The 144179-nt window shown below is 38.8% G+C and overlaps 1 protein-coding gene, 1 long non-coding RNA gene and 2 pseudogenes across 6 annotated transcripts; 2 read left to right on the forward strand and 2 right to left on the reverse strand.

Moving 5' to 3' along the window:
- Positions 1–13797: 13797 nt before the first annotated feature.
- Positions 13798–20660, reverse strand: LOC143654371 (uncharacterized). Its single transcript, XR_013161783.1, has 3 exons — positions 20556–20660; positions 17618–17830; positions 13798–16457 (listed from the first exon to the last, which is right to left on the reverse strand). It is a non-coding gene; the product is annotated as an uncharacterized LOC143654371 (long non-coding RNA).
- Positions 20661–20681: 21 nt separating this feature from the next.
- On the forward strand, positions 20682–74772 carry SEC23IP (SEC23 interacting protein). Of its 5 annotated transcripts, XR_013161779.1 has the most exons (20): positions 20682–20934; positions 25242–25774; positions 28361–28583; positions 29508–29701; positions 31750–31839; positions 33318–33438; positions 34672–34761; positions 39470–39611; positions 41140–41348; positions 41721–41839; positions 42303–42455; positions 44946–45041; positions 48564–48761; positions 55930–56085; positions 56466–56568; positions 57835–58020; positions 58683–58845; positions 59401–59502; positions 67372–67554; positions 68984–74772. XR_013161779.1 is itself a non-coding variant. In XM_077126201.1 (19 exons), exons 1-18 carry the CDS (start codon positions 20772–20774, stop codon positions 59480–59482), a joined length of 3021 nt encoding a protein of 1006 aa, XP_076982316.1. In that variant the 5' UTR covers positions 20682–20771; the 3' UTR covers positions 59483–59502; positions 68984–74772. The 5 variants fall into 5 exon arrangements, 4 of the variants coding, with proteins under 4 accessions (XP_076982316.1, XP_076982315.1, XP_076982318.1 ...); XM_077126201.1 differs by lacking the exon at positions 67372–67554; XM_077126200.1 differs by lacking the exon at positions 68984–74772 and having other exon boundaries at positions 67372–67749.
- LOC143654589 (polycomb group RING finger protein 5 pseudogene) lies at positions 42839–43583 on the forward strand (annotated as a pseudogene).
- Positions 74773–81176: 6404 nt separating the features above from the next.
- Positions 81177–95408, reverse strand: LOC143653431 (large ribosomal subunit protein eL29-like; annotated as a pseudogene).
- Between the last annotated feature and the right edge of the window lie 48771 nt (positions 95409–144179).

Here is a 144179-nt window from a genome sequence, read left to right on the forward strand (position 1 = left end):
TGTCAACTGGTTTGGAGCTTTCTATAGCCCCTTGTACTTGGTATAGATTTAGAGACAAGCAGGGGAGTGGAAAGTTCTATCATGAAATAAGGGAAGGCTTCAGGTGAATTCTAGGGTTCTTGGAAATCTTTAATTAAAAAAACAATTTGTAGTCACATTTAAAAAAGAGAAACAGTAATATAAATTATATATTTAACCTAACATATCCGAACAGCCTTTGAACAAATAATCAATATAAAAGTATACTGGGATATTTTACTTTTTTTTTTCTCAAAATCCGCTGTGTATTTTATACTTACAGCACATCTTAATTCAGACTAGTCATATTTCTACTGTTCAGTAGCCATATGTGGCTAGTGTGTATTGGATTGGACAGCACTAAATCACTCAATTCAGTATTCAAACCATAAGAGGTCAGACTTGTATTTCAAAGCCTTTTTCAAAGTTCCATTAATATTTTAGGGATAAAAGAAGAATCCAGCCCTGTGGTAAAGGTCAGAGAAAGGATGTAGCTGTCTTGTAAGAAGGAATGTACCTGATGCATGCAACAACATGGGTGAACCTCGAGGACATTATGTTAAGTGAAATAAGCCAAACACAAAACTACAAATATTGTATGATCTCACTAATATGAACTAATTATAATGAGCAAACTCTTGGAGTTAAAATCTAAAGTATAGGTACCATGGGATTAACAATGCCATCCTGACCAAAAGGGGGAAAAGAAGTGTAACAGATGTACAGATGTGGCTGAGAGAGTTCAAATGTTTGAGAGGCTACTCTGGAGGTCACTCTTATGCAAGCTTTAGTTAGACATTGCTATCCTTCATAACTTGCCAAATCCCAACCAAAACCATCCCAGCCAATCCTAAAGAACACCTAGGGAAATATATAAGATTCCACAAAGTTTCCATGCACTAAGTAACTTTCCAGAAACCTACAACGCCCAGATGGGTCGCTGGACCAGGTAAGTCCTGAAACCTAGAGAGCCCAGCCTTTCCTGAACATCAGCTAGTTCCATCTCCCTACCCGCTTTCAATATGCTAGGACGGGCATAGCCCAAATACCCTAAAGAGTGGGAGAAAGATCAAAGGCGATTATACAGAGAAATTAGGGTTTAACAAATGAGTATGATTGCTGAATCATTATATTGATATTTCATTTAGTCTGTAGTATCTTAATACCTTTTATTTTGGCATGGGTAGGCTCCAGGAATTGAACCTGGGTCTTGCACCACTAGTCTCTAGTATCTAAGAGCAAGTAGAAGTAAAAACCTAAAATTGTGTAATTGTAACCTATACCAAACTCTGAAATTTGTTCTACAACTAATGGTTGTGCTGTGTTTTGAAATGTATTGCTTTTTTGTATATGTTATTTTTCACAGAAAAGAAAAAAAGTGATAATAAAAATATATATATTCCTTCTAGCCTCCAATGTTCTGGAGCAGCTAGAAGGAAAAATCTGAAATGATAGTATGGTAGCCATGACAAACTCTGAGATCTGTCCTATAACTACTTGTTGAAGAGTGCTTTGAAAACTATTGCTTTTTTCTTTCTTTGCTTTGTATATATGTTATATTATACAATAAAAAAAGTAAAAAAAAAAAGTGAGAAAGGAATATAACAATGATTAAGAGCACACGCTCAAGAGTTAGCCTGTGTAGGTCTGAATCCTGGGTCCAAGTTTTCCTCATCTGTAAAATAAGAACAGACTTCAGAGCCAAACCCATGAGGTTTCTGGGAAAATTAAATGTGTGTAGCATGGTGCCTGGTACATAGTTAGTACTCAACAAATGTGAGTTGCCAGTGTTGACATAGTTACTATTAATCCTATTGTTGAATACATTAAAGTGTCAGGGCTACAACTATGTCATAGCAGTACTAGAAATCATTGGTCTTGATTTTTGGATATATATAGGGAGGACAAACAAAAATTTTAACTGTAACTCTTAATTCTGAACCTAATTTTTCATGACATTTTAAAATCATTATAATTTAAATATCTCAAATAAAGTATAATTTTTATTACAAAAAAAATCTTAAGTATAGGTTACCAAAAGATAGAATGAAGCAGAAAATGAAGAGCTAATTTGATTGTAAATGTTTGAAAATTGATAGAGGTGATGGTAGCACATTACTGTGAGTGTAATTAACAGCACTGAATTATGGGTGTGATTGTGGTTGAAAGGGGATAGTTTAGGGTCGTGTATGTCACTAGAAGGAAAGACAGAAGATAAAACATGGACTGTATAGCATAGTGAACATTGTGGACAATAACTGTGTATAGATACAAGAATGTCCTTACTTGAACAAATGTATGTCACAATATAAAGTATTAATAAATAGGGGTGTATATGAGAAAAGTACAATTAATGCAGACTATGGACTATAATTAACAGTAATATTGTAATATTCTTTTATCATTTGTAACAAAGGTATCACACCAATACTAAGGGTCAATAATGGAGGTAGAAGAGGTATGGAATTTTTATTTTTGGCTCAATGAGAATGTCCTTAAACCAATTGTGGTGATGAATGCACAACTCTTGATCGTTCCAAGAGCCACTGATTGTACGCTTTGGATGGATTGTGTGGCGTGTGACTACCACTGTGGAAAAAAGAAAAAAAAAGAATTATACGGTCCAAAATGTTAATTGTGCTAACACTGAGAAACTCTGGGCTAGATATGTTGTATTTTTCTGCATATGAAGTTAAATAGTTATTGGAATGGGTTTACGTGTCCAGAACTACTGTGACATGAGTGGGGCACTTGCTTCTAGGTACAACATTTAAGAGAGCACTCTCCCACCATAAAAAAAAAAAAAACAAACTCAGTAATCAAGATAAATAGTATCAATGCAATATTTTTAAAAAACAAAATCAATGCAAATAATCCATGATGAACAATATATCAACGTTTTAAATAAAGACAGGATTCAACAGAGATGGAACCAGGGTGAGGGAAGTTGAGTTGTTTATCTTGATTACTGAGTTTTTGGGTACCCCTTGAATTTTATACCCAAGATGAGTACTTAGTATACTTGCCTCACCCTACTCCTGACCACTGGATTAGAGTATAGAATCACCCTAGCTAAAAGGTAATTTGACTGTTATCAAATATGTGAGTAATTAAGACAAGTGAAGGTAAATGAGGAGGACTTTTATAACTCTAGAGTTTTGAACTTTAGTGAATACATCAAGTAAGGAAGCCCCATGTTAAGGTGCATAGAACTTTCCCAACATGGAGTTTAACTCTCTGATTCATTTTCTGGCCTGGATTATCCAAGATCGTCTTCATTATGAAAGATAATGTCAGAGTGTCTTTCCAAAGAAATGTATGAGATTAATATGGTCTTCAGCCACCCTCTTATATTGTAGTTCACCCTTCCAGAAAAATAACCACTGCATGACTTTTCCATCTTACTTAGCAAGTAAATATTATTCCTCCTCATCCTCTCCCCTCCCCAATATCATTTCACCTCAACACCAACTCAGTATTCTTTTTGGGGCTCCACAGCTATTAACATTACTAGACTCTAATGTATCCCCAAAGATCCTAGATGGAATTGTTAGGGGGGATTGTAAATATTTTTCTTCCTAATAGGTTTTGTGAAACTTTCTATACCTAATCATGAAGTTCATGTATATGGGTAGAGAGTACTTTAAAGTATAATGCCAACCTCTCTGAGATGTCAGATGAAAGTTTTAAAGATAATTTAGTAGCCTAGGCAAGGCTAGGCAGACTTATTAAAAAATTACAATAATATTGCTAATCAGGAGAAATGTGGTGGTCTTAGATCATATCAGAACACTCTAACCATTATAGACTGCCTTCCATTAATTTCCATGGTTTTTTAGTCTTTGAGTGGCTAGCCTATTAGAGTATCTGCCTTCAGCACATGTGCTCATGCATAAAGTACCTGGATATATGGGAGGCACCACTTCTCCACATTCTGTCACTCAATTTGACATATGTATAATTCCATTTGATCTATGCTAACCACCTTATCTCAATGCAGATCTCAGCTCCCTATCTGTTTTTTTTTAAATGCTCTAATCAGAGGGTAGTGACAAATTGGGTTGAATTATAAGGTTTGGATTTGGGTTGGGTTTTGTTTTGTTTTGTTTTCCCTTCTTTAGTTAGAAATAAAGCAACATCAGACCTGGGCTCCTTCTTCGGAAACCACTTAGTCATTGCTATTTGGATTAGCCGTTTTGTGTTTATCACTTAAAAAAAAAAGTAGTAGATAAAAAATAATTCTAATTACCAAACCTAGACATATCCAAATTTATCCTCCTTTTTCTTTCTTCTTCTTTATCCAGAGATGAATGGAAGTTCATATAAATTTGCCCAAGGCTTAAGCAAAGGGTACATGCAATTGTCTAGATTTTAGGACTCTGAGCCATCTGGATTGTAAAAGGCCATAATCACCTTGCTGCACTAGAAGAGTCAGAGCAGACTACTGAGTGGACAAGGTGTTACCCTGGGACAGAAGCCCTGCAGCCAATTTATTCAATTTTGATCATGGACAGTTGATATAATCTAAATTATATGTGCCTAAGTATTCCTATTCACAAAATTGCAATGAAACTGCTCAAATGTTACTTTATAATAAACTATTTACTTCAACAGTAGGTTTATGGGCTATCTCCTATATTCCAGCAGAAGAGAAACTATATTTCCTGATGAATTTTAGTGAGATTTCAGAAAGAAGGAATGGAGAATTTAAGGCAAAGGGGATATTTGTTTCCTTTCTATATTCCAGTCTTCTGAACAAATGTTATTCCACCTCTTTTATATAATCTTTTGAATATATACTGAAAAATGAAGAAAGGAATAATCAGAGTTGACTACAAATAGTAACTATTACCCCTGAAACTTCAGTCATGGTTACCCATCAGTTATGGCTCACAATGTAAAATGTGTTTCTTACCAGGAGGGTGGATATTAATCACTGCTGATGAGAAAGTCTCAGACAACACTTTGAACAGAATCACACAACTACTTAAATGAGCTAGTACTTCATTACAGAAGGCAGGAAGTTAGTGGTTAAAACAGTTTCCTTTTATCATTCTATTCGCTGGGTTTCAATATAATTTGTAGCTATTTTCCCTCCATTCTGCTATTCTGTCTGCTTTTGTGTATGTTTAAATTTTTCATAATAAAATGTTTTTAACACCCACCCCCCATAACACACACAAAAGGATGTTGATGTCTGACCTAAGCCTACTGTTTCAGATGGCCTCAAGTTAACCCTCATTAGGCTGAGAGAAAAAGAGCAGGGTTCAGGCATGGAACTGACTAGATATCAAATACCAGGGGCCTGCTCTGAAAAAGCCAACAACTATTCCATCATTAAAGCAAGTCGCCAGTCCTAAACTTGTTACCAACAGGAAGTAAACTGCTAAAGCTATACAGCCTCCAAAGAGGATATGTTTCCCAGAGCCACTTCATATGTGGCCATGGAAGATCATGGACAAAGGAAGACCCCTCAGAGGGCAAAGCAAGGGCCTCTGAGGACCATAGACTGGGCTGTTATTCCCAGAGAACTGAACCAGAGGCAGCCAGACTGACCATAAAGATTCTCTACTGCTGAGGTCAAGGGCATTTGCAATTTGCCCCTAGCAAGATTCAATTATTTCTGTGGACCAGTGATTGCTATGTTTTCTCTGCATCCCTTTTCCCAGTGGGAGTCTTGAATGTAGTTATCTGGATCCTGCTCCACTACTCTTCCTTGAGCCTCTTGCAGCCATAGCTTACTAGACCATGAAGAGCCACATGTAGACAATGGAAAAGGCTAAGGTGCATCCTGGAATTTTAAGCTGGAAGCAGCTGGTTATCCCTCTTGGGAAGGGAGTGGGTATGTTCCATATTTGAGAACAAACAGGTATTTTGTGGCCAGAAAGACTACAGCCGCCCTGCCCCCAAATCTTTTCTTCCTCCAGTTACAGAATTGTGGTTAGGATGCTGACACCAAACAAAAACAAGGTTTCTCTGTGCAATGTGCTTATTAACAGCCAATCAATGACACTGGGGTTTTAAAGAGAGTTAAATGCTACCCATGAAGCAGGAGATCAGACGGCCTATCAGCCCAAAAATCTATCTCCTAAAGGAAGAAGTAAAACTATCACTGTTTGCAAATGATATGATACTATATGCAGAAAACCCTGAAAAATCCACAGCAAAACTACTAGAGCTAATAAACGAGTACAGTAAAGTGGCAGATTACAAGATCAACATTCAAAAATCTGTAGTGTTTCTATACAGTAGTAATGAACAATCTGAGGGGGAAATCAAGAAACAAATTCCATTTACAATTGCAACTAAAAGAATAAAATACTTAGGAGTAAATTTAACTAAAGAGACAAAAGACCTATACAAAGAAAACTACAAAAAACTGTTCAAAGAAATCACAGAAGACCTAAATAGATGGAAGGGCATACCGTGTTCATGGGTTGGAAGACTAAATATAGTTAAGATGTCAGTTCTACCTAAATTGATTTACAGATTCAATGCAATACCAATCAAAATCCCAACAACTTACTTTTCAGAAATAGAAAAACCAATAAGCAAATTTATCTGGAAGGGCAGGGTGCCCCGAATTGCGAAAAGTATCTTGAGGAAAAAAAATGAAGCCGGAGGTCTCACACTGCCTGACTTTAAAGCATATTATGAAGCCACAGTGGTCAAAACAGCATGGTACTGGCATAAAGATAGATATATTGACCAATGGAATCGAATAGAGTGTTCAGATATAGACCCTCTCATCTATGGACATTTGGTCTTTGATAAGGCAGTCAAGCCAACTCACCTGGGACAGAACAGTCTCTTCAATAAATGGTGCCTAGAGAACTGGATATCCATATGCAAAAGAATGAGAGGACCCGCATCTCACACCCTATACAAAAGTTAACTCAAAATGGATCAAAGATCTAAACATTAGGTCTAAGACCATAAAACAGTTAGAGGAAAATGTAGGGAAATATCTTATAAATCTTATAAATTGGAGGTGGTTTTATAGACCTTACACCCAAAGCAAGAGCACTGAAGAAAGAAAGAAAGAAATGGGAACTCCTCAAAATTAAACACTTTTCTGCATCGAAGAACTTCATCAAGAAAGTAAAAAGACAGCCTACACAATGGGAGACAATATTTGGAAATGACATATCAGATAAAGGTCTAGTATCCAGAATTTATAAAGAGATTGTTCAACTCAACAACAAAAAGACAGTCAATCCAATTACAAAATGGGAAAAAGACTTGAACAGACACTTCTCAGGAGAGGAAATACAAATGGCCAAAAGGCACATGAAGAGATGTTCAACGTCCTGGCCATTAGAGAAATGCAAAACAAAACCACAATGAGATATCATCTCACACCCACCAGAATGGCCATTATCAACAAAACAGAAAATGACAAGTGCTGGAGAGGATGTGGAGAAAGAGGCACACTTATTCACTGTTGGTGGGAATGTCAAATGGTGCAACCGCTGTGGAAGACAGTTTGGTGGTTCCTCAAAAAGCTGAATATAGAATTGCCATGTGACCCGGCAATACCATTGCTAGGTATCTACTCAGAGGACATAAGGGCAAAGACACAAATGGACATTTGCACACCAATGTTTATAGCAGCATTATTTACAATTGCAAGGAGATGAAAACAGCCAAAATATCCATCAACAGGTGAGTGGCTAAACAAACTGTGGTATATACATACGATGGAATATTATGCAGCTTTAAGACAGAATAAACTTATGAAGTATGTAACAACATGGATGGACCTTGAGAACATTATGCTGAGTGAGACTAGCCAAAAACTAAAGGATAAATACTGTATGGTCTCACTGACATGAACTGACATTAGTGAATAAACTTGGAATATTTCGTTGGAAATAGGGTAAGATATTGGGTAATTGGAGCTGAAGGGATACAGACTGTGCAACAGGACTGGATACAAAAACTCAGAAATGGACAGCACAATACTACCTAACTGTAACACAATTATGTTAAAACACTGAATGAAGCTGCATGTGAGAATGACAGGGGGAGGAGGGCTGGGGACATAAATGAAATCAGAAAGAAAGATAGATGTTAAAGATTGAGATGGTATAATCTAGGAATGCCTAGAGTGTATAATAATAGTGACTAAATGTACAATGTACAAATTTTAAAATAGTTTTTGCATGAAGAAGAACAAAGGAATGTCATTATTGCAGGGTGCTGAAAACAGATGGTAACTAATATTTTAAAATGTCCCCTTATGGGTGAGACTAAAGCAAAAAATGTTTGTTTCAAAATTTATATTTTGACTAGTGCGTTTCCTAATATAACTTATGTAGATAGTTTGATTGAACACCATAAGTACTTGGAATCTCAGGTAGGACATGAGATTTTGTTGGTTTGTCCAGAGTGATGCCCCAATGAATCCCAGAGTGATTCGATCAGTGAGTGAAAAAGTAGTTGCAAAGCCCCCTTCGGGGAATGGTGAGAACGGGGAGAAATTCAACTTCCCCAAGTTGAATTCTTGATATTCTCACAAGCAGTGTGGACAACCAAAGCTGTAGGCTGAGCCCCCAGTCTTGGAGTTTGTTCATATGAAACTTAACCCCACAAAGCATAGGTCAAGTCTACTTAGAATTTAGGCCTAAGAGTCACCCCCAAGAGAGCCTCTTTTGTTGCTCAGATGTGACCTCTCTCTCCAGCCAACACAACGAGCAGTCTCACCACCATCCCCCTCTCTACATGGGACATGACTCCCAGGGGTGTGGACCTTCCTGACAAAGTGGGACAGAGATCCTGGAATGCGCTGAGACTCAGCATCAAGGGATTGAGAAAACCTTCTCGACCAAAAGGGGGAAGAGGGAAATGAGACAAAGTGTCAATGGCTGAGAGATTCCAAACAGAGTCGAGAGGTTATCCTGGAGGTTATTCTTATGCATCAAGTAGATATCATCTTGTTAATCAAGATGTAATGGAGAGGCTGGAGGGAACTGCCTGAAAATGTAGAGCTGTGTTCCAGTAGCCATGTTTCTTGAGGATGATTGAATAATGATACAATGTCACAATGTGACTGTGTGATTGTGAAAACCTTGTGTTTGATGCTCCTTTTATCTACCTTGTCAACAAAGGAGTAGAACATATGGAATAAAAATAAATAATAGAGGGAACAAAATGTTAAAATAAATTTAGTTTGAAATGCTAGTGATCAATGAAAGCGAGGGGTAAGGGGTATGGTAGGTATAATCTTTTTTTTTTCTTTCCTATGTTCATTTTATTTCTTTTTCTGAATTAATGCAAATGTTCTAAGAAATGATGAATATGCAACTAAGTGACGTTTGGTTTCTTAATCTTTTAATTAATAAATAAATTTTAAAAAATCTATCTCCTGCTTCCTTGAGTCTAAAGAGTTCAGAGTTTTTAAGGATTCAAACAAGGCAAGGATGGAGTTGTTACCCTTACAACAGTAGGTATACACAAGGTTGAAATTAGTCTATAATATCCATTACAATAGTAACTGTAAACAGGGCTGAGACTGTGCTGTTATAACCATTACAATAGTAAGTATAAACAAAGGTGAGACTGGGCTAGAATAACCTTTACAAAAGTATGAACAGTGCTGAGACTAGTTGACTGTCGGTAATTTCAGGTATCAACTTCTGCCTATTCTACAATATAGAAAGGAAAACATATGATTCAGTAATCATAATCATTTGTTAATTCTTAATTTCTCAGTTATAATGTGACTACCCAGATGGGGACTGCCTTTCCTACCTCTTGTACCTGAGAGTGACTTTTGTCTAAGTTCTCACTTATTGGATGTTAACAGAAGTGATGTGTGCAACTTCTGCCTCATGTGTTAGGATGAAGTGTTTGTCCTGAAATGCTCTGACCCCTTCCTGCTGGCGTGGACAGCAATAGCCAAGCAGACTGGAAACACTTTGCTGAAGACGGGAAAATCAGCCACCAACATTTACTTTTGTTAATGAGAAATGAACTTCTATTTTGTTTGAGGCCTCATATATTTGGCTCTCTTTAAACAGCTTGTGTTACCCATTGTCCTGAATGGGATCTCATGTTTCCTGTATCCTATCTCTTCTTAGCTTATTTATTTTGGTGGAGAACTTCTCTAATTGCTTTTTTTTGTTTTTTTTTTAGAAAGTGATTTTGAGAGGTTAATATTTTGTGAGCTGAATTTGTGTTTGAAGTGTTCTTATTCTTTCAGAAACTTTAAGGATCTTCTCTTTGTCTCCAGTGCTCTGGTATGTGTCTATTTTCTGTGCTGGCTACTCAACCCTGTCAATCTAGAAAACTCATGTCCTTTTTTTCTGGGAATTAAAAAAAGTCTTCTTTTTCTTTGATGATTTCCTCCACTGCTGTCCTAGTTTGCTAGCTGCCAGAATGCAACACACCAGAGATGGATTGGCTTTAATAAAAAGTGATTTATTTAGTTAAAAACGTATAGTTCTTCAGAGGAAAGGCAGCTAACTTTGAACTGAGATTTTCTTACATGGGAAGGTACGGGGTGGGGTGATCTCTGCTGGCCTTCTCTCCAAGTCTCTGGGTTCCAACAACTTTCCCTGGGGTGATTCCTTTCTGCATCTCCAAAGGCCTGGGCTGAGCTACGAGTGCTGAGATGAGGTATGCTGAGCTGCTTAGGCTGTGCTACATTGCACTCTCTCATTTAAGCTTTAGTCAATTAAATCAAACATCATTCATTGCAGCAGGCACTCCTCCTAGCTGACTGCAGATGTAATTAGCAACAGATGAGCTTCACGTGCCATTGGCTCATGTCCATAGCAATAAAACTAGGCACCTTCACCTGGCCAAGTTGATACCCGAACCTAACTACCACACCTGCATCTTCTCTGTTCTTTATTCTTAGAAGGATTATTATTCAGATATTAGATTTCTTTGCCCGGTACTCTAATTCTCTTACTTTTTCTCTTAGTTTTTATCCATTTGTGTTTTTGCAAAATTTCCTATTTATTTTCCAATTCTTCCACTGAGTTTTATCTTTTTAGTACCCTAGATATTTTTTCTTTAATAGCATCCTGATTATGCTTCTTGTTTGCAAATCCTTTTATCCCTCAGAGGATATGATTTATAGTTTTTTTAACCCCTGCCCCTCCCTTTTAAATTCCTACATGGGTTGTTTCTTCTAAATTGCCATTTCCTGTTCCTTTTTTCTTCTTTTGGTCTCTATCTTTCATTTTTAAAGTCTCAGGTATGTGATGATTCTTGGTTGTTTCCTCTTATTTAACGTTTAGGGACTGAAAAGGTAATTGGGGCTCAGAACATATAAAGATAAGCTTAATTAGGGGGTGATCTGGCTGGGCCATTCTTACTGGGGAACTCTGATTTCAGTTATGTCTAGATCTTTCATTCCCATTTCCCAAATAAGAGTCTTTTGGTTTCGTGCCTAGAGGGTGAAAACCAGGCTGCTAATGTTCTTGAAACGGAGTGGGGAAATCTGTCTGGGGTTTGAGGATGCAATTATTTCATTTTTCAATATGTATGTATTTGCTTAATTTTCCTTCTGTTTTACCCTCTCCAGAGGGTGAAAACAACCTATGGTCTTTTTCCTACAAGTGGAATGTTCACTAGTCCAGTTACTCAGAGTGAGGGAGAGGGACCTAACTACATCTTAAACAGACTTTCAACCCATCTTCCTAATTATAAGGAATTCTCTTTCAGTCTTCACTGCCACTTCTAGAGGTGTCTGATGCATCAAATTATAATTCTTTTGTTTTGTAATGTGATGTAAATCAAGTTGCCTTTGGATTTTCCTCACTGCTGGATTGCTAAATCATCTACTACTTGCGCATCTTTTTTGCAAAAATCTTCTTGCTGTTGACTCGTCTCCCATTTTCGTCATCCTTGAGTTTGTGATTAAAAATAAAAATCCCACTTCTGTTTTCAACAGTTTCAGGAGGAAACAAATGAAGATGCATGTGTTCCATCTGGCACCTCACTCCAGAAATTACTATTTCTTTTCATTCCTACTACAACCCCTCTAATTTGTGCTGCCATCATAGCTCATCTAGTCTTCAGCAACAGCTTACCAACCATTCCTTTCTTCCAGGTTTGCTTCTTCCTCTTTTTGGCTTGCTCTTTTCTTATTCATTTTGCTACACTGACGTCAGAAAGAAACTTGTACAGAGAAAATCTTATTCTTTCTCTATCCTCTTTTAAACTCTTTATTGATTCCTTATTGCTTTTAACCTGTAAGACCCTTTGCCATCAGGCCTCTGTCTACTTCTCATCCACATCTCCCAGTTTTCTCCCTCTTGTTACTGGGCTACAGTAATACTGTACCTCTGTTTCTCTTAACACCAAAATGCACCATTTCTGGGAGTTCCCACATATTGTACTTTGTCTGAAACGATCTCTTACCCTTCCTCTAAACCTCCCCCAAGTTTTTCCAATTAACTTCTACTCATTATCTTTCAGGTCTTGATTTTAACTTTTCTTCTTTATTGAAGTTTTTCATGTCTTCCCAGATTAGGTAAGTCCTCTGTTGATGGTCTGATTGTTCAAAATATTTGCTACCTCTCCCCACGGAAGCGTTACTCCTCTCTCCCCTGATGATGTCAGTATTCCATGTAACATTCTTTGGGAAATTTTGGATTGTAACACACATCACACTTTATTTTTTTGCTATTATGTGTTAAGCTGTCTGTCTTCCCCACTAGACTATAGCTCCGTATCTGTCTTATTCATCATTGTACCCCTGGTGTTCAGTCCACTGCTTGGCCCACCCAGACGGAATTAACCACTTAGACTCTTGTTCTAGTTTGCTAACCGCCAGAATGCAATATACCAGAAATGGAACAGATTTTTAAAAGGGGAATTTATTAAGTTGCAAGTCCACAGTTCTAACTCCATGAAAATGTCCCAACTATAGTGTGCTGGTTTGAAAGGAAGCATGCTCCCTAAGAAAAGCCATGTTTTAATATAAATCCCATTTCATAAAGGTAGAATAATCTCTATTCAATACTGTATGTTTGAAACTGTAATGAGATCATCTCCCTGGATGGTGTGATTTAATCAAGAATGGTTGTTAAACTGGATTAGGGGATGACATGTCTCCACCCATTTGGGTGGATCTTGATTGGTTTATTCGAGTCCTATAAAAGAGGAAATACTTTAGAGAAGGAGATTCAGAGAGAGCAGAGAATGCTGCAGCACTACAAAGCAGATAGTCCACCAGCCAGCGACCTTTGGAGATGAAGAAGGAAAACGCCTCCCGGGGAGCTTCATGAAACTGGAAGCCAGGAGAGGAAGCTAGCAGATGATGCCGTATTCGCCATGTACCCTTCCAGCTGAGAGAGAAGCCCTGACTGTGCTCGCCATGTGCCTTCTCACTTGAGAGAGAAACCCTGAACTTCATCGGCCCTCTTGAACCAAGGTATCTTTCCCTGGATGCCTTTGATTGGACATTTCTATAGACTTGTTTTAATTGGGGCATTTTCTCAGCTTTAGAACTGTAAACTAGCAACTCATTAAATTTCTCTTGTTAAAAGCCATCCCGTTTCTGGTATATTGCATTCCAGCAGCTAGCAAACTAGAACATATACCAACACTATAGAAATGTCCAATCACGTAAAGATACCTTGATTCAAGAAAGCTGATGACATTCAGGTTTCTCTCTCAACTAGAAAGGCACATGGTGAACATGATGGCATCTGCTAGCTTTCTCTCCCGGCTTCTTGTTTCATGAAGCTCTCTGGGGACGTTTTCCTTCTTCAGTTCCAAAGGTCTCTGGCTGTGTAGGCTCTGGTAGTTCTTGTGGCTACTTTGTTATTCTGAAAAAGGGCTCTCTCCAAAATGCTTCCTCTTTTAAAGAATTCCAGTAAACTAATCAAGACCCACATGCAATGGGTGGAGACACATCTCTCTCTATTCAAAAGTTAATACTCACAATTGGGCGAGTCATCATTTGTGGAGTTAATTTAATCAAACTTCCAACATACAATACTGAATAGGGTTTAAAAGAAACGGTTGCCCCCCACAATACAGGATAAGGATTAAAACACGGCTTTTCTAGGGTACACAAATCCTTTCAAACCAGCGTAGCTCTATATAAATGTGAACAGCTGGAGGGAAAAGTTTAATTATTTCAAAAACGTTTAATTATTTCAAGGTTTCTTTTGGATTGTCTTCTCAACTCCCCTTCCCCACAGTCCAAGAAGCTGAAAAACTGTTTATCTGTTGTTTTTTCTTTCAAAACATCTAAATATATGAAAATAACAATTATATCCAAGCTATCCACAATGTATTTCGGATTGAACTAGTCAAATTACTAAAGACTGATATAGAAAGCTATTTAAAAACTCACATCCCGGAAGGCTATTCAGAAGCCCTGAGAGGTGCTGATGTTGTAGTGAGGATCCCACGAAAGCTCTGGACAAAAAAGAGGCTGAATGAAGGTGTTTGTGCTTGTCTAGGGAGCAGAGATGGTTTGAATGGAGGCATATCTGCCCCATGAACATGGAATAAGAGACATCGCTGAGAGAATGAAAAAGAAAAGCTGCAGAATGTAAAGGACTAACAGAACCCCACAAAGAGCTGGTGTCTAAAATATGTAAAAATGTTCCTACAAATGGATGAGAAAAAGACTTGCAACTCAATGAGAAGATGAACAAAAGACTTGAAGATATACTTGGGCTAAGAGGAAATCCAAATGGCCAATAAGCATATGGAAAATAACCAGGAAAGTATAAATTAAAACCACAATAAAGTTCATTTACATACTTATCATATTGTTTAAAAAAAAAGTTTAACAACACCACTCTTCCAATAGTTTCAGAAATTCCATAGAGATCTCTTCAGTTTGGGGGCCTAGTATGAGAGGAACCCTGGGAACTCAAGTAGGAGTTTACAGTCAAGGTCCAAGTCCAGGGATTCTTGAAGACCAAGATCTGCTTACTCTTCTCATAAGCCATCTGCTCTGCTCATTGAGCATCTGGCTGTGTGAGTTTCTATAAAGGGCAGCTAGATGCCATATAGCAGGGCCAGGCTTCTCAGAGCAACTTCCTATGGTTCATAGGAAGTTGGGCTCTTACTCTCTTTGCCAGCACCAACTTCACCATATTCCCATTTATACCACCTATATTGCCCCACTCCCAGACACTGACTACACACCTCTTCTATCTCTTCTAACCCATGGATGTTCCCTTTACCATTCTGCTAGAATGAGTCCTAGATAGAACCTAACAAATCACTACACAATCAAATAAAAGTGGTTCTTCATTGAATATGTGCACATTGAAGTCACTCGACTTTTGACCATGGAGACAGCCTATGTAGTTGTCAAGTATGGTGAGGTGAAGGGCCAGACAAAGCTCAGGTTCCAGGCCTCCACACCACTTCACACTGGGAGTATCTGATTTTCAGGGGAGGAAACTAAACAGAACCCCATTAGTGTCTTGTCATTTATTATGCAGAACAAGTGCAAATGATATTTGGAGAAACAGAGAACCTGGAATACCCTACATGAACAATTGTTCATCCATACTTGGCTTTGCGTGTGCACCACCTGTGTCTCTTCCCATTAGCAAGAGCTAGGACACTCACAAGTTCACTGAGGGGCCACCCCATCAGGTGAAACATCCTAGATGGAAATGGAAGCTTCTAAGCACACTGTGAACTGATTTCTCATGAAAAACTGGCGAATCATTCCCAGTCTGTGGCCTGATCAGTAAAACTGCCCCTTTGATGGAAAGGATCATATGCAGAATGTTTCTGATACCAGCCTTCCCCCTCTCTGTAACCATGATGGAAATTTGGTTGGTATCTCCAATGCCAGCACTAGGAAAAGCCTTGATTGCACCCAACTTCATTTTCTTGAATGAAGGCAATGAAGTGTCCCTGGCCAGCATCCTAGAGGGAGAAGCAAGGCTCTCCTTGAGCCTATGTCATCATCCTTGAGGCCTGAGTTTCTCTGCCCACGTTTGGTATACATTTGTGGTGCAGGATTCATGCACAGGTTTTCTGACAGCCTGTGCTGCATATGCCACAGTGTGGCTCGTTTCTGGCATCTCCAGCAATGGGGCAGGGGTGCTGTCACTCTTGTTCTCAGACTCATTTGTCCTCAAGCTCTGCAGCAGCTCTCCCAGGCCCTCCTTCATATCAAGCTGGCTGACTACCTTGTTGGGCAGCAAGGATGTATAAAGGCCCACTTTGATGTCATGGCCAAACACAGCCTCATATACTGAGTACCAGACGCCCTCATGATAAGTTCTGTTCTTCATCACTTGGACAAAGTACAGTCCCTGGGTGCCATGCTCTGGTCCCCTCAGTCTGCATCCAGATCACCAACATATTCTGAATGTTTGGTGGGCCTGCTCCACACTGCTCAGGCTCTGGAAGAGAAGGTGCTTCCCAGTCACAGTTGTTAAGCCACTCCATATGCCTTTTAGGGCACAGACAGCCTCACCTGCCAAGTCTCTCTGTTCCTGGAATGGAGAATGCAAGGGGTGCGAATGAAACAAAATGAAACAAAAGATGTCTGACAAACATCTGGCCACTTCTCCAGCACTTCTGCTGGTTAGAGACCTCAACTAGACAAATTTCGTCAAATGGTCCTGGTAGACCGGGATGAACTTGAACTGCTCATCAGAGAGTGCATGTTATAAACTCAACTGGGCATGGCTGCTAGTTTCCACAAACACCACAGGTTAAACCACAACACCACAACACCTTTCTTCAACACATTTCTTCCTAACTTCTGCTAGGAAGGCTTGCAGAGCTTCAGATATGAGTATGGTTTCCTTTTTGTACTTTTTGTACACCTTTCTGTACTTCTTCAGTTCCACCAGCATCATGTGCTTCCCTCCATGATGACACTGACATGAGCTTCATGCAGCACCTCATTGTTAATAGTGAAAGCTGGTCTTGCTTTCTGACAGGGGGATAAGCAGCATTTCCTTATTACTGATACAAACAATGAACAAAAGGGAAGACTTCCTATTTTTTAGCTTGGTATTTTTCACTTGCTTAACTGTCTCACTGTACTTGTCACTTGTGAAACATATGGAATAATGTGCACTCTTTTTAGAGAGCAGCAGGTTAAAACTATGAATTTGCATCACTCCAGAGGTCGTCTCTGGACACAGCTGGGAGCTGGGATGGTGATAGGAGCTTGTAATACCTGGAAACTGTAATACATGAGCAGAAAAGATTTTGATTGACGGAAAATACAACCAGGCCTTCCCGCCAGCACAACTGGGCTCATTCTGACTAGCAGGTGTGGACTCCTAAATGGAGGTAGGCCACTGATGCATAGCTGATGTCAATGACCCACTTCTCTCCATCAAAGGGCCTGGTGGGAATCAAATAGAGACCAATGGAGAGAGAAATGAAAGGGGAGGAGACAAGAGGAGGGAATATTAGCACTCAGATATGGCCAAGGGACACCCCTTGCCAGGTTGTGGGAGGCTTGGCGAGCAGAGCCAGGAGTGTGCCACTGCAAGAGCTCAACTTCTGTGCTGGTTTGAATGGATTTATATAGAAAACCATGTTTTACTCCTCAGCCAATCTTGTGGGAGCAACCGTTTGTCTTAATCCCTATTCAATGGAAACTTGATTAGGTTATCTCCATGGAGATGTGACTCACCCGATTGTGGGTATGAACTTTTGAACACAGGGATATGTGACTCCAGCCATTCCAGGTGGGTCTTAATTAGTTCACTGGAATCCTTTAAAAGAGGAGGCATTTTGGAGAAAGCTTGAGAATGACGAGAGCAGCAGAGACACGAGAATTGCAGAGTTCACCAGCCAGTGACCTTTGGAGATGAAGGACAATGCCCCAAGAGGTCCGGAGAGGAAGCTAGAAGACATCACCATGTTTGCCACGTTCCTTTCCAGTTAAGAGAGAAACCCTGAACTTCCTCAGTCTTTCTCAAGTGAGGGTGACCTCTTGCTGGTGCCTTAATTTTGACGTTTTTACACACTTGCTTCAATTGGGACATTTTCTTGGCCTTAGAACTGTAAACTAGCAACTTATTAAATTCCCCTTTTTAAAAGCCATTCCATTCCTAGTATATTGGATGCCAGCAGCTAGCAAACTAGAACACCTTCCAAGGGCAAAATCCTTTCTCTGCCCAGCTATAGAGACAAAGCACCATTCACTGAGGCAAGAGAGTCAGGGAAAGAGGCAAGAAGTATCCAGGGCCCCCGAGAAAAGGGCTGAGAGGTAGGCGTCTGGAGCAGTCCTTCCTCCGTGACTCACTCTCCAGACCTCTGAGGCTCTTTGGGGGCTAAGCTGAGTTCAACTCTCCCAGTATACTGGGCTGAAGCTGAATGAAATAGCAAGGGACCATCAACCAAGTGGGAGCCTGGGAGTGGAAACACCAAGAGACAAGAGAGCCCCAATCTCTGCAAGTCCCACTTCTGAGCACAGGGAATGCTCAGTGTAAAGAATGCAGGTGCCAGGAATATGGTGCAGGGGAAAGCTGTTCAGTGAGCCTGGATTTCCAAAGGGCTTCCAACAGGAAAGTGGGGTGCTATGCTTCAAAGAACCCCAGGACAAAATGAAATCACATTTGAGATTTCATCAAGGCTTTATAAAACCATGTATTCGAGAGAGTTCACTTGAGATGATAAATTAGTGCTGATAAACAAAAAACATATATAAAAACTGGAAACAGTCAGAGCAAAGGTGATATCCATGTGAAGTAAGAAGGCAGGACCCCAGACCCGTCCTATCACCTCAGAACTCCTAGAGGCCTTATGCCTGCTGCTTAGGGCCTCTTCTCCTTGAAGAGCTCCTGGTAGCAGCTGATTACGTTGATACCTTGGTATACTTTGAAGCTGTGCTCCAGGTTGGACTCATTGTCACAGATGATCTGCAGGCCTACATCAAAGTGTGTGAGGGCTTGGCCATATGTCTGGCTATGACCAGCAAGGGGTAGGCACACTATCTTTGTCTTCCTCCCTGGCTGCCCACTCCTGTTCCAATCAAATTAGAACTTCATTGGAAAAGTCCAACAAATGGCACTGCAGCAACTCCAGAATGCCACCTTTCCCACCTCCATTAAGCCTGCACTATGTACTAGTGCCACAATATCCTACCAGATCTGTGGGAGCGTCTCCACTGATGGAGCAGCACCCCTGTTGCCCTGGACAGATTTGTGCCACAGCTTTCTCCACCCTTGATTTGGCATTGTGAGTAGGAGCCCCTCTCAGGACTCAGAGATGTGGTAGACAGTGTCCAGGATGGTGTCGCCCCGCCAGATGTCCAGGAGGCCCAATGCTCACAGCACTGCAACCCTTCCTGCCAGGAGGTTGAAGACCCTGAAGGTGGTGACAATGTCCTGGTTCATAGGCTGAATGAGGTGTTCTTAGACAAGTATTCCAAACACATCTGGGCCCGATGCTGTACAGGCTGTTGTGTGTCTCAAAGCAGACATATCTCAGACTTTGGTCCCTCACCCTGTTCCTGCTTGAGGTCCTCAAACAGGCTGCACACCTTTTTCCAGATGAGCAAAACACTTACGGACATATTCCACTGGTTCTGATCTTCTACCCACAGGCTCAGCATCTGCTCCATCACCAGGCAGCACTGCAGGTCAATGTGGCGACCTGTGAAGCTTGCCCATATTTTCTCCTTGTCCCAGATTGTGGTCACAGTGGAGGTGGACAGACCTAGAGCCTTCGTGATTTGGCTGAGCTTCTCACCGGCTCCAAAGAACCACAGCACTTACGGGCACTTAGAGGACTCCTGAGAGGCATCTTCAGGCCTGAGTTGGGGGAGACGGAGGCTCTGTCTTTGCCACTCTTTCTGCCTGTAGGTCTTCAGCCTCCTGGCAGCAAGGGTTGGCAGTGCTGTGAGCACTGGGCCTCCTGGACACTGTCTACCACATCTCTGAGTCCCGAGACGGGCTTCCACCCACAATGCCAAATCAAGGGTGGAGAAAATTATGGAACAAATCTCAAAAGCATATTTGTGTTCCTGCCCCTTGCCCACATTACGGCACCTACTGCCCCGCCCTGACCCATTGTAAAATGGGGAAACAACGTTTACTGGTGGGAAATACCAGCAAGCTTTAGTAAAACCTGTTAAAGATTTAAAAAAAAAAAAAAAAAGTCACATCCCTAAATTTCAATTATCTGGCTTTTGTTTTTAGATAACTTTTCTCCCTATGGCTTGAAAGTATAATTTTTTAAAACCATTTTTATTTATGGACTAAGGGCAAAGTTCAGTTCAGCCTAGAAGGCACCTGGGCAGGTTAGATGTGAGAGCGAAAAGGGCGTGTTTGGCTTGGCTTTGGTTGCGAACTGCCCGCACAACATTTTCCTGCCTCTCTCACTATCCACCGTCAGAGGGCTGACAGCAATTTGCCACCGGCTCCCGCGGGCATCCGCTGTTCCTCCAAAATCTTTCCCAAACAGCCCCCTCTGTACTTTAAGGAAGCCCAAAGTCTCCCCCGCTATCATGACTTACCACTCGCGCACTGTTTTAGTATCAGCAATGCTCACCCTCCCACTTTCCTACCCCAACTAGGGCCCACGGATTCCAGTCATCCCTGGCTAGCCGCTTAAGTCGTCCTCACGTGCAAAGACTCGGGCGTGGAACCGGAGCCTTCAGAACAAGCAAGTGTCGCCATGTTGATTTCTGGCGGGGGGGAGGATGTCAGCTGACCTGCCGCTAGTTGTTCCGGCCCTTGTGCGCAAGTGCGGAAATGTGCTGGCCCCTAGGGTGACCGGTTTCCGGCCGATGATGTTTCACCGGCTACCCGGAGACGTGTAACGGACGGTGGGCCGCAGCCATGGCCGAGAGGAAACCTAACGGCGGCGGTGGCGTCGCCTCCACCTCCTCATCGGGCACTAACTTACTCTTCTCTTCCTCGGCTACGGAGTTCAGCTTCAATGTGCCCTTCATCCCTGTCACCCAACCTGCCGCTGCCCCGGCCTCCCTGCTCTTGCCAGGAGGTAGTAAGGGGAGGGGATTCCGAGTTTATGCGGGGAAGCGAGCACGGGGCGTGGGGGTGACGAGGGCCAGACAGGCGGTCTTCTTTCTGATTTCTTTCTGACTCTAGGTAGCTTGCCAGGAGCATCAGTGGCCAGATTTGAGTGGATTGTTGGCTTTGGAATCTTGGAGGCGGGGGCCAGGTCCTGAGGTTTTCTCTTGATCTAATGAACCTCTGTTCCGAGTTGGCCAAAGTGCCGGATACTCGTGCATTGGCATTCCACAAATCTTTGTTATCACTTAACAGTGTGTCAGGCGCGATGCTGCTAGGTGTTAGCAGGGAATGCAGATAAATCAGACAGTGCCACTCGCCTAGGAGTTCACAGCCTAGAAGGGATACAGACACGTAATGTCTACAAAGTAGTGCTAAAGAATGAATTACTTATCTTCAAAACAGTGCATAACTTCCTATAAGAAACTTGTTCTATTAGGCCCCCACTCATATGTGCTCCCCTAGTTTTTTGTTCATATCTTTATTATTGTCTAGGGAGATTGCTTTATTTTTATTTATTTATTTATTTGTTTTATGGGGAAATTGTTTTTTAATGATTAGGTGGCATAACCATAGTATAATGTTTAGGACTTTGTCTGGGTTCCAGTCCTCAGGGATAACTTACCCTACTCAGGCATACTACTTTACATGTACATCCTCATAGCGTTATAATGAGAGGTGAATTTTTGTAAATCACTGAGAATAGTGCCTGTCACATAGTGTTATATAAGTGTGAAATAAACGTCTCATTTGGAATGTGGGCTTTTTGAAGTTTGCAGCTATGACTTGATTACCTTTTAATTTCCAGTATCTTGTTTGGTACCTACCATGTTGATACTCAGTAAATGCTGAGTCTACCAGTGAATTTATACTTGCTTGGAGGACTAGTGAAAGTTTCATGGAGAAATGAACAGAGGCATACTGGGGACAGCTATACACGAAGATTTCCCTTACCTTGCATTACGTTTCTTTAGTGCTTATCACCACCTAAGTGTATTTATTTGTTTATCTTATTACACTGGAATGTAAGCTCCATGAGGTCAGGGATTGAATTGTGTTCACTGTTATATCTCCAGTGCTCAGAGAGGTGATTGGCATGCAGTGACCAGTTACTTAATAAATATTGTTGATTGAATGAAAAGAATATAGTCAAGAATATGTATGTCACACTTTTATTATGTGATTGAAAGGTCAGGCATTGCCATCTTTGGTGAAGGACCAGATGGCTGGGGGAGGATGCAGGAATACATTAGGCCAAGCCTGGGGTTTTCATATCATTCTGCTTCACACATGTTGCCTTAGTTCATGGCCATCTTTGCTTGAGCTCTCCCTCTTCCATGTGCTCTCTCACTTGTGCTTTCTGGTATTCCGTTTGTGCTTGTCACTATCAGTACTGAACATTTTCATTTTCAAGTACTTGAACAGCTAGTATTAAAACTCTTGTTTCTTGCAGACAGAGTTTATTTTTTGGGAGTAAATTAAAAGTTTTTAGAACCACAATTCCAAATGAAGTATTTTTCTACCTCTAAGAAAGATTTCATAGTTAGAAACCCATTTAGAGAATTGCCAGAGACAAGAGAAGAACCTGTATCGTTGGAAGCAAGTTAATTCTATCAGTGAAATAGACTTGTAGGAGGCAATTTCATTCATTCATCAAGATGGATTAAATAGCTTCTATTTACTGGACCCTATGCAACATGTCAGGGACACAAAGAAGAGCAGATAGTCCTGCCCTCAATGACTGCACAGTAAATAAGTATATGTATATACCCAGCTGTGCAAACAATTGTGATACAAGTTTATAATGGGTAGAAAAGCCAGCCTGCTTTAAGTTACTGGTCTCAGGCTAGCTGACCAGGGAAAGGATGTCTTTTAGGCCTTCAGGACCTCACAGAGGAAGTGATGCTTGAACTGAGTATTGTAGGATACATAGAAATTAGGGGTCTGGAGAGACAGGCATATATAAAAGTCATGAGGTATGAGAAAACCAGCAGAATTGGTGAGAGTTGGTGGTGGGTGTCATGGGATGCTCTCTGTCTCTGTCTCCAAGTAGATCAGTGTGACTAGAGTGTGTACAGGGGTGTGACTTGAATGGTACATGGGGGCCTTGATCATGAAAAGCCTCATTTATCATACTAAGGGGTTTATAGTTCATCTGTGGGATATGCAGAAACCTTTGAAAGATTTTAGATAAGGTAGTGATAGTAAAGGTGTGTTTCAACAAGACTTGGATTGCTCCAGCTGCAGGCAGCCTACTCCAGTTAGCTGGAGGCAGTTGTGAGAATCAGGGCGGAGTGGATTGCCTGCTAGCCCAGGTCTGCCACATTGGGTGTGAGAGCAAGGAATAGATGTGAGAAAATGTTAGAATATAAAATTGTTGTCTCTTAATTGCACAGTGGAGGCCAGACTTTCTCTGTGAGCATAGAGGCCCCTCTGCCTCATTTAGTTTTTAGCCCTAACACCTAGCACTCTGCCAGTATTTCTTGAATGTTTATCTGGAGAGAGCGAGAGGGAGGAGTCTGAGAGACTTCAGGTATCTGATTTGAGGGTCTGGCTGGATGTTGGCAGACATCTACTGAAGAAGATGTGTAAGACTAGCTCATGGGGGAAGTTAAAATGATTAAGTTTTAGGCTTCTTAAGTTTGAGGTGTATGTGGAAGAAAGGATCTGAAACATATTAGAGTAGTCTGGGTTAGAGACAGGGTTGGGAATGTCCCAAATGTCCACGTATCCAAGTGCTCATTACAGTTGAAGTCTAAATGTGGTATGTGTCAGAATGTATTTTGAAAGTGTGCCTGAGTTGAAACTAATGGTATGTTGAGATCAGTATTTCATTTGTAATTGATGCTACTCAGAAAAATATTTCTCAGACTGGATGGAAATCAAGTTCTCTTAGAGTATCAACTATGGAAAAGTGTTCTCTTTTTTTCCAGGCTTGTAATGGTTGGGAGATGAACTAAGAAACACAGATAAGTTCAAGTGAGGCTTACATGACTGAAAAGAGAGCATAAGAATTGGAAGTGTATCAGAATAGTAGAATGTTACAAGCAAACCAAGGGCCTTTCTATGCAGGAAGTAATTTTTTGTTACAAAGAAACAACTGAGGAATATTTACCACAGTGAAATATTTTAGTTAAATTGATGTGTGAGGAATATAATGAGAGCAACCTAGAAGCTCAAGCCAGAATCTCTGACAGCCCAGTAGCTGGGCTGTCAGGTATCCTTCAGGATAAATCAAGAAGGAGCCAGAAGTTGAAACAAGAAGGCCACCCCTTTGGCAGTTCTCCAAGGGCGGAGAGCTTCAAGTGCCTTTGTGCTGGGAGTGAGTCCACTGTTCTGATGACCTCCATGTCTCCAGCAGTAGGAGATAAGAGGGAATGAGGCAGGAGAAGGAAGGAGGAAGGCAAAAGTTACAACAGACTAAGGGCTCAAGGATAGGGTCGACTTTTGAAGTCATTTAGAAGGATGGTCTCAGAACAGAAGATAATTAGTTTTGTGTTGATAATACCCGCAGTGAGAATAACTTTGGGTAAAGAAAGAACTTCCTGCGTTTAGTAAATGACTTTTCTAGCAACTCAACATTCTCTACTGACTAGTTGTCTGTTTGTGATACTGTGTTATTTTAAGATTGGCAATTAATGGTTGACCCACTTTGCCTTGGGAATACAAATGCCATGTGTTATTTGTACAGTAAGTGCTTTGTAGGTAAGATTCCGGACACACCTTTCTTGTCAATAGAGTTAATATCTGCACTTTAGTTTCTTGACATTACTGAAGAAATAAAATCGTGTGCATTTGGGTGGTGGAATAGCATTTGAATTATTTCTTGCCAGGAAAAAATAAGTATTCAAAATAGCAAGTTAATATAGTAGGTATAGATTTTGTTTCTCTTTTTAAAAATCTCTCCTGTATATAAATATTTAATAAAAAAGAATGGAGGGTGGTGCAACAGTGGCTTAGTGGCAGAATTCTTGCCTACCATGCCAGAGATCCGGGTTGGATCCCTGGAACCTGCCCATGCCAAAAAAAAGAATGGAAGGGTATACACCAAAATGTTAACAATAACTGTCTCTGGCTTTTGAATTAGTTATAATATTCTCACCTTTTGTTTTTTCTTATCCATATTTTCTAGTTTTTCTTTTCAATGATCATTTATTTTCTGTAATGCAGAATATAAGTTTGAAAAACAAAGTAAGTTAGATTTACCTACTAGAATCATCTTCACAGAATGATCCAGAGAATGCACTTTAACCCATGTATACTCCTGTTCTGTTTCAGAGGATTCCACAGATGTTGGGGAGGAGGACAGCTTTCTTGGTCAGACTTCTGCTCATACCTCAACCCCACAGACCTTTAGTTACTTCTCTCAGGTGCCAAGCAGTAGTGATCCTTTCGGGAGCATTGGACAGTCACCGTTAACTACTGCAGCAGCACCAGTTGGACAGTCAGCCTTCTCGAAACCTCCAGCTGCTCTCCCTTTTACAACTGGATCCCAAGATGTGTTGAATGCATTTTCACCAACCATTTCAAATGCTCGATTTGGTGCTCCCCCTACTTCACAGATGGGAATAAATACTTATCTGCCTTCTCAGCCAACTAGTCTCCCTCCTTCAAATTTTGCAAGCCCACCCCAAGGAGTACCTCAACAAGGATACAATCCATATCGTCATACCCCTGTAAGCAGCAGAGCTAATCCTTATATTACACCACCACAGCTGCAACAGTGCCAGACACCAGGCATCCCCACCCCTCCTCCGCCCTCTGGACCTCCTGTTCAGATGTACCAGGTGCCTCCTGGATCTTTGCCACCGGTATGGAGATATGTTTTTATATGCTAATTATTCACTGTGATTTTTATCTCTGTCTCATCTTGGCCTATGTTTTTAAAAGTGCTCTGCATTTTATAATGAATATGATCACAAGTTATTTTCAGAAGATATTGTTTGTAAACTACAAGCTTTGAGGTCAACATTCTTTTAAAGTTAGCTCATCGGATAGTCTGTATTTTTTATTTTTATGTTACCTATCTAATGAGGCAGTAATTGATTTTAACAAGTAAGTTAAATGCCAATATTTCTAGATTTTAGTCTAAGACACCAGTAGTACATGTCATTCAAGGACATAAGAGAGTTTAATTAATTATTGTCTTAACATACTGCCAGATTTTCATCTTTTAATTAGACTATTTAAAACACTCAATTACAGGGACTAAAGTGGATTACTCCAGTAATTTCTTTTATTTGCATTTATAGAATTTGGTTTTAGACAATTAAAATTTATTTCAGGGGGATGTTAGAATAAAATTGCATTGCGTAAATTTCATGAAATTCCTTTTTTTTCTAACTGATTATTCAGCTGACTTCAAGACCGTAACCAATGGAATAAAAAAAGGCAAAAGGCTAAAAAGAAGGATTGAGAACCAACCAGTATGACAGAGATAACAGTACTATGATCAGAGCATAATCTGGCTTCTCTCTTGGAGATGAATTTAATCATCTTTAAATCATACCAATAAATTTAAATCATACCAATACACAAATTCTCAATAATGTTAGGTTTCAAAACTGTAAAACAACCATATTTATAGCATGTAGTATAAATATACCAGTTTGCTGATTAAATTGTGAAAAACTATAATTTCAATTCACAGTTGCAAGGTTATGTAAGTGTTTGTTCTTTCAAATTAAAATAGCACCGAGAAAAATCAATAGCCTTTACCCAGATTGTTTTGTTCTAGGTGTTTTATCATTTTACTCCATTAAGTTTATACTCGATTTGTTTCGTCATTTGTGCATGTGGACACTCTCACCTGCTCACCCACTTCTGCCCTCTCTATTCCTTCCTCCTTCCCTCCTCTCTCCCTCCCCTTCCCCACCCCAGTATACACACATTGTATAGGTATAGAGAAACGTTTGAAGTCCAGTTAAATACATTATTGCTCTTTATTCCTAAGTACTTCTGTGTATATTTCTTACAAATAGAGATAATTATTTTACACACCACAGTACAGTTAGCAACCTCAGTAAATTTAAGTTTGATGATGCTTCAAAAGGATTATCAATTAAAAATTTAAAAATAATTGTATTCTAATTTTTAAAATATTTTCATGATGGAAAACTTGAAAAAATGCAGAATAACCCAATGAATAAAAATCGCTCATAGATAATTGCTGTTATATAGCTTATCTTTTCTCTAGACAACATCCTATAGTGCATATTATTTTATAATCTGCTTTTTTTCTGAACCTGCTTTAGATATTATGATTTCTTTCTAAAGCATTATTATTTTTAACATTTTTTTGTTGTGAAATATAACGTATATGCAGAAAAGTGATAAATTTCAAAGTATAATTTAACAAGTAGCTATAGAGAAAATTTCAAGTATAGTATGTGTTACAGTTCCACAATTTCAGGTATTCCTAGCTCTTCTAATACACTAGAAACTAAAAAGAAATATCTGTAATTATAATCCTTTGTTAAATCCTAACTTCTCTGTTATAACTCCTGCTTTTCCGTTGATCTTTATTCCAATCTTTAGGGATGTTTGGGAAAAAACAATTCTGACTTCCTCATATTGAAAAGGGTGTTGACATTTTGGGGTAGGGCAATGCAACTGGTTGATGTTCTGGGAAAGACTGGTATCTCTAAGTTTCAGGGCTTATCTGGCATAGGAACAATCTGGAGATCTTAAGTTTCTGAAAAATAACAAATAATACTTTTATGGAGTCTTAGAGCACTGGGTTTTCTTTAGGGTTTTCAGGAATACTTTTGGTTGGGACTTGGCGTATCATGTCTAAAGCATTATTTTTTTATTTATGTATTTATTTATTTTTTTTGCATGGGCAGGCACTGGGAATGGAACCTAGGTCTGTGGCATGGCAGGTGAGAACTCTGTCTGCTGAGCTACCGTGGCCTGCCCTAAAGCATTATTTTTAATGGGTCTAGAGAATTTCAATATTTGAATAAGGATACTATTAGATGTTTATATTTTTTCCATAGTTTTTCTGTTATAAACAATAGAATGTTTACCTTTGTAGGTAATTTTTTGCTCATTTTTATAATTGAAACTTTAGGATAAGTTAACCTGAGATGCAATGGGTGGGTCACGGTATATGGACTTATTAAAGGTTGGATAAACCATAGAAGACATTGCTAGATTGGTTTCTACAAAGTTGGTGGTTTGCTTCAGTATAAGAAGGTCCATTACCCTTTGCAGTTGATTTTGGGTTTTGTTGGATTTTTTAATTTAAATTTCATTGATTTGGGCCTAGTTATTAAGCTAAATAGACATTCAGAAATAAATGTAGAATGAATATTACTAATGTTACTTTGAGTCCAAAGCATATATAGAATTCTTCCTTTGCATGATGACCTGATGGTCTTTTTTGTCTCCTCCAGGTTCTTTCTTCAGTGCAATCAGTGTTGTCCCCATCAGCACAGCAACAGGCACTTACTAGGCCTCCAGGTCTGTCTGTACAAGCACCAGCTCCTTTTTTACTTCAAAATCAGTATGAGCCTATTCAACCCCACTGGTTTTACTGCAAGGAGGTAGAACACAAACAACTGTGGATGCCTTTTAGTGTGTTTGACTCTATGAATCTTGAAGAAATCTATAATTCAGGTAAGTACTGATCATGCATCACCTTGCATGTGATTTCAAGAAGAAAAGAAGAGTGTTTATCCATAGCCTAGTTTTTGTGAATGTCAGATTTCTTCATCTTTGTAGACCCTACCAGACTCTGTACCCTAAGCTGCTAATACTAATATAAGTCCTGATTTATCTGAATAATGGTATTTGAGGAAATGTTTTAGTAATTTCCTTCTTTGCTTCAAAGTGTTTTAAATCAAGGTAATTTATATATTCCGATTTTGAGTTTTTCTGTTTTCCTTATTGATTTGCTGTTATGGGGTGTGTATAAAAGCGTTTTCTGTGGAACTGTTGTTCTTTGAGATGTGTGAAGAAAGTGTTCTTTGGGCTGATGGGTTTTGGAAATGTTACCCACTATATCTGCCTCTTGGAGATTGACAGTGCATAGGAGCATGGTTAAGGCTCTAAGACCAGCAATATAAAAATGTGTTTGTTTATCCTGATATTATTTGATCATGGTACTTAAAAAAGTCATCTGTTAATATCCCTTAATAGTCACTGTCAACTACATTCAAATGTAACATTTGAATAATTATATTCACAATATTGTGCTACCATTACCATATCCATTATCAAACTATTCCATTACCCCAGATGGAATCCCTGTACCAATTAAGCATAACTCCCTGTTTCCTATCCCTGTGAATTTGCTTATTCTAATGATTTCAGATCAGTAAGATATGATCTTAGTTTTAAATTTTACCTTGGTTATTTTTTCTCCACTTCAGAAGAGCCATAATTTTTAGCAGCACAGATTAATTTTAAACTTCTATTTTTAAATGAAAACAAGCTTAGTCCTTTGTCTTTAAAGATCAACTGATTACCATATTCATTATTTATTATTTATATGTATATGCTTTGTAATTGTTGGGATAAATTGTGGACTTTGTGCTCTAGTCCAGCCAGACCCTGAGAGTGTGGTTCTGGGGACTGATGGAGGGCGTTACGATGTTTATCTTTATGACCGAATGAGGAAAGCTGTGTACTGGAAAGAAGAGCCAGCTGAAGTGAGACGCTGCACTTGGTTTTACAAGGGCGATACAGATAGCAGATTTATTCCCTATACAGAGGAATTCAGTGAAAAACTAGAGGTATGTGTACTTTATTCCTTTACGTTTTTCTTTAAAAAACATGAGCCCAGTATACATTGGAACCTCATATAACATCCCATACTGTGAAACTGACTTAAATTACAAGACAGCTTGTCTCAAAATTCACGAAGAATTTTGCTTTTTAAGTGGTGCTGTCATTCATGAGATGCTAATTATGGCAGGAAGCCTAACTGTTGTCTTGAGGCCTCTGTGTCTAAAGGCAGAATATATTTTGCAGGAATACAAATTTAATAAGGTGCTTGTATCAAACCTTTAAAAGAGCTTAGGCTACTGGGGTTTGTTGTTGACAACAGATGCCAAGCATGTGGCTGTTTTTCAAATTAATATTCAGTAAAAACCCTGAAATTCTCCTTTGATTTGTGAAAATAAATATAATAGAATAAGAACAAATGTCATAAAACTTCTTAAAACTTAAAAATTAATTGGCTATCTTAAAACTTTTGGTAGGACCCTGCTGAAGTTATAATGCCCCACGCCTGAATGTTTAGTTTTTTATTTTGAAGCTGAAGTATGTACTTTCAAGTCTTTCAAGCACCATCTGAAAGTATATACTATATATGAAAGATATTTGATTTTTAAAGGGACGCAGGCGTTGAGAGTGAGATTTCTATTTATGCACTGAGTATCTCAACAGGACATGGCTGTCCTTAGCCTAGGAAAACTTTATTCCTGTTTATCTGCTTGTAGGAAATCCAAACCAGGCCAGTGAAGAGGCAGAGTTGCTTAGAAAATGAGAAAGCCGATGACAAAAAGAGAACAGATGATAACATATGGCTCAGTATTGTACAAGTGATGCTGTCCTAATCAGAGTGTAAAACAACAGAAAAATTGGAAACAGAGAAAATGTTTTTTTTTTGATGATAATGTGATTGTCTATGTAGAGAGCCAGGAAAACTTCTAAAAATACCACTGGAACCAAAACAAGAATTTAGCAAATCTGGATATAAAGTTAATGGATATAAAATTAACATACAAATTAATAATATTCCTATACATTAGGACTGGCCGATTAGAAACTGTAATAGGAAAAGAAGATACAGTTTACAGTATGAACAAAATTACATATGTAAAACTTTTTTTACATAGGGAAAAAATCCAAAAAAAGTTATACATGAGCTTTATGGAAAAAAAAAGTTTGACATAAAAGATGATCTCAATAAGTGGAGCTAGATATTATGTTTATAGATGCACAGTCTCAATATCAGAGATATCAGTTCTTCTCAAATTATTTTATAAATGTTATGTAATTCCAATAAAACACATCAGGTTTTTTTATAAAAATGGCAAACCACTCCTAAATTTATATAGAAGATCAAAGGATCAAGACTATTTTGGAGACTGAAAACTGGAAATTTGTTCTGTTAGACAAGACATAAAAAGCTATGGTTTGAAAGGGAGTATGAAGAAGTGAAAATAACTCCTAGGGTAGTAGACTTTTCTTTAAACATTTTAGTTTGTGATCTGGCTTTTAACTATTATATGAAAACACGCTTAACAATAAAAAAAGGCAAAGCGAGGAAGAGAATCAAATGGCCAGAGTTTGGTGGAGAGGAATTGTTACTAAATAATTGCCCCAGGGACAAAAAGATAATGCTTCTATTTTGACATGGTTGTCCATCACTGTTATTAATCTTAAAAGTGATTTGTTTGGACAGTGGGTGTTCTTCCTCAGACTTTTGCTTAATAGAAAGTGAAGTAAGATGTGTGCAGAAGAGTTAGAAATGGCTGAGCAGTCTGAAAGTCCTACGGTAGGAGTAAAGCACAGTTCTGCCATTGCTGCTCACTAGTTGTGCCACTGTATACTTAAACTGTCTAAACTTTGTTTTTCTCCTCTACAAAATGGGAGTAATGTTATTTACGAGTGATGAGGGTAATTAATTGAATAAGGTAATGTATGTAAAATGACCGGCACAGTACTGTTGTTTTTATCACCATTAGAGTTATCGTTATTGTATTCCTACACTCTTCACGTTGAGGTGTGGTGTGGATTTGTCACGTTGGATTATATGTTATTTCCAATATTGTAGGCTGAATATAAAAAAGCTGTTACCACGAATCAGTGGCACCGCAGATTAGAGTTTCCCAGTGGAGAGACAATTGTTATGCATAATCCAAAGGTAATGTCATTATTTAAGATATTAAAGTGCTAGGTTCCTTTTAAAACTTATTTTGCTGGATTTATTTGATAAATGTTCATTTTTAATAACTTCTGCATTTATTTAAAAAATGCTTTTAAAATAATTTACTAGAGTTCATGTTCATTATAGAAACAGTGGAATTTAAACTTTTTCCCGTGAAGTTTCCGTTACCGGCAACTTGTTAGCTGAAGCTTCGTGTGCTCCATAAGTTGCTTAATAAATTTTTGCACTTGATCAGGGGTTGGCAAAATTTTGTGTAAAGGGCTAGAAAATAAATTTTTAAGGCTTTTGTAGGCCATGTAGCCGCTAAATTCTGCTTCTGTGCACTGAAAACAGACATAGACAATACATAAATTAATGAGTGTGGTGTGTTCCAGTAAAACTTTATTTACAAAAATAAGTGGTAGGCTGGATTTGGGCTTGATCCCCTACCCTGAGGATGGTTTGTTTTTAACCTTTGAAGTAAAAATGTATCCTTTGTCTTTTTATTTATATTATCTCTATAAACTTTTCTTGTTTTTTTAAAATATTAATAGTGTTCTGATTCTTTCATTTGCCATCCTTAATCTCTCTGAGCTCTAGGTTCCTCATTTGCAATAATATTTACTTCCCGGAGTCATATTTTAAATGAAGTAATTTATGTGAAAGTGTCTAGCAAAGTGCTTGGCACATGGTAATTTCTTAGAACATAGTTTACTTTTTATAGAAAAGTATGAAGAGAAAACAAAAATAACCCATAATCTTAACTACTTCCATAATCTTTACTGGTATTTAAATAAATAAAATTAAAATATATTCATATGCCAACAAAGTTTATGCAGTATAAAAGATATTAAATGAAAAATAAAAGCCTCTTCTCCCTAAACTCTCCTTAGTTTCTCCTCTTAATGGTAACCACTCTTAACCTTTTGCTTTTTATACAAACACCAATTTTTGCATACCATCAAGCATATATCTTTGTTTTTTTCCTGCATGACACAGGGATAAATGTAATACAGTTGATTTAACAGAATAGATTTCTTCCTAAAAAGTGGGTGTGTAAATCAGTTTTTGCCATTGAAATTGAATTTATAAACTAATCAACAGCCTTGCTATTTAAAGAATTTTGCTTTATATGTTTTTATAAGGCAGATTCCTCTATTGCAGGTAACTTTTCATTAATTTATTATTTGTAAACTTGGACTTTTAAGTTAGATTTTTAAATCAAGATATACTATTTCTGATTTAATTGTATTATATTCTAAAATAAGCATTGAAAATAATGGTAATTGATTTGCGTTAATGGTTAATCAAGCTCTAGCAGACCAGACTTCTATTAAAATTCGTTTTGGGGAATTTGATTTAGAACTATCCTTAATATCAAGTAGTCTATTATGTATTTGAATAAATGCTATAGCCCACAATGGGAAAGAATTTGATCGTAAGTGTTGTCATAATCCTACTGTTGTATCTTGAAGGTTATTGTTCAGTTCCAGCCTTCCTCAATGCCAGATGAATGGGGTACCACACAAGATGGACAGACAAGGCCCAGGGTTGTAAAACGTGGAATTGATGATAACCTTGATGAAATTCCTGATGGTGTGTATAGTTTGTTTAGAACTGAGGTGCATTTTAGTTTTCTCTGTTTTAGTATCATTCTTTTGAATGATGAAAAAAGAAATAAATTATTAGAATGACTGTCAGAGCGTACAGAAATCAGCCAGTTTTGCACATCTTTTTAAATTTTATTACTTTGATATCTTGTTTATTTTTAAATTTAGAATTCTGTTGAAGTACAAACTATGTAACATCAGTCTTCAAATATGTGTTGTTGTGAAAAAGCAGTTTGTTGGTTAAAACTAGACTTTTGGCAATACCTTTTTTTTTTTTCGCATGGGCAGGCACCTGGAAACAAACCTGGGTCTCCAGCATGGCAGGTTAGAACTCACCATGGCCCCTGACAATGCTTTTGAAGTTGTTTTTTCATACCTCAACTAGTTTCTATAACTTTAGTGTAGGTATTGACAAACTTTTTCTATAAAGGGTGAGAGAGTGAATATGTTAAGCTTTATAGGCCATATGGATTCTGTTGGAACAACTCAACTCTTCTATTGTGTGAAAGCAACTGTAGTCACTATGTAAACAAATGGGCATAGCAGTGCTCCAATAAGACTTTATTTAAAAAACAGACAGTAAGCTGGATTTGGCTTGGGGCCATAGTTTGCCAACCCCTGCTTTAGTGTATATGTTTTGGTTTCTCATGTCTGTTAAAGTATGGGTTATACTTTGACAATCATGGATGTTTCATTGTCATATATATATATGTATATAAATAAGCACTCATTATGAAATCTGAATAACCAGAGAAGAAAAATAGATTTAACTTGAAGGTGTTCCTTCAGTGTGTCTGAATCTTACAAATCAAGGGGAAGGGTTTTGGGAAAAGATGTTAAAGTTTCATATTGGTAAGTTGATTTTCCACGTAGGGCTTGGTGCCCTGCTGAGTTCTGAAAAAATTAATGAGCTTATGGAGTCTGAAAATACAGTTTCTGGTCACTGTATGCTGATAGCCTCTGGGAACTGAGACAGCCTTCTTCCTCCAGGTCTTGGTCCCTTTTCACTGTTATTTGCCAAAATGGACTTTTGAACTTTGTCTGTCTAATTTAGTAGAGGGTAATGAGGCTTATTGGAGTGATCAGGAGTTTCTTTGGCAAGTTTGTACATGACAAAAAGGACATCTTAGAACATTATGATTCCATTAAGAAAACCCAAACAAATTGCTGGTATTTATTTATTTATATGTGTTGTGTGTTTGTGTCTTTATTTTTATAGGGGAAATGCCTCAGGTTGACCATTTGGTGTTCATGGTACATGGCATTGGACCAGTGTGTGACTTGCGCTTTAGAAGCATTATTGAATGTGGTAAGTGTTAGCAGATTTTAGTTCATGGAATTGAGAACTAAAAGAAGATTTATTTTCCTATTTTTAGAAATATATTTATTGTGAAATATAGCATAAATACAAAAAAGGTATACATTTCAAAGTACATTTTAACATAGATATAGAACAGATTTCGAAGTTTGGTATGGGTTACGATTACACAATTTCAGGTTTTTCCTTCTAGCTTCTCCAAGCCAGTGGAGACTAAAAGAAATATCAATATAATGATTCAGCACTCATACTCATGTGTTAAATCCTATCTTCTCTGTTATAACTCTCCTCTCCTTTGATCCTTTTCCCAATCTTTAGGGATATTAGAGAATGATCATTCTAACTTCTTCATGTTGATAAGAAGTGTTGACATTGTGGGGGAGGAGGATACAACAGGGTGATACTCTTGGAGAGACTGATAACTCTGGGTTTCAGGGCTTATCTGGCCTAGAAACCCTCTGGAGGTTTTAGATTTCTGGAAAATAAGCTTAGTGAGTGAAACTTTTGAAAAGTCTTAGATAGAGCCCTGGGTATTCTTTAGGGTTTATGGGAATATGTTTGGGGCTTGGTACACCACGGCCATTAGCAATAGCTAGCTGAAACTTGGATAAGAGTACCCTCCAGAATAGCCTCTCGACTCTATTTGAAATCTCTTAGCCACTGATACCTTATTTTGTAACATTTATTTTCCCCTTTTTGCTCAGGTAGGTATTATCGATCCCATGGTACCAGGGCCAGGTTCATGTCCCACATGAGTCATGTCGCTTATTGCCAGGGTTTCTGACATCCTAGATGTCATGTCCCAAGTGTTTTTTACTTGATTTTACTTGAAGAGTTAGGTTAGAGAGAGAGAGAGATATGCCACATCTGAGCAACAAAAGAAGTTCTCTGGATGTAACACTTAGGCATAATTATAGGTGCTCTTAGCTTCTCTGTTATAGAAATGAGTTTCTAAGAGCAAGCCCCAAGATCAAGAGCTTGGTCTATTAACTTGTGCCTCCCTAATGTTTAAGAGTGTATCAGGGATTTCCTAGGTGGGAATGTTTAATAGGTGCATATATTTTCTCCAGTCCTTCAGGGGACTTTACCAATACTTTTAAATGGTCTGCCCCACATGCTCTGAAGTGTATCCGGGTATTACATTAAGCTATTCAGAATTGCAAGACCTTGTTTCCAATTCTAGGCTCCCTGTGTTTAGGTTGCTTAACTGAACTGGCCAGACAGGGTAAGTTAGATTGTGTGCTGCAGAAAATTTAGGTCTTGGACAAAATAAATCTCTCTTCCATTGGTTTCATACAACAGGTGAAGTTCTAAAATACAGACAATATCATCCTTTACCCTGTATTCTAATTTACTTCGAGTGTGGCTTCGAGTTCTTATCTCTAATTGAAACCTGATCTGAAAACTTTTCAAGAAAGAATAATTATTCCTGGAAAGAGCATTGAAATGGCAAGTTTTGGGGAGAAAAGACATGCCATTAACATTTTTACAGCCATACTGGGCTGCTTTATTTAATGAAAAATATTGTAGTCATATAATATGGCATTGTAAGTGTGTGCCCTTCATTAGGCTTTTTAAAAGTTTTAATGAGAGAAAATAAACATAATAAAATAACATGGAAAATCTTTTATATACTATTCTTACTGGGGAGTTCTTATTTAAGCAAGGTATATAGTTTTTTTCCCCCTCAAAGATTTACATGATGAAGTGGTCATTTATTTTTTATTTGGTAATTAAGTTTGAGTAGTTGTAGTTAGATCAATGTGCACTTTGCTTATGAATATTAAACTTTTGTGACTTTTACATATGAATAACAGAAGAGAGTGAAACTTGCTGAAAGAATTTTGGAAGAAGAAAAGGAAAGTTGTGGTGGGGAAATTTCAATTATGGCCCCCAAAGTATGCCTTTGTAAAGAAGAATCAACTTTGAACAAGAATTAATTTATGTAGCTCTCAATTAAATTGTGTGTATTTAATAGAAAATACTTATTGGCCCATTAGTAGTTTTCTTTACCTGCTATCTTATAACTTCAATAATGATTTATATTGAATACTGTTTTAGTTTGCTTATATTGCCAGAATGCAATATATCAGAAATGGGTTGGCTTTTATAAAGGGAATTTATGAGGTTACAAGTTTCTAGTTCTTATGCCACAAAGATGTCCAAACTAAGGCATCCAGGGAAAAGTACCTTGATTCAAGAAAGCCCAGTCTGGGAAAGCATATGGCTGGTATGTGCTCATCCTTTGGCTTCTGGTTTCAAACAGCTTTCGTGGGGACATTTTCTTTTTTGCATCACCAAAAGTCTGTGTCAACTCTGAGCTTTTTCCATAATGGTTCTCTCTTAAAGGACTCCAGTAAGCGGATTAAAACCCACCTTGAATGGGCAGAGATACATCTCCATGGAAACCATCTAATCAAAAGGTCCCAGCCACAATAGGGTGGGTCACATCTCCATGGCAACAACTTAAATCAAAAAGATCCCACCCACAATTGAATCAGGATTAAAGAAGCCTGCCTTTTCTAGGATATACAAGTGTTTCAAACTGGCACACCCATCCTTGCTGCTGCATCCCTCCTTCCTGTCACAGTGAATTTCATGCTTCCCAGGCCCTCAGGGGTATTGTGGACCATACCCTTGGAGGTCAGTGGCTCAGTGTTTGATTCTTTGAAGAGGCAAGGGAATGTCCCTTCATTGCACTTCACTGTCAATATTTGTCCCCTCCCTTCCCCAGCCTGCTTGTCTTTCTCATGAAGCCCCTCACACCGCCAGTCTGACTTCAAATACCATACAATGTAGGTTGTGTAGGGAAAGGCTTGTCTGCTCAGTGGGATCAGAAACCCATGCCATGGTCAGGTGGGAGTTGGAGATCACATTAGGCTTGTTCTCTTTCTGGAAGGGACATCACTGTTTTTTATGTTCACATCAGTGTGTTCTCTTGTGGCTTGTGCAGGTCCTATAGCTGGTGTTTTAGTTTGTTAAAAGCTGCAGGAATGCAATATACCAGAAACAGAATGGCTTTTGAAAAGGGGAATTTATTGTAAAAGTTCTAAGGCTGTGAAAATGTCTAAACCAAAGCTATAAAAATGTCCAAACTAAGGCATCCAGGTAAGGATATCTTGGCTTAAGAAGCTCGATGACATTTGGGGCTTCTCTCTCAGCTGGAAAGGGATGTGGCGACGTCTGCTAGCTTTTTCTCCAGGCTTCTTCAATGCATTTTCTTTATGCATCTCCAAAAGTCTCTACTGTGTGGGTTCTGTTGATTCTATAGCTTTTTCCAAAATGGTTCCTCTTAAAGGACTCCAGTACTCAACCGTACCTTGTATAGGTGGAGACATATCTCTGTGGAAACCATCTAATCAAAAGTTCCCACCTACAATTGTGTCACATTTCCATGGAAACAATAAAAAAGTTCCCACCCAACAATACTGAATGAGGATTAAAGGACATCACTTTTCTGGGGTACATAATAGCTTCAAACTAGCACAGCTAATAAGTCTTCAGATCATACTTCATGGCACTTTTCCCCAGTATACATTGCCCAAGTTGTCCCAGAGCCACAGGCACCTCCACATTGGTCCCGCAAGAGGAAGATCTGACTTCAGTGTGGACACAGCACCACAGTCCACAGGGCGGAGAAATAGGGAGGCCTTTGCAACATGGTCAGAAGCACATTCTCACAACAGGGCACCTCCTCAGAAGAACTGAAGTAGGCTGACATTGATGTTCTGACTCCCTAGGCGGCAAGGCCCCGTGGGGAGCTTGAGCAGCCCTGTACCCTGGCGCAACTATAACACAGATTCCTCAGGCCCTGGAACACAGGGTGAGCCCTCGGAGCTGTAGGAGAGACAGGACACCGGTGGCCCGAGAGCAAGCAGACTAGGAGAAAGGACAGTGCAGCACACAGACATCTAAAAGAAGAGTTTTAATGTTCATTTTTAGGATAGTTCTCAGCTCTATGCTTCTTACCTCTAAGGGTCTGTAAGAGGCAGATTTAAATGATCAGTGGAAAAAATTAATTTGTTCTTAATTTGCTCTTATGATATACCTAATTTATAAAATCCTAGACTCTGAAAAATAAGAAGGGATCCTGGAAGCAATTTAGTCTAGTCTTTCAGACAGATAGCCTCTTAGCACTTCCAGCAACTAGGAATGCACTGAACTTGTTCGTGATGAGGTTTAGTCATGAGTGGTTGTTCAATGAAACTGTGTTTGCTTGGTTTACTAAGATTTTTGAACTTTTATTTTTATATTTGTATAAGAACAGCGCATATTTCTTATTTGCCAAGTACCTTGCATGTATGATATTATCACCCTTCATAGGCCTTTGGGTTTAGGTGCTATTACTGTTATCTCCATTTTTAGGTGAGGAACTGAGGCTCAGAGGGTCAAGTCATCTCTCCTTGTCACAATCAGTAGGCACAGAGCACAATCCTTAAGCAGGTAGTTTGACTTTGGAGTCTGTGCCTCTCAGTAGTGATATCTAAGCTAATGTTTTTCAGTACATTCCCCTTAAATAACAAAAGGTTACAGAGAGCTTCCTGGAGGTTGGTTATCTTTTTTGATGAATTTTGTCATTTTTTTTTCTTGAAAAATTTATCTTTAGGTTATGAAAATTACTGGCATATTTCAAGTAATTTGCTATTTAGGAAAATTTAATTAATTTATTTTACCTAATTGTTTGTTTGTGTTTTTAAAGTGGATGATTTTAGAGTCGTTTCTCTCAAATTGCTACGGACACATTTCAAGAAATCTTTAGATGATCAGAAAGTAAGCAGAGTGGAATTCCTTCCAGTTCATTGGCATAGTTCATTGGGTGGGGATGCCACAGGTGTCGACAGGTTTGTGAATTTTGATACTTATTTCTCAAATTAGTCAAATGTAGATTCAAAGTTTAAACCCATAATTTGAAATAGTTTATTATGACATTAACTGATAAATTTCTTATTTTATTGAATACTTGCTCTGACAGATTAAATACAAAGTTCTTGTATGTGTGTGTATATTTTAAATTGTCCTGTTGTAAATATTTAAGATAATATATGAGAGTTAAACCAGCTTTAAAATACTGTTTTAATCTATGGTGGTTTAGAAGGGAGCTTTTAGGAAGTGAAGTTCACTGGAGAAAAAGCAGTAAAAGATAAGGTCTTATTTATAAGGTGATAATACACACAAGACAATTTATGAAGAATAATACTTGTTTTTGGTAGAATCTGTAAGGTAGAAATATGGTTGTTAAGTTTTATATAAATGATCTGGTGGTCAACTCTTATACTGTAATTAAGGTTTATTGAATGACCTGTTTGTCACTACAACAGGTGAGATCAATTGAAAATTTAAAGATTTTAAAAATGAAACCACAGACTGTTATTTTGGTCCATTTAGATCAATTTTCTCAACTTTGGCACTGTTGACATTTTGGGCCAAATGATTATTTTATTGTGTGCTTGCTCTGATACATGATTAAATGCTGGCTGTTAAGTCTATACACTACTCTTTTTTCTATGTATGTGTTATGTTTATTTTTTAAAAACTTGTTCCTATTGTAAGTATTTAAGAGAAGCTCAGAAATTTAAGCCAGTACTAGTTTATTCTAGAATGGTTTAGACAGTGGGCTCTGTAGTCCTGTAGACTGTAGGATATTTAAAGCCACTCCCAGCCTCCCCTATCCAGTTGTTAACAATAGTGACATCCTTCTTCCCATTGTGACAAATATGTCTCCAGGTGTTGCCAGATGTCCCCTGGGAGGCAAAATTGTCCCAGCTGAGAACCAGGGACTTAGATGCTCTTGGCAGAACAGTTTGTTGTGCAAGAGTGTTTTGTGTATGGCAGACCATTTAGCATCTTTAGAATATACCCCCTGAATGCCAGTAGCACTTGTGAGACACTGACAGTTAAAAATGCCCCTACGTGGTTTTGAATGCTTCCACTTGAGAACCGTGGGTTTAGGTAATACTTATGTTCGAATCAGGAAGGGTTTTTATTCTCTAGTTGGTTTTTTTGCTCCTTTTTATATTTGCTATTGTCTTTTCTACCCGTGATTTTTATCAGGTATTGTAATTTGCAGTTATTTGAAGGAAAATGGAAGATTAATCTTTCTCCTTTAAAAATAAAATTAAAATCTTTTTAAAAATCATTTTTAAATGCCTTATTTTATATAATAAATAGATCTCTTCAGAGAATGCATAGTACATTTATAGTCACAAATAATGTTTGCTTTTTCTCAATTTATTTGCTAACAAAATCAGTTCATAATTAGTCTGCGGAATTTTTTAAGTGTATATTTTTGAGAATCAAAATCTAAACATTTCAAAAGTCAGATTTAGAATGGATACTAACTGAATATGCTTTTTTTTTGTTTTTAAACAGAAATATTAAGAAGATCACTTTACCAAGTATTGGTCGGTTCCGTCACTTTACCAATGAAACCTTGCTAGATGTTTTATTTTACAATAGCCCCACCTACTGTCAGACAATTGTGGAAAAAGTGGGAATGGAGATAAACCGTTTACATGCACTCTTTATGAGTAGGAACCCAGATTTCAAAGGAAGGGTCTCTGTTGCTGGTCACAGTTTAGGTAAAACTATCAGATATGTACTTGAAACATAATTTTTCTTGAGCCATCACTGTTTTCAGTGTAGGTAACATTACTAGCATAAGATTTAAAATTTAGATATTATGTTTCTAAAGGGTAGAAGTTAATGCTTTGTGTTCAGATTCTGACTTTGTTATTCATTCTAATATCGCCTAAGAATGTTTTATGTTTTAACTTACTATTGTGTTTGGTGAAGCACAAGTACTGATTATTGAATCTTAACATCTATTTTTTTGTGTGACTTCTGCCTATGAACTTTGAAAATTGATGTAGGAGAATTTAGTGTTATAAAAGCATTTTGGTACAGCACTAAGCAAATTGCTTCTTTTTCATATGTTCTTTTTTTCCCCATAGGTTCTTTAATATTGTTTGACATACTGTCTAATCAAAAAGATTTGAATTTATCAAAGTCTCCTGCACCTCTTGCTGTTGCTAATGGAGTTATGAAGCAGCCACCTTTTCAAGAAAAGCAGGTATGTCTGCATGCCGCCTAATTAAAATTTAAATTTAGAATTGGAGCTGAATAGTTTCCTCATTCTGAACTTGTTTCCTGAATTATTTGTATATATTTAAATACCCTGAGCTTTAGGAATGTATTATCCAACTAGCTATATGAAATCATATAGCTAGTTGAATAATAGTTGTTTGACATTCTCATTTAACTTTTATTCTATATGGATTATAGGGAAAAAAATCTATATAGAATTTTATATGGATTATAGAAAAAAATGAGAGCAGTTTTTTAAAAAGAAATAGGAACCAGAGTGATATATCAAATTTGTATACTTTTCAGCATATTCAAGCTTTGGGCAGTAAAGTTCCTAAAATTATGGTTTGTGTGCAGAGCAGAGTTAAGATTTTTCTATACATCAGGAAAGATATTTTATGAGAATTTTTCTGAACTTTGTGATGTTCTTCCTATTTTTCTTTTTTAAGATGACTGAAGAGCCAAAGCTGACTTTGGATGAATCATTTGACCTTGACGTTGAAAATGAAGAGGTCCTAACTTTGCAAGAAACTTTGGAATCACTTAGCCTTTCTGAATATGTTAGCACTTTTGAGAAGGAAAAGATTGACATGGAGTCCTTGGTATTGATGATAGTTTGATTCATTTTTGTTTAAAATTGTTTTCCTTGTGTATAAGATTGAAAATTAAGAGTGATTTAGGCCTCTGGCTTGTGGTACCTTCTTGGACTCCAGCCGAGAGGTCCCACAGAGCTGGTGCACTCCCTCCTACTTGCAGTGGGGTGGGCAGAGGTCCTGGCCAGGCTATGATCAGTACTCTTTCTCTTTTATGTTCCTTCCCTTTGGGCCGGTGTGCTAGTACAGTTACTGAAGGAAACACTTGGTGAAAGATTTCAATCCTTGCATTACTTGCTGTATGTACAGGGCCTCCATCAAGCTAACTACGATGATGGAATGCCTCCATACCTTTTATAAGACTTGTATTGTCCATCACTTTTAGGATAGCAATGATTATCCAAGGTATGGCAAACAATTTCATGAGACAAATCCATTAGAAATGTTGAGATTGGATAATACATTAGAGGAGGCAATATATACGCTGGTCCCTGGACTACTTGCACAAGAACTTGAGCTTGCATCTGAATTTTGGAAGAAAAATAAGCCTCAAAAAAAATGTACAACATGATGCTTCAAAAGTAGGCAAACTTGGGTGTGCCACGGTGGCTCAGCAGGTAAGAATGCTTGCCTGCCAAGCCCGAGGACGCAGGCTCGATTCCCGGTGCCTGCCCATATAAAAAAAAAAAAAAGTAGGCAAACTTAAAGAAGATGAAGAAGGTGATGAAAACTAAGATGATAAAAAATTATCATAGAAATCACCACAAACCTGCTCTAGATCTTGATTGTTTACATAATAATGGAAAGTCAAAGGACAATATAATAATATAATAAAAAAAGGGTTTAATGAAGAAATTCATCCAAATATTCTACACATGTGACTGTGGGAACTATTAAAACCTTTCTGATTTAAAAACTAAACTTCCAGGTTCTTAGGATTTGGATATGTTGTGCATTAGTGAAATTGTGGAGAAAGATCATACTATGGAATTCATCTACTTGACAATATGACAACTAAGAGGCAAAAACTTTTGGTGTCTGAACTGCTCAGCTTCACAAGTCTGCTCTCAGGATGGTTGTTTATATTAGTAATATCCCATGGTATTGCAGTACTGACCAATAATTAATTTTGGTTAGACCAAGGAACCTAGATCCCATTGAAATGAATCTTGCATTATTTGTTTACTCAGTGACAGATTGCACAGTGAATGGTGTGTGTACTAGAGGAACACAGCTGGAATTTTAGCATGCATATAAGGCCATTGTCTCTTGTCAGTTGTATCTATGTTGTTTTTTTTAAAAAGCAAACCAAGTGCCATTCTGTTTTTTAAAACAAAACAGCAAAAGCAATGATTTAGGCACTTGTATATCAAAATGTGTTCCAGATAAATCAAATATTTAATTGTTAAAATATTATAAACACAGGTGAAAGTTTTTTTATAATCTGAGAAGCCTTTTCTAAGTATAATGCAAAGGTCCGAACTATAAGGTAAAAAGAAAAATGCATAGCGGAAGACCCCATGAACAATGAGCAATGATAAATTAGAGAAAATGTTTAGAACATACATTACAGACAAAGGACTTATTTCTTTAATATTCAAAGCTTCTATGAATAAGTTGTAAAAAGAAAATCAGCCCAATGGAAAAAGAAGCAAAGACTAAGAACAGATAGCTCACAGAAAAGAAAATAACAAATGGCTTATTAATTTGGGAAAACTCATAATAAGAGAAATGCACATTAAAAGTACAAAGAGATTTTTTTAACCTACCAGGTTGGAAAAATGGTATGCTTGATGATACACTGTGTGGCCAGGATGACGGGATGTAGGCAGTGTTGCGTGTATTGTAGGTGGGAGCATAAATTTTATGTGGAGACAGATTAGCAGTATCATAGCACTGCTGGGAATGCTTACAGAAATATTCATGAAGAATTATCTGTAAGGGTATTTGTAATAGCAAAGCCTAAGAACCACATCCAGTATCCACCAGTAGGGCACTAGTTAAGTCAGTTATGGTACATCCACATAAGGGAGTACCTGGCAGCTATTGAATAAATTATGTGTTAGAAATTCTAGGGTAAAATGATCTTTAAGATCCCTTGCATGAAGAAGGCAGAGCTTAGTACATGTAAACACACATAAAAGCGTATAGATGCTGTGCTTAAATAAGAGATCTCTGGAAGGAGAGCATATTGTCAGCAGTTGCTGCCGAAGGGAGAATTGAGTGAGACGAGTGGAGACTTCATTGTAAGCTTGACTATAACTTTTGAATTTTCTGCAACATGCATGTATTTTAAAAATTAATAGAATGATTCAGATGAAGAGGCCATAGATTCTACAGATTAATCTATGACTTAAAACCAAAAAAATTAGCTTTTTAATTGTCTGGATCTTAAACTGCTTTAGATGATGTAATTTCTTTTATAATTTTCTTATTCCAATTTTAGTTCCTTTATCATGCCTTTGAATGATTAATATGCTTCATTGTTTCCCTTTAAAGCTTATGTGTACAGTTGATGATCTGAAAGAAATGGGCATACCCCTTGGACCCAGAAAGAAGATAGCTAACTTTGTAAAACATAAAGCAGCCAAACAGGTAAAGTTCATCTCTGCCTTTGTAAAATAAAAGTCTTATTTTGAGACTAACACATTTATATTTTGGCAGTTTTTGTTAATTCCATAAAGGCCAGGTGAGCTAGTTTGCTCTTTATCTGGGGCACAGTAATGCAGTCAATGGAAGCCAGGACTTTGGAGTCAGTTAGAACTGGGTTGAAATCCCAGTAAAATTTTCTCAGGACTGAGAGTTCCTGGAATACAGGACTTTCAGTCTTAAACTGGCATTTCCTGATACAAAAACTGGGAAAGTCCTGGGCAAAATGGGATTAGTGGCCAATCACTCACAGTTCCCAATTCCCACAACAAATTCCCAGATTGACCACTTATTACTTGCATATACTTGAGCAATTTGTGTTACTTTTCTGATCCTTGGTTTCCTTCATTTCTAAAATGAAAGTGATAATTTCTTCCTCATAGGGTTGGAGTGAGGATGAAAAAATGCTTGTGAAGCAGTAAATGTCAGCCAGTTTCTTTCATCCCATTCCTTCTCACTATCTAAAGGGGTGAGGAAACACACATGCATCTCATTATTAAAGAATCAAAAAGCAAAAATTCTAGACAATACAAAACAAAATAGCAACAACAATAAACATTTAAAAATAAATAAAACAGCTGGGAAAAACTTATATAATTTAATTTTAATTTATTGTTTAAATTAATTTTATAGAGATTTCTAATTAGATAAGTTAATAATACTTAGGGTGGCATAACAACTATTTAATGTTGTTTTGTTGTGTTAATTGGTCTTTGATGATCCTTCCATGATTTGAACTTCTGTGGTTCTTTGATTGGTGCTACTTATTTGGGACTTAACATATGCCACTTCTTTTTATGTAATATGCTGTTTTTTTGTATTGAGTTTAAGAAATTGAGTCATTCAGCTTGTTTATTGAATATCTCTTATGGGTCAGGCACTGTGCTCAGTTCTTGGAATTTAGAGATGAACAAAGGCATACATAGGGGAGTGAAGTGACCCCAAATTATGACACCTCAGTCCTGTTGCAGAGGGCCATCTGCGTTGTCAGAGCCAGAAGGGGGGTGGCAGTTCTGCCCCAGGAGAGGGGGATTGGGGTTTTACTGTGTACTGGATCATAAAACTTCAGTTTGGAAAGTGCTCTTCATCTCGTTTGAGCTTCATAACAACCCTGTGAGGTCAGTCTGAGGTATTAATCTCCAGTGAGCACGTTGGTTAAACCTAGACAGGGACCTGAGTGTATAGTGCTCCTTTACATCAGGGTGGGTACTCTATGTGTGAGAACATGTTCTCCATGTATCTATCAGTGGAGCTCATGTCTGTGGTAAAAACATATATGCACAACCAAAAACCAGTAAGCTAGCTATGCTCTCAGGCCTACATCATGTCCTTGATTTTATCCTGTAACAAAAAGAAAAAAAGTAGAAAGTATAGTTTTTGAAAAATTTCCTGAAGGAACCCAGTTTATAGGCTGCAGTTGCTTGGATATATAAATTATGACATTACAAGAATGTTTTGAAAGGAGTAAAAATCCATAAAGTGACCTTATTTTTTAAATTCAAAAGTAATTGCCTCTGGATGAACCATGAAATTTTCTCAGCCAAGTTGCCAGTGCTCACTCTACGTTTTTCACAGATAGCAAAGTGGTGCCAGATCAATAGTAACATAATATGATGTATCCTGTTGACCTAACTGTAATTGGAATAATGGAACCCAAATTAACCAATTATTTTATAGGACATCAAGTATTTGTGGCCTATGCTTTTTCTTTCTTTTTTGTTTATAAACCATCTTAGTAATTTTTATTTGATATGGAAATGTTTAGTGTTGGGAATATTAACAGCCAAAAGTATGTGTATGTTGGTTCACTTAGTTTTAAATTACTGCTCGTGGCTGGGGAAATAAAACAACTAATGGCAATAGGAGAGTTTATGATCTCTTTAGACAGTTCTCTTAGCAATTAAGTTCTATGGCTTCTGAGTAAGAAGGTGAACTTAAACTGAAGAATATTTTCAATATTCATTTTGGATTTTAGATTTAATCCTGTGCTGCCTTCAAAGGACAGAGATAACCAAAGATGCAATTTGGTGATAGCTCAGTTTAAGGTGAACTTAAACTGAAGAATATTTTCAATATTCATTTTGGATTTTAGATTTAATCATATTATGTTTCACCAAATTGCATCTTTGGTTATCTCTTCAAATAGATAAACTTCAAAGGACAGAGATAACCAAAGATGCAATTTGGTGATAGCTCAGCTTCCAAAACGTTAATGGTGGAATGAGAGTTGTCTTTTTCCTACATTAACCTTTGAATTAAACTGTTGAACTTTTTTCCTGATTTCCTCGTGTTGGAAAATAATTAATAGATAAGACAGATTTGGGCTTTTGTTTGTTTTGTTTAGGAATTGATGAGAGCTATTTAAACAGACTTAATTATGGTTGTTTGCATCCTAAGGAAGGAAGGAATGAAACACGTGCTTGTAGGGAGCAGACAATTCTATCACAACAGTCATTCATATTTTCCTGATGTTGTTGCTGGATTCCGGGTGTGATTACAAAGCAATGTGAATGAATTTTATCTCATTACAGAAATATATATACCTTCTATATAGATGTTCCCCAAAGCTTATGTTAATTTATTTATGGAAATGCATGGGTTATAAGTGTTCAGTGCAGTAAGTTTTGACAGTTGTATATACCTATGTAGTAACCACCTGCAGAATAGACATTTTTGTCACTTAGTTCCCTCATGCTTCTTTTTGGTTAACTCCTCTCCCAGGTAACTGCTGTTCTGATTTCTATCACTACAGAATAGTTTTGCTTCCTCTAGAAGTTCATATAAATGGAATCAACAATATCTGGTTTCTTATACTCAAATATTGTTTTGGGGATTCAGCCAGTTGTGTCATTTGTGGTTCATTCGTTTTTATTTCTGAGTGATATTCCATTGTATGTATATAACATGTTGTATTTATCTGTAGTTCCCAAAATGCTTTTGATGAAGACTTGTCAGTGCTCCGTGTAGACATAATGTGTGTAAATGTTGAATGAAGTCTCTTCTGAGTTTCAAATCTTTGTAGAAAGCATGCAAATGACTTTCTAATGACTACAATTAGAGAATGCTTCTAAAATATCTGAAGTTGAGATCATAAAGGGGAAAGTTAACTTTTATTTTTATTGTTTTTTAATTATGTATAGAATTACAGTATTATATTATTATATACAGAATAATATAAAACTGTAATGATAACCAATACTTAGATTTATTTGTAGCTGTTTTGCTATATTTCCTTCTTAACCTTTTTTTCCTGAAAGATTTTTAAAAAATTATAGTTGTTATGGTACTTTTTACCTACAATATTTAGTGTGCATCTCTAGAAGGGACATTTCTCTAATGACTACAGTGTCATTGTCACATCTATCAAATTATTAACTGTTCCTACATGTTGAGATAGTATGTTTTGTAGTAATAGCAGATAACTGAACTTTTCCATAAGGTTATGTGCTGAATTTTGATAATTCACAGGAACAGAGAAAAGCAGCATCAGAAAAGAAGGCAGCAGTGGCCGCTTTGACAAAAGGGCAAGAAGAAACTACTCAGAAAGCTAAAGAAATGGCTTCTCTCTCTTCAGAGTCTAATGAGTCAAAGAGGAAACTTCCAGTTGGTGCTTATGTTTCTTCTGTGAATGTTGATTACGAGTCTTTTGAAGTTGGCACAGGACAGGCAAGTTTACATACTGACTAGGGCTGTGCATTTTATGTAAGAATCATGTATTTGGGTTGGCTGCAAGGCATTCCTCTTTTAAATTTTTAAAACATTTATTCTGCATTTATTTAGTTGGGGTAATTTCTCTTAATAAAAGAGAAGTTTTCTCTTAATAAAATTTATATGCTTCTTTTGCAATGTTCCAAATAAGGGATTGAATATATCATTTAACTGTAGAAATTATCTTTATTTCAATTTTTCCACCCCTCATAATTTTACAGCATTAGTTTCTCATAGCCACTAACAACAATAGTGGCTACAGTTAAAAATTGTGTTCAAAATATATTTAAATTTTTGCAAGAGAAATTTGCTGCATTTATGTAATGTATATTTTTTAGTACTCAAAATACTTCCCTTGGGGAAAATGTTCCTATAAAATTTGACCAAGCATTGATAATGCTGCACTTAATATAGTGTAACATACTTTTACCTTAATGGTTTGAAAGTTTCAAAATCTTTGTAGACAGTTACTTTCAGTATACTACGGATCCATCACCACAGTCAAGTGCATTGGTGTTTAAAGAAGGCAGAAAATGAAAGTAGATGTTTGCTATAGCCTGCTCAAGTTTTTAAGCCGAATTAATTCTTGAGGATTGTGTTTTTTAAAATGTATGTCTCTTTGCAAAAACCAAAAAACCTTGAACAAACTTGAGCAAATAAAGGGTAAGTATTTCCTTACCTAACTGAAAGGTAAGAGGATAGTTGGGGATTCATGGAGCTAGAGGCTCCTTGCCACCAGGACACTCTTCTTTGCACTTTTCTGTGAGAGTGGCCTCCTCCGTGGAAGTGGAATGAAGGGTATTGTTGGCTTGGGGCTATCTCCTTATAGCTTTATGACCACAGAAGAAAATGTATCTACCCTGCTAGGTCCAGTTAAGAAAAAATCAAGGAGAAATTTTACTTGACCTGGTTTGTTTCACAAGTCCATTTTGTACCATGATTTGTGGCTTGGGGAACAAGGCACAAGTTGATTGACCCAACCCAGCTCATATGCCACCTTTCCATGGTGGGTGGACAGGTAGAATCTGTTTACAAAAGGGTTGTTTGGAATCCAAACAATAGCCACAATATTTATCATACGTTGCTAGAAAGCCAAGAAATACAGATTAGCAAAAGAAGATTAAAAGAAAAGAAATCCCCCAATCTCATCACCCAAAACTAACCGTCATTAACTGTTTGATCTAAAGTCTTCCAGACTTTTATTTCAGTATATATCTACATATATATATTTAACAAAAAAGGGAAAATACTATATATATATAAAATATATGTATTATTAGAGAAATTGTAGGTTTACAGATAAGTCATGCATAAAATGGAGGGAATAATATTTTATTAACCTGCTATTTTTGGTAGTTTGTGAATATATCCCTGTGTCAGTAATTGTACTTCGACAACATCATTTTTAATTCCTGCTGTGTTCTACATACGGAAAGATAATGATTTATCCTTTCATTTCTTTATTATCAGATATGTGGGCTATTTCCAGTTTTTCACTCCTTAAAATCATTCAGTGATGAATATTTGAATCTAATTTTCTGTGCACCTTCTTTATTATTTCTCTCAGTTAAATATGTAGAGATAGGCTAGCTAGACCAAAGGATGTACCCCTGAAATTTGTATAGAGTCTGCTCCTTGCCCCTGGCAGGCTGGTACTAATTTGCACTCCCACAGGCCTCTCTCCCTTCTCCCTGCAGTACTGGTATTATTATTCTCTTTTAAAAATACGTAGTATTCTCGTTTTCATAACTTTATTTTAGAGAATTTTATTTATTTATTTATTTATATTTTTATTGATAATTTTCACATACATATATTCCATACCATGTATATGGTATATAATCAGTGGCTCACAATATCATCACATAGTCGTGTATTCCTCATCATGATCATTTTTTAGAACATTTGCATCACTCCAGAAAAAGAAATAAAAAGAAAAAAGAAAAAACTTATACATACTATACTCCTTACCCTTCCCTCTCATTGACCACTAGTGTTTCCATCTACTCAGTTTATTTTAAACTTTGTCCCGCCTATTATTTATTTATTTTTTATCCATATTTTTTTTTACTCATGTCCATATCCTGATAAAAGCAGCAACAGACACAAGGTTTTCACAATCCCATGGTCATATTGTAAATAGTACATCTTTATGTAATCATCTTCAAGAATCAGGGCTACTGGAACACAGCTCAACAGTTTCAGGTACTTCCCTCCAGCCACTCCAATGCAACATAGACTGAAAAGGGATGTCTATAGAATACATAAGAATAACCTCCAGGATAACCTCTTGACTCTGAAGCCTCTCAGCCACTGAAACTTTATTTTGTCTTATTTCTCTCTTCCCCCTTTTGGCCAAGAAAGCTTTCTCAATCCCATTATGCTGGGTCCCAGCTTATCCTGGGACTCCTGTCCCACGGTGCCAGGGAGATTTACCTCCCTGGGAGTCATGTCCCACATAGCAGGGGAAGCTAGTGAGTTCGAACACCTGTTGAGTTGGTTTAAAGAGAGAGGCCACATCTGAGCAACAAAAGAGGTTCTCTGGGGGTGACTCCTAGGCCTAATTTTTAGTAGGCTTAGCCTATCTTTTGCAGGACTAAGTTTCATAGGGGTGAACCCCAAGATCGAGGGCTTGTCCTATTGATTTGGTTGTCCCCACTGCTTGTGAGAGTATCAGAAATATTCCAAATGGGGAAGTTGAATATTTCTTCCTTTTTCTCTAGTCCCCCAAGGGGACCTTGCAAATACTTCTTTTACTCACTGTGCAAATTACTCTGGGATGTATTGGGGCATCATGCTAACCTAGACAAGCCAACAAGATCTCACGCCCTATTCAAGGTTCTATGTACTTATGGTGTTCAACTAAACTGACCATACAAATTAAATTAGGAAATGCACTATCCAAAATATAAATTTTGCACCAATTAACATCTCTCCCTTTGGTCTCACATAGAAGTTGAAGTTTTAAAATATGGACAGTATCATCCTTTACCTTATATTCTGATTTACCTTTCTCCTATCCAGATCAGCTTCATTCATATCTCTATTTGAAGTTTGATTCCTTTTTCAACTTTTTAAATAGTTCCTATATGTCGTAGTGCTGACTTTAATAGCTTCAGTGCTCTAACTCTCTCAGATGTCACATAAATACCTGAAATTTCTGGGAATGACCAGGTTATAAACAAACAGCTCAGTATCTCAGAATTTAGAATTAACAGTTACAACTCCTGAATATATATGACTGCTGTAAGAGCTTACAATCTAGGACCCTTTATGATAGACCCCAACCTCATAACCCATTCTTGACTTCTATTCACTGAGTTTTTATATTATAGCTAGTCCGTATGATTGAGTCATGATAATATTTGTCTTTTTGTTGCTGACATTTCATTCAACATACAGTCCTTAAGATTCATACATCTAGTTGCATGCATCACAATTTCATTCCTTCTTGTGGCTGCTCAGTAGTCCGTTGTATATGTACACCACAGTTCCCCCTTCCATTCCTCAGTCATTGTACCCTTAGGCCACATCCATCCTTTGTGGATCAAGAACACTGCTGCCAGGGTATTGAAAATAGATGGTAATTCATATTTTAAAACTTCAACTTATGTATGAAACTAAAGCAAAAAATGTTTATTTGGTACAAAATTTATATTTTGACTAATGCATTTCCTAATATAACTTATATGGACAGTTTAATTGAACACCATAAGTATATGGAACCTTGAGTAGGGCATGAGATTTTGTAGGTTTGTCCAGAGTGATTTGAACAGTGAATAAAAAAGTATTGGCTAAGTGCCCTTGGAGGAATGGTGAGAAAGGGGGAAAATTCAGCTTCCCCGTTTGAAGAAGGCCTGATATTCTCTCAAGCAGTGAGGACAACAAAATCAATAGGCTGAACTGTCAATCTTGGGATTTGTTCATATGAAACTTATTCCTACAAAGGATAGGCTAAGCCTACTAAAAATTAGGCCTAAGAGTCACCCCCCCAGAGAACCTCTTGTTGCTCAGATGTGGCCTATCTCTCAGCCAAAATGGCAAGCACACTCACTGCCCTCCCCCTCTCTACGCGGGACATGACTCCCAGGGGTATAAACCTCCCTGGCATCGTGGGACAGAAATCCTAGAATGAGCTAGCACTCAGCATCAAGGAATTGAGAAAACCTTGACTGAAAGGGGGAAGAGAAAAATGAGACAAAATAGTGTCAGTGGCTGAGAGATTTTAAATAGAGTCAAGAGGTTATCCTGGAGGTTATTCTTACACATTATATAGATATCCCCTTTATAGTTTAAGGTGTGTTAGAGAGGCTAGAGGGAAGTGCCTGAAACTGTAGAGCTGTGTTCTAGCAGCCATGTTTCTTTAAGATGTTTATATAATGTAGCTTTCACAAAGTGACTGTGTGATTGTGAAAACTTTGTTCTGATGCTCCTTTTAAGTACGGTATGGACAGGTGAGTAAAAAATATGGATTAAAAATAATAATGGGAAAACAAATGTTAAAATAAATTGGGTAGAGAGAAATACTAGTGGTCAATGAGAGGGGGGTAAGGGTATGATATATATAAGTTTTTTCTTTATTCTTTTTATTTCTTTTTCTGGAGTGATGTAAATGTTCTAAAAAATGATCATGGTGATGAATATACAAGTATGTGATGATATTGTGAGCTATTGATTGCGCACCAGGTATGGAATGTTCATACGTTAAGGATGTCTGTGTTTGTATGTTGATTGGTTTTATTAATTAAAAAAAAATAGAGCGCTGCTGCCAGAAACACCAGTGTGCAAATGTCCATTCGTGTCCCCACACTCAGTTCCTCCAGCTGTATACTGAGCAATGGGGTTTCAGAATCATATGGCAACCCAATCCCTAGCCTCCTGTGGGACCACCACACTGCCCTCCAAGGGGCTGCACCTCTCAGTTTCCCTACCAACAGTGAATAGGTACATCTCTTTCTCTGTATTTTCTGTAGCACTTGTTTCTCTTTGTTCATTTTTAAAATTTTAGTCACACATCATACAATCCAACCTAAGTATATAAAAAAAGTCTTCACCACCATAATCTATATGAAGACACTTCCTTTTCTTCCACAAAGAATCCAGTCCCTCCCCCCCAACCCCCACCCCCCCACCTCTGCCTATTGACATTTATTTTTGGCATAATGCTTTTGTTACATTTAGTGGAAGCATATTACTATGTTACTGTTGACTGTAGACCCTAGTTGGCATGGACTGTATTTACCCCCATACAATCTATTTTCAATACCATACGATGTTGACATTCATTTGTTTACCTTCTTGCAGAAATGTTCTTTTATTTGTACATTTAATCACCATCATTGTCCACTCTAGGCATTCCTAAATTATACTATCTCAGTCATTATCCTCTATCTTTCCTTCTGGTTTCATATGTTCCCCTAGCCCTTCTCCCTCAATCATACTCACATTCAGCTTCCTTCAGTGTACTCATATTATGCTTATATTATTGTTCTACAATCAAGTAGCATAAGACATATATGTATTTTTGATGAGGGTTTTTAGATAATGAAAATTGAGGTTTTTTTACTTTATTTTTTTCTTTTGGGTACATGGGTTGAGAATTGAACCTGGGTGTCTGCATGGCAGGCAAGCATTGTACCACTGAACTACCCATATTTTTAGTATTCCATTTATATTTCTAATTAACCCCCCCTAGGGAAAATGCTGTCTTATTCTATTTATTTGAGTTTTGGAAAGTTTACATATTTTGGTATTTTCTTAGGTTTTTTAGCCTTTTTGTTTTCCTTTGGTGAAGTGCAGGTTTTACCTGTTTTTCTATTGGGTTTCTTTTTTCCTTACTGATATTTATAATTCTTTATATATTAAAGATATTAACCCCTTGTCATATATGTTGGAAATGTTTTTCCCGTTTGTAATTTTTAACATTTTCCTTTCTCTGGTGCTGGGAGAAAATGCATAATCCTGAGAACACCTCCTTTGTGATCCTCATTAAGAACTTCATCAATTTGCAAATATAAGGACAAACTTAGGGATGTGATGTCTAGACTTTGTTAGAAGGGGCAGTCAGTGTGGCAGAAAAAGCATTGGCTTTGGAATTAGAGGTCCTGGATCTAGTCCTTGTCCCACCATTCACTGGCTGTATATTCTTAGGTGAGTCAAACCATGTATCTAAGCTTTGCTGTCTTCCTCTGAGAAGTGGGCATGATGAATCTTGCCCTGCCTCCCTTTTACAGTGAACCTCTATTAAGCACATGGATTATGCCATTCACTGCACTTTACTCTCATGTTACTAAATAATGAAGATATTAAAATAATAATTTCATGTTACTAAAATAATGAATATATTCAAATAATAATTTCCAGAAAATTATTATTCAACTTACAAGTGGAAGTGCTTTGTAAACTATAGAGCGCTATGCTAATGTGGGTGTTTTTTCTAACTGGGAACTTTTCGGTGAGCTGAGAGGCTACATGCAAGCTACCCCAAAAGGGAGGTTCTTTAGGGACAGATAATTTTTCTAATGCACAGTAACTTGGCTTAAAAAGTGAGAATGGTAGTTATAATAGAGGAAATGCTCATTGAGTGTTTCATATATGTCAATGTATTTTGTGCTAAGCACTTCATGTGGATTAATTTATTTATTCTTCACCTACGCTATGAGTTTGGCATTGTTATGATACCCATTTTATAGATGAGGAAACTGAGGCCAAGGCAAGAAAGGTTAAGAAACTTACCCAAGTTCACACAGTAAGTAAAGGGTAGAGCCAGGATTCAGATCAGGCAATCTGATTATAGAGCCTACAGTTTTAACCACATTTATAACCATAATGAATAGAATACTTTCCATGTACTGTATAAATTATGCTATACAATAAGTAAAAGCATAGCAAGAGCATGCAATAGTCTATAAATTATCTTGCTTTAAAAAAGAGTTTTTTAGTCCTCTTCAGCTTGCAACAGCTGTCTATCACATTGATTATAAGCATCATAAGCTACCCCCTGAGGGCAGCGTCTGTGTTTGGTTGGTTTTAATTAATTAAGTACAGCTCCAGGAGCTTTAGAAACTTTCGAATTTGTATTATGTGACAATTGAATGTTCTTCTGTTGTTACTTGATTTTTTCTAGGTTTCTGTTGTTTATAATTCATTAGGCTTTGAACCAGAGATTTTCTTTGCCCTGGGATCTCCAATTGGTATGTTTCTCACTATAAGAGGAGTGGATAGGATAGATGAGAATTACAGACTTCCAACCTGTAAAGGATTCTTCAATATTTACCATCCGGTGAGTGAACTGAATTTGTTTTCTATTTTGAAGAAAATAAAGAACCTGCCATTTTTATTCCAGTGGATTCTCAGATTCTTACTTCTTTGCATTAATAGTGATCTTGATTTATGATTCATCTCTCTCTCCTAAGACTTCAGTTAGATACTTTCCAATAAAGTATTCTATTAGAAATCCTTTGTTGAAGGAAATAATTGTATTGCTTTGCTTACAAAGTGGTAATTTCATCCACAAATTTGAAAGTCTTCCCATAATTACCAGTATTTGAATAAAGTGTGAAAAATCAAAGTCTGTGGTTTGCCATTTATCCATTTTTTCTCACCCCAAAAGATATATAACTCAAAGCAACTTCTCATAAATTTACAATTCTTTATTTACAGCTTGATCCAGTGGCATACAGATTAGAACCTATGATTATTCCAGATTTGGACCTAAAAGCAGTTCTCATTCCACATCACAAGGGCAGAAAAAGACTTCATTTAGGTAAAAAGCAGATACTATGAAAATTTGTTTCCTTCCTGTCATTTTATATTCTCTAATGAATTATGAAATGAAAATTGTAGCACTAAGTCCTTTCTGACTGAATTAATATACAAAACTTTTTTACTAAGTATTTTGAGGTGCTATAAAGAAATTAGTTATTAATGAGTTTCCTGACAAGTTTACATTCCTATTGCTGGGATTATTAGGAAGGGGAAGGATGGTAATAAGGTGTTAAGATATATAATTAGATTTTGATAGGGTTTGGTTTTAACTTCTGGAATTGAGAAGAGAAGAAATATTTGTACTAATGACCACAACATGATCAAGAAATAAATTTGATATTGTCTAAGGCAAGTGAGCTGTTAATTCCTTGCTAACTCAACAGACTTTTCCTATTAATTCATTAAATGCAATGTGTCACTAATACTTCCAAATGGAGTTTAGGTTTCTCTTATGTCTGTTAATAATCTATATAACTTGTTCATAGGTTTAAAAGGTTAGGTGGAAGGGGATGGAAATGAGAAGAAAATGAGAAGGAAAAGTGATCATGCCCTCATATTTAAAAGTGGTTTTTTTGGGTTTTTTTTTTTTGCATCATGCTTTTTTTAAATTCTTGCAAAGTTAAAATGAGGAATTTGATAACTCAAAGATCTTGAATTCAAATATGATTTTATTAGGTAAAATTAGAAAAGTGGAGGGGTAAAGTCTCCTTCATTTCAAAATTAGAAGTTTAAATTGTGTTTGTGTCAGAATCTCAAATTCTCAAATTGTTTCCTCTACAGGTTAGGAGAAGTGATTTCTTAAAAATCTTGTAGACTCATTTTTCATATTTATAATAAAAAAGCACATGAAGGGCGCTGTGACGGTGGCTCAGTGACAAAATTCTCAGCTGCCATGCTGGAGACCTGGGTTCAATTTCCGGTGCCTGCCCATGTTAAAAAAAAGCACATGGATGTGCTTATGTTTTTAGGCTATTTGAATTTCTTTTTTGGAGAGAGAAGATATATGTTTTTTTTTTTTTTTTTTTTTACATGGGCAGGCACCGGGAATCGAACCCGGTTCTCTGACATGGGATATAAAAGTTTTGCTGGATTAGTTTTAAGATGTTGAGGTTTATTGGGTGAAAAATTTCATATATTTGAAATCTAAGACAGGATTCAGAGGTCTTAGCCTATCTGAAAAGAGTGTTAACTTCTGTTTTAATTTTTACGGTGTAGAATTTTATTCAGTAATTGATTAATTTGGGTGTCATCTTAATTTCTTTAGAATTGAAAGAAAGTCTCTCTCGTATGGGATCTGATTTGAAGCAGGGTTTTATTAGCTCTTTGAAAAGTGCTTGGCAGACATTAAATGAGTTTGCCCGTGCTCATACCTCTTCAACTCAGTTGCAAGAAGAATTGGAGAAGGTAGCCCATCAAATCAAAGAAGAAGAAGAAAAGCAAGTAGTTGAAGGTAAATTTGATATTTGAGGCATTTTCCAGTATAAATGTATTTTTGAACCTAACATTTGGAAATTATTTAATGATGCTTTTCTTTTTTAGGCTTTTTTTTTTTAATGTAGTAGCTCTTCCTGTAAAGGAAAATATATTATGATAAACTGTATTACTCCAAAATGCATGTCATCTTTTTTACCTTGGTAGTTTACTGAGCTTTTTACTCTGCAATTCCAAGATTTTGTCGGGGTGCATAAGACTAGAGTGAAATTTGAGTTGAGAACTAGGTTTATTTTTAGGCATTTTAGGGCACTCACTCTGAGTAGTTATCTTCCTGGTACTGTTATTTAACTGTGTCATTATAGACTTTACATGCAATGTCAGGCCATTGTGCCGTGATGTTTTTGACATTTTCAGATTCTAATTCTGTTTCCTTCTTTCTGCAATGCTCTCTCACCCCTTTTCTTCACAACTTCTGTCAGCTCGTTGGTTCTTTCTCTTCTCTCTCGGGTAACCAGCTCCTCTTCCCCTGGCTCTTTGAAGGAACGGAGAGTGAGCCTGGTAGCTCCCCAGCTTGCTACGTGTGTCAAGCAGTATACTCATTGAGCCCAGAAAGTCAGCTAAAGTCAAAGGATAATGATTAAGTGATTGACTTTGATGTTGAAATGGTTTAAATTCTAGCAGAAAAGATTGTTGAAAGTCCAGATTTTTCCAAGGATGAGGACTACTTAGGAAAGGTTGGAATGTTAAACGGAGGCCGCCGAATTGACTACGTTCTTCAAGAAAAGCCAATAGAGAGTTTTAATGAATATCTTTTCGCTCTTCAGAGTCATTTATGCTATTGGTAAGTATTCTCAACTTTGATTTGAATATAATTCTTCAAGTTTTAGTTTTTTATAGTTACTTTAAAAAAGAAAAGACTTTAATTTATTAGAACTTATCCTTTTTTATAACATTTATGTGGCCTTTAGTTGTCAGAGCATACAGCATTTTTACTGATTGGTTTGTTATTTATTATGGAATGCTGATTTGAATTCCCATATATTTAAAATCGCTATTTTTCTCCTTTGGTTTTTAGTTAACCACAAGATGGCAGTATGTCATCTGCTTTTGACCAAAGGCCTTAGGTACTTGCACACAGTTTTTGTATGCCTTTCACAGAATGAAAGTGGTAGGAACTTTAAATAGCCATCTTTTCATATCCCTTTGACACCAAGGAGAATTGCAGGATAACTGGAGCTCATCAGTATCTGTCCCATTTTTAAGAACAGCTCTAAGCTTACTTTATACTCATTTGCTCTTTTTAGGTAGGGTTGAAGTGAACAAAAGCTGCGTTTTCCACGTTTGTGCTTAAAGGTTAATTTCTACTCATAAGTAAATGTACTTTTCTTTTTGGTAGGGAATCTGAAGATACTGCCCTGTTATTACTTAAAGAAATTTATCGAACAATGAACATTAGTCCAGAACAGCCCCAGCATTGACTGGACTTCAATTTCACTGTGTGAGTTTATCTTTATGTGTAAATTCTGAATGTTTGCATTCTGAAGTCTTTTATATGGCGTTGATGTTGACTATTATTTTCTCTCTACTCTTTTTTCTGTTTTCTCTGATTTTTTTTTAATTCAATTTAGTGACATCAAAGAAGGGGATTGATTTGCAGTATACATTTCTGACTTGTTACACCATTCTTTTTTCTAATTCTTCCTAGACTTTAAATTTTTCTTTAAAATAAATTTCTAGAAATAACAGTTAGAAATTCCTTTGGCTGGAAAAAACAGAGCCCAACTCATATTACCTTTAAAAAAAATAGAGATTTATTTTTCTTATGTAACAGGAAGGGTTCATTTGTTAAATGATGCCAACACACATCCAAACTGATTGCATCTTTTCATCTGCATGTTGGTAATGGCTGCCTCATAGTTAAAGATGCTGCCCTAATTCCAGACATCATATCTACATTCAAGGCATGAATAAGTGGGCAAATGGCAGTATTAGTCATATCTCTCCTTTTTAATCAAGTCAGTAAGAGCATATATTGAAAAATTTGCTCATGCCTTATTAACTAGACCTTTGTCACAGGTTCCACATCTGACCACCTGCCTGCAAACTGAATGAAAGATTGGAAAAGTAATGTTTTAAGCATCTTAATTTTTGTAAAAAGGAAAAGAATAGAGGAGGAAATTAAATCTATGATGGATGAGCCAATGAACTATCTGCCACACTCTATATTCATAATTGCCCTAAAATACCTGGTATTTGTTTTCCTCATTAGATTGTACAATACTTTAAAATATAGGTAATGTATTTTTTTAAAAAGTAAGAAACTTTGATGCCTTTGAGAGAGTGGTATACAAAGTGCTGACCTCTGAATTACTGAAATAGTAATTCCTAGTATTTTCTGGTTTTCTAAGAATAAATGATAAGTGAAGGTCCCTTCACTCTCCATTCTCATATTGAAGAAGTAACCACTTTTAATACAGATTTTTTTCTGAGCGTATCCAAGTAAAAATGTATTTTAACATAAAAGGGATTTTATTGAATATATTATTCTACAACTTATGTTTTCAATCTCAAATAGCTTGCACAGTTTTCCATATTATTATGTGTAGGTCTTTTTCATTTTCTTTAATGGCTGCATAGTAACTCATTTTATGACTATTTCCCATTTTATTTAGCCAGTTTTCTGTTAATGGACACATAGATCATCTTCAGTGTTTTTTATATTACATATTAGGGAGTCTTAGTAGGGTGAAGAAGAGGACTAGGAAGCCATTTTTTAACCAGACTCTTAATATCATTTATCAGTATTCACTCATTTCTGATATTAAAATAAACTAAATTTAATGTCAAAAATTACCACAGTCCAGATTTTCAGTTACAAAATAGGCATTCAGTTGGTTGACAAATATTTGTTCAGCACTTAACTATGTGCCAGGCATGAGTTTTCACAGTGGGGATAAATGGTAAACAAGATTGCATTCTCACACTCAAGAAATTTACCTTCTACCGAGAAGAGATCTACAGAAAACCTGTATTCTAATACATAAGAATATTTAAAATATAAGTTCTTTGGAGAAGATAAAATGAAAAAATGTGGTAGACAGTGAATGGGGTTGCCTCTGGGGAAGGCCTTGCTTGAGTTGATGACATTTGAGTTGAAAAATGAATGATATAGAGGGAGGTGGATACTTGAGGATATAGGGGAAGAACATTCCAAGCAGAAGGAAGAGCAGCTGCACAGGTTATGAGATGGGACAGACATGTCTCATATGAGGAATGGACATCAGGCAAAGTATAGCCAGAGGTTAATACATGGAGAGCAGGATGAAAGTAGATGAGTCAGAGAAGTAGACAGGGCCTAATTATGAGGGATTTGGTAAGGCATTTGCATTTTAGTTCCAAGTGTCATGGAAACATTGGAGACTTTTAAGAAGAGGAATGACAAAATTTGTTTATGCTTGAGAAAGATTTATTTGGATATTGGGTGGAGAGTGGACTCTTGGAGGGGCAAGAACAGGGGTAGGGAGAATAGTTAAGAGGCTAGTGGTGACTTTGATGAGGAGTGTAGTTGTAGGGATGGTGAGCTGATTGAATTCATCCTCTCTGTGGAGGTAGAGTTTTTCAGGATTTACAGAGAACTTTTCTGTAGGGAGGTATGAGGGAAGGAGGTAGGATGATTTTAGGACTTTGGTGTGAGCAACTGGGTGGATGTTGGTGTCTTTTCCTAGGAGGGCTTGAGGACAGAGCAGATGTGTTTTGGGAGGTGGAGTTGGTAGAGAATCAGTAGTTCTGTTTTGTTAAGTTAATAGTTGATGATGTTGGTCTGAAGCTCCAAAGAAAATTTAGAGCTAAAGATAATAAATTAGAATCATCAGCATATACTTGCCATATAAAGCTGCAAATTTGATGATAACACTGAGAAAAAGGATATAGATGGAAAAAAAGTCTTGTGGAGAAGGAGGAGCCAGTGAAGTAGAAGAGAATGCAGGCACTTGTGATCTCATGGGGGGCAGAAGATTGCTTCTAGACATGGGGAAGAGTGGTCAACCATGCCAAAAGCTATTGAGAGGCCAAGTAAGAGGAGTAAGATCTGGCCATTGGCCTCAGGAAGATGTAGGTCATCATTCGTGGCCAGGGCTGTTTTAGTGTCATGGTAGGAGCAAAAGTGAGTTGAGAACTAAGCATCTGAGGAAAGAGCTTTTCTGTGAAGGGTGACATAAATAAGGCACTAGTTAGAGAGAAACATTTTATGGTGTTGCAATATATATATTTTTTTGCCAATAAGAGTCATCTATTATTGATAGAGAGGTAGATGATTTAATAAAGGGGGGGGGTAATTATAGGAAGAAATACTTGAAAAGGCAATGGGGGTGTGACCAGGGTAGGATGGAGGGCTTAGTCTTAGAAAAGGAGCAGGTTTCCATCCTTGCTTGTTTGTTCCAGGAGGAAAGCAAAGAGTATGGTATACATACAGATCAGGGGGGTGGTGGTGGTGGTGGTGGTGGTTCTAGTTTTCTAGCTGCCGAAATGCAATACACCAGAGACGGATTGGGTTTTCATAAAAGGGGATTTATTTTGTTAGTTCTTCAGAGGAAAGGCAGCTAACTTTCAACTGAGCTTCTTTCTTAAGTGGGAAGACACAGGGTGATCTCTGCTGGCCTTCTCTCCAGGCCTCTGGGTTCCATCAACTTTCCCTGGGGTGATTCCTTTCTGCATCTCCGAAGGCCTGGGCTGAGCTGCGAGTGCTGAGATGAGGTATGCTGAGCTGCTTGGGCTGTGCTACACTGAGCTCTCTCATTTAAGCACCAGCCAATTAAGTCAGACATCATCAATTGCAGCAGGCACACCTTCTAGCTGACTACAGATGTAATCAGCAACAGATGAGGTTCACGTACCATTTGCTCATGTCCACAGCAACAGAACTAGGTGCCTTCACCTGACCAAGTTAAGAACTGAAGCTGACTACCACAGGTGGGGTGTAAATTGATGGTGGTAAGAGCTGGGGTTCTCTGGCAACTTTGACTTTGAAGTGTGTAGTAAGGTTGTCAGTTGTGACCAATAGTAGAGGACTTGTTAGAGATTTGAGGAGAGAGATGCAGAATGATATTCATCTCAGAGTGTAGGAAAAGGGAATTTACAAGCAATCTGGAGGGATTGTTTTGCAGACATGAATGCCCATTTGATATTTTGGTCATAAACTTAAGGTCGGAATAGTTAACCCAGTTGCATGGCTTTTTCTCTGGCCATGCTTTGCTGCTTGAGAATGGTTCCAAGGAAGCAGATATTTGGGTTAGGGTTTTGCCAGTCAAGTAAGACAGGAAGAGAATACAAGGGAATTAAGGGGGGTGATAGAGAGTGAACAAAGCAAGAGGATCAGTGGCAGATTGAGAAAATTGGAAAATTGCAGGAGCAGGAGTGAGCCAACAGGATAGGAGGTTTTACTTGAAGAATGGAATGTTTGAACTACAGATTTGCAGAGGCAGCACAGGGCCTAACTGTGTGATGGTATCCAGCGTGGGTGATCTTTCGCTGAATTATGATTCTTTGCTAAATAAATACCTTCTCTGTGTACTTAAAAAGCAATTTAAAAAAAAAGTCATAAAACAATATTGCCTTATGGGTGGTGCACCGATGGCTCAGCAGACAGAATTCCACCTGCTGTGCCAGAGACCTGGGTTCAATGCCTGAAGCCTGCCCATGCAAAAAAAAAAAAAAGTAATAATAATAATACTGCCTTATGCAGAAAACTTAGAAAATATTTTGAAGAGCAAGAAACAGCAGAAATCATCCATAAATTTACCAACCAAAAATATTGACAGTTATTAAATCTTTCCATGTTTTTTGCTAAGTCTATATATTATTCATACTATTTTAATATTTTGTAACCTGTTGTTTTCCCACTTAAGAATATATTGTGTAATCTTCTCATATCAGTCTATAATGCATCTGTATGCATGTATTTACAATGTTCATTTTCATTTTTTCTGAATAGTTAAGCTTTTTTAAAGTGACAGAAGTGAAGACCTCCCTCTTATACTGCTTCCCCCACTTTCCCTTTCAGAAGCAATCCAAGTTCCAAGTTTTGTTTATTCTTCCAGACATGTGCTAACAGATATGTAGTTTTTTTCTTTTTAAAAGATATATTATAGAAAAATAGACATACTGTTTTTACCTTTGTCTTTTGAAGAGCGTTCCATATCCATCCATGTATCTGTTCACCCATGCATACATGCATGCATGTATCCATCCAATAGTTATTGAGTGCCTTACTAACTGCCAGGTACTATTCTAGGCACTGGGGTTCACAGCAGTGAACCTAACAAAGTCTACTCTCAAGGATCTTACTTCCTTTTGGGAATAGTTAATAGTTAATAAACAATTAAATAGTGTGCCAGTTGGTAATAAATGCAGGGAGGGAAAATAGAGCAGCAGGAGAAGGGGGAGAGGGAGTATATTTGAAATGGGAGCAGGTTGCTTTTGTATATAAGGTGATAGAGTGAGTGAGCTGAGTGGATATCTGGGGGTCAGAAGGTGGTGGCAGAGATTAATAGACAACAGAGCATAAGAGCTATCATTCTTTTTTTTTTTTTGTAAATAATTGGGTAATATTCCATTTTAAATGATTATGTAGTTTAACCAGTCCCCTACTGATGCACATTTAGGTTATTCTGATATTTTACTGGTATAATTGCTTTAGTGATACATGATATTTAATAGTTGCATTCTGTTCCTCTTTTTGCTTTACTGTAAATTAAATTATTTGTTGGATGGTGTTCTAGTTTGCTAGCTGCCAGAATGCAACACGCCAGAGACGGATTGGCTTTTCATAAAAGGGGATTTATTTTGTTAGTTCTTCAGAGGAAAGGCAGCTAACTTTCAACTGAGGTTCTTTCTTATGCGGGAAGGCACAGGGTGATCTCTGCTGGCCTTCTCTCCAGGCCTCTGGGTTCCAACAGCTTTCCCCAGTGTGATTCTTTTCTGCATTGCCAAAGCCCTGGACTGAGCTGTGAGTGCTGAGATGAGGTATGCTGAGCTGCTTGGGCTATGCTACACTGAGCTCTCTCATTTAAGCACCAGCCAATTAAGTCAAATATCATCAATTGCAGCAGGCACTCCTCCTAGCCGACTACAGATGTAATCAGCAACTGATAAGGTTCACATGCCATTGGCTCATGTCCACAGCAGTAGAACTAGGCACGGTCACCTGGCCAAGTTGACACCTGAATCTAACTACCACAGATGGTTAAGTGATTTTCCACCTTTTCACCATTATAATAATACTGACATGTCATTGTACATATTTTTTGATACATCTATAAGTATTCACTGAGATAAATTCCTGGAAGTATCATTATTGGCTCTAAGGATGTTACACATTTTAAAAGGCTTTTGATGCATACTTTTTGCTAATTTACATTCCAGAAAGGTTGTCCAGTTTCATCTCTACCACCAGCAGGTGCCTATTTCCTTGCCAGCACTGTGTATTGTTATTATTTTAAATTTTGCCAATTTGATAGCTAGAAACTGTTACATCATTTTTATTTGCATTTTCATTACTAGTGGAAATTTTTGATATATTTACTGGCCATCTGTGTTTCTCCTTTTTTCATTTGCCTGTTCCTTACATTTGCTCATTTTTTCTTGGTTGTGGAATAGGATATTTTTGTTTCTTATTGACTTATAATTATGATACGTAAGGATATCAGTCTTTTGTTAAATATTTTTCTATAATTTGACATTTGCTTTTTGCATCTCTGGGCAGTGATCTCTTTTAAGGAGATGTTTTAAAAATATTTAGACCAGTCTTTTAAGATTATTATTTAGATACATTTATTTTCTTTTAGTTGTATGGTTCTATGTTTTTCATTTGACTTTATAGTTAAGGAGAGTATCATATAAAGAGAAGCTATAACTCTTTTCTTATATAGTTAATCCTTTTTTCTTGTGCTGTGTGTTGAATAACATATTCTTTTATCATTGGTTTGATTTTTTTTTTATTATGTGCCAAATCTTTATTTTCTAGACTTTCTGATCTCTTCTGCTGACATTTTTGTCTACCATATTTCATTGATTTTAAGGCAGATATTTTTCATATTTTAGCATCTTTAAATTTGGGATGCATCTTAAATCACCTCCTTCATGTAGTCAGCTGTTGCCTGGATGGAAGTTCAGTTCATTGAGAGAGTTTACATTGTCATCTCCCACTCGCTGGGGAGCACTACTGACCTGAGTTTGCTTAAGCTAATTTCTCAGATAGAGATTTTCATAAACTATGCTGGTAGTATAAATTCAGACTACAAAATTTCTGACGGGTGCCAATTCAAATTTTCAAGGAATTTTCCCCCTCTAATGTCAAGGAAAAGGTATGTAGGCTTCTGTGCTATCCCTTCTGCACGGAGGGTTATCTTTTTTTTTTACTTCTCATTGAGGCTGTAACAATTTGGTATCCCCATTTTTTGTGAGAATCTCTTTTCTCCTTTCAGACTCCTTATCCTGGGCAACTTTTCATAGTACATAAAATGATGGTGTGTCTTAGATTTAGTGAAATATGGTATTTTAATAATTGTAACTTATGCTTTTTAATATCTGGCAGTGCATGTTCTCAGTATACCATAGTCTTGGCTAGCTTTCCAAATGAAGTTTGAAATGATTTTGTTAAAATGCCCTGACACTCTCATACCCTGAGAAAACAAAGCAAAACCCGAATAACTGTAATCCTAGGATTTTTATTTCAGGTAATGTGAAAAACTCAGTACAAACCTTTTATTTCATACATGATTTATTCAGTGTAATTGTTTTATTTTTTCTTATATTGGCTCTCTGTCAGTTTTGGTGTCTGTAAAATTTAAGCAAGAACTTATGTTCCTAATGCTATAAAATAATTAATTAAAAATATTAATAGTCATTCTGTTAATGACTGAATCTAACTACCTGAATACTGAATCTGTATGTGGTTCAGTCAAGCAAAGATTAATAAGTAAGTATTTTGCTGAGTAATTCTTTTATGTTTATGTTTTTTTATTCCTTTTGATATTATTTTTCAGAAAACCTCGGTTTCTGAAGTAAACCTCTGAAGGTTAATTTCACAGATAATTGACTTAAGTTTTTGTCTTTTACACTACATGCTCGCTCTTTTGTGAAGGCTGTCCCTGCAGTTAGCGCTGCTTGAGCCGTGTGGTCCTGGGGAAGGCCTGGAAGTACGCATGCCGCCAGGGGAGGTCTCTGGGCAGTTTACTTTACAGTGTTTGTGCAGTGAAATTGTACACCTGACTGTGTGTTCTTTTACTTCAGAAAGGAATAACAATATGTGATTATATTATTATTGAAAGTTTGTAAAGTTCACTGAGGATTCTTTTTTCTTTTAAAAAAGTTTGTCTTCACAGAAAGTCCCACTATAAATGACATTGCCAAGAAACTTCTCGGAGGATGTTCCCAGTTTGCTCCTGTGATGGATGACATAAAAGTGGTTCCTTGACAATTTCTTAGGATATAATTCTCAGATGTAGGGATTCATTGTAAAGAAAACACACAGAACAAAAAGGAAGTGAAAAAAGTCAGTACTGCATTTGGACAGTATAGATGAGAGAATGTAATTATAAAAATGATGCGCTATCAACTCCAATCATTTTAGTGTGCAGTTGTCAAAATAATAGTGATCAATGATGAAATAGTTGTAGCATGCAGTTGGTTTTTTCTATTTCTTAATAAAAACTATTGTGAGTTGGCTATTAAACTGTTTTTTTTTAAATGAATACAGTATGTTCTACTTCCAGAATGGATTTCTTAAACTATATTAATATAATTTTTTTTTTAATTTATGTTTTACTTTAAATGTAAATTGTAGTGCCTGGCTGCTGTAATGCAGGGTTATTTGTAGTTGTTAAGAGGAAGTAGCCAAGATCACTTTTATTCCAAGCTGAATCTGAGGTGGGTTTGTTTTGTCTTGTTTGGGTGCATGGTCCAGGAATCAAACCCAAGTTACCTGCACGAAAGGCGAGTATTCTACCACTGAACCACCCGTGCACCCTGAATCTGAGGTTTTTATAAAACCATTCAGGTTATTGCCAAGAACATAGCTAAGGAAGAGAGTGAAATGCTCTTTTACTCCACAGAAGTCCTATTTATGAGGAACTCTCCAGAGTGCCTATCTTTGTTTGGAGAGTAGAGCAAATGAGGTTTTCTATTTTGTCATCTAAAGTAACTGTGCAGTCGCTTCATTGTTATAGTTCAAATTAATGTGAGAACCAAAGTAGACTTTTTTTTTTGTATTAATTTACTTATACCAAAGTGTTTGAAAGTATGAGAGGTATTGCTTCTAGACTATAGAGCTATGTTATGAAATTACTGCTGTGTAATATTTTACTTTGCTTTACTATAAATTCAGATTATCTAAATATTTTCCTAATAATAAATGGGAATGCTGATTTTCTTTTGTTATGCAGTAGAAACATTTTTCATTGTTTACATAGTTCTCATGGAACATGGAATTTTTTGAAAGCAACATACGATACACATTTTTTGTGTATATTATCCTAATTAAAGGTTATAAATTGGTACTATCAGTGCATTTTTAAAATTGTAAACTTCTGTATTTCTCGTTTTCCTTACAAATATTCCTGTGAGTTCACCGTTTATTCATTTTACATTGCACATACCTTCTGTATAGTTAATATGTAACTGAATTAGAACAGTAGAATTTTAGAGCTCCAGTTGACCCTAGGCAATAAATATTCCATCTACTTCATTTCAGACTGAGGACATGATACTACATGCCTTTTCCAGGCTGGTTAGTGGCAGATCCAGGCTGCAATACAGTTTTACTGACTCCTGTTTGGCCTTCATTTCACTATACTAATACTACTACTTTTTACTTAACTTCCCTATATTGAAGAAATAAAGAAAAGTGAGGGCTATTTTTGTATATTATAATAAAATCCAATTTGATTTTTCAACTTACAACTGGTTTTGTTTGTATCACCCAGCCTAGATCTTCTGAATTAACGGGCAGAGAAGGAAAACTTGAACCAGTTTCCATAGAAGAAAAGTGTACCAGCTGAGTTTTGGAATCTTGTGACCTTATTTCAATACTTGGGGAGGTATAAACTAGAATTCTCTGACTATGCCTGTGGACACATCTATCTATTCAATTTCTTTAAAAAAAAACAAAAACCAACCAGTAGTTAATATGTCCTTCAAGGGCAAAGTCTGGATCTATTAAAATATTGTTCACTTTTGTAATCACCATAGTAAACACAGTCTTGTTACATAGTAAGGCATTTTTCAAGTATTTGTTGAATAAATGAATTTTAAAAGCCAGAAACATTTTTTTTACATTTGCAAGAGACCTTGGAAGACCATCTAGATTAGTGACTTGCAAACTTTTAAAAGATAATAGAACCTTGTTTTCAAACGAAACCTTTCCAAACCAGTATATAAAATAGATGAGGGTATAGCTGTTATGTAAAGCTTCTTCCCCAGAAGCAGCTCTTTCTTTCCTCCATTACCTAGTCTGGATTAATTCCCTCATTTTTCCCAGATGAAGAAATTCAAATCTCTAATGATTCAGAAAGAAATTCAAATTTCTAACAATTCAGAAAGTGTTTTATATGCAGAGTTTGGAGCTAAAGTTAAAGTTAGCATCTGAAATTGAAGGTAAAAGAATCATGATTAAACTGCGGAGGACAGCTCAGGCAGTTTGTTAAGAAAACACAGTATATGCAACAAGAGGATGCTCCTTACCATGTCTGATAAGACTATTCATGAGTTTATTGAAGGATGTCTTCTCAACACCAGAGGATAAGTATAATAAAAGGAAACTATGTAGGTGTGTGGGTGTGGAAGCCTGAAGGAGGGGCAGGTCCTTGGAATCCAAGACAGGAAGCTATGACACCATTGTTGGGGGCAGCATGAGAAGTGAAGGATGCTGGTACTTATTTGCCTATCTTCACCCAAGTCAATGGGACTCTGATAATGCAGCTTTGGATAACTTCTACATACCTTGCGTCTCTCCTGTAAACTCATCTTGGAATAAGCATCCAGGAAACACCATCATTTCCTCCTTAAATTCTGCTCTCTGTTCTCCCTTATATTTTAATTTCCTGCTTCAAAACAGCAATTCTTTTGTAGATTTTCCCAAATATGTTGACTCCACAAAATACTTCATGCTTTTTACACTTAGTGGGAGCTTGTGGGAAATGCCTGTTCTTTATACTTTAAGTCTCAGATCAAGTGAAATGAATTTGGTTCATTAAAATGTTTAACATTATAGTGAACACTAAACTATCACAATATGTATTGCAGTTGTATATTGACACACAGACCAGGGGACATACAGGACACAGCCACTAGAGAGTGGATAGCCACAGGGCACATTTTTGGACAGGTGGACTTGCTAATGAAACCCAACTTTTTACTTTTATATTTTGTATTAAAGAGTGATTTCTAAAACACTTCACTATGGAAATTTTCAGATACTCAGATTTGTAATGAATCCCCATGTACCCTTTTTGCAGCTTCATTGGTGGTTGCAAAGTTTTCTGGAGGAAGTGATCTAGGATGGGATGAGGGTAGCCAGGTGAAAAGGTACTTGGGAAAGGCACTGTGTACTCAGGCAACCGAAAGATGAAGTTGTTATGCATGAACTGCAAAAAGAGCTATCTGAGTGTGTTGGGTATGATTTTCATTAAGCTTTTTTTGAAGAAAACATTTCTATTGGCATTTTTTTTTCTTGTGGGCTACTTTACAGCATTTGCTTGCGTTGAAACAATGGTTTGGATAATTGACAAGTGCTTGCCATGTGACTGACAGTGTGTGACTGTCTTCTCCTCTCTAAACCTTGTCCCAGCTATTTGAGGCTGTTTGCTTCTCTTTCCAGGGTCCATTTAGTGGTCAGAAGTTGGAAGGCTGTGTTTTTGTTTGTTTTGTTTTTTAAGTTTTTTTATTTCAAACTTATAGGATAGTTATAAAAAATAATACAAATCCCAGAGAACTCCAGCATTCTCTTATTCCCCAGCCTCCCATAACCAGATCCACATTTGTTTCTCCTCTGGCCAGGCCTCCTACTTAACTGTATAAACCAAGCTAGGTTAGTCGTTTCTCTCATTTTTTTTTCCTGCCACATTATGAACGAGCCCTTGCTTGTTGCTTTACCCCAAGTGACATGTCCTTTCCTGCCACTGTATCAAAATCCTGTGCTTTCTTTAGAGCCTCACCCAGCTACCTTGTTCTCCAGAAAGCTTCCCTCCTGATCCCTGGTGGGCATTCCTTCCTCTGAACCAGCACTTACTCCTTTGATATTTCATTAATCAACCTTAACCCTGGTTTGTCTCTGGTGTCTCGTTCGAAAAGCACAGTTCAACAGGGAAAAGTGACTAAAAGGGATTCCGTTCTTTGCCGTAATGGACAGGAAAGGAGAGGCAGACAGTTCACAGACATGCTTACCTGAGTGCCCTTTCAGCTCTTTTCTGACAGCTTACGCTACCATGCTTTCCTCAACCTAGTGCCTCCCTTCCCCAAACCAGGAGCAAACCTTAGAATTGCTTTAAAGGATTTGTCATAATTCCATCTTGGCCCACTGAACATCCAGAGGAAGGAGTGTGTGAATATCTTCACCTCTGGCTTCCCAGCACCCAAGTTAACCCTCTTCTCTGCCTGAGAAGATTTCAGCCAGGGCTGATGATGGAACCGGAGAGGCCCTTTTCTAAAACCTGAAATCTGGTAGATGCCCTCTGTAGTCTGGAAATCCACATACACTTAAAGGATTTTGCATTTAATGCTTTTTGTTCATCTGAATAAACTATTACAAAGCTTTTCCCTGTGGAGAAATTTAAAATTTCCCCCAAATTGTCATCTGTGCCAAAACACTTATTTCAGTTTCTTTAAATATTACCCATGATAGCTTTTACTAGATAGATTTTTCTGGATAACATCCAGAAATCCTTGGCTGGTTTTAGAAGTTTCCCTTTTCTGTCATTATCATTAGAACTGTCTGTAGAATATGTTTTGCCTATGCTTTGAAGTCTCCTTCCAACTTGTTTTGTTCTGTGCGTGTGTGTGTGTGTGTGTGTGTGTGTGTGTGACAGATTTTGTTACCCTCATGGGGATAGACTTAGATTTTTATAAAGTCCTACATTTGAAACACACAGTTGTAATACAAAGTTGCTATAGTTTTTTTTCTTAATGCTGTCTCATTTCTTTTAGCCCAAAACATATTTCATCTGTCTGCTTTCAAAATAAATTCTTTGATACCTCTTTTCACTTTCCAATAAATTTCAGAATCAAGACTTAGATATTTTTCATTTTTTCCACCTATTCCAAATCAGTTCTGTCAGTATCCACATCTGGCATGGCTGTGGACTTCAGATGGCTTTGTGTGATTATCTCTCTCAACTGTATCACTTTCTACTGCCTGGGCCCTCTGAAGTTTTATTCTTGATACAATGTCAATATTTCAACTGAAATTGGTAAGCTGTTAACCTCACCATTGTCAAATATAATGTTTTGAATTGGTGATCTTGAATCTCAATAAGAAAAATATGTCTCCACCAGAAGAAACACGTTAGGATTAAGGTTTTCAATTCTTTCCTTAGACATCTCTCTAGTTCAGTTGAACATGTGCTGCTTGTATAAAAAAAATTAAATCCAGCCTGCTGGCTATACTTTATAGCCATATCTGTCACCTAGCTGCTTGCTTTGCTGCTCAGACAACAGCATTGTAATTTTTGGCATATTTTAAAGTTCTAGAAAGATTTCTTGAATTGCCATGATCTTGTGCAGTAAACTAGAACCAAATTCCCATTTGCCAAGCTCCAAAGGGAAATGGATATTTAAAATTTTCATTTTATAGATGGTTAGATTTGTAGAGTACAAATCCGAGCAGCTTAAAAGAGTTCACTTTTTTTATGTCCAGAGTGACATCCACTACCCTTCTTAGCTATGGAAGAAATTTCTCACAGCTCCTCTTAATGCTGAAATTTTAGCAACTTAGAAGAATATAAAACGGGTCAGCTACCAATGGCCCCCACCCATACTGGTGAAAGGTGAGGCTGGGAGCTCACCTTTCACCAGGCAGAATGGCAGCAACACAGCAGAATAAACCCCAGTGTCAGTGAGGGCAGGGGAAGCAGGTGTAAACTGAAGCGGTATGTATCAAAATATTAGAGGTGTCTACCTTTTGGCCCTGCAGTTGCCCTCCTGAGAACCTGCTCTGAGGAGATAGCCACCTCCAGAACTTTGTGCTCGCTGATTCTAAGAGCCCTGGGATTTTGAAGGGGGCTTGACGGTATCCTGCATCTTATCGCCAGGAGTAAACGCCAGGCAAGTGGGGTGGGGGCGTGGGGGCATGCAACAGACACCCTGGGAGTCCCCTTGGGGCAGGGTGGGATACTGCCCTAGGATGTAGGAGCCAACCCCTCAGAAAACTGAGGCCCAAGCAGGAAGGGAGCTTGGCCAAGCCTTTGCTCTGCACCATCGTGTGCCCTCCCCCAAGGGCTGCTCTCCCATTTCCCCATCACTCATTCTCCCTCTGTACCTCTATGGAGCTGTATTAGAAAATCCCAGATGGTAGACCCAACATCCTGGAGTTTCATCTCCCAGGTGAGACCGAAGAAGGCTTAGAGATGAGCTCAGGTCACCATGTATACATGCTTTCACATGGGCTGCTCTGGGGTGAAGCCATGGAAACTTTCATAACAGCAACTGATGCCTGTATTGCCCCTTTGCCTGACCAACCACCTTCCCAGTCCAAGTCTTGGGACATTGTCACTCTGTAAAGGGCTCTCCCAGAACCAACTTATCTACCTTCCATGTCCATTTGCTTGTGGTTAAACATTCATTTGTGCATCTCTTTGAAGTTGCCCACCAGCAGACTGTGATCTCCCTCACAGGGGCTGAGACCAGGTCTGTGGCTTCTGACCCTAGCTCTGTACACAATAGGTGTACAAGGCACAAGTGCCCACTCAATGTGCAAACAATCCTTTTCAACCCAGCTGCACAGCATCCTATCTCGGTCACTGCCAGCCTCACAGCTATGGGAGGATTTAGTTAAGAGCTGGGCCTGGCTGGGCTTAGGCTACAAATCCCTTCTATGCCTGGAAGCCAGATTTCACCTGGGCAGCAGGTCTGCTGTTGCTTCCATGGGACTCTTAGAACAAGGCATAAGTAGAGAGGTCACTGAGAATGCCATCTTTTAGGAAGTCTGCTTGATGTTTGTGCATGTTCTTTCCATAGCTCCCAGGATGAGATGGCTTGTGTATGTATACATTTAGGGCTCAGCACAGCTGGTCTGACTGTCATATGCCTGTAGGGGGGCCAGCTAGACCTGGGGATCACTGTAGCTGAGATGCCAAGGAAACCAAGGCAGCTAGAGTATTTAAGACAGAGTGCCAGAAAGAGCTTCCCAGGGAGAAAACTCCGATATCTACAAAGAATTTCTCGGGTATTTAGTAGATTACCAATCAGTGCATTCCCCAGAGGCTGGGGAGAGAACTGTCCTAAAAGACTATAGGGAACAGTGTCCAGGACTTACACAGGACTGGAAATAGTACCTGTTCCCATTAACTAGACTGGAAAACTATTTCATGAGGCATTGGGTACTCATGAAAGTTTTGTCACAGTAATGGGGGGTGAGTAGTTTGGGACTAAATTTGTTAGGTCACATGTAGCAAATGGTAAAAGCAAGAACTGAGAGGATCAAAAAGTTCCCAAGTAACTTGAATTCATCCCCCCCCCCCAAAAAAAATCTTAAGAATATTTATAGGAAAACAAAAATACATAGCAACCAACAATGTAAAAGTCACAATGTCTGGCATTTAAAGATTACCAAGCATATAAAGGAGCAGAGAAATAGGACCTATACGGAAAATGAAAATCAATAGAAACCAATCCAGATCTGATGCAGATGAAAGTCCCAAGTCAAAGTAATGGAAATGAAAACTACTATATCTGAGAGAAACGATACACTGGGTGGGATTAACAGCAGACTGGACATAGCGGAGGAGAAGAGTAATGAGCTTGAAGACACGGCCATAGAAATTAACCAAAATAAAACACATAGATGATCCCACTAATATGAACTAAAATATGCAAACTCACAGACACAAAATCTAGAATATTGATTACCAGGGGATGAAATGAGGCTAAAGAATGGGGAGCAGTTGTTTAACTGTGTGCAGAGTTTTTAACTAGGTCAGACTTAATCATTTGGAAATGGACAGAGGTGATGGTAGCACCTACTGTGAGAATGATTAGCAGTAGCGAATGGTGTGAGAGTGTGGAAGGGGAAGTTTAGAGTCATGTGTATCACCAGAAGGAAAGCTGGAGATTAAAACATGGGAATGTATAACACAATGAATCTTGTGGTAGGTGATGACTGTGGTTAACTGTACAAATATAAAAAAGTTATTTCATGAATTAGAACAAATGTATGATAATAGAGAGGTATATGGGGAAAAACGTACCTATTGCAAGCTATGGACTATGGTTAACAGTAATATCTTAATATTCTTTCATCAACTGTAATAAATGTACCATAGCAATACTATGGGTCAATAATGGGTGTGTGTGTGTGTGTGTGTGTGTGTGTGTGTGTGTGTGTGTGTGTGTGGATAAGGGGTATGGGAGGATTTAGGTTTTATACTTATTCTTATTTTCCAGAGTGATGAAAATGTTTAAAAATTGATCATGAGAATGTATGTACAATTATGTGATGATACTGTGAGTCAGTGAATGTATACTTTAGTTGTATGGTGTGTAAATATATCTCAATAAAATTGCATTAAAAAAACAGAAAAAATATAAAAGGACATGAACAGATCATTAAAAAAATAGATATCTGGTAAACTTGAAAGAAAGTGTTCATCTTCATTCCATATCTCAGGAATACAAATTACAATTTTAAAAGAGGTGCCTTTTTTAAAAAAACTGCTTATATTGGAAAATTCAAAAAATAAAATAGAAGCATGTACACATAAGCTTATATGGTGTGAACAGGAATATCAATTGGTTCCTCCTTTTCAGAAAACAATTTGGCACAATATGTATCAAGAGCCTTAAAATGGTTTGTGGCTTTTAACCTAGTAATTCTACATTCAGAATAAAAGAGCCTAAAAGAATAAAGCTTACAAAGATTTATAAACACTAAATTATTCATCATGGGGGAGTTTGGGAATGGAAATCTGGAAACAAACATCCTTTATGGTTAAATGCAATTAAATAGTCAGTTTGGGAAGAAGTTGAAGGAGGGGAGACTTGCAGAATGAAAACCATACTGCTTAACCTGGAATTTCAGAAATTCCTAGTCTTGAGCATAAGATACCTTATCAGATGATAAAATACCTTGGATATGTCAATGCAAATCTGTTTACTTCTGTAACTAGAAAAACACCCAGTGCTGCATACCTGTGGGCAGGTGGGCAGCATTGTCTTTGTGTGAAATCTGCCTACAGAGAACCACATGGAATAACAGGAGAGTCACTTACTTGTCTATAAACAGACCAGTCTGGTAGAACACTGTTGTACATCGCTCGAACCTTGGCTAGAATAGGGACTAAGAAGTCCTTTTACGGGTTCAAGCAATCCAAGGATTAGAGAGGGGAAGGGTGGGTCTTGATTAGTTTACTGGAATCCTATAAAAGAGGAAACATTTTGGAGAATGCGAGAGATTGAGAGAGAGCAGAGAAGAATGGCATAGCCATGAGAAGCAGAGTCCACCAGCCAGCGACCCTTGGAGATGAAGAAGGAACACACCTCCCCAGGAGCTTCATGAAACAGGAGGCCAGAAGAGAAAGCTAGCAGATGACACCGTGCTTACCATGTGCCCTTCCAGCTGTGAGAGAAGCCCTGACGGTGTTTGCCATGTGCCTTCTCACTTGAGAGAGAAACCTTGAAGTTCATCGGCCTTCTTGAACCAAGGTATCTTTCCCTGGATGCCTTTGATTGGATATCTCTATAGATTTGTTTTAATTGGGACATCTTCTCGGCCTTAGAACTGTAAACTAGCAACTTATTTAATTCCCCTTTTTAAAAGCCATTCTGTTTCTGGTATATCGCATTTCAGTAGCTAGCAAACTAGAATAGGCACCAAGGTAGTGGCTAAGAGAACAGGTTCTGGACTCAGATTGCCTTTGTTTGTTCAAGTCCTGGTTCCATAATTTTGGCTAGCTACCTCACCTCTCGAAGCTTTATTATACTCAGTTGTACATTTGGAATGAGAATGGTTACTACTTTTTAGGGTTGTTACGAGATTTAGATGAGCCAATAAGTGTACAGTGCTTAACATATAGAAAACAATTGATGGACGGTTTATTTTTAAATCTCCTTGACCCATTTCTTTAGACTAATAAGCAGCCACATTTTTTCTTCCTAGTAATAGATGAGGCTTCTTCAGTCTTTTTGTCCCTGGTTTGCTCCAGTGGGAACTGAACATGAAAGGAGAGGAGATGGTGTACATTTTATATCACAGGAGAGAGCTTAAAAATTAATCTCTTTACGTGTGTGCAAGAGTTGGTGAACTTCACCCTTCAAAGGAAAAAGTGAACATTAAATTTGAAAATGTTCCAAGAGTCAGAGAAATCAAACCCTCATAGGATGAAATAAACTATCTGGACTGGTTAAAGGATTTTGCTTCCTATAGTAAAGGTTACTACTGTGGCCCAATTTAGATTTGTTTCCTATTTATGCTTTAAAAAAATTAAATGTTAAAACAATCATTTTTAAAATCAGAAATTTCTTTAATAATAATTTACATTAATTGAATCTTATATTCTTGATTCAGCAGTCTGTTAACTTGACACCTGCTCAGTTCTTGGCTGATTTTCTTCTTGACTTTTTTCACATATGCATACAAATTCATATATATTTTGTATAGTTATATACATACACACACACACACACACACACACACACAGAAACACACTAGGTGTGTTCACTCCAATGATCTCTCATTGTATTCCTTCTTCTCCTTTGGTTAAATACATATTTAAACTAGCCCAAGTCCCAATAACTTTCTAGAGGCACAATTATAATGTAACTGCATTGTAGAAGAATTAGAAAATAAAGAAAAGAATTTTACTTGCTATCAAAGACTCAACCCAGCTACCATCAGTTGGGTATTTTGACTCTCCCTGGGTTAGCACTGAGGAATGGTCAGAAGCAATGGGGGGCTCTGCCTTTCATAACGCACTCCCTATGTGTCAGGCTCTGGCCTGAACTTGCCATGTGTGATCTCACCTGGTTCTCACAAGAACCTGGGGACGTAGGGATGGCTTTCCCTGCTTTGTGTAAATGGGAAAACTGTGGCAGAGTCCCAATAACTTCCAAGAGGCACAAACCAGTATAGGGCAGAGCCCAACTTTGAACTCAGGTCTCTGACTTCAAAATCCTTAAACTCCTAAGGAGATTTTTGTTTCCTTTGGGGGCATAAGACACATCCTGAAGAATCCAGTAAATGGGAAGATGTAGGACTACATGTAAGCAAAGTCTCCAATGAGGTGTTGAGAAAGAACGAGAGAATATCCCATGGGCTCTAGAGGTTGACAAGGGCTTCAAGGAGATATGGGACTTGGGTTAGGTCACGGGCAGAGAGAAGATGCTTGGATGGAGGGAAGTGGGTGGAGCATTCTAGGCAGGCAAGGGCTGAAGCCAGGGTGTGGCCATGGCAATGATTAACATCACTATTTTGGGAAGCAGTTTGGAAAGGCTGACCTGTTTAGACTCCAGAGCCCAGGTCGGTGAGTAGAACAGCCAGGCAGATATTACAGAGCCTTGGGGGAAAGATCTGGCCTCCAGCTTAGTGTTTGCTTCTGTCCAGAAGCGAGGTTCCTTTGACCACCCTGTTGAAGAATGTTGTCATTGCTCAGTGAATATTGAACAAATGGATTTTTTTGTTTCAACTCTCCATATGCAGGTAAAACTCCCAGGTTCCACATAAAACTCTGTTTCTCACATTTCAGTAATTTATAGGAAAGTAGTTCACAGACACTCCAGTCATGAGTCAAACTTGGATTGTTATTTGTTATTTTACTGAAACATATTCAAACATAAAAGTAGGTATAAACTATGTCTTTATAACTAGAAATTTTTTTTTTTTTTTTTTTTTTTTTTTTTTTTTTGCGTAGGCAGCCACCAGGTCTGCAGCACGGCAGGCAAGAACTCTGCCACTGAGCCACTGTAGCCTGTCCTAGAAAACATTTTTTTTAATAGGGATAAAAAAATGGCAAAATAAACCAAAATTCAAATAACATATATTAATATGATGGGTGACGTTCTTTAAATCAAAATGGCAGCTCCGCCAGAGGCTCAAGCCCAGATTTTGGGCAGTGGGGTGCCATATTCCTTTCCCACTTTTCTCTAGTCCAATCACTGTGAAACTTTTAACTCATACAGTATGGTCTGATGTAATTTGGCCTTTATTTTGGACTGAGGGCATCACAGTCTTTTCCCCTTATCAGAAATATGATTGTAATGCATATGATTATAATGCAATCATATTTGGCACTGAAATTGGTGGCAATCTTGGTTTATAAGGTAGACTTCTATAGTGAGGGAGGTGACCCAGGCACATTTAGTTGATGGGATGAAAATTGTTGGGAGAGGATTTATAGACTTTCTTCTCTTTCTCAGATTGACATGGAAAACTCTGCTATTGCCCTTTGAGGTAACTCTAGGCTTTTGTGATGCAGGTATGGATTCATTCATTCACCCATCAATTCATTCATTCATCCACTTTACAGAGATTTACTGCAAGGCAGTTTTATGAACCAGGCACCATTCTCACCTCTTGAGATGCAGCAGTGAACGGAGCAGAAAGAGATCCCTACTCTTGTGAGCCTACATTGCGTGAGGGGTGGGTGGTGAATGGAGAAGTAGACAATAAGCCACAAAGATAATAAATAACAATATATGGATATATGATACGCTAGGATGTGGAAAATGCTATGGAAAAAAATAGTGTGGGTTAAGGGAGATTAGCAATCTGGGAAGAGGTTTATAAGTTGAAAAATGTGGTCAGTTTTGGCTTCATTCAGAGGTGACATTTGAACAAAGACTAGAAGGAGGCCAGAGCATGGGCCACACAGAGAGCTGGGCAGGTGTGCATGGGCAGAGAAAATACCAAGTGTGACCGAGGGCCCAGAGGTGGAAGCATACCTAGCATGTTTAAGGCATGGCAAGGGAGCTGTGGGGAGAGAGCAAAGAGGTCATGGGCAGGTGGTTCAGGGCCTTGGAGCTGTTAGATTGACTTTGGCTTGTGCCCTGAGACAAATGAAGATCCACTGGGGAGATTTTGGCAAGGTGGGAAGGGTAGGGGGAGACACAATCAATTTTATGTTTTAATAGCATCATTTTAGCTGCTTTGGTGAGAACAGACGATAGGGGTGTATAGGTTGGAATTCCCCAGAAACAGAGGACCAATAGGATGGCTTTTCAGAGACATCCTGAACTAAGGCAAGCAGCCTTGATGCTGTTGCATCCAGTCCTAAGATATGGACTCCTAGTATGGGGGCACGAAGCTCTGGCCAGGTGGCTTCTTCAGAGGACAGTTCCGGAGAAAGTCTTAGCTGAGAGCCGTTGGCAGGTGACATTCATGGCAGCTGTGAAAATGAGTGATTCGGTGCTGAGGGATGGATCTGGATAGTGTCTCATAGCACCTGCTACAGGGCAAAAGAGGGAGCAGGGAGACCACAAAAGAGGCTAGGTTTTAATCCAGGTGAAAGTTGACAGCCACCTGTTCACTGTTGTAGTAGGGCAGGTGGTGAGAAGTGACTAACTCTGGATCTGGCTTAAAGGTAGAAATAAATCTGCTAGATTGAGTTTGGGGTAGGATAGAAAGGAGTCAGACAACGCCAAGGTCGAATAGAGAAAGGCCAGAGAGAGGGAAAGAAAAGCTGTTATCAGAAGAGAGCAAGTCAACATAAAAAGCTAGAGGAAAGAAAAACCCCAAGGGCTGGGGAAGGGGAAGAGTGCTGGGAGGAGGGAGCTGCTGAGGGGCTCCTGAGAGGTTAGGGGATGAGAAAAGACCATATGACAAATGCTGTTGGAGGTTCCAAATTGGATTCCTTTGAATATATACACATGTATATTTTCCTCATACAAATGGAGGTAGACTGACAACCATGCCTCAGGTTTATTTAGACAAATAGCACAGGAGCACCCAGCCCCAGGCAGATGGCAGCCCAGGGGTCACAGCAGTCCTTCTGGCCTCACGTTGGCTGATGGAGGGCTCCTCTCAGGAGCCTTCGTGGGGGCCTGAGCATCCTTTGGGGGCAGTAACCTGAGCCAGAGCTGGAGCCTGGACCTTAGTTTGATCTTTGGCCTTAGCCTTGGCCTTTGGTTGGTGGCGTCTGAGACCCTCGGCGATGGGTGCCTCAGCACGCTTATTGAGCTTGGGTGGGCAACATAGGCAAGATGATTGAGCTTGCGGCTGCCACTGTTTGGGATCTGGGGCTTGACCTCCTTGGGCTTTATAAGGGCCTTGCTGGCCTCTGCACCTGTGCTTGTGGCCTTGACCTCGTTGACCTGCATCTTCTTCAGGCTCTTCTTGTTATGCTTCTTGGCAAAGCACATGTTCCTCAAGAACATGAAGTTCACCTCCTTAAGAGAGTCATATCTTTGTGATTGGGGCTCCTTGATGCCATTTCTGTGCCATTTCTGGGACTGGTTGTGTGTGATGTGGTTCTTGGACTTGGCCAAGTCTGCACCCACACCTGCAGCTCCAGGAATGCCTGGGACCAGAAAACCTCCTTTGAAAATTTTGGAAAAGGCTCAAATTAAAAAAAAAAATTAAAAGAAATTTATTCTAAATTATTTTTGCCTATTTGGACTGTGTTCTTCCACCCTAAATGATTAACCAAACTTAATCTTGGCTCTTGACCCTTTGCCAGGGTTTGGTTCAGGGGTGGGCACGTCCTTGGTCCTGGCCAAGGCTGGGCATGGAAGCTGCTGGCTGGGGCAGGGCTAGGATGGTTCTGGGAACCATTCTCAAAATAATCACAAATGGAATCATCACTGCCCTCCCACATTCCCCCTGCTGAGCGCTAGTTATGTTTCATCTCATTTACTTCTACCAGCCCTGTGACATGGGCATTGTCTCAGGTGACAAACTGGGAATAAGAGAAGTTGGGAGTCTTCATGAAGGTCACATATCTAATAGGAAAAGTATATAGGAAGTCCTCAAAGCCTGGACACTGTATAAATGGACACTAAGCGGACACTGTTTAAACGGTTGTTATTATCATTGACTGTTGTAGTATAACGACTTCCACAGGTTCCAGGGAGGATTGTAGTGTTGTTTGCCAAGATTGATGTGGTTATGAATTCATTTTTGTTTTTTATAGTTTTTCTCTTTCTCCTTTCACTGTGAATTGGCATTTCTAATTACTCTCACCATGTCTAACTGAACCATGGTGTAACAGAAAGAGTTTCGAAGTCTATAGACCAGGCTTTGAACCCTGGATTTACTAAACACTTGCTAGCAGTGTGACCTTGGGAAAGTTACTTGACATCTGTGAGCACCAGTGTCCTCACTCGTAAAATGGGAATAATAATAACCTCAGAGGGTTGTTTGAAGTTTAAATGAGATAATGTATATAAAATGCTTATTAAATATAAGCACATTTCCTAGCACACAGTCAGCACTCAATACATTCTAGATAGTAATACCTTTATTATTGCATAGACTGCCCATCTGGGGAGGTTGCAACCTGTCTACTTATGAGGCCAAATCAAGCCAGATATACACAAGCGCTTGGGAAGTGTTGGTTATAATTTACAGAAACTCAACTATGTAGGAGGAATTTGCTATACATAAAAGAAATATTATATACAAAAGATGTGAGTGCCTAATGGACTGGAAATCTGGGCATCAGAGCAGGAAGAAGGAATAGAAAGAACACGAGAGAGAGCAGTTCAGCATAATTTTCTGGGTGTTCTGGGCCTGGATCTCTGCCAGGTGAGTTGCTGAGGACCTGACAATGCTAAGAGTAAATCAGAGGGATTCTCACAGGGCAGTGCGCCCAACAAGAGAGGTGAGTGATATGTTTTTTCCCTCTGGGGAACCCTCAGGAAACTGCCTAGAATATCTCAAGAAAGTGGGGGCCTGCGCCCTGACCTGGCCCTGGCCTGAGGCCGTGGATTCTGTTGTGTCACAGGGTAGGTCTAAAGGGGAAGCAGAGGTCAGCCCAGGGGTGAAGGTGGACAATGTGGGTTGAGGTGTCCATTCAAAGGGCTGGCAGGGCGATGGGATCCAGGCCACAGGGTCAGTTCTTGGGGGCAGTGAGAGGGAGCAAGCCACTGGGGAAACTGGATAGGAAATATTGAGAACAATGGCTCCACGTTGACTTGTGGCCCAGGGGCACCCATCACCTGCAACACAATGCAATGTGCCCTCCCCCACATCCTGCCCCCCAGTGTCACGCCCCCGAGAACCTCTAGAACACATTTATGATACTGGAGCCCCATCACTGCATGCCCATGGACCGTGGAACCCTCCAAAGGAACTTTAGATTAGGTGTTTTTTTTTTTCTTTTTTGGGAGGTGCATAGTCCAGGGGTCAAACCTGGGTCTCCAGCACGGCAGGCAAGAATTCTACCGTTTAACTACCCTTGCACCTCCCTGGATTTTGAGTTTTCATTTTGTGACTCTCTTCAAAAAAAAGAAGCAAACAAAACCAAAAAAACTTGTAAAATCAAACAATAAAAACAAACAAAACCCAAAAAACCCCACAGCCCCCAAACTCTACACTGCCACTCTAAAGACTTGATAAAATCAAGTCTTTCCCTCTTGATTTAACAATCCAAAAATGTTCTTCCAGTACATCTATCCTCACAACATAAAACATGGCACCACTCAGTGGTCATTCTAATGGTGGCTCTAGGGAGGTGGAACCTAAAGAAATGTTTTTTAGAGTCAGACTGATTCACTTTCAAGTCCTGATTGGGACAGTTTTAAACTTACTTTTTTTTTTTTTTTTTTTTGCCTGGGCAGGCACTGGGAATTGAACCCGGGTCTCCAGCATGGCAGGCAAGGACTCTGCCTACTGAGCCACCGTGGTCTGCCCTAACTGTACTTTTAAGTGTTTTTTTTTTTTAACTAAAAAATAATTATAAAAAGTCAAACTAGAACCAAGGGGCAGCCAGCAGGTTCTCAAAAGCTGTAAAGCATTGAGGGACAAAGTGTCTGCAGCATTTAGTGGGCTTGGTAACACTGGGTGGAGTGGCCCAGCCAGTACACGCTGTGCTTCTGAGGCTGCTGGGACAGGAGGGACGGGGCCGTATCTGATTGAACCACTGTGTGTGGCACTTGAAAACGTCCCTCCGCCTGCTGGCCCAGCACTTAGAGCTGCAAAAGGCTCTGAATGGAATAGATTTTTTTGTGGTTGTTAACTTTCAGGACTTCCACAGATGTACATATTTCAATTTTATTGTGTAATTCCAACTGTTAAAATGACCCTGAACAATGTGGAAATGGCAATAAAGCGATCAACATTTGGCATTCAGGAAAGTAAAAATGCAGCAGGAAGAAACAGCAGCAGAGGAAAAAAATTACTGGGGAACTCTGCCATAATGAAATGCCTGGGCTAGTTCTTACGTTTTCCCCCTCATAGTGTCCTATTGTGTAATCTCTCTGTGTTATTCAACGCAGCATCGTTTGTAATGGCAGCAGATGGCAAACAGCCTCAGTGTCTATCAGTAGGAGGTGGTTAGATAAATTACAGAATTATAGGGCTCCACACCATGGGGAATTGCATAGCTGTAAAAAAGTAACTTCAACCAGTTTGTAGGGAACCATCTCCCTGCATTTTAAGTGAAATAACAAAGGCAAAGTGCTTAATAGATTCTATAGTATGCTATCCTTTGTGGAAAAAGGATGCAAATAAGAATATATACAGATATGTGCATGTGTGTTCACACCCACAGGTATAACAAAACTGGAAAATGCTTGAGAAACCAATATCAGTGGTTCTCTGTTGGAGTAAGAGGGGGATTTTCACGGTATAAATTTTACATATGTATGTGAATATATAACCTATTGCAAATAAAGAAAAAAAGAGCTTGTGTTTTCCCAGCAGCCTGACCATAGGGGAGATTCAAAATCTGAAGTAAGTTGATTTATAGACAATGAACAGTTGCAATTTCTTGCAAGAAAAACAAATCTCTGTTACAGGTTATTAAGAATTTATCTTAATTCTTAATTCTTAAAGAGGCCGACAGCTTCTGTCCCCAACATGGAGATGTCTGAAGGGAGATAGGAGATAGGAAGCCTCACCCTGCAACTGTCCCTAAATTCTTAGGAGAAAGGAGAGTGTTGCGTCTAGCTCAGGAGAAACGGTGGGCCAGAGTTGGGTAGGCACCAAAACGAAACATGGGATGGACTTAGAATGGGTTTTACTGGGGCCCTTTTCTCACTTTCACATTGCCATGGGTGGACAGGCGGTAACTGGAAGGGGTCCCCAGTGCAATAGCAACTTGGCTTGTATGGCTGGACTCAGAACTAGGGTTGCTCAGAACTTTAAAATCTACAGTGGCTCATTAAAAGGCAAGTAAACAAGCAGCAAATGAGCACACTGAATACAAAATTGCCTGAACGTGTGCCTACCTCCAGGAACTAGAGCATCTGTCACTGCCCACCCCAGAGGTTCCCCAGGCAGGAATTGCATGAGCTTAGAAGCTCAGAAAACCAAATAGAGCCTCTCTGCCCCTTCCTTCAACTCCGCTGGAGAAGCACAGGTAGGATTGAAGTTCTTTCCTTTCTCCCAAAGAGAGTAGCCATGGAATAGAAAATCTTAAAGGAATATTGGAGAACTTAAAGGGAACAGTTGGGAGGCATCTGAGGAGCAGGAGCCCTATGATGGAAAAATGTCCAAAAACAAAGGCTCTGCAGTGGGCTAAATGAGGGAACGATGAGATCCAGCAACGAGTCATACTTAAAACAAAAGGACACATGAAACCTGAAAATGAAGAGATGAAAAAACTCACACCAAGCAAATGTGTACCCCAAACAGCTGGGATAGCATTTTTTTAAAGCTTTATTTTGAAATACTTTCAAACTTACAGGACAGTTGCCAACATAATAAAACTCCATATAAAGAACTTCAACATACTCCCAACCTCCAGATACCCAGATCCACCAGTTTTAACATCTTGCTACCTTTGCCGTGCCATTCTATCTGATCTATTCAAGCATCTGACCTTGCACCTTGAACACATGCTATTTCCCTGTGTATTTCGTACGAACAAGGATACTCATTTACAAAACCACCTGAAGTGAAGTTATCCAGTTCAAGAAATTTAACATTGATATAAAGCTTACATTCTATATTTCAATTTTTTTCACATTCCCAATAATGTCCTTTTGAGCCTTTTCTCCTCCATTTTTAGAGTATCATGCATTGCACTTAATTGTCATTATCTCTTCAATCTCTTTTTCTTCCTTCCTCCTTCCCTTCCCCTTCCTCCTTCCCTCTCCCTCTCCTTTCCCACCTCTGCTTCCCACCTCCCTCCCTCCTTCCCTTCCTTCCTTTCTCGCTCTCTCTCTTTCTTTCCTATACAATCTAAATCTTCCCATACCAACTCCTCCCAAGCATACCTTTCAATGAGATTGATCACATTCACGATGTCGCAGTACCCTCACCACCATCCATGACCATAGCTTCCCTGTCCCTCCAAACAGAAACCCTCAACTCTTTCGCATTAACTCCCTGCCTCTCACTCCTGGGTAACCTGTATTCTACTTTCTGTCTTGATGAGTTTGCACATTCTCTGATATTTTCTTTGTGGTTACCTTGGCCCTTACATCGAACATCCTAAATCTATAACAGTCTTGTTTGCTTCAATACCAACTTACAACTTCAAAAACAAGCATAAACTATATTCCTATGCCCTTATGTCCCACCACCTTCATGTAGTTCTTGCCACAAATCACTTATTTTACATTATGAGTCCCAAACAATTGATTTATCATTACATTTTTTTCAATCTACTAAATTTATTTTAACATTTGTTTCCCCCATTATTTAATTATTTTTAATCCATATGTTTTACTCATCTGTCCATAAGGTAGATAAAAGAAGCATCAGACACAAGGTTTTCACAATCACACAGTCACACTTCGAAAGCTGTATCATTTTGCAATAATCTTTAAGAAACATGGCTACTGGGACACAGCTCTACATTTTCAGGCAGTTTCCTCTAGCCTTTCCATTACATCTTAACTAACAAAGTGATATTTATTTAATGTGTAAGAATAACCTCCAGGATAACTTCTCGACTCTCTTTGGAAATCTCTCAGCCATTGACACTTTATTTTGTCTCATTTCTCTCTTCCCCCTTTCGGCGAGGTTTTCTCAATCCCTTGATGCTGAGTCCCAGCTCATTCTAGGATTTCTATCCCATGTTGCCAGGAAGGTCCACACCCCTGGGAGTCATGTCCCACGTAGACAAGGGGAGGGTGGTGAGATTGCTTGTTGTGTTGGCTGGAGAGAGAGGCCACATCTGAGCAACAAAAGAGGTTCTCTTGGGGGTGACTCTTAGGCCTAATTTTAAGTAGGTTTAGCCTATCCTTTGTGGGGTTAAATTTCATGTGAACGAACCCCAAGATTGGGGGCTCAACCTATTGCTTTGGTTGTCCCCACTGCTTGTGAGAATATCAAGAATTCTCCACTTGGGAAAGTTGAATTTTCCCCCTTTCTCACCATTCCCCCAAGGGGACTTTGCAAATACATTTTTATTCACTGTTTAAATCCTTCTGGGATTTATCGAGGCATCACTCTGGACAAACTTTCAAAATCTCATGCCCTACTCAAGGTTCCATGTACTTATGGTGTTCAATTAAGCTGTCCACGTAAGTTATATTAGGAAATGCACTAGTCAAAATATAAATGTTATACCGAATAAAAATTTTTTGCTTTAGTCTCACACATAAGTTAAAGTTTTAAAATATGAATTGCCATCTATTTTAAACACCCTGCATTATTGACTTTCCTTTGTTCTTCCTTATGTAAAACATTTTTAAATTTGTACATTTAGTCACTATCATTATACACTCTAGGCATTCCTAGATTACAACATCTCAATCTTCATCATCTATCTTTCTTTGTGATTTCATTTATGCCCCAGCCCTCCTTCCTCTATCATTCTCACATGCAGCTTCATTCAGCATTTTAACATAATTGTATTACAGTTAGGTAATATTGTGCTGTCCATTTCTGAGTTTTTATATTCAGTCCTGTTGCACAATCTGTATCCCTTCAGCTCCAATTACCCAATATCTTACCCTATTTCTATCTCCTGATGGTCTCTGTTACCAACAAAATATTCCAAGTTTATTCACTAATGTCAGTTCATATCAGTGGGACCATACAGTATTTGTCCTTTTGTTTTTGGCTAATCTCACTCAGCATAATGTCCTCAAGGTTCATCCTTGTTGTTACATACTTCATAACTTTATTCTGTCTTACAGCTGCATAATATTCCATCTTATGTATATGACACAGTTTGTTTAGCCACTCGTCTGTTGATGGACATTTTGGCTGTTTCCATCTCTTGATAATTGTAAATAATGCTGCTATAAACATTGGTGTGTAAATGTCCATTTGTGTCCTTGGCCTCATGTCCTTTGAGTAGAGATAGCATATAGATGGGTCCTGTTTTGTAATCCATTCTGCCAGACTATGTCTTTTGATTGAGGAGTTTAATCCATTAACATTCAGTGTTATTACTGCATGGGTAGTACTTCTACTATTTTACCTTCTAGATTTTATATACCATATCTAATTTTCCTTCTTTTTACCTTTACTCATAGTCTTCCTTTCTACACTCTTCTCCACACCTCTCTCTTCTGTCTTCATATCTGTCTCTAGTGTTCCCTTTAGTATTTCTTGCAGAGCTGGTCTCTTGGTCACAAGTTCTCTCAGTGATTTTTTGTCTGAAAATGTTTTAATTTCTCCCTCATTTTTGAAGGACAATTTTGCTGGATATAGAATTCTTCGATGGCAGTTTTTCTCTTTTAGTAATTTAAATATATCATTCTACTGTCTTCTCGCCTCCAGGGTTTCTGCTGAGAAATCTACACATAGTCTTATTGGGCTTCCCTTGTATGTGATGGATTGCTTTTCTCTTGCTGCTTTTAAGATCCTCTCTTTCTCTTTGACCTCTGACATTCTGATTATTAAATGTCTTGGAGTATGTCTATTTGGATCTATTCTCTTTGGGGTATGCTGCACTTCTTGGATCTGTAATTTTAAGTCTTTCATAAGAGTTGGGAAATTTTCAGTGATAATTCCCTCCATTAGTTTTTCTCCTCCTTTTCCCTTCTCTTCTCCTTCTGGGACACCCACAACACGTATATTCATGCACTTCATATTGTATTTCAATTCCCTGAGTCCCTGCTCATATTTTTCCACTTTTTTCCCTATGTTTTCTTTTTCTTGCCAGATTTCAGTTGTTCCGTCCTCCAGTTCACTAATCCTATGTTCTGTCTCTTGAAATCTACCATTGTAGGTTTCCATCGTTTTTTTCATCTCTTCCACCTTGCCTTTCATTCCCATAAGTTCTGTGATTTGTTTTTTCAGACTTTTGATTTCTTCTTTTTGTTCATTCCTTGCCTTCTTTATATCCTCCCTCAATTCATTGATTTGGTTTTTGATGAGGTTTTCCATGTCTGTTCATATATTCTGAATTAATTGTTTCTGCTCCTGTATGTCATTTGAATTGTTCCTTTGACTGGGCCATGTCTTCAGTTTTCCTAGTGTGATTTGTTATTTTTTTGCTGGCGTCTAGGCATTTAATTACCTTAATTAGTTTATTCTGGAGATTGCTTTCACTTCTTTTACCTAGGATTTTCTTGCTGGATGAATTTGTTGTCCATCTATTCTTTGACATTCAGTTCAGCTTTATCTGGACCTCTAGCTTAAATTTTGTTTAACAGAGGAGACTTTTTCAGTTCTTGTTTTCTTGTTTCTTGCCCTACTTGTATGGTGCGTTTCCCCCCCCCCCCACCCTTAGGAGGGTCTACTTAGGTATTATAGACCCCAGCCGGATTTTCCCCGACCAAACTGACTTCCTATCAGGAGAAAGAGTCACCTGTGTTGGTTTTCCCTGAGGGTGAGACCCAGTAGGTTGAAAGTCTTTCCTGTGAAGTCTCTGGACTCTGTTTTTCTTATCCTGTCCAGTATGTGGTGCTTGTCTGCCTGCAGGTCCCACCAGCATAAGATGATGTGATACCTTTAACTTTGGCAGACTCTCCCTGCTGGGGGCATGGTGGAGACAGAGGAGAGGTTGTAGGCTGGTTTTAATGGCTTCAAATTACCAAGCCCTGGTGTCTGACTTCCTTGAGGGAGAGATTCCACCTGAGTTGGCCTTCACCCCTCCCCTGGGGAAAGCACAGGCTCCAGACAAGTCCCCAAAAGAGCTCACTTCTGGCTATGCCTGGGGCAGTTGCAGCCTGAGAAGTCCTGCTGCTATATCCAAAGGCAGTCAAGCCTTTTTAGAAACAGCCACAAAAACCTCTGTTTCCTTTTTTTTTTTTTTCCTTTTTCCATCAGCCCTGCCCCCTTGGTGCTGGGGCAAAAATGAGCAACCTCCTCTTTGACCAGGTTCACCTATGCTGGGGACCTATTTTTAGTAGTCAGAGTTTGTTAATTAATTCCACAATTGGTGTTTGGTTGGGCTCAGCCCCTGCTGCTGGTAAAGCCTCTTTCCTTTCCCCTCTGGGAGGCAGCCTGTGGAGGAGGGGCACCGGCTGCCACAGCTTTGGGAACTCATGGCTCTGGGGGGGCTCGCAGCTGGTCCAGCTGGTCCAGACTGGGGTACACTGTGTGTCTGGTCACTGACGTGGCCCCAGGAGCTGTTCTGTACTGTTTCTGGTTATTTAGTAGTTGTTCTGGAGGATGAACTAAAATGCGCATGTTGTTAAGCCGCCATCTTGACCCGGCATGACCTCTGTTCTTAACTGAAATTATCCAAGTTCATTTGTTAACGTTAGTTCATATCAGTGAGATCATACAGTATTTGTCTTTTTGTTTCTGGCTAATCTCACTCAGCATAATGTCTTTAGGGTCCATTCATGTTGTTACATACTTCATGACTTTATTCTGTCTTACAGCTGCATAATATTCCATCATATGTATATACCACAGCTTGTTTAGCCATATCATTACATTTTATGCATTTGCATTTTAGATCCTTTAGAAAGTAAAAAGTGGAGTTACAAATAAAAGATACAGTAGTACTAGTATTTATATTTAACCCTGTGTATTGGTTCACTAAAGCTGCTGGAATGCAGTATACCAGAAATGGAACAGCTTTTATAAAGGAAATTTATTACAAGTTTACAGTTCTAAATTTAAAATTAAATTAAGTTTAAATTTATTACAAGTTTACATTTTCTAATATGAAAATGTCCAAATTAAGACATCAATAAGAGGTTATCTTCACTCAAGAAAGGCTGATGCCATTCAGAACACCTCTGTCAGCTGGGCAGGCACATGGCTGGCACTGCTGGTCTTTGTTCCTGGTCTGTTACTTCCAGCTTCTGATACCAGCGGTTTCCTCTCTAAGCATCTGTGGGCCTTCGCTTAGCTCCTCTGGGATACAACTGTGGGTTCTGGCTTGCCTAGCATCTCATGGGAAAGTACATGGCAACGTTTGCTGGGCTCTGCCCATGTCTAGGCATCTGCTCTCTGTTGGCGCTCCAAGCATCTCCAAACATCCATGTCTGTCAGCTCTGGAGCAATTGTTCTCCAAGTGTCTGCATCCAAGTTTTTTCCAAAATGTTTCCTCTTTTAAAGAATTCTAGTAAACTAATCAAGACCCACTTTGAATGGATGGCATCACATCTCCATCTAATCAGAAGGCCATACCCACAATTAGTTGTGTCACATCTCCATGTGTAGTAATCTAACCAAAAAGTCACACCCACAACTGGGTACATCACAACTCCATAGACACAATCCAATCAAATTTTCCCTTGCTAAACAATGGGTCTAGCCCCACAATATCGGCTCAGAATTAAAAGATGGCTTTTCTGGGGTAGATAATAGTTTCAAACTGGCACACCATGTCATTTTCTTTACTGGAGATCTTTATTTCTTTGGGTGGCTTCAGTTAATTGTCTAAAGTCCTTTCAATCTACAGAACTCTCTTTAGTATTTCTTGTAGGGCCAGTTTAGTGATGATGAATCTCCTCAGCTTTTGTTTATTTGGGAATTTCTTCAACTCTGCCTCATCTTTTTTTTCCATTGTAAACATTATATTGTTATACAATCACCTTCAAGAATCAAGGCTACTGGAACACAGCTCAACTGTCTCAGGCATTTTCCTCCATCCGCTCCAACACACCACAAACTAAAAAGGGATATCTATATAATGCATAAGAATAACCTCCAGGGTAACTTACTGACTCCACTTGAAATCTCTCAGCCACTGAAGTAAAATTTAAAAAGAACACTACAAATGTCCTTATTATTTATTTATTTTTGTCTTTGTTTTTTTCTTACTTGTCTGTCCACACGCTGAATAAAGGAAGTGTCAGTCACAAGGTTTTCACAGTCACATGGTCACACCATAAAAGTTATATAGTTATTCAATCATCTTCAAGAAACAAGGTTACTGGATTACAGTTTAGCAGTTTCAGGTATTTCCCTCTAGCTACTCCAATATACCATAAACTGAAAAGGGATATCTATATACTGCATAGGAATAACCTCCGGAATGACCTCTAGAATCTATTTGAAATCTCTAAGCCACTGAAACTTTATTTTGTTTCATTTATCTTCCCTCTTTTGGTCAAGAAGTCTTTCTAATCCCATGATGCCAGGACCAGGCTCATCCCTGGGTGTCATGCCCCATGTAGTGGGGGGAGGGCAGTGAGTTCACCTACAGAGTTGGCTTAGAGAGAGAGTCTGCCTCATTTTTGAGAGACAGTTCTGCTGGATACAGAATTTTTGCTTTTAACACTTTAAATGTCACCCAACTGCCTTTTTGCCTCCATGGTTTCCAATGAAAAATTGGTACTTAATCATATCAAGGTTCCCTTGCATGTGACATGTTGCTTCTCTTCTGTGGCTTTCAGAAAGAATTCTGAAGATAAAGAAAGAATTTTATCTTTGGCATTCAATTGTTTGATTATGTTATTTGAGTTTATACTCATCGTGGATGTATATGTTCATGTCTTTGGTTAAATTTGGGAAGCTTTCTGCCATTATTTCTTTTAATAGTCTCTGTACCCTTTCTCTCTTTCTAGGACTCTCACAATACATATATTGGCATGCCAGATAGTGTCCCAAAGGTTCCTCAGGCTCTGTTCATTTTCTTTATTCCTTCCTCTTTCTACTCCTCAGACTGGATAATTTCAATTGTCTTATTATCTTCAAGTTCACAGTTTCTTTTTTCTGCCAGTTCCAATCTGACATTGAACCCCTCTAGGAAATTTTAAATTTCTATTACTGTGGTCTTCAGCTCAGTTTGGCTCTTTTTCATACTTTCCATCTCCTTATTGATATTCTCTTTGTTTTCATTTATTGTTTTCCTGATTTCTTTTAGTTCTAGCTCCTTAAGCATACTTAGGACCATTTTTTAAAAGTCTTTGATTAGTGTGTCCCAGGTCTGGTGCTCCTTATCGATGGTTTCTAATGCTTTAAGCTTCTCCTTTGTCTGGGCCATCCTTCCTGTTTCTTTATATGTTTTTAAATCTTTTGTTTGCTGAAACCTGGACATTCTGATATTTTAATGTGTTGTTGCTGGAATCTAGACTCTGTGGTGTCTGTTCCTTAAGCTTGTATCCACCTAGTATTGTGACAGAATTTTCTTGATTGCCAGGAGCTAAAAAACTTTATTTTCTAGAAAAAAGGAAAAAAAGAAACCATCTTCCCAGTCTTTGTAGGTTGATCTGTGGGAGTGCTTTCCTTCAGGGCTTAAGCACTCAGTAAATTTAGAGAATAGCTCCAGGTCATAGCACAGGGGCCTTTTTTCTAGATCCTTTCTGTGCATGCTTCTTGTCTTGGGTATGAACATGTGGCTCTAGGACTGTCTCATCTTTGTTAGGAAACAGTTTCCTCAAAGTCTTAGGCTCTGCACTGTATGTCCTACAGCCAGCAATTCTTGATCTCAGGCAGCACTTTGCAGGAGAGCTCTGTGAACTGCCTTGTCCATAATGGGCAACTTCTGGGACAGTGAGTCCCTCAGGCCACCACCACTCAGATTGGGCCAGACATAGATGCTCACAACATGTGCAAAAGGGTCACTCTGCTCCCTCTGGAACTGGGACTGGGGATCTGCACTGGAAGCCCAGGAACCAGTAAGGGCAGGGGAGAGGCATTCAGGGCACCAGGAAGTCCTGCTGCTTTTAAGTGGCCTTTTTCTTGATTTGACACTTGCCCTGTTACTGCATTCCTTTAACTATACTTCTGGCACTTTGAGAAAGATGTTTCTACTAGTACTTGCTGGTTGTTCCAAACTTCTGTGGTGGGACAGAGTCTTGAAGCATCTCACTCTATCATCTTTATCCTGGGGTAGCAAGTTTAGTATCAGCCAAAGAAAAATTTATGGTAAAAACATTAAAGACAAAGGGAGATGCTACATGTTAATAAAAGGTAGAATAGACCAAGAAGATACAATGTCCCTTACATTGTAGCCTTGAAATACTCAAAGTAAATTATGATAGAATTAAGGGGAGAGATGGATACATCAAGAATTGTAGTTGGGGGTTTTGACATATACCCAAAACCTAACAAATGAAACAACAACAACAACAACAAAAATAAACAAGGATATAGAAGACTTTAATAACACAATTACTTGATTCAGATTAACAGAGATAATTTAATTTTACCACCAATAAACACAGACTAATCAATGTTTTGTGCACACACAGAACAGGCACAAAGCTGTTCATGTTCTATGATGCATAGAAAACTTCGGTGGATGGTGGAGTTATACAGAGAAGGTAGGGTTTAACAAATGAGTATGACTGCTGACTCATATTGATATTCCCTTTAGTCTCCAGTGTCTTGGAGCAGCCAGTAGTAAAAACCTAAAATTATGGAATTGTAACCCATACCAAACTCTGAAATCTGTTTTACAACTAATTGTTGTGGTGTGCTTTGAAATGTATTGCTTTTTTGTATATGTGTTATTTTTCACCAAAAAGAAAAAAAAAGTCAATTGTGATAATGAATGCACCGCTCTATGATGATACTGTGAACCACTGATTGTACATTTTGGATGATTACATGGTTTGTAAGTATATAATATATATCAATAAAATTGCATTAAAATTAAAAGTTAAAAAACAAAGTCTCAATGAATTAGAAAGAAATGACTTTATGCAGACTATGTCTTGTGGTAGAAATGGAATAAAATTATAAATCAGTGTCAGAAGGTGTGGCAGGAAAAAACCTGGCTCCTCAAAGAAGTCCATCGTCGAATCCTTAGCATCTGTGAATCTGTTACCATACATGGCAGAAGGACCTTTGTAGATGTGATCAAGAGTGTGGACCTCGAGGTGGGCATGGTATCCTGGATGCCTCAGATGGGCCCAGGGTAATCACACAAGTCCTTAGACTCAGAGACTCTTTCTTTGCTGTGGCCAGAGGGAGAAGTGACTATGGAAGAATAGTCCGAGAGATGCAACTGAGAAGGACTCGACCTGCCACTGCTGGTTTTGTAGATAGAGGAATGCTGGGGGCCTCTAGAAGCTGAGGATGTCCTTTATCCAACAGCCTGCAAGGAAGTGGGATTCTCAGCCCTACAACAGCAAGGAACTGAATTCCCCTGACAACGTGAATGAGCAAAGAAATGGATCCTCCCCTAGAGCCTCCAAAAAGGACCACAGCTCTGTGGGCATCTCAATATTAACCCGGTGAGACCTGTGTCAGCCTTCTCATCTACAGAATGATGAGATACTAAATTTTTGTTATCTAAAGCTACTAAGTTTGTGGTAATATGTTAAAGCAGTAACAAGAAACTAATACAGAAGTCCAGCTAAGAACATATCCCACCTGACTGGAAATTTAAAAATAAACCACTAAAAAGCTCATGGGGTAAATGGGAGGTTTTTTTTTTTTTTATGCTGTATGGTAAGGGTCACATTTCATTCTTTTTCCATGTGAGTATCCCGTTATTGCAGCACTGTTTATTGGAAAATTTTTTTTTGGTGGCGGGGGATGTGTATGGCCAGGAATCAAGCCCGGGTCTCCTGCATGGCAGGCGAGAATTCTACCATTGCACCCCCTAAAGAGGGGTCTATTAATCATAGATTGCTGTTAACAAATTCTCTCAAACCTCAGTGGCATAGAATAAAACATTTATTCTCTCAGTTTCAGTGACTCTGGAAGCCAGGTATGGCTGAGCTGTGCCCTTGGGCTCTGGTCTCTGACAAGAGCAGCAGTCACCTCATGGCTCACCTGCAGAAAGTCCTTCTCCAAGCTCACTCATGTGTGGGAGTAGGATTCCAGTCCCCACTGGCTGTGGCTGGAGCCTGCCTCAGTTCCTTGCTGTGTTGTCCTCTTCAAGGTGGTTGCTTGCTTCATCAGAGTAAGCAAGCGAGAGGGCAAGAGAGGCACACTAGCACGAGGACGCCATCGTCTTTTGTAACCTAATCCAGGAAGTGACATTCTATCACCTCTGCCACTTTCCATCTGTTAGAAGCTAGCCTCCAGGTCAGCCCAGTTCCATAAGGAGGGGATCACACAAGGGTGTGAGTGCCAGGAGGTGGGGTGATTGGAGCCATTTCAGAAGCGCCTACCACAAGGGGAAATTACAGAATTCCTAGGATTGAAAGATATATGGTGATATTTGTGTGATGTGGCTAGATACCAAGAGGGAAATTTAAAGCTTTGAATATAATTAGAAACAAGAAAGATTGAAAATAAATGAGTTAAGCAGCAATTCAAGAAGCTAAAAAGTAGAAGATTAGAGAAAATATAGAAGAAGAAAATATTGGCAAAACAGAAGTCTTAAACACTCTTCTTCCAATACCAATTAAGAAGAAAGAGAAAATCAAGTAAACAAAATACTATATACTCTGTACTAGAGCCTTTGAATTTTAGCTCAGGCCATAGCCACTCAAAATAAAGGTTGCATTTCCCAGCTCCCTTTGCATGTCGATGTGGCTACATGATTAAGTTTTGGCCAGTGGGTGTAAGCAGGAGTTGTGTGTGACACTTCTGAGATGTTTGCTTGTCCTGCTGCAAAGAACATGGATGTGATGTCAGGAGCAAGATCTTCGAACTTGAGGGTAAGAGGCACATTCTAGGGCTGGTGGACAAACTTGGTTTCTAGAAGACTGCAGAATCTTCACACCAGACCTCAACTTCCTACATCTTTAATTTTTTTTTTTAACACCTCAAATTTTTTTTTCTTTCTTTTTTTTATTAAATTTTTTTTACTAATTAACAGAAAAAAAGAAATTAACCCAACATTTAGAAATCATACCATTCTACATATGCAATCAGTAATTCTTAACATCATCACATAGATGCATGATCATCGTTTCTTAGTACATTTGCATCGGTTTAGAAGAACTAGCAACACAACTGAAAAAGATATAGAATGTTAATATAGAGAAAAAAATAAAAGTAATAATATAAAAAAGACAAAACAAAACAAAAACCTATAGCTCAGATGCAGCTTCATTCAGTGTTTTAACATGATTACTTTACAATTAGGTAGTATTGTGCTGTCCATTTTTGAGTTTTTGTATCTAGTCCTGTTGCACAGTCTGTATCCCTTCAGCTCCAATTACCCATTATCTTACCCTGTTTCTAACTCCTGCTGGACTCTGTTACCAATGACATATTCCAAGTTTATTCTCGAATGTCGATTCACATCATTGGGACCATACAGTATTTGTCTTTAAGTTTTGGCTAGACTCACTCAGCATAATGTTTTCTAGGTCCATCCATGTTATTACATGCTTCATAAGTTTATCCTGTCTTGAAGCTGCATAATATTCCATCGTATGTATATACCACAGATTGTTTAGCCACTCGTCTGTTGATGGACATTTTGGCTGTTTCCATCTCTTTGCAATTGTAAATAACGCTGCTACAAACATTGGTGTGCAAATGTCCGTTTGAGTTTTTGCCCTTAATTCCTTTGAGTAGATTCCCAGCAATGGTATTGCTGGGTCGTATGGCAATTCTATATTCAGCTTTTTGAGGAACCGCCAAACTGCCTTCCACAGTGGGTGCACCATTTGACATTCCCACCAACAGTGGATAAGTGTGCCTCTTTCACTGCATCCTCTCCAGCACTTGTCATTTTCTGTTTTGTTGATAATGGCCATTCTGGTGGGTGTGAGATGATATCTCATTGTGGTTTTGATTTGCATTTCTCTAATGGCCAGGGACATTGAGCATCTCTTCATGTGCCTTTTGGCCATTTGTATTTCCTCTTCTGAGAGGTGTCTGTTCAAGTCTTTTTCCCATTTTGTAATTGGGTTGGCTGTCTTTTTGTTGTTGAGTTGAACAATCTCTTTATAAATTCTGGATACTAGACCTTTATCTGATATGTCATTTCCAAATATTGTCTCCCATTGTGTAGGCTGTCTTTCTACTTTCTTGATGAAGTTCTTTGATGCACAAAAGTGTTTAATTTTGAGGAGTTCCCATTTCTTTATTTCCTTCTTCAGTGCTCTTGCTTTAGGTTTAAGGTCCATAAAACCGCCTCCAATTGTAAGATTCATAAGATATCTCCCTACATTTTCCTCTAACTGTTTTATGGTCTTAGACCTAATGTTTAGATCTTTGATCCATTTTGAGTTAACTTTTGTATAGGGTGTGAGAGATGGGTCTTCTTTCATTCTTTTGCATATGGATATCCAGTTCTCTAGGCACCATTTATTGAAGAGACTGTTCTGTCCCAGGTGACTTGGCTTGACTGCCTTATCAAAGATCAGATGTCCATAGATGAGAGGGTCTATATCTGAGCACTCTATTCGATTCCATTGGTCGATATATCTATCTTTATGCCAATACCATGCTGTTTTGACCACTGTGGCTTCATAATATGCCTTAAAGTCAGGCAGTGCAAGACCTCCAGCTTTGTTTTTTTTCCTCAAGATGTTTTTAGCAATTCGGGGCACCCTGCCCTTCCAGATAAATTTGCTTATTGGTTTTTCTATTTCTGAAAAATAAGTTGTTGGGATTTTGATTGGCATTGCATTGAATCTGTAGATCAATTTAGGTAGGATTGACATCTTAATTATATTTAGTCTTCTAATCCATGAACATGGTATGCCCTTCCATCTATTTAGGTCTTCTGTGATTTCTTTTAGCAGTTTTTTGTAGTTTTCTTTATATAGGTTTTTTGTCTCTTTAGTTAAATTTATTCCTAGGTAATTTATTCTTTTAGTTGCAATTGTAAATGGGATTCGTTTCTTGATTTCCCCCTCAGCTTGTTCATTACTAGTGTATAGAAATGCTACAGATTTTTGAATGTTGATCTTGTAACCTGCTACTTTGCTGTACTCATTTATTAGCTGTAGTAGTTTTGTTGTGGATTTTTCTGGGTTTTCGACGTATAGTATCATATCGTCTGCAAACAGTGATAGTTTTACTTCTTCCTTTCCAATTTTGATGCCTTGTATTTCTTTTTCTTGTCTAATTGCTCTGGCTAGAACCTCCAACACAATGTTGAATAATAGTGGTGATAGTGGACATCCTTGTCTTGTTCCTGATCTTAGGGGGAAAGTTTTCAATTTTTCCCCATTGAGGATGATATTAGCTGTGGGTTTTTCATATATTCCCTCTATCATTTTAAGGAAGTTCCCTTGTATTCCTATCTTTTGGAGTGTTTTCAACAGGAAAGGATGTTGAATCTTGTCAAATGCCTTCTCTGCATCAATTGAGATGATCATGTGATTTTTCTGCTTTGATTTGTTGATATGGTGTATTACATTAATTGATTTTCTTATGTTGAACCATCCTTGCATACCTGGGATAATCCTACTTGGTCATGATGTATAATTCTTTTAATGTGTTGTTGGATACGATTTGCTAGAATTTTATTGAGAATTTTTGTATCTATATTCATTAGAGAGATTGGCCTGTAGTTTTCTTTTTTTGTAATATCTTTGCCTGGTTTTGGCATGAGGGTGATGTTGGCTTCATAGAATGAATTAGGTAGTTATTCCTCCACTTCGATTTTTTGAAGAGTTTGAGGAGAGTTGGTACTAATTCTTTCTGGAATGTTTGATAGAATTCAGATGTGAAGCCGTCTGGTCCTGGACTTTTCTTTTTAGGAAGCTTTTGAATGACTAATTCAATTTCTTTACTTGTGATTGGTTTGTTGAGGTCATCTATGTCTTCTTGAGTCAAAGTTGGTTGTTCATGTCTTTCCAGGAACCCGTCCATTTCATCTAAATTGTTGTATTTATTAGGGTAAAGTTGTTCAGAGTATCATGTTATTACCTCCTTTATTTCTGTGAGGTCAGTGGTTATGTCTCCTCTTCCATTTCTGACCTTACTTATTTGCATCCTCTCTCTTCTTCTTTTTGTCAATCTTGCTAAGGGCCCATCAATCTTATTGATTTTCTCATAGAACCAACTTCTGGCCTTATTGATTTTCTCTATTGTTTTCATGTTTTCAATTTCATTTATTTCTGCTCTAATCTTTGTTATTTCTTTCCTTTTGCTTGCTTTGGGATTAGTTTTCTGTTCTTTCTCCAGTTCTTCCAAGTGGACAGTTAATTCCTGAATTTTTGCCTTTTCTTCTTTTCTGCTATAGGCATTTAGGGCAATAAATTTCCCTCTTAGCACTGCCTTTGCTGTGTCCCATAAGTTTTGATATGTTGTGTTTTCATTTTCATTCACCTCGAGGTATTTACTAATTTCTCTTGCAATTTCTTCTTTGACCCACTGGTTGTTTAAGAGTGTGTTGTTGAGCCTCCATGTATTTGTGAATTTTCTCGCACTCGGCCTATTATTGATTTCCAACTTCATTCCTTTATGATCCGAGAAAGTGTTGTGTATGATTTCAATCTTTTTAAATTTGTTAAGACTTTCTTTGTGACCCAGCAAATGGTCTATCTTTGAGAATGATCCATGAGCACTTGAGAAAAAGGTGTATCCTGCTGTTGTGGGATGTAATGTCCTATAAATGTCTGTTAAGTGTAGCTCATTTATAGTAATATTCAGATTCTCTATTTCTTTATTGATCCTCTGTCTAGATGTTCTGTCCATTGATGAGAGTGGGGAATTGAAGTCTCCAACTATTATGGTATATGAGTCTATTTCCCTTTTCAGTGTTTGCACTGTATTCCTCACATATTTTGGGGCATTCTGGTTCGGTGCGTAAATATTTATTATTGTTATGTCTTCTTGTTTAATTGTTCCTTTTATTAGTATATAGTGTCCTTCTTTGTCTCTTTTAACTGTTTTACATTTGAAGTCTAATTTGTTGGATATTAGTATAGCCACTCCTGCTCTTTTCTGGTTGTTATTTGCATGAAATATCTTTTCCCAACCTTTCACTTTCAACCTGTGTTTATCTTTGGGTCTAAGATGTGTTTCCTGTAGACAGCATATAGAAGGATCCTGTTTTTTAATCCATTTTGTCAATCTATGTCTTTTGATTGGGGAATTCAGTCCATTAACATTTAGTGTTATTACTGTTTGGATAATATTTTCCTCTAACATTTTGCCTTTTGTATTATATATATCATATCTGATTTTCCTTCTTTCTACACTCTTCTCCGTACCTCTCTCTTCTGTCTTTTTGTATCTGACTGTAGTGCTCCCTTTAGTATTTCTTGCAGAGCTGGTCTCTTGGTCACAAATTCTCTCAGTGACTTTTTGTCTGAGAATGTTTTAATTTCTCCCTCATTTTTGAAGGACAATTTTGCTGGATATAGGAGTCTTGGTTGGCAGTTTTTCTCTTTTAGTAATTTAAATATATCATCCCACTGTCTTCTAGCTTCCATGGTTTCTGCTGAGAAATCTACACATAGTCTTATTGGGTTTCCCTTGTATGTGATGGATTGTTTTTCTCTTGCTGCTTTCAAGATCCTCTCTTTCTCTTTGACCTCTGACATTCTAACTAGTAAGTGTCTTGGAGAATGCCTATTTGGGTCTAATCTCTTTGGGGTGCGCTGCACTTCTTGGATCTGTAATTTTAGGTCTTTCATAAGAGTTGGGAAATTTTCAGTGATAATTTCTTCCATTAGTTTTTCTCCTCCTTTTCCCTTCTCTTCTCCTTCTGGGACACCCACAACACATATATTTGTGCGGTTCATATTGTCCTTGAGTTCCCTGATACCCTGTTCAAATTTTTCCATTCTTTTCCCGATAGTTTCTGTTTCTTTTTGGAATTCAGATGTTCCATCCTCCAAATCACTAATTCTATCTTCTGTCTCTTTAAATCTATCATTGTAGGTATCCATTGTTTTTTCCATCTTTTCTACTTTATCCTTCACTTCCATAAATTCTGTGATTTGTTTATTCAGTTTTTCTATTTCTTCTTTTTGTTCAGCCCATGTCTTCTTCATGTCCTCCCTCAATTTATCGATTTCATTTTTGAAGAGGTTTTCCATTTCTGTTTGTATATTCAGCATTAGTTGTCTCAGCTCCTGTATCTTATTTGAACTATTGGTTTGTTCCTTTGACTGGGCCATATTCTCAATCTTCTGAGCATGGACCGTTATCTTCTGCTGGTGTCTGGGCATTTAGTCAGATTTCCCTGGGTGTCGGACCCAACAAGTTTGTAAGATTTTTTCTGTGAAATCTCTGGGTTCTGTTTTTCTTATCCTGCCCAGTAGGTGGCGCTCGTGGCACACGTTTGTCTCACGTGTTTGGAAGGGATCCCCCCGGTCACGTTTGTCTCACGTGTTTGGAAGGGATCCCCCCGGTCACCATTCTCCGTGGCCTGGAGAATTCCGATCCAATTCTCTCAGTTGGTCCGGGGGGCCACGCGTGGTGTGGGCGTCAGCCGCCGCGGCTTGAGGGGACCCTGTGGCTCCTTTATTAATTCCCCTATTGGTGTTTGGTTGGACCCAGTCCCTGCCACTGTCGGAAATTCCCTCCTCTCCCTGGAGGGGTGTTGGTCGCCGGCCGCAGCGGCCCGGGGAACTCGCCACCGGACCAGGAAGCCGCCCGCGGCCGAGGGGTGTTGGTCACCGGCCGCCATGGCCCGGGGAATTCGCCACCGGACCAGGAAGCCGCCCGTGGGGGAGGGGCGTCAGTCACCAGCTGCCGCGGCTGGGGAATTCACCACCGGACCAGGAAGCTGCCTGCAGGAGAGGGGCGCCGGTTGCTGGCCACCGCGGCTTGGGTAGCCCTCTGATCCGAGACTCGTAGCCAGTCCAGGAAGCCGCCTGCAAAAGAGGGGCGCCGGCCGCCGTGGCTTGGGAAACTTGCCTCTCCGAGACTCTCAGCCGGCCCAGGAAGGAGGGAGGGAGGAGCTCCGGCCGCCACAGCCCCCACGGCTCGGGGAATCACGCGCGGCTCGGGGAATCGCGCGCCGCTCGGGGATCTCACCGCAGCAGAGTCTCGCAGTTAGTCTAGCCAGTCCAGACTGGGGTATGCTGTGTGTCCATTCCCTGTCGTGGCCCTGGGAGCTGTTCTGCACTGTTTCTGTTCACCTAGTAGTTGCTCTGGAGGAGGAACTAAGACGCACGTACCTTACTAAGCTGCCATCTTGGCCCCACTCTCAATACCTCAAATTTTAAATGAGAGGAAAATAGCTTTCTATTTTCCTGAAAGCACTGTTATTTTGGGTCTCTGTTACATTCACCTGAACTTAAATTATGACTAATAAAGAGACAAGGTTTTCATTATTTTTTAATGGTGTGCGAATTTACATAGAAAATCCAAGAAAGTGAACAGTGTTAGAATAAGAGAGTTGAGTTCAGCAAAGTTGTGGAGCACAACAAGATCAATGTTAAAAGCACCCTCCACTCCAGAAATAAGTCGTTATAAAACATAAAAGAAAATAAGGCACCAATTAAATAGAAAAAATCCCTCACAAATCTATACATTATTTAGAAATTAACACAGTAAAGAAGTCTTAAGAACTTTATTAAGGAAAAATTGAAACTCTATTAAGGGATATAAAATAAGATGTAAATAAATGAAGAGAAAAGATACAGATGAGATGACATTATAAAACTGCTGATTCTCATTTAATTAATCTATAAATTCTATGCAACTTCAATTAAAATTCCAAGAGTAGTTTTAGCAGACTTAATAAGCGGATTCAATAAATTAGATGGATGAATAAAACTTCATGAATAACTAAGACATTTCTGGGAAAAAAAGGAGCAAAGAAGGAACTTACCCTACCAAATACTGATATGTATTATGAAATTAGGCATAAAAACAGGTTTCCTATTCTGATGGAATAAAATAGCATTCAGAGATAGACTGCGTAGTATATAGGAACTTGGTATTTTATAGAGGTAGGGAAAGTATGGATTATTTAGTAAATAATTTTGAGACAATTGGCTTATTATCTGCAGAAAAATAAAGTTGTTTCTTAATCTCATATCCCATATCCAGAAATAAACTCTTGATGGATTAAAGCCATAAATCTGAAAGTTATAACAGTCATAGAAAAAAATGGAGATTATTCTTTATGATCTCGGTGGGGAAGAACATTTTTTTAAACTGGTCCCCTAAAGTTCATATAATAAAGGAAAGAACAGATTTGAGTACATTAAAATAAAGGCAATTTTTGCACTGCTGTTAAAAGGTAAATACCACAAAGTAAATGGATAGGTGATAGCTTGTAAAATATGTTTGCAACACCTGTGACTGAAAAAAGTTTAATTTCTAGAATATTGAGAGGAACAGCTAAAAATCATCATGAAAAATACCCAGGAAACTCATTAGGAAAAAATAGGGAAAGATCTGAGTAGGTAATTTACAGAAGGGTAAGAAGCCTGAATAACTAAGTGAGTAACAAAAACACAAGTTTGCATAGTGATGAGACTCTGTATCCCTCAGATTAGCAAAAAAATAGAATCTTTCTGACCATGTCACTCACCTATGTCAAACCTTTCAGAGGTTCCCTATTTAGAAGGTAAAATGCACAGCTTTATATGGCCTGCATGATGAATCCCATACCCACTTCTCAATTCTCCTCCTTTGGTTCTTCACATCTGATTTGCATTTTAACATAACTCTAACAACCCTGGGGAATGAACTGGTGTGAGAAGATACTAGAAGCACGTTGACTAGTCAGAAGACGAATAAAATAGTAATGGCAATGAGGGTACAGAGGAGGGGCCAGAGGAAAGAAATGCTGAAAAGGAAGGAATTACAGACCTATTGCTCAGGGACAGAGAGTGGTTGGGAATGAGTCCCAAGTTTTGGCTGGGGCAGTTTATCTAGTGAGATTGAAAGGAGGAAGTAAGATTTGGACAGGGAATATAAAGCAAACAGTTTTAGATGGGTTGGGTTTATCATATCGATAGGACATTTGGGAAGATGTACAATTGCAGGTGATTATAAAAGCTTGGAGCTTAGGAGAGAGCTCTGGCCAGAGGTATTGATCTGGTGCCATCAATCTCCAGGGGGTGGTAAACACAATGGGGGATGGCGAGGTTATTGCCTGAATCATAAAACACCATAGCTTCCCTTGGCTTATAAAGAAGATGTTATCTAAACACAATAGGTTCCCTTGGCTTATAAAGAAGATGTTATCTAAACACAATAGGTTCCCTTGGCTTATAAAGAAGATGCTATCTAACCACTGTCATGATGACCTTTTTTTTTTTTCCAGAAAAGGGGCTGTTTTTCTTCCAATTCAACCACTTCTCTCTTTTTTTGTCACATAATAAAACTTGTCTATTTTATTTTACACACTTTTGTTGTCTTACAAGTTCTGGAGGTCAGAAGTTCAAAATAAATTTCAATGGGATGAAATCAAGGCGAGCAGGATTGTTTTCTTTCTGGAGGCTCTAGGGCTGAATCAGTTTCCTTACTTTTTCCAACTTCTAAAGGATATCCACAGACTTTGGCTTATGGTGCCCTTCCATCTTCAAAGCTAGCAATCCCATCTCCCCAACTTCTGCTTCTATCATCACATCTCCATCTTTGATTCTCACCCTCTATGTCCCTCTTTTTTTTTTTTGCAGATTTTATTGAGATATTCATCCAAATTATATAATCAGTATCTCATAGTACCATCACTAGTTATGCAATCATTACAAAAAAGGGTCATTACACTCCCTTTTAGACCATTTTCATTGCTCCCAAAGGAAAATTATCAGGTAGACACACATAAAAAGAAAACCCAAACTGCTCCATATCCCTTGTCTCCCTTGTCTCTTACTTAGAAACACACTTTACATATTTGAAGGTTACTGAAATTAGTGACGGAGATTAAGATAGTAGAACTGATTAAAGTGAGCTGGTTCCCTGGGAGATCCAAATTCATAACCTTGGCCTCTTTAGCACTGTGTTTTAAACAGCCAGAGACATAATATCTGAATATCTGGCATGAGAATAAGTAGCCCTGAAGTAAAAGGGTCATCTTAATGCACTGGGCTATTAGAAGATGATATTTTAAATGACTTATAGTGAACTGATAATTGCTGTTACTGTGACTTCTAGAACAATAATATTCACAGCTTTATGATCTAGGATTATTGTCTAGTTCAGGTTGCACAGGTTCCATAAAAATGATGAGCTAATTGGAGGGACATAAAGTTTAAACTATTATGGCATCATAGTAACCATAGGTGTGAACCATCCCTCACTGTTAAGGACCAACATCCCTACGCTGTTAATCCTTCAATTAGACCACGAGCTGAGTTAGGGACTTGAGCTAGATATAAGATCTAGCTCCTCCATTCACTGACTATGATCTTGAACATATTTCTAAGTCTCTGCAAACCTTAATTTCTTTGCCCATATAAGTAAAATGAAGATAGTAATAGCTCCTTTATGAAGTGAAGATGATAATTGTTCCTTTATAAGTAAGATACTAACTGTACAGAATAAATGCAGAGGGCCTGACACATTATAAGGACTCAATAAATGCTGTGGTTATTATTATTATTATTATCAAGCAATTTGTTCATGTCATGGATTTAGTGAGAACAAGTACTTGCAGACTCCTTTTGAGTCCGTGATGAGCAGAAAGCTACTGCACATCCTGCCAGAGCCTACCTAGCTTGGTCCTAGGGTCTGAGCATTTCATGGGTGAGTTCACACAAACTTATACTTGGCAGTGCCTACCAATGCATAGCTTTTGGTTTCTCGTTCTTCCATTCAATCATTAATTCATTGTCAAGAACTATCATTATTCATGACTGTTTATCTTCATCTTTCCATTGTTGATTCATTTCCTGGAAACTTCCCTTTCCTTTTTATTTTCTCCCCTTAAATTCAGAAATTTTTCTCTGCCCATGTCCTGTGCAAAATCTTTTGCTTCATCTCATTTACCATGTTGCCTTCTAGAGAAGGCCCTTCATTTTCAAAACCCAGAGAGCAAGGTTGAGTCTGGCTGGTGACTCAATGAAATGAGAATCACACTTTACTTTTGTGGATGGGAAGATAAACGTCCCCAAACCTGCATGATATACTCCTTCTTTGCACTATTACATGCTTGGATATTATAGAAAAATAACACTTCATCTTTACATTGTTGTGATTAAGCTATCTGATTTTGTTCCCTGGGGAGGGGATGGGCTGTGAAAGTCTCCCTAATCTTGAAGGGAGAGCGACTTGCTTTTTATACATGGTGTATCAATTCAAATACCACACACTGGGAGAAAAAGAAAATCCAACAGAAGTGCCTTAAACAATAAAGACATGTTTTAACACACAAAATATAAGAATCCTTGAGGCAGGAAGGGCCCATGGTTGGTCACTCCAGTGACTCAAGGATGCCCAATGCCCAGGTCTCCTGGTCTTTCTGCTCTGCTGTCTACAGTGTTGGTTCGTCCTCTTAGGTTGTTCACTTTGGAAGTCCAAGACGGCTGAGGCAGTTCCAAAGATCCAGAAATAGGAAAAGGGAAGTCTCTGCTCCTGCAGCTATTTGACTTATTAAGAAACTTTTCCTATATGTCACCAGAATAACATTTAAAAGAAAAAAATAACAACACAAACAGTGAATGTTAATCTCAAAACAAAGAAAGAAAGATAGAAAAAGGAAGCATTTCCAGAAGGCCAGAGCACCCTTCCCTTCCTGGTACTGGCAGGGGAAATGGAATTACGATGTTTGGCCAGACCATGTCGCACAAGTTCTAAAATTTCCTGAATATGTATCTAGTTATAGATTTATTTTTATCTACTGTTAGTTGGCCCTTTCAATCTGCAAACTCATTCTTTAAATTCTGGAAAATGTTCTTGAAAGATGAATGTTTATTTTTGCCCCTCTTTTTTTTTTTTGTAGTCTCTTTTTGGCAACCCTATTATTTGGGTGTGGGATCTCCAACATTGGGCTCCTATTTTTATTATTTCTCTAATATTTTGCATCCCTTGATCTTTCAGTCTTCTTCTAAATTTTTTATTTTGGCTGCTAAAAAATTTAATTTCCAAGAGCCTTTTAAAAATCTCTTGTTCATTTTTATAGCACTCTATTCTTATTTTATGGAGGCAATATATTCTTCTTTTGCTATGTGAATATTAAATAAAACTTTAAAGCCTCTTTTCGCCTTGCAGTGCCTGTTTCTTCTAAATTGCATTTTGTTGTTTTTGGTCTCTTTCATGTTAAGAGTTTTCTTCAAATATCTGCTACTTTTTTGTTTTTTTTCAGGCAGTTCCCTCCAGCCTCTCCATTACATCTTTTTTTTTTTTATTAAAAAAATAAGAAACAAAATAAAACAACGTACATAATCAGTAATTCACAATATCATCACTTAGTTGCATACTCACCATTTTTAGAATATTTGTATTAATTCAGAAAAAGAAATAAAAAGACAATAGAAAAAAGAAATAAAATGAACATAGGAAAGAAAAAAAAAAAAAGATTATACCTACCATACCCCTTACCCCTTGCTTTCATTGATCACTTGCATTTCAAACTAAATTTATTTTAGCATTTGTCCCCCTATTATTTATTTTTATTCCAAATGTTCTACTCCTTTGTTGACAAGGTAGATAAAAGGAGCATCAGACACAAGGTTTTCACAATCACACAGTCACATTGTGATAGCTGTATCATTATTCAATCATACTCAAGAAACATGGCTACTGGAACACAGCTCTACATTTTCAGGCAGTTCCCTATAGCCTCTCCATTACATCTTGAATAACAAGATGATATCTACTTGATGCATAAGAATAACCTCCAGGATAGCCTCTCAACTCTGTTTGGAATCTCTCAGTCATTGACACTTTGTCTCATTTCCCTCTTCCCCCTTTTGGTCGAGAAGGTTTTCTCAATCCCTTGATGCTAAGTCTCAGCTCATTCTAGTTTTTTTCTCATTCCCTTGATGCTGAGTCTCCGTTCAAGATCTCTGTCCCATGTTGCCAGGAAGGTCCACACCCCTGGGAGTCATGTCCCACGCAGAGAGGGGGAGGGTGGTGAGACTGCTCGTTGTGTTGGCTGGAGAGAGGGGCCACATCCGAGCAACAAAAGAGGCTCTCTTGGGGGTGACTCTTAGGCCTAAATTTTAAGTAGACTTGACCTGTCCTTTGTGGGGTTAAGTTTCATATGAACAAACCCCAAGACTGGGGGCTCTGCCTATAGCTTTGGTTGTCCACACTGCTTGTGAGAATATCAAGAATTCAACTTGGGGAAGTTGAATTTCTCCCCATTCTCACCACTCCCAGAAGGAGGCTTTGCAGATACTTTTCCACTCACTGATCGAATCACTCTGGGATTCATCAGGGCATCACTCTGGATAAACCAGCAAAATCTCATGTCCTACCTGAGATTCCAAGTACTTATGGCATTCAATCAAACTATCTACATAAGTTATATTAGGAAATGCGCTAGTCAAAATATAAATTTTGTAAAAAATTAACATTTTTGGCTTTAGTCTCACACAGAAGGTGACATTTTAAAATATTAATTACCATCTATTTTCAGTACCCTGCAAAATGACATTCCTTTGTTCTTCCTCATGCCAAAACATTTTTTAAATTGTACCTTGTACATTTCACTATTATTATACACTCTAGGCATTCCTAGATTATACCATCTCAATCTTTAACATCTATCTTTCTTTGTGATTTCATTTATGTCCCCAGCCCTCCTCCCTCTATCATTCTCACATGCAGCTTCATTCAGTGTTTTAACATAGTTATATTACAGTTAGGTAGTATTGTGCTGTCCATTTCTGAGTTTTTGTATCCAGTCCTGTTGCACAGTCTGTATCCCTTCAGCTCCAATTACCCAATATCTTACCCTATTTCTATCTCCTGATGGTCTCTGTTATGAACAGAATATTCCAAGTTTATTCACTAATGTCAGTTCATATCAATGAGACCACACAGCATTTGTCCTTTAGTTTTTGGCTAGACTCACTCAGCATAATGTTCTCAAGGTCCATCCATGTTGTTACATACTTCATAAGTTTATTCTGTCTTAAAGCTGCATAATATTCCATCGTATGTATATACCACAGTTTGTTTAGCCACTTGTCTGTTACTGGACATTTTGGCTGTTTCCATCTCCTTGCAATTGTAAATAATGCTGCTATAAACATTGGTGTGCAAATGTCCATTTGTATCTTTGCCCTTATGTCCTCTGAGTAGATACCTAGCAATGGTATTTCTGGGTCATATGGCAATTCTATATTCAGCTTTTTGAGGAACCGCCAAACTGTCTTTCACAGCGGTTGCACCATTTCACATTTCCACCAACAGTGGATAAATGTGCCTCTTTCTCCACATCCTCTCCAGCACTTGTCATTTTCTGTTTTGTTGATAATGGCCATTCTGGTGGGTGTGAGATGATATCTCATTGTGGTTTTGATTTGCATTTCTCTAATGGCCAGGACGTTGAACATCTCTTCATGTGCCTTTTGGCCATTTGTATTTCCTCTTCTGAGAAGTGTCTGTTCAAGTCTTTTTCCCATTTTGTAATTGGATTGGCTGTCTTTTTGTTGTTGAGTTGGACAATCTCTTTATAAATTCTGGATACTAGACCTTTATCTGATATGTCATTTCCAAATATTGTCTCCCATTGTGTAGGCTGTCTTTTTACTTTCTTGATGAAGTTCTTTGATGCACAAAAGTGTTTAATTTTGAGGAGTTCCCATTTCTTTCTTTCTTTCTTCAGTGCTCTTGCTTTAGGTGTAAGGTCTATAAAACCACCTCCAATTATAAGATTTATAAGATATTTCCCTACATTTTCCTCTAACTGTTTTATGGTCTTAGACCTAATGTTTAGATCTTTGATCCATTTTGAGTTAACTTTTGTATAGGGTGTGAGATGCAGGTCCTCTCATTCTTTTGCATATGGATATCCAGTTTTCTAGGCACCATTTATTGAAGAGACTGTTCTGTCCCAGGTGAGTTGGCTTGACTGCCTTATCAAAGACCAAATGTTCATAGATGAGAGGGTCTATATCTGAACACTCTATTCGATTCCATTGGTCAATATATCTATCTTTATGCCAGTACCATGCTGTTTTGACCACTGTGGCTTCATAATATGCCTTAAAGTCAGGCAGCGTGAGACCTCCATCTTTGTTTTTTTCCCTCAAGATACTTTTAGGAATTCGGGGCACCCTGCCCTTCCAGATAAATTTGCTTATTGGTTTTTCTATTTCTGAAAAGTAAGTTGTTGTGATTTTGATTGTTCTGTAGTATTCTTTTTTTGTAATATCTTTGCCTGGTTTTGGTATGAGGGTGATGTTGGTTTCATAGAATGAATTAGGTAGCTTTCCCTCCATTTCAATTTTTTTGGAGAGTTTGAGCAGGATTGGTACTAATTCTTTCTGGAATGTTTGGTAGAATTCACATATGAAGCCGTCTGGCCCTGGACTTTTCTTTTTGGGAAGCTTTTTAATGACTGATTCAATTTCTTTACTTGTGATTGGTTTGTTGAGGTCAACCAAATTGAGTCAAATTGGTTTGACTCTATTTCTTCTTGAGTCAAAGTTGGTTGTTCATGCCTTTCTAGGAAGTTGTCCATTTCATCTACATTGTTGTATTTATTGGCATAAAGTTGTTCATAGTATCCTGTTATTACCTCCTTTATTTCTGTGGGGTCAGTGGTTATGTATCCTCTTCCATTTCTGATCTTATTTATTTGCATCCCCTCTCTTCTTTTTGTCAATCTTGCTAAGAGCCCATCAATCTTATTGATTTTCTTATAGAACCAACTTCTGGTTTTATTGATTTTCTCAATTGTTTTCATGTTCTCAATTTCATTTATTTCTGCTCTAATCTTTGTTATTTCTTTCCTTTTGCTTGCTTTGGGGTTAGTTTGCTGTTCTTTCTCCAGTTCTTCCAAGTGGACAGTTAATTCCTGTATTATTGCCCTTTCTTCTTTTTTTGATATAGGCATTTAGGGCAATAAATTTCCCTCTTAGCACTACTTTTGCTGCATCCCATAAGTTTTGATATGTTGTGTTTTCATTTTCATTTGCCTCGAGATATTTACTTATTTCTCTTGTAATTTCTTCCTTGACCCACTGGTTGTTTAAGAGTGTGTTGTTGAGCCTCCACATATTTGTGAATTTTCTGGCACTAGCTCATTTCCTGTACTATTCAAATTCTGTTTCTTTATTGATCCTCTGTCTAGATGTTCTGTCCATTGATGAGAGTGGGGAATTGAAGTCTCCAACTATTATGGTAGATGTGTCTATTTCCCTTGTCAGTGTTTGCAGTGTTTGCCTCATGTATTTTGGGGCATTCTGGTTCAGTGCATAAATATTTATGATTGTTAATGTCTTCATGTTGAATTGTTCCTTTTACAGTACATAATATCCTTCTTTGTCTCTTTTAACTGTTTTACATTTGAAGTCTAATTTGTTGGATATTAGTATAGCCACTCCTGCTCTTTTCTGGTTGTTATTTGCATGAAATATCTTTTCCCAACCTTTCACTTTCAACCCATATTATCTTTGGGTCTAAGATGTGTTTCCTGTACACAGCATATAGAAGGATCCTGTTTTTTTAATCCATTTTGCCAGTCTATGTCTTTTGATTGGGGAGTTCAATCCATTAACATTTAGTGTTATTACAGTTTGGGTAGTACTTTCCTCTACCATTTTGTCTTTTGTATTTTATATGTCATATCTAATTTTCCTTCTTTCTACACTCTTCTCCACACCTCTCTCTTCTGTCTTTTCATATCTATCTCTAGTGCTCCCTTTAGTATTTCTTGCATAGCTGGTCTCTTGGTCACAAATTTTCTCAGTGATTTTTTGTCCGAAAATGTTTTAATTTCTCCCTCATTTTTGAAGGACAATTTTGCTGGGTATAGAATTCTTGGTTGGTAGTTTTTCTCTTTTAGTAATTAAATATATCATCCCACTGTCTTCTCACCTCCAGGGTTTCTGCTGAGAGATCTGTGCATAGTCTTATTTGACTTCCCTTGTATGTGATGGATTGCTTTTCTCTTGCTGCTTTCAAGATCCTCTTTTTCTCTTTGACCTCTGACATTCTGATTATTAAATGTCTTGGAGTATGTCTATTTGGATCTATTCTCTTTGGGGTACGCTGCACTTCTTGGATCTGTAATTTTATGTCTTTCATAAGAGTTGAGAAATTTTCAGTGATAATTTCCTCCATTAGTTTTTCTCCTCCTTTTCCCTTCTCTTCTCCTTCTGGGACACCCACAACACATATATTCATGTGCTTCATATTGTCTTTCAATTCCCTGAGTCCCTGCTCATATTTTTCCATTTTTTCCCTATAGTTTTTGTTTGTTGTCGGATTTCAGATGTTCCGTCCTCCAGTTCAGAAGTCCTATGTTCTGTCTCTCGGAATCTACCATTGTAGGCTTCCATTGTTTTTTTCATCTCTTCTACTGTGTCTTTCATTCCCATAAGTTCTGTGATTTGTTTTTTCAGACTTTTAGTTTCTTCTGTTTGTTCATTCCTTGCCTTCTTTATATCCTCCCTCAATTCATTGATTTGGTTTTTGATGAGGTTTTCCATGTCTGTTCGTACATTCTGAATTAATTGTTTCAGCTCCTGTATGTCATTTGAATTGTTGGTTTGTTCCTTTGACTGGGCCATATGTTCAATTTTCCTTGTGTGATTTGTTATTTTTTGCTGGCATCTAGGCATTTAATTACCTTAATTAGTTTATTCTGGAGATTACTTTCACTTCTTTTATCTAGGGTTTTCTTGCTGGATGAATTTGTTGTCTATCTGTTCTTTGACATTCCGTTCAGCTTTATCTGGACCTTTAGCTTAAGTTTTGTTTAACAGAGGAGAATTTTTCAGTTCTTGTTTTCTTGTTTCTTGCCCTGCTTTTGTGGTGCCTTTTCCCCACACACACTTAGGAGGGTCTACTTAGATATTATAGACCCCAGCCAGATTTTTCCAGACCAAACTGGCCTCCTATCAGGAGGAAAGAGTCACCTGCATCGGTTTTCCCTGAGGGTGAGACCCAGCAGGTAGAAAGACTTTCCTGTGAAGTCTCTGGACTCTGTTTTTCTTAACCTGCCCTGTGTGTGGTGATTGTCTGACTGCAGGTCCCACCAGCATAAGATGATGTGGTACCTTTAACAGGCAGACTCTCCCTGCTGGGGGCATGGTGGAGACAGAGGAGAGGTTGTAGGCTGGTTTTAATGGCTTCAAATTACCAAGTCCTGGTGTCTGAATTCCTTGATGGAGGGATTCCACCTGGGTGAGGCTTCACCCCTCCCCTGGGGAAGGCACAAGCTCCAGATAAGCCCCCAAAAGAGCTCACTTCTGCCTATGTCTGGGGCAATTGCAGCCTAAAAGTCCTGCTGCTGTATCCAGAGGCAGTCAAGCTTTTGTAGATACACAGCCACAAAAACCTCTGTTTCCTTCTTTTTTTTTCCCCCCCTTTTTCCGTCAGCCCTGCCCCCTTGGCACTGGGGCAAAAATGAGCAACCTCCGCTTTGATCAGGTTTACCTAAGCTGGGGGCCTATTTTTAGTAGTCAGAATTTGTTAATTAATTCCACAATTGGCGTTTGATTGTGTCCAGTCCCTGCTGCTGGTAAAGCCTCTTTCCTTTCCCCTCTGGGAAGCAGCCTGTGCGGGAGGGGTGCTGGCCGCCACAGCTTTGGGAACTCACATTCCTGGGGGTGCTCGCAGCTGGTCCAGCTGGTCCAGACTGGGGTATGCTGTGTGTCCGGTCACTCATGTGGCTCCAGGAGCTGTTCTGTACTTTTTCTGGTTATTTAGTAGTTGTTCTGGAGGATGAACTAAAACACGCACATTGCTAAGCCGCCATCTTGGCCCCTCCTCTCCTGCTACTTATTTTTAAGATGAAAACACTACAATCCCTTATATGTGGGGCTGAGACTTATTAAATGTGAGTTGACCACCTCTGGGCTGTTTTATTGGGGAATTTCCCCCAATCTTATATCAGAATCTTTATATTTTTTCTCTTAGGTTGGCCAAAGAAGATTTTTTTTTTTGCATGGGCAGGCACCAGGAATTGAACCCAGGTCACCTGCATGGCAGGTGAGAACTCTGCCACTGAGCCACTGTTGCACTGCCCCCCAAAAGAATATTTTAAAGTTTCTTCCTAAAGGGTAGAAGCCTGGTTTTCCCCTGAATAGGGGAATCTAAGTTTTTCCCCTTCCCCTCCTCCTCTTCCTTCTCCCCTTTTTTATTCTCCTCCTCATCTTTCTTCTTCTAATAGAATTTATATTTATCACAGTTTTAGATTTACAGAAAACATTGAGAATATAGTACAGAGAGTTCCCATATATCCTGCACCCAGTTTCCCTATTATTAACATCATATATTAGTATGATACATTTGTTATAGCTAATGAACCAATATTGAGACATTGCGACATTATTATTTAGCTGAAGTTCATCTTTTTTCTTATTTTTTATTTTAGATTTCCTTGGCTTTTACCTAATGTCCTTTTTCTCTTCCAGGATGCAATCCGGGACACCACATTACATTTAGTTGTCATTTCTCTTTAGGCATCTCTTGGCTGTGGCATTTCTCAAACTTTTCTTGTTTTAGATAAACTTGTTAGTTTCTAGGAATACTGGTAAGGATTTTGTAGGATGCCCCATTCTTGGAATTTGTCTGATGTTTTCCTCATGATTAGATGGGAGTTTTGGGTTATGAGAAGGAAGATCATAGAGGTAAATTGCCATTTCTACCACACCATGCAAAAAGTGTGCCAAACTACAAAGTCAAATGGAGGAGTCCAAACGACAAGACTATCTTCACTTCAAACACCAATGCAAGATTTGGGGTCCCCAGCATTACCCTCACTTAATACCATCTGGGTACGAATTTGGGGGTCTCCACAATTGCCCTCAGATTTGACAATTTGCCTCACAAAACTCAAGACTCTATACCTATGATTATAGTTTTATTACAGGGAAAGGACACCAATAAGAAACAGCCAAAAGAAGAGATGCAGAAGGAGAAGTCTGGGAGGGACTCCACAAACAAAGCTTCTGGTTGTCTTACCATGTAGTCGCGATGGCATTACTGCCTCCTGTGTAGGTGGTAATATGCACAAAGTATTGCTAACAAGGGAAACTAACCCAAGCCTTTAGTGTCCCAAGTTTTTAATGAGGCTCAATCATATACTGTCCATGTGGCTGACCTTTAGCCTCTAGCCTCCCCCAGAGATTGACCTAACACCTTTTAGTTATCAGTTTCTCCAGAGGTCAGAACTGGTGTGACATGGTCCAAAGCCCACATCATAATCACATTGTAGACTGTTTCATGGCCAAAACCCCAGGCAAACAGAAACATTCCTATCAGGCAGACATTCTAGGGGTCTATAGATCACTGCCTAGTAGCCAAGAGCCAAGACCAGACCTCCCCCTGCATACACCATGTCAACTGTACATACTATCAACATGACTTGTGACTGTTGATGTTGGCTTCTGATCACCTGCTGAGGGTCTTGTTTGTCAGGTTTCTCCACTATAAAGTTGTCCTTTCCCCCCTGTTCTAGTTTGCAAAACCTGCTGGAATGTGATATACCAGAAATAGAATGGCTTTTAAAAAGGGGAATTTATTAAGTTGCAAGTTTACACTTCTAAGGCTGTGAAAATTTCCAAATTAAGGCACCAACAAGAGGTTATCTTCACTCAAGAAAGGCCAATGAAGTTCAGAGTTTCTCTTTCATCTGGAAAGGCACATGGCAGCATCTGCTAGCTTTCTCTCTAGGAATCCTCAATGGCTTCCCCAGGGCTCTGTCCATTCTGTTGACTCTGTTGGTTCTGGTGGCTCTCAAGCTTTTTCGAAAATGGTTCCCTCTTAAAGGGCTACAAGTAAGCAATCTGACCTTGGATGGATGGAGTCATATCTCCATGGATACCATCTAGTCAGAAGTTACCACCCACAATTGGGTGGGTCATATCTCCATGGAACCAATCAGAAAGATATCCTCCCCAGCAATATGAATGAGGATTAAAGACATGGCTTTTCTGGGGTACATAATAACTTCAAACTGACACATTCTACCCTTTGGACCCCCAAAAGACATGTTTTTTCCAAATGAAAAATACATTCATTCCATAATGTCAGAAAGCTTAAACCATTTCAGTAGCAACATATATACAATACCAAGTCAGAAACAGTACAAAATCTCATCAAAGTTAGCCACAGGCATGGTCTGTCCTAAGGCAAAATTGTCCTCTGGCTGTAGACCTATAAAACTCAGAACAAGTTATCTGCTGCCAAATACAAAGGAGGGACAGTCATAGGATACATATTCCCATTTCCATAATGGCTGGAATACACATTCCCATTTCCATAATGGGAATGTGGTAGGAACACAGGGGTCTTCAGACCCAAACATTTCTGTAAATCTACAGGGCAAACACCATTAGATTTCAAAGTCTGAGAGTCATTTATCCTTGGGGCTTTGAAAGCAGCAGTTCTAGCCTTTTCAAGAGCCTATGCAGTGGCCTGGTTCTCACCAAATGCAACCTTAGGAGACATTGGGGAGACAAACTTTTTCTTGGTTCCACCCTCTGCAAGCATCGGGGTTGCACCTGGGCTCTCTGCCATCTCTGGGGCACATGCTCACCCCTTCTAGAACAATGTAGTAGAAGCCAGGTTCTCCCCAATCCCTAAGGAATGTGCTCCAGCCTCTCCAAGGCCTGAGGTGGCACAATTCTTTCACTACAATGAGGTAGAAGGCCCACCCTCTGCCTTTGGGGCAAATGCACCCTCTCCAAGTGCTTGGGTAGGTCCTCTCTCCTGGCCTGTGATTTCTTGACTTCAGATCTTAGCTTCTATAGTTCCACCTCTGAAGTTATTTTTCCTCCAATGTGCCCCAGTTAGTCCAGACTGGCATGGTTCCATTTATACAGATCCCACAACACTGTTGTTGGTTTCCTATTCAATAGGCTGAGATCATGCCCATCAGACAAAAGGACTTTCCACAAATCCTTCCTGGATAACTTCATCTCCATCTTGGCTTTTTCTGAAATGGCTAACTGACTGGTTCCACATTTGGTTAAATCCTTATGTCCACATTCTCTGGGCTGCCACATTCTCTGGGCTGTCAAGAATGTGGAAGCCCAGAATTTTCCAGACCCATTAATTTCTGGTTTATTTTTACCCAAGAGTTCAGTTCTCAGCTTATCTCTTTCCTGTCATTTTTCATTATAAGCTGCAAGGAGAAACCAGGCTACACTTTCCACATTTAATTTGGAAAGCTCTTCTGCTAAATATCTAATTTGTGGCTTTTAAAATCTGCCTTCCATCTAAAACTGGCAGTCAATTTTGCCAGATTATTTGCCACTTTAAAACAAGGATCACCTTCCTTCCAGTTTGCAATAACACATGGCTCATTTCTGTCTAGAGCCTCAACATAGGTATCTTTAGAGTCCACATTTCCACCAACAGTCTCTTTGGAACATTCTAGGCCTTCTCTATCAAGCTTCTCACAGATTTTCCAAAATCTTCCCTTTATTCAATTGAAAAGCTGTTCCAACATGTTTGGTATTTGCAAACTGCAGCACCTGACTTCTCTGGTTCTAAATTCTGTTTCAGTTTGCAAAAGCTGCCAGAATGTGATATACCAGAAATGTAAATGGCTTTTAAAAAGGGGGATTTATTAAGTTACAAGTTTGCACTTTAAGTCTGTGAAAATGTCCAAATTAAGGCACCAACAAGATGTTATTTTCACTCAAGAAACGTCAGTGAAGTTTGGGGTTTCTTTCTTACCTGGAAAGGCACAAGGCGATGTCTGTTAGCTTTCTCTCCAGGAATCTTCAAGGGCTTCCCTGGAGCTCTGTCCATTCTGTTGGGTCTGTTGGTTCTGGGAGCTCTTAAAAGGCTCCAGTAAGCAACCCCGCCTTGAATGAGTAGAGATACATCTTCATAGAAACCAGCCAGTCAAAAGTTACCACCCATAATTGGTTGGGTCATATCTCCATGGAAACAATCAGAAAGATATCCTACCCAGAAATATTGAATGGGGATTAAAAGACATGGCTTTTCTAGAGTATATAATTGCTTCAAACTGGCACACCCCCTTTTACATACTATACACTTGGTAAGGAATTTGCTATGTACCGCTCATACCTAAGGACTGGTGAGTTAGGCTAACTACTTCTTAAATAGATTTTCAACCAATCCTATAATTTTCAGCTTACTCCTTTATTCTACTTTCAGAGGTACCTGGAATATCACCTCTGCCAATTTGTGATACTGTTCAAAGTTCTGTGGTATAAATTATGTGACTTTATGACTTTCCCCATGGTTGACTAATGATTCCCCAGCCTTGGAGCTGCTAGGTTTGATTTAATTTCCTGATTTCTCAGTTCTGAATTTTTGGAGCTATTGTCTCCTCTGTTCTCTTTGTCCTTGTGCAGTTTTCTATTTTTTGGTTCATTTTCTGTCATTTTTTATGGGTGTTTAGTTTCATAGGCTGTTCAAATACCATGAAATAGGTGGATTAAACAATGGGAATTTATTTGCTAATGTTTTAAGGCTAAAAGAAAGTTAAATCAAGATATCATCAAGGCATTGCCTTGTCCCTGTAGACTGTGTGGCATTCTGGGGCTGGCTGCCTGTGATACTTGGCTCTTGTGTTACATGGTGAGGCACATTGTGGCATCTCTTGGTCTCTCCCTTCTCTTCCAGGTTCCTTTGATGTCCAGCCTCTTTCTTCTTGTGGCTTTTATTCTCCCTTTGTCTAAATTTCACTCCAATTATAAAGGACTCCAGTAACAGGATTCAGACCCATCGTGATTGAGGTGGGCCACAATTTTTTAACTGAAGTAGCTTCATCAAAATTGTACTTACAATGGGTTTACACCCAGAGGAATGGATTAGATTTAAGAAAACGTTTCTCTAGAGTACTTATAGTTTTAAACCACCACACTCCAGCCTCTAGACCCCCCAAATGATGTGTCTTTCTACATGCAAAATATATTAATTCCATCACAACATCCAAAAGGCTTAAGTCATTTCAGAAACAATACTAAATACAAAATCTTATCAAAATTGGTTATGGGTGTGGTCTGTCCTGGGGCACAATCCCATCTGCGGACTGGGGAAACCTAGAGAAAAAGTCATCAGCATCCTAGTTTGCTAGCTGCCAGAATGCAATATACTAGAAATGGAATGGCTTTTTAAAAGGGGAATTTAATAAGTTGCTAGTTTACAGTTCTAAGGCAAGAAAATGTCCCAATTACAACAAGTCTATAGAAATGTCCAATCAGAGGCATCCAGGGAAAGGTACCTTGGTTCAAGAAAGCTGATGAAGTTCAGGGCTTCTCTCTCAGCTGGAAGGGCACATGGTGAACATGGCCTCATCTGCTGCCTTTCTCGTGGCTCTACCAAAAAGGGACTCTCTCCAAAATGTTTCCTCTTTTAAAGGATTCCAGAAAGCAACTCCACCTTCAGTGGGTGGAGACACACCTCCATGGAAATCTTCTAATCAAAGGTTACCACTCATAATTGGGTGGGTCACATCTTCATGGAAACAATCAAAATGCTCCCACCCAACAATATTGAATGAGAATCAAAGGCATGGCTTTTCTGGGGTCCACCACAGATTCAGACTGCACAATCAGCTGCACAATCAGCACAGAGCAGGTATAGGATAAATATTTCCATTCTCATAGGGAGAAATTAGAAGGAAAACTGGTGTCATAGGGAGAAATTGGAAGGAAAACAGAGGTCTTGGGTCATAAACAATTCTGAAACTCAGCAGGGCATACTCCTTTAGATCTCAAGGTTCGAGAGTCATCAATGAAGTGATGCTTTGTCCTCTGGGTCTGGTAAAGTGGCTTCCCTACCCCTTCCAAGTGCTTGTTCGGCAGCCATGCTCTCTACAAACAATAGGGTGAAGGCTCAACTCTCTCCAAGATTAGGGAGGGTAGTCAGACTTTCTGCAAATGCTAGGGCACAGGCTTTACCCTCTCCAAGGCCTGGAGTAGCGGCCTTCTTCCTGAAAGACTGTGAAGGCCTGCCCTCTCTTAGCACCAGGGTAGACTTTACCCTCTTCCCATACACGGGTGGGCCTGCTTTATTGACTGGAGAAGATGACTTCAGTCCAGATCTCAGCTTCCATGGTTCAGGCCTTGAAATAATTTTTGCTTCAATTTGTCCCTTTCTCTGTCCCTTTAAGTTCAGGCTGGCAGTGGTTCTATTCCTACAAATTATGCAAAATGATGTTGGTGTTCCTTGTAGTTCCCAAGGATCCAAACCAGCAGACAGTAGGACTTTCAACCTCTCCTTTCTGGATAACTGGGCTTCCAATCCTCACTTGCATGGAAATTGCTGGCCGATTCCATGTTCAGTTAAACCCTCACATGGAGCACTATTCTCTGGGGACTTGCTTTCCTGAAGCTTAGAGTTTCCAGACCATCAATTTATGTTTGTGTGTGTGTGTGCCCAGGAGTTCAGTTCTCAGCATATCCCTTTCCTCTTGCATTTTACTATAAGCTGCAAGGAGAAATCAGGCTGCACTTTCCACACATAGCTTTGAAATCGCCTCAGCTAAATATCCAAGTTCATTGCTTTCAAGTTCTTCCTTTCATCCGACATCAGATTTCAGTTTTGGCAAGTTCTTTGTCACTTTAAAACAAGGATTACCTTTCCTCCAGTTTCCAATAACACATTCATCATTTCTTTCTAAGGTCTCATTGGAAATAACTTAGCATCCATATTTCTATGAACAGTCTCTTCAAAGTTATCTAGGCTTTTCTTACCAAGCATGGCACAATTCTTCCAGCCTCTGCCCATTATCCAATTCCAAAACTGTTTCTACATTTTTTGGTATTTGCAACAGCAGCACTCCACTCCTGGTACCGAAATCTGTGTTAGTCATGGTTCTGTAGAGAAACAAAACTGATAAGAGATCTATCTATCTATCTATCTATCTATCTATCATCTATCTATCTACATACAGTATGTAAATGTTAAGATTTTAAAACAGGAATTGGTACATGTGACTGTGGGAATGGGCAAATCTAAATTCTATAGGGCAGGTGTCAAGCTGAGAACTCAAGTGAAGGTTTTCTTTCTTTTTTTCAATGAAGGGATGCATTTCTATTTGCAAGCAGAAGGAAGCAAAAAGCATGCATTTTTAATTGATTTATTTATTTGGAGGACATTAATTCTTGGTCTGAGGCTGATTTTCAAAAAAAAAAAGTCTCAAGTGAAGGTTTTCAGTGAAGTCCCCAGAAAAAGCTGGATGAAAATTCTCTCTACTGACTGCTGAAGTCATCACTTTTTCTTTTAAGCCTTTAACTGATTGGGTGAGACTTCTGTCATTGTTGAAGGCCATCTCCTCAGCTGATTGTAGATATAATCAGCCACAGAGGTCATCAATTTACTTATGAATTAAGTCCATGAAATGTCCTCATAAAAACAACCAGGCCCATGCTTGCTTGACCAAACAACCAGACACCATAACCTGGCCAAGTTGATTCATGACCTTAACCATCACAGGGAGGTATCAGGGGGAATAGGAGTATGGTAGTTATAAAAATATGTTCACCACTTCTTTGATTCTTCTCCCAAGAGGTAGAGCTTAATTCCTCTTCCCTTGTGCACAGTCTAGACTCAGTATGTGGCCTCTAATGGATAGAATATGGCAGAAGTGATGGTATGTCATTTCCGAGATTTCTCTCTTGGATGTTCATTTTGCTCTGTTAAATTACTCACCTGGGGAAAAGTCAGCTGCTATGTTTGTGAGTAGCCTCTTGGCGTGGTCTACCTGGTGAAGAACTGAAGCCTCCAACCAATAACTGGCAAGAAACAGAGGCTTAAGAACCACATGTCAGTGAACTTGGACTTGTATTCTCCAGTCTTAGAGTACCTGAAGTCCTAGCCTACACTTGGCTGCAATCTCTTGGGAGTCCCTGAGGCTGGATCATCCAGCTAAGTCACTCATAGATCCTGACCTTCAGAAATTGTGTGACATAATAAATGGATTGTTGTTTTAAGCTGCTAAATTTTGGGTTGATTTGTTATGCAGCAATAGACAACTAATAATGAATTAATCTTTCATAAGTGTTTATGTGGATTATTTTTAGATACCATTATGAGTTTTTAAGAAATTCAAGTAAAGGACATGAGCTATTTTTTTAAAATGAACTTTTAATTTTGGAATAATTTCAGATTTACAGAAACTTACAGGTATAGTACAGAATTTCCCCATATGCCTTGCCCAGTTCCCCCATGTTAGCATCTTACATTGCCACAGTACATTTGTCAAAACTAAGAAACTGACATTTGTATATCACCACTAGTCAAAATCCAGACTTTATTTAAATTTCACCAGTTTTTTCATTAATACTCTCTTTCTGTTCCACAATCCAATCCAGGGGACCATGTTGCTTTTAGCTGTCATATCTCCCCAGTCTCTTCTGGTCTGTGTTAGTTCTTCAGTCTTTCACAATTGTTCAGAATTTTAAAGAGAGTGGAGCTGTTTACTTTTGTTTGTTGGATTGAAATTTTTGACTGTGAAATGCCAAGGAATTTGAACCACATAAACCCAGATTTTATAAGGATTATAAAACATATAACATTTGATAATTTTCCTTTTTTGTGTGCAGTTATTTGGTTGCCTGCATTTTCCACAAGCCTGTGAGATTCAGGAAGGTAGGGACCATGTTTGCTTTTGTAAACCTGTGTAGTTAGCTGCACATAGTAGCTGCTCCATAATATATTGAACAAATTAATGTAGAGTTAATGATCCATAAATATTTTTAATGAGCAAACAAGTTGCAGTATTCCTCAGAGGATTTAGAATTGTGCCTTGATTTTGGTAAGTCCTAAACCAATAGTAAGTGTATAATATGTGCCAGACACACTGCCAAGTACTTTACCTATTCTAGTTAAAGAAATATGTATGCAATTCAGTCATATAAAATGAGAATTGCAAGATTTGTCCTAAGAGACAATGCTCTGTTTTCCTTAGATGGGGGAAAGTCTTATTCGGAAATAAGGATCGATTATTCTTTTTAGTTAAGCCTACTGCATTTGAAGGGAGGAAAGCTGTCAGAATGAGCAGAACAGCTGTTCTCCCAGAAACCACACACTGTGTAAGTCCAATCTCCCTGAGTGCCAAGGAGAGAAAGGAGAAAATAAGTTGGTTTCTCAAGTGCAATGTATGTGGATAAAAACATCGCAAGTTAACAATATGAGGGTAAGAAATTCAAAGTACTAGTACCCACATATGCCTCTTTGAAATCCAAAGCACAAGTTCTGAAAATTTTATTCTAATTAAATCTGCTTCATTTTAATTCAGTACTAAATTTAATCCATCTCCTAATATTTGAATGTAAAATTTTCACTCTTTACTATTGCTATTCATACTACTATTGACATTTTAGTTAAAATACTAAGTGCTAATCATTTGTGGAACTTCACTTTATGGTGGGAAAGGCGGAGGGGGTGATGGGAATATGGTGGAAATAAATCCTAATGGAATTTGGGAAATGAGAAAAGTTGAGTTGGCTTTGTTTAGGGCTGAAAACAATGATGCATTCCAGTAGCAGCTCAACTGACATTATTATTAAAGGTTTTATGTTGTGTGTTATATATAATTTAGAAATAATAATAAATTGGAGTTGGCCTTTTGGCTCCTCTCCCAGATTAAATCCCTTGAATGTTTATCTTATAGGAGACATAGAAAGAATTCAATTTTAGACCTGTATATTTATCTAAATGCAGTGACACATTTTTTTGTTTGTTTGTTTCATATAGGGAAAAAGCAAATATGAGCTTCAGAGTAAAATACAGAAAAAGTCATTAAAGTAAAAACTCAGGACTAGGTTTCCATAATATATTTTGCTACTGGCAGTATAGTCCCATAAATCATGGTTTTTTTGTTTGCTTTCTTTATAATTGATTTTCCATTGTTTTTCACCAAGCCACAGAAAATTCAGCTTTAAATATGACTGTTTTTACCTACGACCTTCTATGGGAAGAAATTACTTGTGTTCATATTTTAAATTATTTGCTCATGCAATTTTCATGGTCTTACCTCCAGATTGCTATTTCCTAAAAATGGGCTCCTTTCTTTATTCATTCATTGTTTGTAAAGGCCTCGCCTTTAGATTCTCAGTGATAAGCACAGTTTCTGACCCAGGGGTTTATGGTGTCTGCATGCACTTAACATCCTTTTTAATGTATTTACAAGACATAGTCACTTGGAGTGACTAATTTTCTTTCACTATATGTTCTCCTTTTCTCTGGTAGTAAAGAGCTTTGAATTTGGTTCTGCTTTTATGAGGCGGGGCTTTGCCCCTCCTATCTCCCCCTTCCTTGCTGCCTCCCCCCGTTCTTACTGGCTAGGATAAAGACATGTTGCTGACCTTTTGCAGATAGTTGGGCTTGGTGGAGCATCGGATGGGAAGTTCCTGGGTCACTGCATAGAAGTGCGGCACTGAGACCCGTCCAGCCCTGCCCTCTGCAACTGAACCGTTATGTGTGCGAGAGAAACTTCCATCTTGTTTAACCATTGGTAGTTGGAGGTAGCTCTTACACAGCCACCAAACCCATCTCCTAATCAGACAGTTCTCCAGAAACCTAACTCTAGAAGGGGTGAGAAGAATAGTTCTCAAATGACCATACCGGAAGTCAGCATTGAGGAAGTCCACAGAAGAGAGGCTAGTGAATACTCAGAGGGTTTGGAGGAAGGAGAGTTCATATCTGTTTGGAGAACAAATTAGGTGTGCTTTAGAAACTAGGCGGACGGGATTTTGAGAGCAGCATTACTGTCTGTAAAGCTTGATGACATGGATATTATAATTGATGGAATCCTAAACGCCTGGTTCACCTTGACCATCAGTCTGTCTGCTGTAGAGCTGCCACCTGCAGCATGAAAATAAGGCAGATACTCCAGAGGGACTTGGGGGTCTGTGTGGGCTCAGCCACCTCTGGTACAAAGAGGCTGACCGAGCCAGCGCTCAGTAAATGAACTGAGGCCCATGCAATTACCGAGGGGGTCAAGAGTGTGGTGTTTGGAATCAGACCGACATGGGTTCAAATTTTATCTCTACCTCTTACCAGCTGTGAACTGAGCAGAGCATGTAGTCGCTGAGATCTGGCCCTGTAGCCAGGCTCACACACTTAGGAACTGTGTGAACTGTGGTAATTTGTTTAACCTGAGATCTGGCTTCCTTATGTGTAAAATGGACATAATAAGGATACCTACCTCTAAAGTTGTTGGAAAGTTTAATTTAATTACAATAGTAACAGTCATTAAGACATGTTTTGAGATTTAGTATGTACCAAGTACACACACATGTATTTGTGTATCTATTTAATGCGTATAAACAGTATAGTGTCTGGTATACAGAAACTACTTAATAAATACTACCTATTATTGACATCATTAATGACCTACCTTCTTTGAATCTCAGTTCACTTATGTGCAAAACAGAGGAAATAATTCCTATCTTCTTGTCCTTATATAAAATAATATCCACTCCTTAGGGTTGTAAGATAACTAAAAATCACCTGCAAAATGCTGGGTATGTAGCAGCAATGTAAATCACTAAGCAGCTTTTGTAGTAGGGTCTCTAAAAGAAAGTTTCCTTATACATTTCTATGGGGGATCAGGAGCAATAAATCAGGCCCTAGCAAGGAGAAGGTATCCAGAGTCCCAAAATCCAGGGCAGAAAGTTCCCAAGAGTTAAAAATTGAACACTAATTATTGTTAAGAAACTAAAAGAATGGGATGTATTGTGCAAGAGCTAATGGCATTTTCCTACTTCTGTAGATAAGCTTGCTTGCTTACAGCTGCAAACCAAGATGTGGCTCTAAAAAGATAATGCCCGTTTCCTGCTTCTGTGGATAAGCTTGTGGTTTTTGCCTTTATAAACCCCCCTTGAGAACCTCTCAGGGCTGCTCTCTGAATCTTCCTTCTTGGGGGTTTCTGAGGCAGTCACCAGCTGGCTAATAAAGACTCCAAATTGGCTTGCAGATTTTTTTGAATTGTGTGGTCTCTCTTTTGGTGTGCCCCACAACAATTTCCTGTGTTCATTCAATGGAAATAAAGAGTTATATGCAGTTTTGTTAAATGCAGACTTGGGGGGGGGGGGAGGCGAGGACACATATAAATTAGTCTTGAGCATTTAACCCTCTGCTGATTGTCAAAGATAAACTGAGGAATTAGAAAAAATGGTTAAAATCTATTTGGGTCACAAACTATTTGGACAGTGGCAAACTGAAAGTGATCAGGACTTCAGCTGAGAGAAGAGGTAATACAGGGAAAGAGCTCCTATGGGAAAACCACAGAAGCAAGTGAGGGAATGTTCTGATTGGCTGCTGTTAATTTTACATGGGAGGGGGGTTTAAAAGTGTGGAGCAGCTATACATTGCTTAGTATGGTATGTCCATTCCAATAAGCTCTCTCTCCTGTTACTTATCTGCAATTTTGTAGGGTGCTTGATGGTTTTAAGCTATAGTTATCCCAGAAAGACATATTCTTAAAGTTAACCCATTCCTGGGGTGTGAACCTGCTGTAAACAGGACCTTCTGATGAGACTACTTCCATTAAGGATGACCCATTTCATGAGACTACTTCCATTAAGGATGACCCATTTCATTCCGGATGGGTCTTAATCCTATTACTAGAGTCCTTTATAAATGGGATGGAGAGAGAAAGAGAGAGAGAGAGAGAGAGAGAGAGAGAGAGAGAGAGAGAGAGAGAGGGGGGGGGGGGGGGGGAGGGAGGGAGGGAGGGAGGGAGGGAGGGAGAGAGAGAGAGAGAGGTGGCAATTTTATTTTACTTAACAGGATGTTATGGTAGAGATACTGGGAATTCCACTTCGTGTCAGGGAGAGGGAATAGGAGTAGGTATTATAGATTGGAGACTTCTGTGTGGTTCACCAGAGCCCTGGGAGATGACAGCCAGCCCTTCTGATAGTGGCGGAAAGTGAGGCTGGGAGAAGGTGAGTTCCTGTCTACGGCCACCCGGCTGGCATGTGGTAGAACTGGGACTTATCACAGCCCCCCTGGGAATCCTGCTCTGGCTTAAGTACCAGTAGCAGGGCCAAGGAGCCCAGCAGGAATGTTGGAGGACAAGCTCAGGCATCATTCCTAGAGGCCCCTGTCCCTGTGGGTGTCAGCAAGCTCCTGCCCCTGCCTTTCTCTCCCCTAGAAGATGCCCAACCACAGTAAGTCCAAAATAAACCTAGGCTCTGTGGTGGCCCCTTAGCAGGCCCTTCCCCTTGGACCTTCTAGTCCCTGGTCATTTCTTGGCCCTTTGGGGACGAACACCCTTCTTTCCCTTCTTGGTTAGAGTGAAAGGACTCTTACCCCAGGCATCTCCTAGTGTGGGGAGCATCCTGCTTTTTGGAATCTTTGGGAGCTATGAAATGGTGAGAAGCCTCCAAATGAGCTATGCATTTCAGGAGTTCTTTGACAGCATTAAATCCAGCTGCAGTCTGCTTTTCAGGGCTGAGTGGAGAGAAATGAAAGAAAGGAAGCAGCATCAGGAGGAACACCTGGGGTGAGCCCTGGAGGAGGCTGGGAGATGGGACTCATTCACAGGTGCATGGGGACCAGGCCAGGACCTGGGTGGAGGCAGGAGCCGGGCCTCAGCGGGTGCATTCTTTCAGGACTGGGCCTGAGGGTTGTGCAAAGAGCTGGGTTGCATAACTTCTGGCTGAGGGAACTCGGCTGCCACCTGCTCTAGGCCTTGGACGCCTAGGACAGGAAGATGGTGACTTGGAGCTGGTCACTTCTGATCCTGTCAGGACAGCCGTCTCTGCTGGGCCCAACTCTCTCCCATAATGGCCACCCTGCAATGTTCCAAATTAGGGATAGATGGAGCTGTCATCCTGTGCTCTGCAAGTGCAGTGGAGGACGAGGGCACTTTTGGGAGCTGGAAAACAAACTCGGGCCCTGCAGGGTTCTTGATGAACCTTGTCCTGGGTCTGAAAGAGGGAGTCTCCAGTGCCAGAGATGACGCAGAGGCAGAGACAAGCCCCGGCCAGGGGTCCCCAGCGGCTCCGTAACCCGTGAGATGGGCAAGGTCAGCTGTGGCTCTCCCCCACAGTAAAAGGTAAGGGTTTCAGTAGTTTTGATCACAAGGGTATTTTTTTTCTCTTGAGTAGTACAAATACCTGCAGTCCCAGGTGTGACTGAACAAGAAATGTGATTTTATTTTCCATTATTTAGTTTCTGACTCCAAGCTTTCATTTATCTGATGTATGAAAATGTAATCCAGCCCCTTCCAGCTGATCTCAATCCGTCACTTTTTAGTCACAGCTGTTGGGCAGCCAGGCACTTTCTGGAGTTTCTCTCCTGCTCCTCTCCTCCCTGTCGGGGTGGCTGGGAAGGAGCTCTCAGGCAGGCCACGGAGGCAGCCCCTCCTGCATCTCTGCCTGACTTGGTCCTACCTCGGCCTCCTGCTCCAGACCTCAGCTCAGAAGTGCCTGGGCATGGTGCCTGGTCCTTGCTGGGCCTCTCTGTGGTGTCCCTCACCTCCCAGGGCCTCTGAATGCCAGACCCTTACTGATGTTCTGCCTCCTCTGTGTCCCAGATGCGGGTATGGGAACAGCGTGGGCACCCGGAAGCTTTGCTCTGGTTTCCTGGCCCCGTGGCACAAGGGACAAGTTGAGGCTGCAGTGGCCTGGGGTTCCAGCTGGGATTTCTCAGTTCTCTGGGGTCAGCCACCAGCAGCCTGCTTCAGCTTCCTGCCACCCCTCTGGCTCTCTGCCCCCTTGTTATCCAGCAGGCGAGGAAGGGAGCATGTGGGGGTCAGGTGGGGAAGGGATGGTGGAGAGGGAAACTGCTTCTGCCAGATGGTGCGTCTTTTTAGATATTTTCTTTTTCTTGGACTTGCTTTTTGAGCTTAGAAGTGAATGATGTGTGGATTTGGTTCTCTGGACTTGACCTGGTCATAGTCCCCTGAGACCTGAACGTGGTTCACTTTCCATGATCTAAAGAGACTGCGTAGGGAGGGGCACAGGCCCAAGACCACGGACTCACCTTCCAAGGCCATCTGGCTACATTTAGCTTGGAGCCTTTTTGCATTCTGCTTTTATCTTTTTTTTTTAAAACATGGGCAGGCACCGGGTATCGAACCTGGGTCCTCTGGCATGGTAGGCAAGCATTCTTGCCTGCTGAGCCACCGTGGCCTGCCCTTTGCATTCTGCTTTTGATATGGTGTATGGGTGTTTGTATTTTCGCACCTTCCCTTTGCTTCGTTTATCTTTAAAATGATGAGATAAATTTTACAAAGTTGCATAACTTTGTGTATGTGTTTTGTTACAGAGATGTTCTTGTGGCTGGGTATTACTTGATAACCTCTAGGGCTTAGCCCCTTTGAATTTTCTGCATTGAAGGATTTTTTAGAAATTAGTCCAAGTACCCCTAGGCCAGCTTTCATATCAGGAATATCCATTCATCAGAGGTTGACAGGTGTATTAGCTAGGGTTCTCTAGAGAAACAGAATCAGCAGGAGATATCTGTAAATATAAAATTTATAAAAGTTTCTCATGTAACCGTGGGGATGTAGAGCCCAAGGTTTGTAAGGCAGGCTGCAAGCTGGTAACTCTATAAAGTTCCTCAATGAACTCTCAGGAGAGGCTGGCTGGCCAACCTTGGGAATGGAAGAGTTCAAAATCTGTAGGGCAGGCTGTGAAGCTTTCTGATGAAAGGTTGGGACGAACTCCACAGGAGAGGCTCACCGGCTGAAGCAGAAGAGTGACTGTCTCTTCTGAATCCTCCATAAAAACCTTCTGGTGATTAGATTAGGCATCACTCATTGCAGAAGACACTCTCCTTAGCTGATTACAAATGCACTTGTTTTGGGGATTTGCATCTTTCCAAATAGTCATTGTATCTTCAATGGACATAGGCTTTGAGTCATAGCCTTCTGTGCATAGTGGTGTGGACACTTGGGGCATTGTAGGAGCTCAGTGTACATTAAATATAGAAACTAGCTGCTTCTCTAATGGTTTTCTTCTGAACCAAGCTCAACGCTGGGACCTGTTTGACATGTTATCAGTTATTGGCTATGCCAACAGATGTTTTGTTATTTTTTGCTGGCGTCTAGGCATTTAATTACCTTAATTAGTTTATTCTGGAGATTGCTTTCACTTCTTTTATCTAGGGTTTTCTTGCTGGATGAATTTGTTGTCTATCTGTTCTTTGACATTCCGTTCAGCTTTAACTGGACGTTTAGCTTAAGTTTTGTTTAACAGAGGAGAATTTTTCAGTTCTTGTTTTCTTGTTTCTTGCCCTGCTTGTGTGGTGCCTCCCCACCCCCACACTTAGGAAGATCTACTTAGACATTATATACCCCTGCCAGATTTTCCCAGACCAAACTGGCCTCCTATCAGGAGGAAAGAGTCACTTGTGTTGGTTTTCCCTGAGGGTGAGACCCAGCAGGTTGAAAAACTTTCCTGTGAAGTCTCTGGACTCTGTTTTTCTTATCCTGCCCTGTGTGTGGCGTTTGTCTGACTGCAGGTGCCACCAGCATAAGATGATGTGGTACCTTTAACTTTGGCAGACTCTCCCTGCTGGGGGCATGGTGGAGACAGAGGAGAGGTTGTAGGCTGGTTTTAATGGCTTCAAATTACCAAGCCCTGGTGTCTGAATTCCTTGATGGAGGGATTCCACCTGAGTTGGGCTTCACCCCTCCCCTGGGGGAGGCACAGGCTCCAGACAAGCCCCCAAAAGAGCTCACTTCTGCCTATGCCTGGGGCAGTTGCAGCCTGAAAAGTCCTGCCGCTGTATCCAGTGTCAGTCAAGCCTTTGTAGATACACAGTCACAAAAACCTCTGTTTCCTTCTTTTTTTTCCCCCTTTTTCTGTCAGTCCTGCCCCCTTGGCACTGGGGCAAAAATGAGCAACCTCCACTTTGATCAGGTTCACCTAAGCTGGGGGCCTATTTTTAGTAGTCAGAATTTGTTAATTAGTTCCACAATTGCCATTTGATTGTGTCCAGTCCCTGCTGCTGGTAAAGTCCTTTCCTTTCCCCTCTGGGAAGCGGCCTGTGGGGGAGGGGTGCTGGCCACCGCAGCTTTGGGAACTCACGGTTCGAAGGGGTGCTCGCAGCCGGTCCAGCTGTTCCAGACTGGGGTACGCTGTGTGTCTGGTCACTGACGTGGCCCCAGGAGCTGTTCTGTGCTGTTTCTGGTTATTTCGTAGTTGTTCTGAAGGACGAACTAAAACACGCACAGTTGTTAAGCCGCCATCTTGATCACAACAGATGTTTTTACAAACCAGTTGCTGTGAGTGATGAAATGTTGTGGGGGCCACGATGTGGAAAATCAGGGAGAGGGAGGCAAATACAAGTTTTCCATTCAATTATAGCTTTGAGGAGTAAGAAGATAAGGATCAGAGATGATTTAAGGTCAAAGTTCATCTTAAACTTTACTATGAATGTTCATTGTTTTTTTCCAGATTATAAATGTAGAAAATTTGAAGGATACTGACAATTATAAAGAAAAGAAAATTACCCATTAAGTCCACCACCCAGAGATGCACATAGCATATTATTTATTTCTGTGAATAAATATATTTCAACCCATAGCATATATTGTATATCTTATAACTATTTTTAAGGTTGCAATATTATGAAAGCAATATGTGCTGTAGAAGACTCAAGCTGAGCAGGCTGTGTAATCTAACCATGCCCAGTTCCCTTCCCTGGGCTCCTGCCCCACATCCCCTCCTCTGAGGAGACCAGTGTCGACATTTGGTGAATGTCCTTCCAGTGTTTTCCCGCACACACATGTCTTTGGCACATTGCTTTTTTTCACTTAATTATTCTTTCCCACAGCCATTTGGCCATAGATTTCCAATATCTTCTTTCCATTGCCTTTGCCTGTGTCTGATTGGCTCAATTAATGAGCTCTCAACGCTAAGCAGGACCAAAGTCATGAGTTCAGTGCCCCCTTATGGGTTTCAGTCCCTGATGGTACTCCCACCAGATTGGCCATTGAATGTGTTGAGGTGGTTACCAGAACCACATGCGAGCAAAAATCCAATTTTCTTTTGGGGGAGACAAGGCTTCTCAGGGTGATGTCTGAAGAGGTGCCGAGAGGAGGGCTGGCCTTCCCTGTGCTTAGCAATTCCCACCCAGCCAGAGAGGAGCTCTGGGTGGTGACCACAGGCTGTTTAGCAGGTGCTGCCTGAATTTAAGTTGATTTACAGAAATTAAAGACATGATGTGCCTTGAATCTCAGCCTGTGTAATTGCATATTCGTATGTGTTCCAAGCTTGCACTTGAGTGGCCTCTCAGAAGCTCTGGAAAGATAGCTTGTGTGAGTTGGCTTCTGACTTATCTGAAAAGTTTTGGTGGTGTCTGGAAGCCTGGAAGAATTGGACAATCTAATTCCTCCTAGCAGCCATTGGTCACAAACATTACCTGTCTTCTGAGAAGGATGGTAGCAAGAATTGACAGAGATTGGGACACTGTCAGAAGAACCTGTGATTTCCCAAGGGCTCTCTTAATTCCATCACCAGCTGGCCTTGCCCTCTCACATTCTCTCTCTCTCTAGCTTATTACTCATGGGGCTGGATGGTGGTGCAATTAATGGAGTGGGTAAAGTCGAGATTTCATGGGGCAGTCTCTCTTATTGCTGACATGCTGAAGGATGAGCCCAAATGGTGCCAGAAATGGTGTTTTCAAAGTGTAGTTAGAAATCCACATTTTAATGTGAAATTTCCCAATTTTTAAATTTAGGTAACTAGCTCAGTTCTTCAACCCCCCATAGGTGGTAAAAATCACTTCCATGGGTGAATTGGCATCTGTGGCACTGTGGGTTAGAGCAAAATGCCAGCTCTCCATCAGGTTCTACTGTCTTTTCATAGATTTCTTTGTCAATCTCTGAAGTCCTAAGTCATCATTTCACCTACATGATGAGGTTTGTGGGCCGATCAGATGAGTTTCTTATATTGAACTCCCTTTGGTGTCTCCTACAATAGGATAGACAGGCTGACTTTAAAACACTTAAAATAAAAAGATGTTTTCCACATGTATTTTTAATGTATGCTAATGAGATTTTGGTTTAAGAAATGAATTCTGTGTTCTTGTAAAGAGAGGTTGCATAAAAATAAAATTGATTATGGAAATATCAGCATTCATGTTTACTTTCCTAATGTGAATTCAAGCCTACATGGATCTGAGTGTCCAGTGCCATTCATCTCTATGAACAGCATAAAAGGGCAGCACAAATTATAAAACTAAAAGATTGTGGAGTGCGTTTTTCCATTAGTGGAGTCCAATGCTCGGACTTTTCTATTTGAGTGAAAGATGACAATTACAGGAAAAATATCAAATACTGGCCCTACTTTCCCTACACAAAAAAGAAAATAAGAATCCTTCCTTAGCATATTCTAAAACTGCCTGTAAGGAAAACAGGAAATGTATTGTTGCCTCCTGGCTCATCATCTTGTTCTTTCGAGGGATTAACTGGCTTTCAGGACTCCAAGAAATCATTGAGTCTGATTCCATACATATGAGAAGAGTGAATGGAATTTGGCCATAGTTGCTACCTTCACTCCTTCATTTTCTGGTCCCTAGGGTGACACACTCTGATAAAAGCCATTTCTTCCATGGGAATTTGTTTTCATAGGAGTCTGCAGACTCTGACAATTGTCAGTATTTACTTCCCAGACCAGTGGAAGAGAATTTAGAACCCCACTTTCCACTGAATGGTAGAAAGATTCCCTTCCAAAGTCAATTCAGATGTCTGACAATTAGGAAAAAATGCAAATAAAAAATAGTTTAACAAGATCTATTATCTAATGATATACTATAATACATTTAAGGAAAACAAGACATTTTAGTATAGTAGAGATTCACAAATGCTTTTCCTTGGGTTCATATTTACTTTTTCAATGTTCTTCACGATGGTTGGGGCTTAACAGTCACAGCTGGGTGGGTTGAAGTTGTTCTTGCATTTGTCTTGGTGGGTAAAGACAGTCACATAAATACAAAGCTCCTTTCGGATTCCACAGAAAACCTTGTTATTGACCTCTTTTAACTTTAGTGTGTTGGCAGAAGTCACAGGTTTTCAATTTCATTTTCTCAACTCTGGTATATGTTGCCAGAGTTGAGAAAATAATAATAAAGCATTTTAGGAGATACATGGATGGTGTTTTAAAAATTTAAATGGGTTATTTTAAAGTTAATTGAAAAAATATAGCTAGCACATTAAACCAGTGAATTCAAAGATATACTTTTTGAAATAAAGTACATAATTTAAAGAATTAAATAAATCATAGTTCAAATTATACATGGATGAGAGAAAAATAATGCTGATGGTATACAGAAATGACTAAAGCATGGGAGACAGTGAAGGACTGGGTCTGCTTAGGTTGTTCAGGTGATACTATTTTAACTGTAAAATTTCATTTCAGACTAGGAATAAATGGCCTTCAGGGGTCAATGTGGATAATCCTAATGATTTAACATCTTGAGGAGCCTGAAGGAAATGCTAGCTCAGTTGATGACCTTTTCCCCTCTGCTGAACCCTAGATTCATTTTTACAGGGCACCTTGTGGAATAGGCTTAGAGGCCAGCCTGTCTGTGCTGAGGCCCCCACTCCACCACTTTATTGCTGTGCGATTGCGGACAAATTTCTTAACTTCTTTGTGCCTTATTTTTCTCATCTGTAAATTGGGGGAAAATGATACCTAGCTTGTAAGGTTTTTGGAAGATTAGAAATTATAGCGCCTCAAGGACTTAGAACTTCGAAATATTAGGTAGTATTACTTTGCTTCTGAAAAGTTGTGTAAAGACAAAGTTTTATACCTAAAATAGCATTTACTATGCCATAAAAGAGTTTGTTGTTTAAAAGAATTAATCGGTGAGTACTTTTGTATAGAAAATAATTATTGCTTTTGTAGTCTGTATTTTTGCATATGATAGGTCCCAAGGTGAGACTGTTCTTAGAAACATTTAAGCCCCATAAAGTTTGAAAGACATTTCTTCTTAACAGGTTCCCATTATACCTGGCATAGAGAAAGTTACTTTCAAAAGGTAACATAAACTAGCTCAGGAATTTTATTTTTTAATTTTTATATTTATTTATTTTTTATTCAACATATAAACACAAACATTTTTACCATATGATCATTCCATTCTTGTTATATAATCAATAACTCACAATATCATCACAGTTGTATATTCATCATCTGACCATTTATTAGAACATTTGCATTAATTCAGAAAAAGAAATAAAAAGAAAACAAAAAAATTCATACATACCATACCCCTTACATTTCCCTTTCATTGATCACTAGCATTTCAATCTACTAAATTTATTTTAACATTTGTTCCCTCTATTATTTATCTATTTTTAATCCATATGTTTTACTTATCTGTTGATAAGGTAGATAAAAGGAACATCAGACACAAGGTTTTCACAATCACACAGTCACATTGCGAAAGCTTTATCATTATACAATCATCTTCAAGAAACGCGGCTACTGGAACACAGCTCTACATTTTCAGGCAGTTCCCTCCAGCCTCTCCACTACATCTTGACTAACAAGGTGTTATCTACTTAATGTGTAAGAATAACCTCCAGGATAACCTCTCGACTCTGTTTGGAATCTCTCAGCCATTGACACTTTATTTTGTCTCATTTCACTCTTCCCCCTTTTGGTCGAGAAGGTTTTCTCAATCCCTTGATGCTGAATCTCAGCTCATTCTAGGATTTCTGTCCCACATTGCCAGGAAGGTCCACACCCCTGGGAGTCATGTCCCACGTAGACAGGGGGAGGGTGGTGAGTTTGCTTGTCGTGTTGGCTGAGTGAGAGAGAGCCCACAGCTGCAGCTCAGGATTTTTGAAGGTAAATGCTCCGAACTGTATGTGGAAGACTTGGGATAATGGCTAATAGACCAGAAAAGATCCACATTTCCCCTGGGAACCTTTCACAGGTACTCTCTGGTCAGGTGGAAATACGTGTTTGGTTTCCATTCTGTTTAGCACCACCTGAAGTTGGTGCAGCTCTATTTTTGCAAAAAGACTTGTTTTTTGATTGTAACTAAGTAGGGCTATATGTAGAATCATAGAATTTATGAGAGTCAGAAGAAACCTGAGATATTGTTGAGTTCTTTTCTCTTTCCCACAGAAAGAAACCCTAGAGCAGTTCACCCAACTTTCCCAAGCTCACCCAGCTTGTTGGTTTCCAGGCTCAGCCAGGAAACAAGTGCAAATAACTGAGCACCGTCTTCCAACTGTGAATTCCTTCTTTGACAGCAAGCTCCCCTGCCCCTCCCCTTAGTACAGTGTCTGGCACCTGTAGACCTTTGCTAAGAGTTTGGTGCTCAGTAGAAATCACCCATCCCACCCATGGGCCTGCTGATGAAATTCCAGTAATAATTAGATAACAAATATATGAGTTTCCACTTTCAAGAATCTTTTTACTAAAGCTACCTACTTTTTCTTTAAAAAATAAAGTGCTTTTAAAAATATTTCTAGTGCATTATGTTTTAATGTATGGTTAAAATTATGATCCACAGGCTGCCTACCTCAGAATATTCTAATATCCTTGTTAAAAATGCAGCTCCAACCCCTGTATCTTGGAGCTGTTTTAGAATCTACTTGCCTGGGCCTTAGGAGAACCAAAGCCAGTGCATTTTCTCAGCTGAGAGACACCGTGAGGCCTGGGCAGAGAGCTGGACAGAAGGCCCAGCAGCCTCCCAGGTAGCCCCTGGGAAGGACAGTGGCTGTGGCAAGGGGACGTGGAGGTTCCAAACAAGGTCATCCAGGAATTTCATGACCCTGTCAAGTCTGAGCATGCCATGTTCCTTTTGATTAAATGGGACACAACTGTGTGAAACTTATTGGATCTATATTTTTGCTTTGTATGTATACATACACACATACCTGGAACTAATCTGGGAAAATAATTATCTGGGGAGAATGCTACAGATTTGTTTTATGCAAGGGAAGAGAGAGCCTTAAAGCCATGGATTATTGCCTAGAGAGGGGTCTCACATGAATGGAATTTTCAGGAATTTTATTTTCTTAATCAACTATGGATAATGGTGGAAAACTCCCCTAATGACAACCTGAGGCATATACTTGCTAGTGAAATTATCCAGGTATACCTCTTTTCGTGAGGCAACAGAAAGATACTAGCATGCTAAAAACCAAATCTTTGAAACTTTGCTAGTAAAGGAGAAAGGATAAAAATATCTGTTGTTGTTAAATCTCTTCATATTTTACCATATTTCTTTTTTTTAGTCTTGTCTTGCGTGTTGCAATCTACTATACTAGTTTGATTTTTCTACCAATGACAATAGAGAAAAGTAAATATTTGAGTGCTCTTCCTGTCTAAATGTCTCCCCAAAGGAGGCTGATTGACAAAATAAAAGTGTCTGGATAGTTCTGAAAGGGCATGTATCAGCCACTCACCTGTTAGGATGAAATACCTCACTTGTGTTATTATTATTTTTTTATCAACACCAAATTGAAATCTACATTTATGAAGTAAAGCAAATGAGGGTGGGGAAGAGAAATTAGTAATTGTGGAACATGGGGGCGCTTTGAAACTCAGAATGCAAGAAAGGATTGCTGTTGTGAGGAGGGTCGGTGTGGGAGGAGGAAGAGGTGCGGAGACAAACTTTGGCCCTTTGCTAATATGGTCTTGAGTAGGAAGCCTTCTTCAATTAAAGAATAATTGCATGGACATTCCAATTTCTGCTCCTTAATGTGTTTTTATTAGACAGTCATCTTGAAAGAACTTGGTGGGAACTTTTGCCCTTTTTTCATTTGGAGGGCTGTCATGTTTCTCCTGGGAGAAAAATGTTGTCGACAAATTGGAGTTTTGCATGTGGAGGCTTTTTCCTTGGCCAGCTGTGTACCTGACCCTTTCCCTGGTGTCTAATTGCCTTGGATCTCAGAAGCAGAAACTAATTCAAGATCCAAAAATTATAAATCTCAGTAAATGGGAAATTCTGAAGATCTTTAGAAAACCTTTGTTCCCCATCCAAAGAAGGTTTTGCTTGCAATATACCCTTTGCTGTTTTGAAAGAAAATGTGATCTTAATATCTTAATATCAATGGTCTCTAAGACATATTAAGAGAACAAACTAAGTTTCAGAGCTAAGCCTAAAGTATGATAATTCTACATTGAATACACAGGCACACATAATCATTGCTGAATACCCTCTATAAATAAATATGTATATTAAGAGAACAAACTAAGTTTCAGAGCTAAGCCTAAAGTATGATAATTCTACAGTGAATACACAGGCACACATAATCGTTGCTGAATGCCCTCTATAAATAAATATGTATATGTAAAGTCAGCATCTCATGGGATTATTGTGAAGGTTAAAAAAGGCGATGTAAGTAAATTGCTTAGAACTGTTGCGGGGCACAGTGTAAACATGTCACAGATGTTAGCTGTCACCATGATGTAATGTGTTTAGAAAGATTTGTACTGAACTCAGAACCAAACTTATCAGTTGGGGTGAGTGAGCTGGATTTTAGTCCTGTCTTTAATGTATAAATAATTTAAAAATAAGTATGCTCACAAATTACTTATATAATTAAAATTTGATTGAACAGATCTTAACTAAAAGAGTGGGTATAATCAGACTAAAAGTTTAAACGCACGTAGTGCTGTCCTTAGCCTTGGCCTTGGGACCCTAAGCCCCCTGCTTTAGGGAGCGCTGGGCATCCATCAAATGCACAGATATCAAAGGACAAATGGGCAGCTCTGTCACCTAAGAACTAGCATTCAACTCTTGGGCAGAAAATCCCCAAACATCTGCTTTCACAACTCACACTGTTCAGGGGGATGCTTCTTTATACCTCCTGTGCCAGGTTCTTGAAACAAAAGCAGCGGTACCTGAACGCAATGAATGTTGGAAACTGTAAGTTGCCTATGTTGGACCTGCTTTGGAATGGAACAATGTCTTGAGCAGTGGAGCACTGAGGTAAAGAAAAGACAATTTAATTAATTTATCTTTAATTAACTTGCAGTAGATTCTTGCATAAAGGGTTATTGCTTCCCAGCAATGCTAAGCATTCATTTTCTTGCTTCTCGTTGTGTTCCAATTTTTGGTTCCAGTGCTCCTCATAAATTAGCACATTATCTATAGTAGTTACACAGAGCAGCAGAAGAGTATTTTGTGATATTAAAGCACTACCTGCATGCTGGTGTGAATCTGTTGTATACCCAAGAAAAACCAAGTTCTTTCATCCTTATTCAAAATTGCTCGATGGGAGCTTTTTGATTGTTTCCATGGAGATGCGACCCACCCAATTGTGGGTGGTAACTTTTTTGTTGTTGCTTTGCTTTTGGTTTCTTTTTTACTTTTATTTTTATTCTCTTTATTGTTTTTGGAATAATGAAAACGTTTAAAAATCAATTGTAATGAATGCGCAGCTATATGATACTGTGAACCATTGACTGTATACTTTGGATGATTATATGGTATGTGACTATATAATATACGTCAATAAGAGTGCATTAAAAACAGAACAGTGAACTAGGAGGTAAAATCAAAGGCGTAAGAAACAAAAAGCGAAAAAACCTACAATTATATATAGCAGTAGAAATGGTAACAGTAATATAAAAGTCCTAGAAAGAGAAAATTTGTTATTTAAAGAAATATTTGTTTATAGTACATAAGGGGCCACGAACAAAAGATCATGATTAGAATGGTATTGATTCTGTTCTCCAATAAAATGAAACAGGGAATCCTTGAAGAAATAGCTGATTCTGGGCCTGGTGCAGGAAACAAAGTAAGCTTTGGGTACATTTTAGTTTAAAAAAATGAGGACGTGCTTAAGAAATAACAACAACAACAACAAATAACCATAATAATGGGGTATGTCAGAAGGGCACAGGAGCCAAGTAATAGAGCAAACAAGCAAATAAAATAAACGGAAAAGAGTCAAATCTGTGCAGAAGAATTACAAATAATTTATGTGGATACTCTGTCTCCAAGGATGTGTACAGCATAACTTCCCATACTTAGAAGGGTTAAATATAGAAAGGGAGGTAGTAATTTTAGAGTGGAGAAATCTGGCAAACGTGACCTCAGCAGGTCGATCAAGGTTAACATCAACGTACCCTTGACATGTGATGTTGGGCATGTCTTCCAACAAAACCCACAACCCCAGCCTAGATCATGAAACGGTCTTAGCCAAGAGGAGCACAAAGAGACAGTACAACTAAATGTAATATGGTATCTTTACTTATTGTGGGGCCACACAGGTCTGTCAGACATCTGAGACTCAGATGAAGGCAGATTTCTTGTTCAGTTTTGTGCACCTGAAGACTCCACATGAAGGCTCCTGCTGTCACTATTTCCTCTCTTCAGGAGGCCAAGGGTGCCCTCCTTTCAAATCATCCAGTGATTGCATCTGCCCAAAACCCATAGTGGTCCTGCAGGTGTCCAGAGCTGTGCGGAGAGGTCCAGCCTGGGCAGAGGCTGCAGGGGAAAGCGGGTGGTAACTCTTGATTAGATGGTTTCCATGGAGATGTGTCTCCACCCTTTCAACGCGGAGTTGCTTACTGGAGCCCTTTAAGAGGAAATCATTTTGGAAGAAGCTTGAGAGCCACAAGAGCCACCAGAACCAACAGAGCGAACAGAATGGACAGAGCCCCGGGGCAGCTGTTGAAGATGACAGGAGAGAAAGCTGACGGATGTTGCCATGTACCTTTCCAGCTGAGAGAGAAACCCTGAACATCATCTGCCTTCTTGAACCAAGGTGTCTTTCCCTGATGCTTTAGATTGGACACTTTCATAGCCTTGCCTTAATTTGGACATTTTCACAGCCTTAGAACTGTAAACTTGCAACTTAATAAATTTCCCTTTTTAAAAGCCATTCTGTGTCTGGTATAATGCATTCCGGCAGCTAGCAAACTTAAACAACATGTTATTCTTAAATGTGTGTATAGGTTTAACTATAACAGCCATGGAGCTTGAGACCAATTCTTTACATAGGCAAGTAGATGGAAATTGAATGCTGCAATAAGAAATAGTTTTACTCCTATTTAAACGTATTAAACAAAATACGTTTAATAAGATTTGATGACATTTTTGAAAATTAAATAAAATTGGATTTAAAAATTTTATATTTGTTCATTAAAATGTGTATTTTGCCTTTTATTTATACATCTAGTATGGAGTATTTTAGAGGAGAAATAGCCTATTTTGAAATATAACTATATTTAAATATAATTACATTTTGGTTGTTTCATCCTTTAGGTCATTGCTGTCTGTAAAACATAAGTTATGTGAAAGGCTTGATTGTAAATATAATTTTAAATTTACTGAAATGAAGTATAAAAAGATTTATTAAATAAATATAACTTATGATTGATTTATATATTTGTTTCTTATCCAAACACCAGTAGCGCATTAATAGAACACTGAAGCATATGTAATAATAAATTCAGTGGTCTTTGATGTTTTGCCGACTCAGTTACATAGTAACCCAACTTATTTTTTGTCATTATGCAGGTATACTTGTCAAAGTCTAAGGATAGAATGCATTTCATTTAGCAGCTTGATAGCTTCAAGGATAACTTTAGGCATAAAGAACAGTCCCTTCCACTTGCCCTTTTGACCTGGGGCTCTGCACATGTCAGGGGTGGGCCCTGTTAGGGGCAGGTCTGAGAATGCATATGGTTTGTAGCAACAGCATCAGCTTTAGCTGCCAGGGCTGCTTAGCTGGGACTGTTCCTTTACTTTCCTTGTTCTACCCCAACCTGTTCAAGTGGTCTCATGAGAAGTTAAAGGGATCACCCCCCTGACCAAGAAAAGAGACTAAGCAGCATAGAGAATAGACCCTTCTGCTTTTCCTCTTTCTCTCCAGCTTTTCACCTTCCTCCCCTCCCTAGTTCAGGTGCTCTCCTGAGCATCGCCTTTCTCTCCTCTTCTGATGCATTTCTATAAAGCCTGCCCTTTAAAATAGTTGCCCACTAATTCCTGGAATTAGGGGAGGCCCTTCTAGGTATAGTTGTAATTACAAAAGGCAATGTTTCCTACTGTGCTTTCAGTCCATTTTAGACATTAAGGACATTGATTCAAATAATGAAGTTATACAGTTTTTTCCCAATCCTTTGATAACCTCCAAAAGAAAGTCTTATGTTGCCAGTATGTATTTTAATGCTTCTTCTAGGCAATTTCCTTTTTTAAAAAAAATTCATCTTTATTGAATACATTCAATAAATTTACATATACTAAACTGCACTAATTTTAATTTTGGAGAATTTAAAGAATGTATACATTTACTCACTGCCACAATCAAGACAGAACATTCTTCGTGCCTCTTTGTTGTCAATTATTTTCTCTACCTCTGGCACCAGGCAACCACTCCATCTACTTTCTATCTCTATAGGTTAGATTGCATTTTTAAAATTTGAAATAAATAGAATGATATGAGGTATTCTCATTTTCTGCGTGGCTTCTTTCATTCTGCATAATGTTTTTTGAGTGATTCATCTTTGTTGTTGTATATACCAATAGTTTGTTCATTTTCATTGCTGAGCAGTCTTCTTTTGAATGGCTATATCAAAATTTGTTTATCTGCTAATAGACATTTGGATTGTCATCAATTTTTAGCTATTATAAATAAAGCTGCTTTGAGCATTCACATGCGAGTTTTTGTGTGGACATATATTTTTCATTTCTTTTGGGTAAAAAACCAGGAGTGGAATTGTTGGTTGTTATTGTAGGTATATATTTACCTTTTCTTTTAATCTGTGGATTTTATTGAAATATATTCACATACCATATATTTATCTAAG

This window comes from Tamandua tetradactyla, chromosome 13, assembly GCF_023851605.1.
Source record: "Tamandua tetradactyla isolate mTamTet1 chromosome 13, mTamTet1.pri, whole genome shotgun sequence".
Lineage (NCBI taxonomy): Eukaryota > Metazoa > Chordata > Mammalia > Pilosa > Myrmecophagidae > Tamandua > Tamandua tetradactyla.

What these genes read in the sequence shown, in the direction of transcription:
- SEC23IP (XM_077126201.1), top strand. Translation starts at nt 20,772, where the DNA reads ATGGCCGAGAGGAAACCTAACGGCGGCGGTGGCGTCGCCTCCACCTCC. An exon ending in CTCCCTGCTCTTGCCAGGAG is followed by an intron (nt 20,935 to 25,241) that starts GTAGTAAGGGGA and finishes GTTCTGTTTCAG; the next exon opens with AGGATTCCACAGATGTTGGG. An exon ending in TGTTGCTGGTCACAGTTTAG is followed by an intron (nt 41,349 to 41,720) that starts GTAAAACTATCA and finishes TTTTCCCCATAG; the next exon opens with GTTCTTTAATATTGTTTGAC.